Genomic DNA, 144,179 nt, shown 5'->3' on the forward strand with positions numbered 1-144,179 from the left:
GCATGCACCTCCTAACCCTAACCCTAAGTTAAGTTGCCAGCCGCCACCTTATGCCACCAGATTCTCCAAGCCGCACTACCACCCCTCTTCATTTACGTTTTCCGACAGGCGAAGCGACTTGCGTCACTGGCTTCTCTCTCCATTCGTTTCCGATCAAATCAGACCACCGAGCAGCTACTCCACCGAACAGCCGCCTCTATGTCATCCCCGTGAAGACTAAGCCGCCGTCAAATAAGTGGACTGTCGGACGTTTAGCGCTGCTATTGTGTTCGCGGATCGACTTTCCCTCCTTGCCGGTGATGATGAGAACCACCAGTGGGTCCATTCCTCTGCTGTCGTTCGAGGTAGCCATCGACGTGGGGGAGTTCCGTCGCCTTCAGCCACTACGGTTGCTGCCGCCGACGCTTCCGTTAGCCGCTGTTGTGGGACTTCTTGTGTCACCACTGCCACTAGGTGGGTGGCTGGGTTTATCTCGCAACAGAAGAACATGTGTATGTGGTTTTTGGCTGTGGTTTTTGGCCGGATTTCACAAGAAGGCCACCACCACCACCGTGAGGTGGTGGCTGCCACCTCCAACCACCACCTGCCGCCACAAGGTGGTTGTGAGTGTGTGTCATTTATTAGTGTGTGTGTGTTTTATTTTCTTGATTAAGCATTGTAACATGTAATCAGAGATGCGAATAATGAAAAGAAAACTCAAACCACCACCGTGAGGTGGTGGCTGCCGCCTCCTGCCGTCACCGGCCGCCGTGTCGGGTGGCAGTGTGCTTTGATTGCGTTTGGACCTCGTTTGGGGGATGTTTGGACAATATGGGACCAATGAAACCCTAATGGGCCCAAAGAAACCCTAGTGGGCCCAATGGAACCCTAATGGGCCAATAAGGCCCAATGTGACCTAAAAGCCCAACCAATGGACTAATGGGCTAGTATTGGGTTGGATAACCCTAATTAGGGTTTGGGAAAACCCTAATGGCATAAAACCCTAATTTTAGGGATTGATCGGGACACATACGGGAATTATTTATTAAACTTAAAATATTAAATTATAATCATTGGCAAATTAACTTAAGGCAATAATGAACTTAATGGATTAAGTCCTTAATGGATTAATTCCTTAATGGATTAAGTCCTTAATGGATTAAGTCCTTAAGGGGTTAAGTAAGAAACACTTAACCCTAATCATCATTTCATGTGAAAGCTCTAATCTCACTCGGGCCTTGAATTGGGCCTTCCTATTGGGCTTTGGTGATTGGACTATTAATGGGCTTCCAAGAATAAGCAAATGGACTAAATAATTATATGGGTTTTAGGATAAGGCCCATGTGAGAGTCTTTGGCCCAATTTGGAAAATTGGGCCATTGATGGGCCATAATTGGGCCTTTATGATTATGTGATATTGGGCCATAGGAATGCCGAGAGATCGGTTATTGCTATGCTAGATTTCATCCTGGTTTAGGATGGTTGCTATGTTATTGCTATGCTAGATTTCATCATGGTTTAGGATGGTTGCTATGTTATTGCTATGCTAGATTTCATCCTGGTTTAGGATGGTTGCTATGTTAGATTTCATCCTGGTTTAGGATGGTTGCTATGCTAGAGATTGGTTAGATCGGTATCATGGTTAAAGGATGGTTGTCATGTTAGTGATCTGTTAGATCTACATGTTACTTATTTATTTGTATGTGCACATGTTTGTTGGTTTGGGGAAAGGGTTGAGGCAGGTCCTGCTGTGTGCAGTAGGCCAAGACACCCTGGGCGGACCGGATAGACTGCAGGCCCGGGCCGGGCAAATCTAGTCAGGCCGAAGGCCCAGCGAGCGGTCCGGATAGGCTGAAGGCCCCGAGGAAGGCGGTCCAGACGTGCCCTTGTAACATCCCAAAAATCTTAGCCAAAAATTTCTTTTTAAAACATTACTAAATCATAGTATCAAATCATTTCAACATACAAACAGGGTTATATAATAAATCAGAGTATCTTTTCAAAACACTTGTTCATTTTATCAGAGTAAACATCCCAGGCTAAACTTCTTTGCTGTGTGTGTGTGCCATGCGATCACCCCGAGCTCTTCCCTCCGCTACCGGAAGTACCTAAAACCAAAACTGAAAACCGTCAGCACGAAGCTTAGTGAGTTCCCCAACCTACCATATACCACATACATAACCACATACTGGGCCTTGCCCACTGCATCGGATCGAAGTCCGGAATAACTTGGGCCTTGCCCACTGCATCGGACCGAAGTCCGGAATAACTCGGGCCTCGCCTACTGCATCGGACCGAAGTCCGGAATAACTCGGGCCTCGCCCACTGCATCGGACCGAAGTCCGGAATAACTCGGGCCTCGCCCACTGCATCGGACCGAAGTCCGGAATAACTCGGGCCTCGCCCACTGCATCGGACCGAAGTCCGGAATAACTCGGGCCTTGCCCACTGCATCGGACCGAAGTCCGGAAGTAACTGAACACAACATATACATAAACATGTAACTTCAACATATAACTAACACATATCGTAAAGATAAACATACTCTACTGTTCTACTGATCTAAGGCCTCGACTATCTTGGGCCCCGCCCCTGTCCTGCTACTGGTGAGTCATGGAACCCCGTCCACGCTCCTGCTGATAGTGAGATACGGGCCCCCGCCCACACTCACCTCCCTATTAACTCGGGCCTCGCCCCTACTCTGCTACTAATGAGATACGGAACCCCGTCCATACTCGGCTAGTGATGAGATACGGGTCCTCGCCCGACTCACCTCCCTACCAGGCACATACAATTATCACAAAGACAATAAGTATAACTACACATACACTACTGCCCCGGGTACCACCCGACATCGGACCGAAATCCGGAACATACAAGCTGCATCGGGCTAACCCCGAAACGGATCTAAAACCGAACAAATCACAATAAGTGCCTAGGGCTAACCCTCGGGTCTTCCTACTACACATAACCATAAGCATAAACATAATGGGCCGGCATTGTGGCCGTAGACCCATACACACAGTGAGGAGACTCACCTCGCACTGCTGAAGACTAGCTGAAACACTTCTGACTGCCAACCGACAACTTCTGAACTGCTGGTCCTTCGGCTCCCCGAACTATCAATACCCAAAGTAACATTTAGACCACAATATTCCAAAAGTCCACCCTGGTCAAAGTCAACGGTCAAAGTCAACCTCCAATTGACTTGACTCGTCGAGTTGGTCTACCAACTCGTCGAGTCCATGCTTCTCCAACTCAATACAACCACCGATCCTACCTGTCGAGTCTAGCAAGAACTCGACGGGTTCTCCTTCAGTCCTACAATCGGGACCATCTTCAACCGACTCGCCGAGTTCATCTCCCTCTTATGAATGTCCAGACTATGACTCGCCGAGTTGTATGAACAACTCGTCGAGTCCATCTTCATAAACTAAGAAGATTGCCTTAGACTCGTCGAGTTCCTCATTAAACTCGTCGAGTACGATGATCTTCATGCCCGTTGTGGACCCAGACTGACTGAGTCCCATACCAACTCAACTCACTGATCCGAATCATGAACAGAAGGGTTTGGGTTTGCGACCCGACTAGCCGAGTACATGCACTGACTCACTGAGTCCACCTTGTGACATCTCTATTCTGTCGATTATAGTCCATTGCAACACCTTCAACCCATAGATCTGGATCTCTAATGTCAGCATTGCACGTAAACTTGCTAACTTTGCGTGCATGCAAGGTGCTATGAAGCTAAAACTCTTAATCCAAACTAAAATGAAGGTCTAGGTCATGAAATGAAGCCATGGCTGGGTAAAGCTGCCCCCTCAGAGCTTCTAAAGCTCAGAAATGCTTAGATCTTAAGTCCTTTTCGTCCTCAATGGCTCAATGTTCGGATTGACCTTGGAAATGGTCCAAATGTGACAAAATTTATGCTAGAAAGGGGATCTAGATGATTAATAGTAAAGGTATAAGCTTTTTACCTCTAAATGGTTTGAAATGCTATCCCAACTCTGGATCTATAGCTTCTTCTTGCACCACCAAGGTCCTTCTTCCTTCTCCAAGCTTCAATTCACTCTCAAGGCAAGAACTAGCTCAACAATGGAGTTGGGTGGCTAGGGTTTCGAGTTCTGGACAATAGGGGCCGCAAATGAGCCCTAGGGAAGAGAATAAGATGCTTAAATAGGGTACCAAGTCCCGGAATTAGGGTTTCCAAACCCAGACCAGACTCGCCGAGTCCACTCGCCGACTCGCCGCGTCGGTCACTTAATCTTTGACACGAAACCCGCCCCGACTCGTCGAGTTCTTCCCTAGACTCGACGAGATGACCCCTTTGACTTAGGGTTTACTTTCCTTTCTTGGTCTTTCTGATTCTGGGTGTTACGACACTCCGCCACTTAAACTAGACTTCGTCCTCGAAGTCCGCTACGGCCAACTGTCCTGCAATCTGCTTTCAACCTTCCTGCCTGATGATTCTAACTCCTGCTGACCACTTCCATTGACCTTCCTCCTGGTCATTACGGCTAAACTAGTCCCTGCAGGTAATACCCTCGAGTGCGTTCTAATCCCGTCAGTACTGAGAACGCAACTTACTCAACTGACAATCCTTCCGGTACTCATCGAGTACTTATGTTGGATATCCTAGAGGTTCACCCCTTTTTTTCCTTGCGCGTTTTATGGCCTTCCCAAGGCAACGTTCCATAACTAATCACCTCCTCTATCACCGTGAAGGACATACCCTTTGCTGTATCTACATCTCCAGCCACTCCTAGTGTTGGTCACTTCACTGATACCTACTGAATGCTTCCTATTACTATATCCTGATGCTGGATACCCCTCCCAGCGAATGGACCAGATAATCCTTCGAGTAATAGACTCATCCCTGCAACGGTTAGACTCAAACGAGAGCTGCGCAACAGAGTCAAATCACTCACTCTGAGATTATTTAATCCTGTTGTTAGTGGCCTAGCACCTCTCAGTCAACTAACTACTTCCACTCACGGATCCCCTTATTGTTGTACCTGTCCGAAGATTCTGTTGTCTCTGATCTGCTCTCCGGACGAACCGAGACCACCCCTATCCCAACTAATCTGCCCTCATCTTGACCACCGGACTCCTACCGGTTACTGAACTCAAACTCTATTTCTCAGTCGCTCTCAGCGACTCCCGAAGAAAACTTTGGCTAACTACAACTGGTCTGTCTACCTTGCCACCCTGGCTCTCTAATTCCTGGGATCCTCGATCCCCTATCTTAACTCTAAAGTCTCTACCAGGTTCCACCTGTGCTGCTAAAATCTCACGGGTCTCGCCCACGGGTCTCACCCAAACTAGATCTAGAGCGGTCTCTCCCTCCAGTTTCACCTGTACTGCTACTAATATACGGGCCTCGCCCACGGGTCTCACCCAACTGTATACTGGAGTGGCCTCTCCCTTAGGTCTCACCTATCTAGGGCTATGCAGGCCTGCCTCCATACTGAATCTCAACGAACTATGTCTACCTGATCCTAATCATACTAACTAGGAGTTACGGGCCTCGCCCACACTCTGCTAACTAGGAGATACGGGCCGTCGCCCACACTTCTCTATCTAGGAGATACGGGCCCTCGCCCACACTCTTCTAACTGGCTACTAACAAATGTTGCGGCTATCCCGCAGTCTTACCACACTCCCATGACGTCTCTACACTGACTATTAATCCGAAAGCATCCCATGCCGGACTTTCACTCAATCTGCATCTTAACTCACTCGAGTCCTGCCGGCGATCCTCCAACCTGGTTTTCCGAACCAGCTATCGTCTAGCGTGATTACTGTGGTCATCCCGTAGCCTCACTATACTTCTCGTACTATCTACCTGCTGGTGAATGCTACGGTTGTCCCGTAGTCTTATATCCTGGCTAAAATCACGTCCTGCCGAGAGAATCTTCAACCTGGTTTCCCAAACCAATCATCTACCGATCGCTATTACACGCAATCAACACTGGGAAGTTTCCCAAACTCCCAACTCACGCGTTTCCCATCCGAACAGCCACTCAGACTATTGCCATGCTCAATAGAGTTGCGAACTCATTCCAACTCCTTACTTACTTCTGATCCTGAATACTTGGAGGGCTCTCCCCCACTTTGACTCAACTAGCTCCTTGCAGTTTTCTGTCTGGGAAGGATTCCCAATCCTTCTTACCATTCCATAATCGTTCTACTAAAAACTGATGTTTACCGCTGCCAGTGCTCCAAAGCTAACCAATACCATGACGTCACTTTCCTTGAAAGCTGGCGAAATACTTCTAGAGTCCCAACTTCACGCTTGCTACAGCGACCGCATCCTGAGTAACCTGCTCTAAAAGGGTACAACTACGGACTACTACTCTAAACTCATGGTATGCAGATGGCATACAACTCAATCATAAGCAGGAAACATAATATTCTGAGACACCCTTATTAACCTTGATGCAGTACCATAACAATAAAATCATAAAGAGAAGCTGAATTTGGAAAACATACCAGCGATCTATTGCGGCTCGATCTTGACTGCGGAATCATGGGAGTTGGTACCTGAACTCCCCCTCTCTGTCGAAGTATCTGCGATGAATCCTGAGCTGCCTTAACCCCTATACAGGGGCAGCTTGCCCTGATATGTCCTCGCTGATGACAACGATGGCACAACTCTACTTCCAATGTGCATTCCCGGAGTTTGTGTCCTTTCCACCCGCACCTGTCGCACTTAGACCTAATGCGAACATTCTCATGTGTCCCTTCATCCCTTGTACACCCTTCTCGTCCACTCGGGTCTCTTGCAGCAACTATAGCAGCGTCCGACCGCTTAGATTGTTGGGCCTGACTAGAAGTCCGCTTCCTCTTCCTTAACTGCACACCTAAACCAATCTCTTGCTCTCGAGTTACCCCGACTACTTCATCAACCGCCTGCGCAGTCGTTGTATGAACTTGAAACCTGGCGGTTACCTTGTCAGTAACACGCTCGATAATGTCGGGTAACTCCTCGCGTACGGCTCGCGAAACCTCCACAGCTATCCAATCCTGTAGTGAACTCTTCTGAAAACAAGGTGCATAACCCACCTCCGACCCCTGACGACCAGAGCTAATAAACGGATCCTTCCCCCCGAGGGATCCCAGAGATCCATAAACATCAGGCCCCAGAGGAGCCCCTAACTTCCCCGCAGCAATCTCGGCCCGGAAGGCCTCGAGGCGGATATCCAAAAGCTCCAAAATTCCCTCCTTGACTGTACCGAAGATCAAAGGAGTCTGATCCAGAATATTGCGCGTAATCTCGGTTGATACAAACTCTCTCATCTGCTCCTCGGGCTGACTTACTCCTGAACCTGAGCCCGATCCCTCACCGACACCTGAACCGCCAACTGGTCTACCCTGTAGTGTCACCATGCTGCAATATATCATAACAACCATCTGAATACTCAATACAATCGAGGGATTCCGCACACACTACCAGTTCCCTGGTTTCATCTCAGCCCTTCTTGAATCGAGTACAACTCCTCTGCTTTCAGTAGTATGGGCCCCTACTACCTTCCACATCTATCCGTACTTTCCTCAAGAATTGTCTTGACTCTACCAAGTCCCTTACTACTACTATTGCTCCCAGCACTACTCTCATCCTAGGCTTGCCCTACGGTAACCTCCAACTCATTCCATCCTCAGCTGCTGAAAGACTTCCCATTAATGCTAACTAGCTACCTCATGAATATAGCCACATGCAACAAAGATCAGATAATCTTTCGAGTAATAGACTCATCCCTAGAACGGTTAGACTCAAACGAGAGTTGCGCAATAGGGTCAAATCCATCACTCTGAGATTATCCAACATGTGCCACATGTGACTTAGCATATTCACTTAATAGCTAGCTCACATTACTAAGAGTCCCACAAGCACAAAGCAAGCAGCATTCAGACAATGGGAAATAAACTAACCACATAATCCAATCAAACTGTTCTATCCTCTACTCAGGAATCTGTTCTAGCATGCAATTCATAAAGCTCATACACATATAACAGGCACATAAGGCATCCTCCTAGATCCTTATCCCTAATCTAGCATGTAGTTCTAATAAGCATATCATAACATAACTTGTATGGGTATTTTGGGGTACTTACTTGAGCTCGGCTGATTGCACGCACCACACCCTTTTTCTTTTCAAAGTTCTTTTCTTTCTAAAATTCCTTTTCGCTTTTTTCTAAAACTCTTTTCTTTCCTTTTTCTCAAAGCTCTTTTTCTAAAAATGATTTTCCTTTTGAAAATTTTCCTACCAATTCCTCAGTTTGAGTCCAGATACACCCGGGAGCGTGCCCAAATCCCTCAAACCAAGGCTCTGATACCAACTTGCAACATCCCAAAAATCTTGGCCAAAAATTTCTTTTTAAAACATTACTAAATCATAGTATCAAATCATTTCAACATACAAACAGGGTTATATAATAAATCAGAGTATCTTTTCAAAACACTTGTTCATTTTATCAGAGTAAACATCCCAGGCTAAACTTCTTTGTTGTGTGTGTGTGCCATGCGATCACCCTGAGCTCTTCCCTCCGCTACCGGAAGTACCTAAAACCAAAACTGAAAACCGTAAGCACGAAGCTTAGTGAGTTCCCCAACCTACCACATACCACATACATAACCACATACTGGGCCTTGCTCACTGCATCGGATCGAAGTCCGGAATAACTTGGGCCTTGCCCACTGCATCGGACCGAAGTCCGGAATAACTCGGGCCTCGCCTACTGCATCGGATCGAAGTCCAGAATAACTCGGGCCTCGCCCACCGCATCAGACCGAAGTCCGGAATAACTCGGGCCTCGCCCACTGCATCAGACCGAAGTCCGGAATAACTTGGGCCTCGCCCAATGCATCGGACCGAAGTCCGGAATAACTCGGGCCTTGCCCACTGCATCGGACCGAAGTCCGGAAGTAACTGAACACAACATATACATAAACATGTAACTTCAACATATAACTAACACATATCGTAAAGATAAACATACTCTACTGTTCTACTGATCTAAGGCCTCGCCTATCTTGGGCCCCGCCCCTGTCCTGCTACTGGTTAGTCATGGAACCCCGTCCACGCTCCTGCTGATAGTGAGATACGACCCCCCGCCCACACTCACCTCCCTATTAACTCGGGCGTCGCCCCTGCTCTGCTACTAATGAGATACGGAACCCCGTTAATACACGGCTAGTGATGAGATACGGGTCCTCGCCCGACTCACCTCCCTACCAGGCACATACAATTATCATAAAGACAACAAGTATAACTACACATGCACTACTGCCCCGGGTACCACCCGGCATCAGACCGAAATCCGGAACATACAAGCTGCATCGGGCTAACCCCAGAACGGATCTAAAACCGAACAAATCACAATAAGTGCCTAGGGCTAACCCCCGGGTCTTCCTACTACACATAACCATAAGCATAATCATAATGGGCTGGCATTGTGGCCGTAGACCCATGCACACAGTGAGGAGACTCACCTCGCACTGCTGAAGACTAGCTGAAACACTTCTGACACCCAACCGACAACTTCTGAACTGCTGGTCCTTCGGCTCCCCGAACTATCAATACCCAAAGTAACATTTAGACCACAATATTCCAAAAGTCCACCCTGGTCAAACTTGGTTAAAGTCAACGGTCAAAGTCAACCTCCAGTTGACTTGACTCGCCGAGTTGGTCTACCAACTCGTCGAGTCCATGCTTCTCCAACTCAATACAACCACCGATCCTACCCGTCGCATCTAGCAAGAACGCGACGGGTTCTCCTTCAGTCCTACAATCGGGACCATCTTCAACCGACTCGCCGAGTTCATCCTTGAACTCGTCGAGTTCATCTCCCTCTTATGAATGTCCAGACTATGACTCGCCGAGTTGTATGAACAACTCGTCGAGTCCATCTTCATAAACTAAGAAGATTGCCTTAGACTCGTCGAGTTCCTCATTAAACTCGCCGAGTACGATGATCTTCATGCCCGCTATGGACCCAGACTGACTGAGTCCCATGCCAACTCAACTCACTGATCCGAATCATGAACAGAAGGGTTTGGGTTTGCGACCCGACTCACCGAGTCCATGCACTGACTCGCCGAGTCCACCTTGTGACATCTCTATTCTGTCGATTACAGTCCATTGCAACACCTTCAACCCATAGATCTGGACCTCTAATGCCAACGTTGAACGTAAAGTTGCTAACTTTACGTGCATGCAAGGTGCTATGAAGCTAAAACTCTTAATCCAAGTTAAAATGAAGGTCTAGGTCATGAAATGAAGCCATGGCTGGGTAAAGCTGCCCCCTCAGAGCTTCTAAAGCTCAGAAATGCTTAGATCTTAAGTCCTTTTCGTCCTCAATGGCTCAATGTTCGGATTGACCTTGGAAATGGTCTAAATGTGACAAAATCTATGCTAGAAAGGGGATCTAGATGATTAACAGTCAAGGTATAAGCTTTTTACTTCTAAATGGTCTGAAATACTACCCCAACTCTGGATCTATAGCTTCTTCTTGCACCAACAAGGTCCTTCTTCCTTCTCCAAGCTTCAATTCACTCTCAAGGCAAGAACTAGCTCAACAATGGAGTTGGGTGGCTAGGGTTTCGAGTTCTGGACAATAGGGGCCGCAAATGAGCCCTAGGGAAGAGAATAAGATGCTTAAATAGGGTACCAAGTCCCGGAATTAGGGTTTCCAAACCCAGACCAGACTCGCCGACTCGTCGGGTCGGTCCCTTAATCTTTGACACGGAACCCGCCCCGACTCGTCGAGTTATTCCCTAGACTCGACGAGTTGACCCCTTTGACTTAGGGTTTCCTTTCCTTTCTTGGTCTTTCTGATTCTGGGTGTTACAGCCGAGGGCTCGGAGAGCGGTCCAGATAGACTGAGGACCGGGATTTGGTCTAGTCATAGTGATGGCTCATTATGCATGTTGTGGCTGTTTGCTTATATGTTTATATGATATGGTTATATCTGTATGGCGTTGGTATTTTGGGGACAACTCATTAAGCCTTCGAGCTTACATCTATCAATTATTGTTTTAGGTATTTTGATGATCGCGGGAAGGCGAAGGCGTGATCGTGCACCTCCTTACATTTTCATGATTAATTATGGGGATACTCTAATGTTTAAACTATTTTGAAAGTAAACGGTAATAACTTAATGGTTTTAAATGTTTTAAAAAGTTTTAAATTGGCTTGAATTTTACGGGTGTTACAAGTTGGTATCAGAGCCTTGGTTTGAGTGAATTGGAAGAAACACTCATGCGTCTCCAGTCTCAAACTGAGGACAAGGTTATAAAACGATTTTCTTGAAATGTTTTCAAAATAATAAAAGGAGGATGCAAGTGTACGATCAGCCGGAGCTCGCGGATAGACCCCAAAATGCCTTACGGATTATTTGATTATGTGATATGTTAGAACAACATGCTAGTACTAGGCTAGGGATCTTCGGGAATTGCATGATAGAATTGCCTGATTATATGATGCCTGATAGCCTAGGGTTTTCCTTATATGAAATTGACATCATTACTTTAGTTGCTTAGTGTATGCATCACGGCCGTACATAATTAAGATCTTATAGCCTGAGAATGTTTGGTTTGGCCTTATTTCCTGTTCTTGTTTGATGAAGGGCTTAGGGTAGGATTAGGTATTCGAAAGTCTATAGGGTCCAGCGTTATGTATGGTTAGCATACACGAGTGTTGTAGGGTTGGTGGAAGTTTCATGGGTGGGTTGTGAGAGGCCGGGAGGCCAGTTGTGAGATATTTAGCATTCCTCTAGGAGTGAGGATTGAGTGCTCGCTATATTTGTGTGTATTGTTAGGGTGTTGTGGTGATACTTGAGACAAATATGGGTAGGTGTGGAAGGTAGTATGGGCCCGTACTACTGAAAGCACAGGACCCATACGGGTAGCAAGGAAGTCACAACCCCTGGGGTTTAGTTGGGAGTTTGTTCCCGGTTATTATATGGACTATACGAGATCTCTCTGATGTATCATCAGAGTGGTGGTTACGAGATGTCTTGAGACCGGATCCGGATTAGGATCGGGAGCTGGCAGCCAGGATAGGCCAGTATTGTCAGAGGATTGTGTCAGGGAGATCATCCGGGAGGAGGTGATCGAGATTGTCCGGGGACAGTTGCCGAAGATGTTTGGGTCTATTAAGGCCGCCATGGTTGGTTATTTCGATGAGCGCTATGCAGCCATTGCTGAGACGGTTGTCGCAACAACTTCAACAGCTGTAACGACGACAGAGAGAGGAGATGGTCGAGCTTTCTAGTACCAGGACTTGTTACTGGGACGTATTCCAATGAGCAAACAACTGCAATTACTTGGGATCAGGGAGATGTTCGATACTTCTTACATTCCGCAGGTTGAGCGGGAGAGGCTAGCACAAGAGTTTCTAGATTTGAGGCTTCAGGGGTTTTGCGCGAGGCCGGAATGTGAGTCGCGAGGACTCCGGAAGAGGAGTGATGATTATGATTAGCTGGAGTTTTGGCAGCCGGAATTAGAATGGTTAATTGATGGATTGAGATGTCGTTTCCTAGGGCAAGGATTATGCCCTTTTAGCTTTTCGATCTCGGAGGAGTGAGCAGGATTGTGACCCCAGGATCAGATTGTATTCCAGCTCGGGGTCAGATAGTTGCAGGGATTGGCGATAGTATGTCAGCGCTGGTGAGCGCAGGTTGGTCGATGTGGTATGAGTATCTTGTGAGGCGAACGCGATTACCGTTCCGACCCATAGGAGTTAAGATCTGATTCACCTTGGATCTCTTGCATCTGGCGGTAAGGATTGATTGTGCGATCTATTGCACTTCTGGGGAGTGGAGACTATGTCTTGGGAGTAGTTGTGGCCCGGTTTAGGGCAAAGGTTGTTTCAGCTACTGCAGTTCAGTTGTGGATGATTGAACTAGTGAGTGAGTCATGGTGCGAGGCACTGAATGATATGTTTTCTAGAGCCGTGAACGGGAGGAGTGTTGGAACACTTTGGGAAGAAGGGTATTATGTGGGAGGTCTGCGGACAGGGTCCCACACGATGGTTATTCAACATTGTCAGGATTCAGTAGTTCAATAACCGTTATTGGTTGGCGGAGGGAAACACCAAGGGAAGTAGCTCGTTGTTGAGATGTTAGTTGGAGCATCTATCTTTTGGACTTCAAGAATTGAGTGTGGGATCATTAAAGTATTAGGGATTGTCGGTTTTACTGGGTTTCATGAAGTGTTCATCTAGTTATTAGAAGCATGTGATCATTTGGGATTGGCTAGAAATGGAGCACTAGTTGGTAAGAGTTGGTTGTTATCGAATCGATCGTTGGAAAGGGATAAAGATTGGGAGTTCTCCAATATTCATGTATTGTGAAGACTTAGTCGAATCTAAGTGGGGGAGAATCGTCCCGGGATTCGGAAGCGGGAGTCGTTTCAAAACTGGGATAAGTTTTTGCATCCTTGTCAGGAAGAAAGGCGGCCCAAGTGGCTGTTTGGTTTGAGGGTTTTGTGAATTGGGAGTTCGGTAGAACTCCCCAGCATGTGTATCGCGTCTTCTCGTTGCTTGATAGCAAAATTTGGAGAATCGGTTTGGGGTTCTAGTCATGAATTTAGTTCAGTTCGGGGGTTCGGTCGAGTGTGTGCTCGACTATGAGGGTTTTTGGATTGATAGATTGAGGGTTTTGTTAGCTGACAGGGCTCGACGATACTTTCAGCACGGGTGTACGGGTTATTTAGTGTAGGTGGTGGATACGCGGATCAGGGATCAGACCACGGTTCCCCGAAAGAGTGGGTGATCAACGTGAGGTCTAGAGTTAGGCCGAGATTATAGTCCACGGATTGGATCAGGAGTTCGAAACCCCAAGTGGGGGAGAACTGGCTATATGGGAAAGGGCACCAGGATGGGTCCGGGTTTATGCACAACAGACTTAGAGCGGTCCGAATAGACCGAATGCCAGCGGGGCGTACCAGTCGGGCCGAAGGCTCGGGGAACGGTCCAGACAGGCTGAAGGCCCGGAGAGGCGGTCCAGACACGCTGAAGGTTCTGAGAGTGGTCCAGATAGGCTGAAGGCCCGGTGAGGCGGTCCAGTCATGTTGAAGACTCTGTATGTAATCCGTTAGGTCTAATGGTCAGATAGTGAGGGAAGTGTTGTGAGACTACAGGAAGACCCGTAGCATTCACAAATTGTTTCAGACGATTAGGCTAGGGTGGGCCAGTTCGAAAGATTGTGGGTAGACCACAGTATAATCGGAATCAGGAAACCGTAGGTCGTTGGAGACCGGACATGATGTAAGACTACAATATTCTGGTAGCGTTCACTTTTCGTATTTGAGTTGATGGTGACAGGTTGCCAGAATATTATGATCGGATGGACTAAAGGATTGATGGAGCCATGAGTGGTGATACAGCTAGGGCAGTTATTGCTAGTCGGAGTATCCTTCAGGAATCACATGGAGCGACTGTGAGGTTGCTCGTTGGTTCAACAACCGGGCAGAATTTTAGTATCCCAGATATGTTGGGACCAGGGAGGTCTCAGTGGATTTCGGAAGCAATCAGAAGGCAGCCTACTGTCTCGGAGAGTTCTGTGTTTAGGGCACTACTAACAAATTGTGACACCCAAATTTTTGCAAAAATTTTAAACTTTTAAACACGCATCTTAAATTAAATTAAAACAACTGAAATAGTCATAACATAATCCATCAACTTAATAATCATATAAAATAAGTGCGGAAGTAATAATAATAATAATAAGGTCCCAACAAAAATAACTAGTAGCGATGTCCCGATGCTCCATGTCAAGCCTTAGCCTCTTTAATCTTAACACCTGTAAAGTTATAAGGGAAAACGTAAGCACAAAGCTTAGTGAATTCAAACACAGACATTGTACTAACATTCATATTTACTAACCCTAATCCATTTTCCATTTATAATTATATGATAAGGGAAAAGAACGAATCAATGCCTATAATACAAGAAGGACTTGTAGGTTTGAACCGCACCGGGAAGATCCCGTATCATTTGGCCCTAATCACCGCACCTCATGATGAGTATTACGTTGGTGATATTACCTACCCACCGCACCGGTAAATCCGTATCCTTTGGTGGTGTCCCCATATCCATAATTAGTTACATACAATGCACATGTACGAATTAAAACAATGGTTATATAGCATGCCTTTATAATAAATTCAAATAACCACACACGAGCTAACTAGCAAACGCAAACATCAATACAACGGTGTGAGAGAACTCACCTTGAGTGAGTAGTAAGGATAGCTAACAATCAAATAATGCTACCAAGCTTGAGCAAACTTCAAAACCTCACCTAAGAAGGACTAACTCCAAAAGATGAATTAAATATGAATTTTACAAAATGGTGTATCACTTCTGTCTCCAACAATACAGTCAAGTGATGTTGGCCAATTCTACCCAACTTGTGAGTAGAATTCGTCCAAACCAAAATTCAGAGAAGTAAAGGACATACAAATGAAAGTCTCAGAGTTGGAATTGAATGAAAAGCATCTCCCAAACTCCAGATATAAAATTCACATTGTGGACAATCACAGCACTAGCAAAAGCTGGTGACTGCCCACTGATTTGGAGTGTGGATCCATTCTAACCAATTTATAATTGGAAATAACACCCCATCTGCTCCAGATCTTAAATTCATAATATAAGGAACATATAGAAACTTTGAATCACTCTGGATCCTTTTCCAAGCCTTAGAAATGATGAAAACAAAATGACATATCAGAACAGACCCGGATCAGACCTAACAGCAAAGATGCCATTCTTTCCCATAGATAAAGTCCTTATCAGTGAGGTTGGCCTGCTTAAGAAAGTTAGACAACTCAATTTGTGAACTTTTGGAACTGGTTTGGGGTCCGTTTGAGTTCTAGAGCTCAAGATATGAATTTTACAAAATGACTACAGATCTGATGGAAAACAGAATCGTAGCCACCCGTGATTCCTTTTTGGCTTATCCATCCTTCTCCCTTTAAAACACATTTTAAGATGTGTTCATCATCCCAATTTAGTCCCCATGATCATGGTGGTACTAAAAAGGGTTAGGTATCATTAGGATTTCATTTTGCCACAAGATTGTAATAATAATCAACATGAAAATGAACATAAAGCACATAAAATCACCATTCTCCCTTTTAGGGTTTCCATGATCTTTTGCCATATGTAATCCCCTAGATCCATCATCCACCATATATGGGGTGAAGATAGGATCTGGAGATGATGTATAACATACAATTACAAATCAAATAGGAAGGAGAAGAAGTGAAGATGAAATCATAAAACTAGAACAAGGTTATGAATCAAGTTGTAAGAAATGATAAGGAGGTTCATACCAATACGAATCAAGGCTGGAAATGAACAAGAATTAAGCTCCAAACAACAGCCCCTTGGCTGCTCTTGATCCCAAAGAGAGAGAGGACGATTTGAGAGAGAGATGGAGGGTTTAGAGTGTTTTTCTTGTGTGTGTTCCAAATGACTCAATTAACACATTAAGTACTATTTACTAGATGGACTTGCAAATAGGCCCATAGTGTGACAACCGTCAAATTTCGGTCAAGTCAAAGTCAAACAAAGTCAACAAGTCAAACCGGTCAACTCCAATAACCCTTGTATGTTAGGGTTTACGTTATGTAATCACTATACAATTTGCTATTTTAATGAGAAATCATCATTTGGAAAGTTCATGTGTTTGATTTTCCTTAGCCTTAACAGTGCTAAACAACGAACCAAAGTGATAAAACACTATTGCACAATCATCGGGATTGTGTATGACACTAAAACACGGTTTAACGGGGTTTACGAACCTTGCGTTGTGAAGCCGGACACTCAAATTAATCACAAACGAAACCTCTCTAAATCGTTTTCACTCTACCTCTTTCTATTTGAAATCTCTCCCAAATCTCTCTCAAAAGTTACTTTAACTTTTTGTAATCATTTGGGTCATATCGACCCTTAACCGGGTCAAAAATCGCTTGAAACGGGGTAAAAACGGGTAAAATAGCCTTAAGGACCTGGAACTGAAGCTTCAGGACCGAAGCCTCTCATCCGAGGCCTCGGATCCGAAGCCTCTCATCAGGACCGAAGCTGAAGCCTCTCAGGAGACCGAATCCGAAGCCATCAGACAGCAGCCTCGCATGCGAGGGTCCGAATCCGGCCTCCATGCGAGGGGTCTCGCAGACGGCCCCTTTTTACCGGTTTTTCGACTACGACTTCGTTTTAACTCCGTTTTTCATTATTTTAACGTGGGATTTTTACCCAAAACTTTATTTTATAAACTAAGGCCCCAAAATATATAAATCTCCAGGGTTTTTATAAAAATATATTAAAAGAATTAGTGGTTGAACTAATTATTGAGGGAATATTTGCTTTTCCTTAATTTATGGCAAAAGCAAACCACCACCACCTCACTCTATGATCAGCCACTCTTTCCCACTACCCCTTGTCTCCTTAGTGGACCTTTACACCCAATCTCCAGCTCTTCCCACGTTCTAAGAGCTGGAGGATTGATCCTCTCTCCTCATTCTCCATAAAGTTCTTTCATTCTACACTTAGCAACCAAAGGACACTCTCCAAAATTCTCTCATATTTTCTCTCAACTTCAAGAACTTCAAGGCTTTCTTCAGGGATTTCTTTCTTCAATTAGTAAGTATCTTCATCATTCATATAATTATTACACTCCATTATACTCAAATCATTGATATCTTACACAAATTCCATCTTATTCGGTGTTAGATTCTCGAATCATCAAGACATCTTCTTAGTGTTCTTGGGTTGAATACTTCCTCTCTCTCACTTTCATCTACTGAAACCACATAAGGTGAGTTCATACCCCTACATTTACATGTTTTTCTTAAGTTTTAAGGGGGGAATACAAGTAAAATCATCAAGAACACAATTAAACTTTTTCTATCAGATTACATCAGAAAAGATGAACTTCGATCACGGACTGTTTTGGTCAACTTAAATATTTTAGTTTTCAAAACTGTTCCAGGTGCAAGTAGTTCAAACTCTTAGCTTTAAAATGGCTACTTGCACATCTCCATATGATTTTTCTACAATTTATGGTGATTTTTACAAAACTGCATGTCATTTCAGAGGCAAACCCGGACCAGTCTGTGATTATGAATATTTTCACCTCTGTTAGGGATCACTAAAAATCATGATAAAATTTACGAACAAACTAGACTCATATTCCAAACTCTAAGAATTTGCGGATTTGGATTTAGAGCCTTGATGATTTTTCTATAAATTTTCTAAGAACAGTAACAGAAACTGTATTCAACGAAAAGTTGCTGTCAATTTCATTTCACCTTGTAACATGTTGAGCAAGGTGTATATCTTTATGTGATTATATGTTATTGCAGTATATGACATTTTATATTAATATTTAGACACACATCAGTTTACAAATGGATTTGGACATATAAAATATAAAGAATAACAAGTGATTATAATCAAAGTACAACCGATACATTCAAACATTTAATAAACTATTTTGAATATAGTTTGCATACATTACTACGTACTACCTTTGGTTGATAAACTATAATAGGTATAGTTTATGATACATTACATAACACATACATTTAAAAAAGGTATATTTATACAAAGGATATTTTCATTAAGCAAGGTACGGCCATACGGTACCAAGTTTTCATAACACGTAATTCCGTTAATGACTTTGTGAGACATTTACTTCAAATTACCATTAAGTCCTGTATTGTAACCAGAGTCTCCTTGAGGGAGAGCGTGATAGTTGTGTATAGATCTATATTGGGTTTGTCAAACCCACACCTAAACTGCATGCAACAGTTAGACCGATAGGTCTGGGGTGACAAATGTCATAACATTTCCGACGCCTGAAGAACGTCGTTTTAGGCAACCTTGGTCATAGTATGGTTATAATAAACTCACATAAAGTATTAATAAACATTGGAATTTACGGGAACTTCATTAAAATTTAACGAGTTTATGTCGATTTAAACTTGCATTGTTTTACTATAAATATGACAAATTACTTGTACATTTCGGTCTTTGGGTTTTAAGACTACATTTACACATTAAGGAAAATATTGGATTTTCTAACACAAATACTACTTTTACAAACGAAAGGCTTCTAATAATACCAAACAAAAGCTTATGAACTCACCAACCCTTGTGTTGACACTTTTTCAAACAACTTGTATTCTCAGGAAATCATTAAACAGGTAACCAAGTGCATTTGAGGATGGGACGCTAAGGCGTCTACTATTTCATATTTTGTCAACATAATGTAATTGATTCGTAAACATGTAATTCATACAATGATGTAACTTTTTCAATTATATATATGTTGGTTGGGTTTGCTTGAATTACTATTACAATTGTTGTTATGATACTATACATGAAGTCCTCCACCCCCGGACATTTCCGCCATCCTTGGTTTGGGGGTGTGACACATAGCCCATGGCCTTCAATAAAAGGAGTTTACAAGATGATCAAAAGAGTCCAATAAGATAAGAAAATCAGACATTGGTTAAATAAATTAACCCAAGGTTACAAGAATAATTAAATTAAAATAACTAAACGTACCGAGAAAAACCGGGGCGTTACACAAATTGGGTTTCAGGTGTATGAGAAGTATCTGGATGTTGGAACCACCAATTATCAAAAGTTGAATAGTTAGTTGAGAGATAAGTGGACTGGGTTCAAAAATAATGATTAGATATGAGCGGTCTGTCAGGGAGCCAGATCATCCCGAGACTTCAGAATTCAGATTGAGTAAGGTGATTCTAATGCGGGGATTTTTCTATCATCCGATTTTAAAAACCCTGTAGGGTTAGTTTTGATTGCCTTGGGAAGGCTGGGGTTATGCTTGTGGTAGTGGCCATGTAGTTCAAGTTGTTTGGCGTGTAAGGAATGATAAGAAACGATTTCGAGGACGAAATCAAATTTAAGTGGGGGAGAGTTGTAACATCCCATTTAAAATAGGATAATTAAATAACAAACTCGGAACCCCGAGAAGTAATTTTATTATTATTTTATGTTATTATAGTCCAAAACCAAATAATAATAAGTGGGGTGTTGGTTTCGGGAAGCCAAATGACGATATCTGAATCTTCGGGGGTTAAAATGTAATTTCGGGAGTTATTTTAAAAAGGAATTAAGAAGTTAGGGTGTGTTTGGTAAGTATTGTACTTGAATTGTAATGAATTATGAAAGATGGGGGGTTATTTGGTAAGTTTTGGGATTTATTTTGAAAGAAGAAGGATAAGGAGGGACTAGAAGTGGCAAGAGGGACAAAGTTTGAGATGGGACGGGTGCGTATAAATGCCTTACGCATGCACCTCCTAACCCTAACCCTAAGTTAATTTGCCAGCCACCACCTTATGCCACCGGATTCTCCAAGCCGCACCACCACCCCTCTTCATATACGCTTTCCGACCGGCGAAGCAACTTGCGTCGCTGGCTTCTCTCTCCGTTCGTTTCCGATCAAACTAGACCACCGATCAGCTACTCCACCGAACAGCCGCCTCTATGCCGTCCCCATGAAGACTAAGTCGTCGTCGAATAAGTGGACCGTCGGACGTTTAGTGTCGCTGTTGTGGTCGCGGATCGACTTTCCCTCCTTGCCGGTGAAGACGAGAACCACCAGTGGGTCCATTCCTCTGCTGTCGTTCGAGGTAGCCATCGACGTGGGGGAGTTCCGCCGCCTTCAGCCAGTACGGTTGATGTCGTCGACGCTGCCGTTAGCCGCTGCTGCCGGACTTCTTGTGTCACCATCGCCACCAGGTGGGTGGCTGGGTTTATCTCGCAACAGAAGAACGTGTGTATGTGGTTTTTGGCTGTGGTTTTTGGCCGGATTTCACAAGAAAGCCACCACCACCACCGTGAGGTGGTGGCTGCCACCTCCAACCACCACCTGCCGCCACAAGGTGGCTGTGAGTGTGTGTCATTTATTAGTGTGTGTGTTTTATTTTCTTGATTAAGCATTGTAGCATGTAATCAGAGATGCGAATAATGAAAAGAAAACTCAAACCACCACCGTGAGGTGGTAGCTGCCGCCACCGGCCGCCTTGTCGGGTGGCAATGTGCTTTGATTGCGTTTGGACCTCGTTTAGGGGAGGTTTGGACAATGTGGGACCAATTAAACCCTAATGGGCCCAAAGAAACCCTAGTGGGCCCAATGGAACCCTAATGGGCCAATAAGGCCCGATGTGACCTAAAAGCCCTACCAATGGACTAATTGGCTAGTATTGGGTTGGATAACCCTAATTAGGGTTTGGGAAAACCCTAATGGCATAAAACCCTAATTTTGGGGATTGATCGGGACACATACGGGAATTATTTATTAAACTTAAAATATTAAATTATAATCATTGGCAAATTAACTTAAGGCAATAATGGACTTAATGGATTAAGTCCTTAATGGATTAAGTCCTTAAGGGGTTAAGTAAGAAACACTTAACCCTAATCATCATTTCATGTGAAAGCTCTAATCTCACTCGGGCCTTGAATTGGGCCTTCCTATTGGGCTTTGGTGATTGGACTATTAATGGGCTTCCAAGAATAAGCAAATGGACTAAATAATTATATGGGTTTTAGGATAAAGCCCATGTGAGAGTCTTGGGCCCAATTTGGAAAATTGGGCCATTGATGGGCCATAATTGGGCCTTTATGATTATGTGATGTTGGGCCATAGGAATGCCGAGAGTTTGGACTAGAATTAATGGATGGGCCTTAAGATAAGACCATGTAGAGGTTTGGGCCCAATTTGGAAAATTGGGCCATATGTTAGGCTTTGGTCCATTACTTGACTATTGGGCCTTTGGAGTGTGAGTTAGACCTTGGGCTTGGAACCCAATTATTAATTGGGTATTGTTTGATGTTGACAGTTCGGGAATCTGTCAACCAGCAGCTGGAGTTTTATCTGTGGGACTTCAGTAGTGTCAGGTGAGTTCTCCTCACTATATCAACATGGTCTACGGCACCAAGGTCATCCCTTTATGTTAGATTACATCCTGGTTTAGGATGGTTGCTATGTTATTGTTATGCTAGATTTCATCTTGGTTTAGGATGGTTGTTATGTTAGATTACATCCTGGTTTAGGATGGTTGCTATGTTATTGCTATGCTAGATTTCATCCTGGTTTAGGATGGTTGCTATGTTAGATTACATCCTGGTTTAGGATGGTTGCTATGTTATTGCTATGCTAGATTTCATCCTGGTTTAGGATGGTTGCTATGTTAGATTTCATCCTGGTTTAGGATGGTTGCTATGCTAGAGATCGGTTAGATCGGTATCATGGTTAAAGGATGGTTGTCATGTTAGTGATATGTTAGATCTACATGTTACTTGTTTATTTGTATGTGCACATGTTTGTTGGTTTGGGGAAAGGGTTGAGGCAGGTCCTGCTGTGTGCAGTAGGCCAAGACACCCTGGGCGGACCGGGTAGACTGCAGGCCCGGGCCGGGCAAATCTAGTCAGGCCGAAGGCCCAGCGAGCGGTCCGGATAGGCTGAAGGCCCTGAGGAGGGCGATCCAAACGTGTCGAGGGCTAGGAGAGCGGTCTGGATAGACCGAGGACCGGGATTTGGTCTAGTCATACTGATGGCTCATTATGCATGATGTGGCTGTTTGCTTATATGTTTATATGATATGGTTATATTTGTATGGCGTTGGTATTTTGGGGGCAACTCACTAAGCCTTCGAGCTTACATCTATCAATTATTGTTTCAGGTATTATGATGATCGCGGGAAGGCGAAGGCGTGATCGTGCACCTCCTTACATTTTCATGATTGATTCCGGGGATACTCTGTTGTTCAAACTATTTTGAAAGTAAACTGTAATAACTTAATGGTTTTAAATGTGTTAAAAAGTTTTAAATTGGCTTGAATTTTACGGGAGTTACAATGCTGGCCCCTACTGGAAGAATCAGAGGTCTTAGGCTTTTTAGCCTAACGTACAGCTGTCTGAACCTGCTCTGGCTTCCTCTTGGTGCGGAACTCCAACTCCATCTTCCGTTCATGGGCCTTCTCCACCATCTCATTCAGGGTTTTGCACCCTGAAAAGCTCACGAACTCACGGATATCATCCCTCAGCATGGAATGATACCTCGTCCTCCTCATATCCTCATCTGTAGCATATTGCGGAATCAATAGGGCTCGTTCCCGAAACTTGGCGGTGATCTCCGCCACAGTCTCGGTGGTCTGCTGCAACTACTGGAACTCCCTTATAATCCGGTGCACCTCGATGGATGGTGCAAACTCCAACTCAAAACGCCTAAGAAACTCTTCCCATGACATCTCAACCACTCTAGCTGATCGTACCTGGTGGATCACCTCCTCTGACCAGTCCCTGGCTCGGTCCCTCAACATACATGAAGCAAACCCCACCTTTGCCGCCTTGGGGCAAGAGCTCGTGCGCTGGGTGTTCTCTATGTCTGCCACCCAGCGTCGACTAACTATAGGGTCCCAGACCCCAAATAACTCAGGCGCTCCGCACGCCTTGAACTCCTGGAACGAGGGAGTTCGGGCCCCGACCTGGCCCGCGGCAATCTCGACTCGGAAAGACCTGAGCTGCTCCTCCATGATCTCCATCATCCCCTCCTTGACGGTCCCGAAAATCACGGGGGTACCATCAAGGATGCCCCTCGTAACCTCGGCTGCAATAAGCTCGTGCAACCTCTCATCAATGGTCTCTGTACCGTAGCCCAACCCAGATCCTGATCCCCCCGCTCCATGACGTGTCACCACCATACTGCACTGAAATACCATAAGACAGAATGATCAAAATATTCAAAAAGGGGATCCTTCCACACCGACCTCCTTAGATCTTCCAGATATAACATCGGTTTGGGTACAGGTCATGTGCTTCCAGTAGTACGGGCCCAATACTACCTTCCACACCTACATGTACCTTCCCCAAGGCTCTACATGATAACTCTAATTTGACCCAGAAAAAAACATAACCCACAAACTACCACATCACTCAAATCCTAGGCTATCCTAAGATTTGCTCAATCCCATCAAACAAGAACTCAAATCATTCATAACAGGTTGCCTTATGCATGCAAATTGTACACAGAACAAGACCAAATAGACTGTCGAATAACAGACTCTGCCCTAAGACCACAACCAAACAAGGAACAAGAAATAAGGCTAAATTAATTATTCTAAGGCTATAAGATCCTAACTGTATACAATTTTGAAAGCATACACATAACAAGTTCCATCCAACTATCACATTCCAAATATCAATATAGCATGACTAACATATTGTGGAAAACACTTACTTGAACTCAGCCGATTACGCGCATTGCACTCTCCCTTTTTCTTATAAGAAATTAGTTTTAATAAGTTTTTAACTTGATTTTGAAAAATAGTTTTACCATTTCCTCAGTTTGAGTTCTGACACACCCGAGAGTGTGCTCGAATCCCTCAAACCAAGGCTCTGATACCAACTTGTAACAACCCATTTTTTCAATAAAATTTTTCATTTCAATAACAAAATCATTTTCATAAAATATAGCATTCCAATCACATTTGTTTCCAAAAACCCACGACATCAAATAATTATTCAAAACATCAGAGTGTTCACACTAAAATGACAGAGAGTACACGCCGCGCAATCATGCCGGGCCCTTGCCCTTAGATCCTAAAGTACCTGAAACAACCAACAAACTGTAAGTTAATGCTTAGTGAGTTCCCCATAACATACCCCGCATAACCACATAATCACATATATACTACATAGGTCATGCATATAACATAAAAGGATGTCGTGGACTCCCTCCAGGGTCTTACTCCAGGATGTCGTGGGCTCCCCCAGGGTCTTATACCTATGTGCCATGGGCTCCCCTTACATGGTCTTTAACTGGAATGCCATGGGCTCCCCCACATGGTCTGATATCCAGCTTCCACGGGCTGCCCCCGAGGTCTTCGTATATCTAACCAATAAGGTACTAACACATTCACATGCACACATACTAGACATATTGTGACATCCTCATTTTCACGACCAGAAAAGACCGATTTTGTTTATGCTTTATGAAAATCAGAGTACCTCTTTTAATAAAAATGTTGCGGAATTTGTTCCCAGTAAAACATGATAAATACGTTATCAAAGCATTTCCGAAGAAAAGTATTTTTATTCATTTTAAAACATTCGGGATGTCATCGTTAATACAGAAACATAAGCATAAACAGAACTTACATTCATTATCACTAGTGATTTATATCTCCTTATTCTCTCAGTGTAATGTGACTTCATATCAATACCTGTGATATAAATAAACTGAGTGGGTCAGGTTGGGAAACCTGGTGAGTACATAGGGTTTTCAACCCACAATAATATAATTATTATGTTTAATCAACAAATAGTTAACCCAATTACCCATCCCCATTATCTTCTTTACTCTTAAGGATCTACCCTAAGAATCATCTATTTCTTATTCATTCATTCCTAAGGATAATCCTAAGGAATAGGTACGAAGTCCATCGTTTTCAATGACACAGCTGTCAAGCACAGCTGCTATTCTATCACTTAGGCGCAGCTGCCAGAATTGTGACATTCTCTTTGAGGCGCAGCTGCCGGTATTGTCCTTCGGTCATAGCTGCTAAGGTTATTTCGTTTATTGACAGTATCGTTTTCGAGAGTCCACTCGCAATACATGTCAATGGGTTTTTAGAGTACACCGGTGAACACATCGTTCACAACACCTACAGGTTGCGAGCCTGCTAGTGTTCCACTGGACTGTCTAGAATAGTCTGTGGTTGTCATCTATACTCTGCTAGATGACGGGGCCAACATTTGGGAACAAGGCTTGTCACATCGTCCACCTCTCACCCTTACCTCATGGTCTATATCACCTCTCAACTCACCATCCAACTCATATTTCATCTACCCATGTTTTACCCAACATATTACGTAGATATAAATACATATACAGTTTAAATCATATAAAGCTTGTATAAAATCGTTCATCCAGCATAGATAGCAAGTATACAGATAATATGCACACATAACACGTAGTTTATATAAAATACTTCATATCTATGTGTAAGATGAAAGGGACCATGCACTCACCTGAAAAGGTGGTGATTCCGAACTCAGACAGCGCTTCGCTTCTTAAAAAAATAATTTCCTTCGACGAAACCTAGTATTAGTACCACTAGAGTTTAGTCTATTATTCGCTGAGACTAATTAATAGTCTAGATATTATTACTATTATATAAGCGTTAAACAATACTTATATAACCCATAATAATAGCCCAAGTACTTATTATAAGTTCCTAATAACGTTACTATAATTAAATAAAAGCTATATTAAAAATAGCGTAGGCGTAGCTCACTTACAGCGGGTTTTATAGAAAACCGGGATTTGCTTGAAGCAGCGTTCCCGAGCCGAAAAGCTCTTCTTCTCGGAGCCGTCGAGCACTCCGGGGCTTCCGCCTCGTGCTAGGGAAGTTCCCTAGGCTTTTCGGGGGGTTTCGGGGCTAGAGAGAGGTTCTAGAGAGAGAGTAAAGAGAAGAAAGAATGGGAAAGATGTGAAGAAAATGAGGGTGGGAGAGGTTCTATTTATAGGGTGAAAATGGCTGAACTTGGTGCCACATGTCACCATCTAGTGGCAAGACTTGGGGAGAAAGCAATGGCCAAGATTGTGCCACATCACCCATTTTCCCACAGCACACTTCCGACTTCTAAAATCCGTAACTTTCACTTACGACTTCCGTTGTTGACGTTCTTTATATCCACGCGTAGGTAAAAATAAGATCTACAACTTTCATTTTGACTTCGTCGGCTAATTCTCCACCGATCTTAAATTTAACAGTACGAGGAGATTATATTGTTAAATGTCCGTGTAAAATTCATAACTTCTACATACGGACTCTGTTTTCGTCCGTCTTTTTACCGTTGAGTTCCTATTAATGAGATATTCAATTCTCATTTAGGTCGCGTAGGCCAAAAACCGCTCGATCTAAAATTCGAGTTTCGGGTTGTGCACTGCTAAGCCAAATCTTAGAAAATTCATAACTTCCTCATACGAAGTCAGATTTGGGCGTACTTTTTTTGTATGTTCTCGGTTTAACGTATACTACAACTTTTGTTTAGATTTCTAAGGCTAAAAAGTCCTCCATCTTAAATTCACTATTTACGTCTCCCGGTGTCGTGCCGGTTTTGCCGTAAAACTTCGACGGACCATAACTTCTTTGTTATAACTCGGATTTCAGCGTTCTTTATATGTACGGAACCCTTGTGACATATACTATAACTTGGTCAGGATTATTTATTCTAAGTTATCTTATATCAAAAATGTCATTTTTGAGGCTCATTGTCTCTAAATTGACTAGCCCGAATCTGCGAGCGTTACACATATCCATAATGATTCCACAATAATCATCACAACTAACTGAATGGGCCGGCCTTGGTGCCTTCGACCTATTGGTATGGTGAGGAGACTCACCTCTCAAGAAATGTTGAACCGCTAAAAGTCAAATCCCAACTTTAAGTCTCAAAAGGCCATGAAATGTATAGATCTGAAGTCATAACTTCAAGACATGCTCAGATTCGAGAATGATTCCAAAATAAGCTACTAAAAGCCATAAACTTCTCAATGAAGAGATTTATCAAATAAATGGTCAAGGTATCGACTTTATACCTTAATATGGCTGCCACAACAGAGGAAGTCCCGGATCCAAAGCTTCTCCCTTCAACTAAGCAATACCAACTCCAAGCTCCTTCAAGAAAGCACCAATGAAGACACTCTTTTCACTCATACACACTCTAAATGATAGAAAGCACGAATTAGGGTTTTCTCTGGATAAAGGTGGCGGTAAGGGAGGATAAGAACGAGGCTTAAGGCCTTTAAATAGGGTGCAAACCCTAAAATTAGGGTTTTCCTTTCTAGCGTCAACTCGTCGAGTTGGGGCCTTCCAACTCGTGGAGTAGGCCCTTAATCCCGCGTCCAAAACGAGTCCTACACAACGAGTTGGAGTTCCCCAGCTCGTCGAGTTCCAGTCAAAAACCCTAAAATGCTGAAAATTGAATAGTACCTGAACCAAGTGTTACAATGTAACGAAAGATGATGTAAAAAATATATTTTAGGTAAGAAAACTTTATTACGTGATATATTTATATAAATGATACTTAACCTGTAAAAAAAATTAGGCATACGTTTTATTCAGAAGTGAATAACGAATGTACTATAATAAAAAGATGATGCATTTTTATTCACCTGTTAATAACGAGAACTGAAATTATAAAAAAATAAAAATTTTATTTTATTTTAAAATTATATCAATATAGATGTCTATTTATAGAGAATAAAAATTATGAATTTTGATATATTTAAATTAATTTCTCAATAAAAATAGCTTCTTAAAAATAATAAATAAAAATAAAAATAAAAATAACTATGTTTTTGTATATATTAAGGTAATGATTAGCATAGTTTAAAGATACATGTTTGGTTTGAAAACACACGTGTATCCCTTGTCCATTTCCGGCGGTACCTCCAAGTGTTTTGCGGCAAAATAAATGTGTGGTTGAGATTGTTTTCTCAATTCTCAACATTTTTTTCTCAATTGAACTCTTTCTCTCTCTCTCTATATATATATATATATATATATATATATATATATATATAGATATATATAATATCATGTTATTCAACTTATTATTTTAATCAATTGTATTATGTTTAAAACTATAAATAACTAAATAACTAATTCCTATTAAAATAATTCTCGCACTCTCGTTCTGTCGCTTATATTTTACCTTTGTATTTTTAAAAGGGATAATGACTTAAAGGGTAATATACTTTTCGATTTGTAAACATTTGGTCACTGAGGTTTTTTTCGTCCACATTTGTCCCTTCAACTTGTTTAACTGTACACATTCAGTTCGTATGACCAACTACTTCAGGTAAACCGAAAAAAATGATTTAATATGGTAATATATGTAACATCCCAAAATCACAATAAAATTTTTCATTTTTCAAATTAGATAAAATCATTGTTTCAATCAAAACTTAAGTCACAAGAAACCAAGTATCAAATACAAATATCCCAAAATCAGTGTATCATAAAATCTTCAAAGCATATCACCGAAAGATGTGTACAATCACGCCTTCGTCTTGCCCTGATCATCATAAGTACCCAAAACATAACACTTAAATCGTAAGCCACAGCTTCGTGAGTTTCCCCAAAATACCACCACACAACATATAACAGCATGCATACTGGGTCCACAACCATCTGACTGGATTACCCCTAAGTCCACAGCATGAGTCTGGTTTACCCACCTGGCCCACAGCTCAAGTCTGGATTACTCCCGAGCCCACAACATAAGTTTGTCTTGCCTTTCCGGCTCACAGCTTATGTGTGGCTTACTCCCAGGTTTGTTGGCTTCCGCACAGAGCAGTATTGCCTCAAACCAACCGCATTATGTCGACATGTATAACAGATAAACATATAACCAGCAAACATATAATCATGTAGATCTAACAGATCAATACCGCATAGCAACATCCTATATACTAGGATACATAACCTAGTGGGTCGGCATTGGTGCCTTCGACCTACAAGTACAGTGAGGAAAACTCACCTCACAGTCTGAAAAGATAGTTGAACGAATCACTGCTCTAAATATTGCCTCTGCTGATCACCTATACGTATAATAGGGACCCAATCTTCAATCTACTACTCAAAAGACCCCAAATGACCTAAAGCAGACTTGGTCAAAGTCAACTCCAGCTGGTCGTCACGTTGTGTCCACAATTTGCCAAAACAAATGGGCCTTAGCCCAATTGCCACGCCATGGCAGCCTAGGCCACGTTGTGGGCACTAGGCTCCCAACAACTTAATGGACTAAGTCGATTTCTTTGATCCCAGGGGCTCCAAAGCCCATATCTGGTCCATTCTAAGGTCCAAGTGGATGAAGTTTCCAACTTTATCCATTTAGAACCTCTAAGAGATATATATATCATTTCCTAATTCTAAAAAGGGCAAAACATAACTTGGCTTAACTCATTAAGCACTTAATCATGAAGACTTTTAGATCCACATTTCCAGAAACGTTTCTAGAAACCTATAACAACATAAAATCCTTTACTTTCTAGACATGCATGTCCAATGCATTCCTTGGACTCTAATAGGTCAAAATGAGGGTTTTTGACCTAAAGATCCATGCATGGTACCAAAGCTCACTAATAATCTAGATCCAATGCACCAAATGCCCTTAATGGCCTGGAGACTCATAAAGTTGTAAACTTTATGAGATCTCACTACCCAATAATCAAGAACATCAAGATTTAGGGTTAAAATGTTGTAAACTTCACTCCTTGCCATCGTGTTATGATCAATTCCGCATGACATATCACATGAACAAGGAAGAAGTCACCCTCAGCAAACTTCAAGGACTCTTGAAGACCGCCGAAAGTGGTCTAAAGGGTAAGTCGGTTGTTACTACTCCTACTCCTACTCCAACTGCGGCCAATGTCTTGGCAATCGGGCATGGCAAAGGGAAGAAGAGAAAGAACCCTTCTAAGGGTACCAAGGGTAAGACCCTTGAAGGCTCCTCTTCAAGCAAAACCAAGAAAGGTTTTGTCACCCTAATGAGGCTGAATGCTTCTATTGCCATAAAAAGTCGCACTGGAAGCGAAACTGCCCAAAGTACCAGCAAAATTTGAAGGATGGGAAAGTAAAACCCAACCATGCAGGTATATACACTATATTGTCTAATAACTCACCTCATTCTAAGTCTTGGGTCCTTGATACAGGTTGTGGTATTCACATATGTTGTGATTTGCAGGGACTAAAAAGAAGTGAGAATGTGGAGCAGGGAAAGATAAACTTGATCATGGGAAACAGGAAAGCTTCACCTGTCACCAAGATAGGAGTTTATTCCTTAGTGCTAAATAGTGGGTTTACATTAGATTTGAATAAATGTTATTATTCGCCAGAAATGGCAAGAAATGTTATTTCCTTTCATGCATTGTATAAACAAGGTTTTACCTTTTATTTTGATAATAATAATGGTAGTATTGATGCTTTCTTTAATAATGTTCTTTATTTTAAAGCATTACCTTGTGATGGCGTGTATGAAACTGTATCTGTTGTAGATAATCTAGGAAATAATGTATTGTGTATTAACTCTTCCACTAGATTAGATAAAGCATCCTTATGGCATTGTCGTCTTGGACATGTAAGCAAGAAACGCATAGGCCAACTCCAAAAGGATGGAGTCTTGGAGTCATTTGACCTAAAGTCAGATGATAGTTGTGAATCTTGTTTGCTTGGTAAAATGACAAAGTCACCTTTTACTGGCACTTGTGCTAGGGGTGAAGGTTTGTTGGACCTCATACACACGGATGTGTGTGGACCCTTCAGAACCGCCACAAGAGATGCTAATCGGTTCTATGTGACTTTTACTGATGATTTTAGTAGATATGGATATGTCTACCTAATCAAGCATAAGTCAGAAACCTTTGAGAAATTCAAAGAGTTTAAGCAAGAAGTGGAAAATCAGTTGGGCAGGAACATTAAGATGCTTCGATCCGATCGTGGTGGTGAGTATCTTAGTATTGAGTTCCTTGACTATCTTAAGGAACGTGGGATTGTCTCACAATTGACACCTCCTAGGACACCACAGTTGAATGGTGTAGCTGAGAGGCGCAATCGGACCTTGTTGGACATGGTTCGTTCCATGATGATTCGAGCTTCGCTACCAATCTCATTTTGGGGGTATGCCTTAGAGACTGCCGCCCATATCCTTAATCTAGTCCCTACAAAGAAGGTTGCCAAAACACCTCACGAGGTGTGGACTGGAAAAGTTCCCAATCTAGACCACATCAAGATTTGGGGTTGCGAGGCTTTCGTGAGACGCGAGACTCACGATAAGCTCGAACCCCGAAGCGAAAGGTGTATTTTCATCGGCTACCCACAGAAATCCTTTGGTTACATCTTCTACAGACCCAGTGATAATGTGGTCTTTGTAGCAAGAAGAGGATTCTTTCGAGAGAGAGAATTCATGAGCCAAGGAGACAGTGGGAGGCAAATTGACCTTGAGGAAATTCAAGAGTCAAGTGGTGAAGGAACCTCAAACCCTAGCCCTCAACCTGAGGAGGAAACTCCTGTTGAGCCGACTGAAGAATCTATACCTCTGAGGCGTTCCACCAGAGTTAGGAATGCACCTGAGCATTATTATGGTTTTCATATTACTGCAGAAGGTGAGACACTTATCAGTGATAACACACTGGTAAAACTGGATGAGCCTAACAGCTACACGGAAGCCATGGCAGGCCCTGAGGCTGCTAAATGGAAAGAGGCTATGGATAGCGAGATACAGTCCATGTATGACAATCAAGTTTGGAACTTGGTTGACAATGTACCTGATCGTAAGATAGTTGGGTGCAAATGGATCTTCAAGAAGAAGACCGACATGGATGGTAATGTACACACTTATAAGGCACGACTGGTTGCAAAGGGTTATTCTCAAACTCCGGGAGTTGATTATGATGAGACCTTTTCACCAGTGGCCAAGATTAAGTCTATTAGGGTTCTGTTAGCCATTGCTGCATTTCATGATTATGAAATATGGCAAATGGATGTCAAAACCGCTTTCCTTAATGGAAAGTTGGCTGAAGATGTTTACATGGTTCAGCCAGAGGGTTTTGTCAGTACAGAGTACCCCAGTAGAGTGTGTAAGCTCGAGAAAGCCATTTATGGATTAAAACAGGCACCTCGCAGATGGAATCATTTCTTTGATGAGAAAGTCAAAGAATTTGGCTTTTCAAGGAGTGAAGATGAATCTTGTGTCTATATCAAGGCTAGTGGGAGTATAGTCAGCTTTTTGGTACTGTATGTGGATGACATACTACTCATAGGAAATGACATCCGAACCCTGCAGGAAGTAAAGTCCTGGCTTGGGAAGTGTTTCGCTATGAAGGACCTTGGAGAAGTTGCCTATATCCTAGGGATAAGGATTTTGAGAAACAGGAGTAAAAGACTAATTGGACTTAGTCAAAGCACCTATGTGGACAAAGTGTTGAAAAGGTTCAACATGCATAATTCCAAGAAAGGTGAGTTACCTATCCAGTGTAATGCCAGACTGAGTAAAACTCAGAGTCCGAGTACAGAGGCTGAGATAGCTGAGATGAGTCGAGTACCATATGCTTCCGCTGTACGCTCAATCATGTATGCTATGACTTGTACTCGTCCTGATGTTGCCTTTGCTTTGAGCATGGTCAACAGATATCAGGGGAATCCTGGCAAGGCACACTGGACAGCGGTAAAGAATATTCTCAAGTACCTGCGAAGGACTAAGGACTGGGTCCTTACCCTTGGTGGGAGTGATGACTTGAAAGTAGCAGGGTATAGTGATGCTAGCTTCCAGACTGACAAGGATAATTTCCGCTCTCAGTCGGGCTGGGTCTTTACCCTAAATGGAGGGGCAATTACTTGGAATAGTTCCAAGCAAGATACAGTGGCTGATTCCACTTGTGAATCAGAGTATATAGCAGCAAGCAAGGCATCAAAGGAGGCTATATGGCTAAAGAACTTCATCGGAGATCTTGGAGTTGTACCAGCTATAAAGGAGCCAATGGAGATTTTCTATGACAGCAATAGTGCGGTTGCCTTAGCCGAGGAACCAAGAGATCATGGGAGATCCAGACACATTGACAGAAAATATCACTTTATCAGACATCGAATAGAAGAAGGAATCCTCGTGGCAAAGAGGGTATCATCGGATGAGAACCCAGCAGATCCCCTCACGAAGGGACTGACTCGGGCTAAGCATCTCCAGCATGCTCGGGGCATAGGGCTGAAGGATGATATTAGTTTTAGTAGTTAGATAATCTTGAAATTTGTAAAATGTAATTCACATTTGATGATAAATAAAAGCTGTTATTTATGAGTAAAGTGTTGCTATCTCTTGTCAATCGTTTACTATTATTTCTTTTTGCATGTTTTGACTTCCAGAATAATTATGTTATGGTTTATATCATATTATTCAAACTCTCCACAGTCGGTCATATGTTGGAAGTAGATATGAATCAAGACTGTCATCGGTTGGCTTGTAGAGGTCTAAGATGTTAGACAAAGCGGGGCTACAACACTCATGAGTGCTCATAAGTTCTGAGTATTGGATTCAACCCACGCTCACTTGTATCACTTCATGGAATTTATCTCGAGTGATCGTGAGACGGTAATATCATATAAGTCTTCAAACCTAGATATATGATTTGTTGCCTATGAGTTGGTTATGCATTGATTGCACGAAAATGCATTGGTAACTCGATGTTATAAACCGTGCTTTTGTGTGTAATTTAACAAGTAGTAGAGCAAATATATGAGTTGAAGTTTATCTGTTTCTTCTAGGATTAGAAGCGATATCTGGGCCCCTCGATGATTTTGTTTTGACCTATGTACCGGGCCCGGTCAGAACTAAATTGATGTGTTCAGTTAAGTTCTATGTCAAACAAATCGGAAATCGGGAAACAAATGCTGGACAATAAGCAAGACCATGTTCCATGTATTTGTCCAGCTGATATCTAGAACAGAGGATTATATGATCACTTATCTAAAATGGCGCTTCATAGTTCAACAGAGTTTTAAGAGCTACGATTGCTAATCGGTTCCTGAAGTCATACTTGCAACTATAGTTATTAGACTCATCCAAGTGGGAGACTGTTGGATATAGTGTCTAAGTCCATAACTATATTTGGTATGTATTTGACCCGACCCGACATGGTCCATTTGGGTTGCACTTCACCCGAACAATTTATGGATAATCTTTTGAGAATAGTATAAGTTATGATTTATTAATATATTATAAGTTCTAATATATTAATATAAAATCATATTATTTAATTAGTATTGATCTATAATTAATTTAGAATTAATTTAGAGATCAAAAGTATGACTAATTAAATATGGGCTCTTGTATTTATAGTGTGGGCTAATGCTTATTTGGAATGGGCTAGGCTTGCATGGAAATTCCATGGATACTCCATGGAGCTTTAACCCATGGATCTCATGGAAATGAAAAGACATGGGTATTAGGGTTTACATGGATGTAACCCTAATCCATCACACTATATAAATGAGGCTTTGGTTCTTGAAATCACACTAGTTGATGTGTATAAACTAAGAGGGCCGATTTCAAGAAGTTTGTGACTATTCTCTCAAGTTTCCAAGTTTGTGGTGATTTGTGACTTCCATTTGAGGCATCCACATTATTGGTGCTAGGCTCTCAAACTCCAAGCAATCAACTACTACTACAAGGTAAGTAATTCTACTAGTTTTATTTGATTCAAGTACCCCATGCCATGCTAGTTAGGATAAGAACCTTGGAAAAATAATTATTTGCATGTATCTTAGTCAAACATAGATCCAAGGTTTCTAGGGTTGCATGTACACCATAGGAGTTAGAATGCTGAAAACCCATCACTGGTATCAGAGTCGGGTTTGTTTATTTGATACTTGATGCAAAAAAAAAAAAAAAAAACTTGAAAATCAAAGTTTTGTTCAAAAGCTCGTATCAAAATTTCAAGTTTTGTATATGTACTTACGATTCTTGAAATTTTTGATATGAACATTCATAAACATATGAGTTTAGAAGATCATAGAAATTATGTGCTAATAATTGATTAGATTAATTCTTGATCTTTATGTGTTTTAATGGAGTCCATAACTAGTTCTTAAGTTATGGATAACCAAAAGTCACATTTATAAATAACCATTAAAAGAACACATAGGTTACAAAAAATGAAGAGTCTTCATTTTTAATAACCATTAACTCATAAGTTATGAGAAATGAAAAGTTTTGAAAGTTTACAAAACTTGCCCTCAAGTTTTGGAACATGTAAAGTCATATTAAAAACTTTAGTTCCAACCCCTAGAATTTTAAAAGTTAAAATTCAACCCTTATACTTTATAATATTATAAGTTTAATAATATTTATATATGTATAAGATCAAGTCGTCTTACCGCTAGTACGCCTCATTCACGAAGCCGGTCTATAAGGGGGGTATAAGGTTGTTGCCTATAAAATGCCAACTTAATGGGTGTCCACTCTCACCCACCGCTTCCTTGATCGGTGGAGGGTCGTTAGCCGAACGGGTAGGACAAGGACTTATAAATTCTCATTAAAAGTATAATGATAATACTAAAGTAACTAAACTTTATTGAATTCCCAATCTTAGTTATTTTAGGAAAATGTGAATAAGGTGCTAATCCATGAAATTACACTTTACACTTTGTTTAAGTCGTTAGTGGAGCGTGTGTGGTTAACCGGCACACTAACTTGAACTTAACAAGGTAGGTAAAGGGTGACTTAATGTTTATCATAGTATCGATGGAGCGTGTGTGGTTAACCGACACATCGATTGAGGGGTAATACATTAAGGGTACCAAGTAATTTGCATGGTTACTTCACACCTTGTTTTGTGATCCTCGGCATCCCAGTCACAAAACTTGAAGGGCACACTCGAGATTGAAACATGCCATTGAAGAAAGTTCAATGAATCTCAAAGAATCTAGGAGTTTCTAAACCAATTAAAACCTAATTAAATATTTCGTTTTTCATGGTGGAAATTGGTGAATCGTCATTCACCTACCTTCAAATATCTTATAGCTTGGATTACGGCATCCCTCTTCTAAGTTATAAAATATTGTGTTGGGTCCTAGCCTTAATATTACATTTGGGTGTTTTGTTAAGGACTATCTCTATATCTAATCTAATCTATTCCCTCTTCTTTTCAGATGTCTTCCAATAACAATACTTCTGGCTCAAACCCTACTAGCTCCTTCTCTCTCATGAATCTTTGTGGGAGAGTCATCTTTGATGGGTCCAACTTTACAGATTGGATCAGAAACATCAGGATGGTCACTCGGTATGAGAACAAAGAATATGTTCTCGACAAGGAGCTGAAGGTACCCGAGCCAACTGCTACTCCAGAAGAGCTTGCTGAATATGAGGTACATGAAAGAGATGCTACAAAAGTGGCATGCATCATGATGGCCACCATGACAGCCGAGCTCCAAAAGTCCTATGAGGACTATTATCCTTTTGAGATGCACCAGGACTTGATGGACCGCTACCATCAAAGTGCTCGTCAAGAGCGATATGAAATAATCTCCTCCATGATAACAACCCGAATGAAGGATGGTGAACCCATCACGGGCCACATGCAGAAAATGCAAAGGTATGTGGACCGTTTACTGAAGCTGAATGTGAACTTCCCTGAGGAGTTAGCAATAGACATCATTTTTCACTCCTTGCCATCGTGTTATGATCAATTCCGCATGACATATCACATGAACAAGGAAGAAGTCACCCTCAGCAAACTTCAAGGACTCTTGAAGACCGCCGAAAGTGGTCTAAAGGGTAAGTCGGTTGTTACTACTCCTACTCCTACTCCAACTGCGGCCAATGTCTTGGCAATCGGGCATGGCAAAGGGAAGAAGAGAAAGAACCCTTCTAAGGGTACCAAGGGTAAGACCCTTGAAGGCTCCTCTTCAAGCAAAACCAAGAAAGGTTTTGTCACTCCTTCTGCTAACCCTAATGAGGCTGAATGCTTCTATTGCCATAAAAAGTCGCACTGGAAGCGAAACTGCCCAAAGTACCAGCAAAATTTGAAGGATGGGAAAGTAAAACCCAACCATGCAGGTATATACACTATATTGTCTAATAACTCACCTCATTCTAAGTCTTGGGTCCTTGATACAGGTTGTGGTATTCACATATGTTGTGATTTGCAGGGACTAAAAAGAAGTGAGAATGTGGAGCAGGGAAAGATAAACTTGATCATGGGAAACAGGAAAGCTTCACCTGTCACCAAGATAGGAGTTTATTCCTTAGTGCTAAATAGTGGGTTTACATTAGATTTGAATAAATGTTATTATTCGCCAGAAATGGCAAGAAATGTTATTTCCTTTCATGCATTGTATAAACAAGGTTTTACCTTTTATTTTGATAATAATAATGGTAGTATTGATGCTTTCTTTAATAATGTTCTTTATTTTAAAGCATTACCTTGTGATGGCGTGTATGAAACTGTATCTGTTGTAGATAATCTAGGAAATAATGTATTGTGTATTAACTCTTCCACTAGATTAGATAAAGCATCCTTATGGCATTGTCGTCTTGGACATGTAAGCAAGAAACGCATAGGCCAACTCCAAAAGGATGGAGTCTTGGAGTCATTTGACCTAAAGTCAGATGATAGTTGTGAATCTTGTTTGCTTGGTAAAATGACAAAGTCACCTTTTACTGGCACTTGTGCTAGGGGTGAAGGTTTGTTGGACCTCATACACACGGATGTGTGTGGACCCTTCAGAACCGCCACAAGAGATGCTAATCGGTTCTATGTGACTTTTACTGATGATTTTAGTAGATATGGATATGTCTACCTAATCAAGCATAAGTCAGAAACCTTTGAGAAATTCAAAGAGTTTAAGCAAGAAGTGGAGAATCAGTTGGGCAGGAACATTAAGATGCTTCGATCCGATCGTGGTGGTGAGTATCTTAGTACTGAGTTCCTTGACTATCTTAAGGAATGTGGGATTGTCTCACAATTGACACCTCCTAGGACACCACAGTTGAATGGTGTAGCTGAGAGGCGCAATCGGACCTTGTTGGACATGGTTCGTTCCATGATGATTCGAGCTTCGCTACCAATCTCATTTTGGGGGTATGCCTTAGAGACTGCCGCCCATGGAATCATTTCTTTGATGAGAAAGTCATTTATGGATTAAAACAGGCACCTCGCAGATGGAATCATTTCTTTGATGAGAAAGTCAAAGAATTTGGCTTTTCAAGGAGTGAAGATGAATCTTGTGTCTATATCAAGGCTAGTGGGAGTATAGTCAGCTTTTTGGTACTGTATGTGGATGACATACTACTCATAGGAAATGACATCCGAACCCTGCAGGAAGTAAAGTCCTGGCTTGGGAAGTGTTTCGCTATGAAGGACCTTGGAGAAGCTGCCTATATCCTAGGGATAAGGATTTTGAGAAACAGGAGTAAAAGACTAATTGGACTTAGTCAAAGCACCTATGTGGACAAAGTGTTGAAAAGGTTCAACATGCATAATTCCAAGAAAGGTGAGCTACCTATCCAGTGTAATGCCAGACTGAGTAAAACTCAGAGTCCGAGTACAGAGGCTGAGATAGCTGAGATGAGTCGAGTACCATATGCTTCCGCTGTACGCTCAATCATGTATGCTATGACTTGTACTCGTCCTGATGTTGCCTTTGCTTTGAGCATGGTCAACAGATATCAGGGGAATCCTGGCAAGGCACACTGGACAGCGGTAAAGAATATTCTCAAGTACCTGCGAAGGACTAAGGACTGGGTCCTTACCCTTGGTGGGAGTGATGACTTGAAAGTAGCAAGGTATAGTGATGCTAGCTTCCAGACTGACAAGGATAATTTCCGCTCTCAGTCGGACTGGGTCTTTACCCTAAATGGAGGGGCAATTACTTGGAATAGTTCCAAGCAAGATACAGTGGCTGATTCCACTTGTGAATCAGAGTATATAGCAGCAAGCAAGGCATCAAAGGAGGTTATATGGCTAAAGAACTTCATCGGAGATCTTGGAGTTGTACCAGCTATAAAGGAGCCAATGGAGATTTTCTATGACAGCAATAGTGCGGTTGCCTTAGCCGAGGAACCAAGAGATCATGGGAGATCCAGACACATTGACAGAAAATATCACTTTATCAGACATCGAATAGAAGAAGGAATCCTCGTGGCAAAGAGGGTATCATCGGATGAGAACCCAGCAGATCCCCTCACGAAGGGACTGACTCGGGCTAAGCATCTCCAGCATGCTCGGGGCATAGGGCTGAAGGATGATATTAGTTTTAGTAGTTAGATAATCTTGAAATTTGTAAAATGTAATTCACATTTGATGATAAATAAAAGCTGTTATTTATGAGTAAAGTGTTGCTATCTCTTGTCAATCGTTTACTATTATTTCTTTTTGCATGTTTTGACTTCCAGAATAATTATGTTATGGTTTATATCATATTATTCAAACTCTCCACAGTCGGTCATATGTTGGAAGTAGATATGAATCAAGACTGTCATCGGTTGGCTTGTAGAGGTCTAAGATGTTAGACAAAGCGGGGCTACAACACTCATGAGTGCTCATAAGTTCTGAGTATTGGATTCAACCCACGCTCACTTGTATCACTTCATGGAATTTATCTCGAGTGATCGTGAGACGGTAATATCATATAAGTCTTCAAGCCTAGAGATATGATTTGTTGCCTATGAGTTGGTTATGCATTGATTGCACGAAAACGCATTGGTAACTCGATGTTATAAACCGTGCTTTTGTGTGTAATTCAAGAAGTAGTAGAGCAAACATATGAGTCAAAGTTTATCTGTTCCTTCTAGGATTAGAAGCGATATCTGGGCCCCTCGATGATTTTGTTTTGACCTATGTACCGGGCCCGGTCAGAACTAAATTGATGTGTTCAGTTAAGTTCTATGTCAAACAAATCGGAAATCGGGAAACAAATGCTGGACAATAAGCAAGACCATGTTCCATGTATTTGTCCAGCTGATATCTAGAACAGAGGATTATATGATCACTTATCTAAAATGACGCTTCATAGTTCAACAGAGTTTTAAGAGCTACGATTGCTGATCGGTTCCTGAAGTCATACTTGCAACTATAGTTATTAGACTTATCCAAGTGGGAGACTGTTAGATATAGTGTCTAAGTCCATAACTATATTTGGTATGTACTTGACCCGACCCGGCATGGTCCATTTGGGTTGCACTTCACCCGAACAATTTATGGATAATCTTTTGAGAATAGTATAAGTTATGATTTATTAATATATTATAAGTTCTAATATATTAATATAAAATCATATTATTTAATTAGTATTGATCTATAATTAATTTAGAATTAATTTAGAGATCAAAAGTATGACTAATTAAATATGGGCTCTTGTATTTATAGTGTGGGCTAATGCTTATTTGGAATGGGCTAGGCTTGCATGGAAAGTCCATGGATACTCCATGGAGCTTTAACCCATGGATCTCATGGAAATGAAAAGACATGGGCATTAGGGTTTACATGGATGTAACCCTAATCCATCACACTATATAAAGGAGGCTTTGGTTCTTGAAATCACACTAATTGATGTGTGTAAACTAAGAGGGCCGATTTCAAGAAGTTTGTGACTATTCTCTCAAGTTTCCAAGTTTGTAGTGATTTGTGACTTCCATTTGAGGCATCCACATTATTGGTGCTAGGTTTTTAAACTCCAAGCAATCAACTACTACTACAAGGTAAGTAATTCTACTAGTTTTATTTGATTCAAGTACCCCATGCCATGCTAGTTAGGATAAGAACCTTGGAAAAATAATTATTTGCATGTATCTTAGTCAAACATAGATCCAAGGTTTCTAGGGTTGCATGTACACCATAGGAGTGTTAGAATGCTGAAAACCCATCATAAAATAGCTAGATCTAGCCATGAAAAGCATAAAGATTCGATTTTGATGACTTACAATAGTCTAGAAATGTGCTCATGGTAGATGAGAAGAGTTTTTTGCTAGAACTTGGCTCCCTTCTTCTTCTTCTTCCTTTAATGGCTTCAAAGAACACCCAAAACAAGGTTTAACAAGGAGTAGGGGATTAGGGTTTTTCACAAATCTCAAAGAGGTTGATTGAGGTTGAGGGTGAGCAAACCTTAGCCTCCTCATTCCTTTAAAATAGGAAGCAAAATCCGAAAATAGGGTTTTGTCATTTGCCAGCTGCCACGCCATGGTCATATACTGCCATGCCGTGGTGGCCTTAAATGAACCCACGATTTTTCTTGAAGCACCACGTCGTGGCGCATTCCCCACATCGTGGAAACCTTAAAATGCTTACGGATATTGGAAATTGAATTAACTCGGGATCTGAATGTTACAATTCTCCTCTACTTGAATCAGTCTTCGTCCTCGAAGTCCAACGTTGTGAATAACTCAGGGTAGTGCTCCCGCATATCTACCTCAGGTTCCCAAGTCCATTCGGAACCCTTATGATCTACCACTAAACCTCGACCAGTGAGACAACCTTGTTACGCAAGGCCTTCATCTTCATATCCAGAAGTATAATTGGTCTCTCAACATAGTTCAGGCGTTCATCGACTTGAATATCGTCCAATAAAACCACTGTCGAATCATCAACTACACACTTTCCTAGCTGAAGGTAACCCTTCCTACCTTGGCTAATACTCGAAATGGCCCAATATATCGGGGCCCCAATTTCCCCCTCCTCCTGAAGCGTACTACACCATTCCAGGTTGATACCTTCAGTAAAACCATGTCGCCGACCTAGAACTCCAACTCGGGTCGACGCCTATCAATATAACTCTTCTGCCGAATCCTGAGCTGTATGTAACGTCTTCCTGATCTGTTGGATAAGCTCTGTCGTATGAAGGATTGCCTCGGTTTTTCCCATGACTCTATGACTGACCTCTCCCCAACAGACTGGGGTACGACACTTCCTCCCATAAAGAAGCTCATATGGCGGAGCACTGATATTGGAGTGATAGCTGTTGTTATAAGAAAACTCAGTCAGAGGAAGGTAGGAGACCCAACTCCCACTGAAATCGATAACGTAGGCTCTCAACTTATCCTCGAGTGTATGGATGGTCCACTTTTTATGTCCTTCAGTCTACGGATGATAAGCAGTGCTAAAGTGAAATCGCGTACCCAATTACTTGTGGAATCTATACCACAATCGAGAAGTGAACCGGTCATCCCGATCAGATACAATGGAAACTAGAACACCACGTCGAGCGACAATCTCGCACACATACACATCGGCCAATTTCTCGGTCGAGGAGATCTCCCGAATAGCTAGAAAGTGGGCACTCTTTGTCAAACGGTCCATAATAACCCATAATGCATTAAATCCCTTAGTCGTCCCAGGTAGTTTGGTGATGAAATCCATGGTGATATGTTCCCATTTCCACATGGGAACCTCCAAAGGCTATAACTTGTCGTGCGGCCTCTGGTGCTTAACCTTGACCATCCTGTTGGATTAGGTGTCTAAGTCAATAACTAAATTAATATAATCTACAATTATTATCAAAGTCCTTTTGGGTTGCCCTCAAACCTAGTAATTGTCTGGAATGTTTTTTGGAGAGAGATATTGGTTTATTAATTTATTATATGATTAATAAATTAATTAGAAATCAAAATAAACGATTTATTAATAAATTATGAGAATAATATATTAATTAGAAATAATATTGTTTAATTAAGAATTAATCAGAATTCTTAATCAGAATTTAATTGGAATTAATTTTGGGGTTAGTTGGATTAATTAAAAGTTGAAGGACTAAATGTGACAATGTTTAAAAGTTGAACATTAACCAATTCTAGAACCTCCCTAGGAGGGGGGACAAAATTCTAGTTGGTTATAGGGTTTCTAGATGGTTTCTATAGCTTTTATTGGGCTCTAAGGAAACTTGGATACCTTAGGGGGAAAGCAAAAAGGATAAGGCTTATCTAAGGAAATTGCATTATCCTTAGCCTCCCAATCACCTATATAAACCCTTCTTAGGGTTCACAATATCATTTATTCCTTATACAAGAGGTAGAAACAAAAATCCTCCCCCCCCTCCTCTCTCATCTTTAGCCTCCAGCTTGCTAGGGTTTGGGTGTGAGCCATTAGAGGCACGAGATTTCTGGTGCTTGCTTTCTAAAGCTAGATCAAGAAGGAATCATTGTTTATTTACTATAATAAACAAAAGGTATGTAATTTCTACAATCCTTTGATAATTTCGAAAGTAGTAACATACTTCTAGGGTTCTTGATATTCAATAGTTGTTTGTAAATCATATTGAGAACATAGATCCTTTAGGCTGTATGTGAACTTAGGGTTTATGTTTTTCCACCAAAATAAATTTTTTGTAACATATACAACCCATCAGTGGTATTAGATCCATTGTTCTCATTGATCTTTCACAAAGTTGAATATATCAAAATTAGGGTTTATAGAAACTAAACCCTAATTGAGGCATTTTCAAAAATTGCTAGGGTTCTTGAAACCCTAGCCTCCACCCTTAGGTTTTCCGATTTTTACAAGGGTTTTAAAAACCCTAGCCTCCTCCCTATTTTCTATTACTTAGAGGGCAGGTTGGGGTTTTCTTATTTGATAATTATTGTTTTTAATTAGTTAAAATAGAATAATTAAAACTGGATAACCCCAATACCCTTTTTCTTCAAAAATTTAGTAGAGATTGGATTATGATTAAATTTAAATTATTTGATTAATAGTTAATAGTAAATAGCTATTTAATCCTCATGAGATTTAAATTAAATTAATTAATTTGTAATTAAAAGATAAAGATTAAATCTTAATTGGTTTAATTTTAAATTAAATTAACTTTTTTATATTAATTTCGAAAACTTAAATTTAAACCTAGTATTTTAGAAAAGTTTTAAAATACACCTTATACTATATAATTAAAAGATTAATATAATATATGTATAAGACAAGTCAGTCAGATCGCTAGTATGCCTCATTCACGAAGTCAAACTCTAAGGGGGTATAAGGAAACTGCCTATAAATAGTAGTTGAATGGGTGTCCACTCTCACCCACCGCTTCCTTGTTTGGTGGAGGGTCGTTAGCAGAACGGATCTGATAGGACATTACTTCATTAAAAGTGTAATTCTATTAAAGTACTAGAACTATTTTTAAAAGCATACTCTTAGTTACTTTAGGAAAAATGTGAAAAGTATGTTAATCCATGAAAACACACATCATGCTTTATATGTCATTAGTGGAGCGTGTGTGATTAACCGGCACACAAATAGGGACTATAAAGAGATATGATGGACATCTTGAAAATTATCATTTTTTATGAAGGGTGTGTGGTTAACCGACACATCAATGGGAGATGGTAAATGACATCAAGGTTGTTAAGCGGGTTTGCATGGTTATTCTAATCTCGTTTGTGATCATCGGCATCCCAGTCACAAAATGTAACTTCTATAAAATTCGAGCCAATTTAAAACTTTTTAAAACATTTAAAACCATTCAGTTATTACAATTTGTTTTCAAAATAGTTTAAACATCAGAGTTCCCATAAATCATAATCATAAATCGAGGAAGTTTACGGTCATGCCTTCTCCTTCCCGCGGTCATCCACTGTACCTGAAACAATAATCGATAAATGTAAGCTCGAAGGCTTAGTGAGTTACCCCCAAAATACCCATACACACAACAATACACATACAATAACAAACAACATACTATGGGTCCAATCAACCATCGGGTTGGAATGCCAACATACTATGGGTCCAGTCAACCATCGGGTTGGAATACCCCAGGCCCACAACCATCGGGTTGGAATGCCCACATACTACGAGTCCAATCACCCTAGGGATGGAATACTCTCGGCCCACAACCATCGAGTTGGAATGCCCATATACTATGATTCCAATCACCCTCGAGATGGAATACTCTCGGCCCACAACCATCGGGTTGGAATGCGTATATACTATGAGTCCAATCATCCTCGGGATGAAATACTCTCGGCCCACAACCATCGGGTTGGAATGCCCATAACCAATCAAACATGTGCACCTATATCAGATAATCATGCAACAGTCTATAGAGACAACATACTAGGGTCCTATCATCCTCAGGATGGAATACCCTCAACTACCAATCAATCATGTGTACATATAATAGGTAATCTCCTACCAGCATACAAACAGACAGACCAAACTACAAGTCACTAAGCATAACCATCCTATCTACCAGGATATCGATCTAACCTATCATAACAGCAACAATCCAAGTAATAATTCAAAGGGTCGTCCTTCGTGCATTAGACCCTTGGGTATAGTGACGATAACTCACATCGTAATGTCGATCTGAACTAAAGAATCAAATTCCCGAATAGTTGTCTCACCAAAAATCCCGAACTATCCAAATAATAAACATTATGTCATTACATGGAATATCAATCTTGACTAACGGTCCACATAATCCATTTTGTCCTTTATCTTTATTGGGCCAAGGCCCAATTGCCAAATCCATGATCTTAAAAGCCCATATATCCAAAGCCCATTAATGGCCCAAATTTCCCAATTTGGGCCTAACTTCCTAATTGGGCCTTATTATAGGATCCCTTATCAAAACTGGCCCAACCTCAATTATTCAGAGGGCCCAACAAGGCCCAAGTCTAATTAGTCCAAAAGCAGCCCAATCCCGAAGCCCAATTTGTCAAAAGCCCAATAGAGGACGTACGCAGAGCGTACTTCTCTGGTACGCTGGGCGTACTCTGCCAGACGTTGACCACCATCGGAGTGGTTGACCCAGTACGCTGGGGGTACATAATTTACGCGGGGCGTAGGCAGGGTTTTGCCAAAACCCTAATAAGTGCTTAATGGCTTAAGCACTTAAGCCCATATTTTAGATCCATCAACCAAAAGTGCCTTAGAACCATAAAGTCTCGAACTTTAACACTTTGGACGTCCAGAAAGCTCTTAATACATGTTCTTAATCCATTAAGACCTTTCTACTACATGCATGGGACATCTTAAGCCATTGGGACCTCATTTTTATCACTTAGGACCCTCTCTAAGGTCTGAAAGGACAGCTCATCTCGTCCAAATCATATCATGCACCAACTTGGGACTTTTGGAACAAGAAATGGTTCCATAAAGCTAGAATGGCTAGATATATATCATACAAGCATAAAGTTTGAAGCTTTTTACCTTCTGGAGCTTCTATAACACAAGGAAACTTCAGATCTACAAGATTGCCTTCCTTCTCCAACTATTTGATGCAATGTCTTCACCTTCAAGAGCTCAAAACACACACCAACTCACACTCACACACAAAACTAGGGTTTGGGACGTCTCTAGGGTATGGAGGCTGAAAGTTGTGGGAGAAATGAGGCATAAGGATGTTTATATAGCACCCAAACCCTAAATATTAGGGTTTCCTTCTGTCATGAGTACGCCCAGCATACACAAGTGTACGCCCAACGTACTAGGGCGCGCCTAGTACGCTCAACGTACCCTTATGTACGCGCAACGTACTCCTCTTGATCCCAAAATTGCAATTTAGCCCATATGCTTCTCATGGATTCACCCATCTATCCCCAGGGACTATAAATGACAAATATTAGGATGTTACAACTCTCCCCACTTGAACTAGGCTTCGTCCTCGAAGCCTACTGTGGCGAACAATTCAGGATAATGCTTCCGCATCTTGGACTGCGGCTCCGAAGTCTACTCGGATCCTTTCTGATGTTGCCACTGGTCTCTCTACATAGTTCAAGTGCTCTTAGTCTTGAATATCACTCAGCGATACATCCGTCTTCTCATCCATTAAGCATCTTTTCGTGGCTGAGAGACATGAAAAACGATGTGAATCTAACCGAACCTCTTTAGAAGGTCTAACCTACATGCCACCTTGCCAAACCTGACAATAATCCTGATGATCCAAAGTATCGGGGACCCATCATCCCCCCTTTCCTGAAGCGAATCCTCTTATGCTGACGGGATAATGCATCCTTCAGCTCCCGAAACAACTCACGTGAACAACCAGTTAACAAGTACGAACACTCATACCTGGCCCAATCAGCCTCGGGCTGGAATACCAGGCATGCCTACGACGGGTCCAGTCGTCCCTAGGATGGAATACCCTCGTATCACACACATGTTTTGCCCAATCAACCCTCGGGTTGGAATACCAAACATGTCAGGTCCAATCAATCATAGGGTCCGGTCATCCTCAGGATGGAATACCCTAGATTGGAATACCTCTATAAACATAACTCAGGTCTACTCATAACTTGAGATCCAAGAATCTATCCTTGCGTCTCATCCACAATCCTCTGATTCGTCATAACTGAGTACAACTCCCCCGAATCTCAACAATACATCCATTACGAACGCGCTCCTACAAGAGACATAACCATCACAATCTCTATGCCCACAGCCTATGACTGGAATACCCTTACATGGTCCTCAGCATAGGTCTGGATTGCTTCTAAGCCCACAACATGAGTCTGGTATGCCCTCTCCGGCCCTCAGCTCATGACTGGAATGCTCCCGATAACATATCGACACTGTTGTCGTCACTTCAGTTGCCCAACACTCCATACTGGATATACTCACCTCCACCATTGCCCAAGAACGCCTAATCGATGTCCTTTACAACATCAATAAGTGCCACAGTACTGAAACCTCACCACACACTATCCACTTATAGAACCAGTTGCTACCCCAAGAGTTTTCAGACTCTCCTACATAACCACCGACAATCCCTAAGGCACTCCATGGGTGCTAACCAGTAAGCACAAATAACATCCGGTTCCGTAGGTTATTACCACAAAGCAGTGTTCTCAATACCAAAACATAGATCTAACAAAATACATACAGAGACTTCAGCATGATTGAACCGCCTCACTGGGCCTTCAACCTATCTGGACCACTCTCAGAACCTTCAGCATGTCTGGACCGCCTCTCCGGGCCTTCAGCCTGTCTAGACCGTTCTCTGGGCCTTCGGCCTGACTGGTACCCCCCGCGGGCCTTCAGTCTATCCGGACCGCCCTAAGTCTATTGAGGATAACCCTGGACCCATCTTGGTGCCTTCTCCCATATAGCCAGTTCTCCCCCACTTGGGGTTTCGAACTCCTGATCCAATCTGCAGACTATAATCCCGACCTAATTCTAGACCTCATGTTGATCACCCACCTTCTCGGGAACCCGTGGTTTGATCCCTAACCCGCGTATCCACCACATACGCTAGATAGCCCGCATACCCGTGCAGAAAGTATTGTCGAGCCCTGGCAGCTAAACAAAACCCTCAATGGCTGATGCTCCATCTGAGAATTCCCAATTCTTCCCCACTTAGAGTACTAACCACTACCCACTGGTGGTGAAGCTGATACACGACTTAACCGTCCCAATCAAGTATTACCATACTTAACCTTATAGGGGTTAACCCACGCAAGACAATCCTCTCGATACGAAGTAACCAAACTTCAAGAAAATCCGAATTCCCGCTGATGACCTCTGGATTTCTGAATTACAACTGCTCGTCCTAGACTGGCGATTCTCTATCCTAACTCCTTATCCTCGAATGTATCTTCGGATCCTAACCATCTACAATCCCTTGACACTAAATTCTCCATAACCTATCATATGTCCTAATAACTTATGCATAAAGAAAACGAAAGCTCATAATACAATCATAAACAAATAGATAGGAGAAAATGATGGGTTTGAGCCAAAAGAACATCCTATGTGCTCATGCAAACCCTAATGTTTGGATCTAGGTTTCTCTATTGTACATGCATTCATCCAAGTCTTTCAAACCCTAGATCTAGCATATGATATTCGAAATTAACACATGTAAACATATCTACATGATTACTTTGTTGTTTATTGAAGATCTTGAAGCCTTGAGAACCTTAACACTTCAAGTGTTGTGCCTCTAATGAATCACAAACACCAATAGCCACCAAGCAGCCCATGCCTAGGGGTCCTTCTAGGGTTCAAGTGGTCGAAATTCCCATGCCTACGGGGTCCTTTATATAGGTGTAGGAATTAGGGTTTCAATGGTTATCCTTATCTTATTACTTAGCCACCAAGCAGCCCAAGGATAATTCTAGAATCCCTATGGACGAATTCTTTAGGCTTTATCCCTAGAATTCGTCCACCCTATCTATTAGGGTTTCCTTGCCCTACTTTGTAACTATCACATAGTTACAATTCAGTCCCTTAAGTTCAATTAACTTATTTTGATCACAAAACTAATTCTTAATTAATTATTGACCAATATTAATTAAACAAATATGATTTCTCTTTTAATATATTATTCTTATAATTTATTAATAAACCATAATCACCTCTTTCTATATTATTCCTCCAGTCAAGTTGCTTTGGTGAAGCCAACCCAAAAGGACCATGCACAACCAGGACAAGTACATACCAAATATATATATGGACTTAGACACTAATCCAACAGTCTCCCACTTGGATAAGTCTAATAACTATAAATGTAAATGCAACTTATGGATCCGATTAGCAATCACAGTTTTGAAAACTATTGATCTTATCAATAACCTGTCCTTAAGATAAATGATCGCATAATCCTCTGTTCTAGATATCGTGTGGACAAATACATGGAACATAGTCATACTTATTGTCCAGCAGTTGTTTTCTCGATCTCTGATTCATTTGACATAGAACTTAATTGAACACATCATTTCAGTCCTGACCGGGCCCGACACATAAGTCAAATCAAATCATCGAGAGGCCCTGATATCGCTTTTACCCTCTTAGGATAAAAGGAACAGATAAACTTCGACTTATATGCATTTACTATCCACTAATCAAATCATACACAACAATGCGTTTTATAACATCAAATTACTGATGCGTTTACGCATTATCAATGCACAACCAATTAGCAAACAACAAACCATATATCTAGGTTTTAAGACCATATGATATTATCGTCTTGCGATCACTCGTGATAAATTCCATGAAGTGATTCCTGCAAGCGCGAGTCTAATCCAATGCTCAAATCAAACTCATAAGCACTCATGAACATTGTAGCAAACTTTTGCTATGTCTAATACTCTTCAGACAATCTACACATCAATTCATGACAGTCTTCATTCATACCTACTTCCAACATATGAACGACTGTGGACCGTTCGAATAATCTTGTTATTCAGGAAGTCAAAACATGCAAAATGAAACAACAAGTAAACAATTAACATAAGACAGTAACATTACTGATAAATAATACTCTTTTATTTAATCATCGAATGTTAATTACAATTTATCTATTACACGTTTCTAAACAATCTAATCTAAATTAATATCGTCCTTCAACCCAATGCTCCTAGCGTGCTGCAAGTGCTTAACCCTGCTCAGTCCCTTCGTAAGCGGATATGCTGGGTTATCCTCTGACGATACCCTCTTCACTATGAGGAGTCCTTCTTCCACTCGATGTCAAATAAAGTGATATTTTCTGTTGATATGTCGAGATCTGCCATGATCCCTTGGTTCCTTAGTCAAGGCAGCCGCTCCTTCATTATCACGGAAAATTTCCATGGGCTCCTTTATGGCTGGCACAACTCCAAGGTCTCCAATGAAGTTCTTCAACCATATCACCTCCTTTGACGCTTCACTCGCTACAATGTACTCTGATTCGCACGTTGAACCAGCTACGGTCTCCTGCTTGGAACTTTTCCAAGTCACTGCTCCTTCATTAAGGGTAAAGACCCAACCTGACTGCGAACGATAGTTGTCCCTGTCGGTCTGAAAGTTGGCGTCACTGTACCCTCTCATCTTTAAGTCATCACTCCCACTGAGGACTAGAAACCATTCCTTGGTCCTCCGAAGGTACTTAAGAATATTCTTGACTGCGGTCCAATGTGCTTTGCCAGGGTTCCCTTGATATCTGCTGACCATGCTCAAAGCGAATTCCACATCAGGGCGAGTACAAGTCATAACATACATGATTGAGCCAACTGCGGAAGCGTAAGGTACTCGACTCATTTCGGCTATCTCGACTTCGGTACTCGGACTTTGAGTCTTACTCAATTTGGCATTACTTTGGATTGGTAACTCCCCCTTCTTTGAATTCTCCATACTAAAACGTTTTAGTACCTTGTCCAAGTAAGTGTTCTGACTAAGTCCTATCGGTCTCTTACTTCTGTTTCTCACTATCCTTATTCCCAGAATATAGGCAGCCTCTCCGAGGTCCTTCATAGCGAAGCACTTCCCAAGCCAGGACTTTACATCCTGCAGCGTCGGGATGTCGTTTCCTATGAGTAGTATGTCATCGACATACAATACGAGGAAGCTTACTATACTCCTACTGGCTTTGACATATACACATGATTCATCCTCGCTTCGCAGAAAACCAAACTCTTTGACTTTCTCATCGAAACAAAGATTCCATCTACGAGATGCTTGTTTTAGTCCATAAATGGACTTCTCAAGCTTACACACTCTATTAGGATGCTTCGCATTGACAAAACCCTCTGGCTGAGCCATGTAAACATCCTCAGCCAACTTCCCATTAAGGAAAGCGGTTTTGACATCCATCTGCCTTATTTCATAATCATGAAATGCGGCAATGGCTAGCATCACCCTGGTAGACTTTATCTTCGCAACTGGTGAGAAGGTTTCATCATAGTCAACTCTGGGAGTTTGAGTGAAACCCTTCGCAACCAATCGCACCTTATAGGTGTGTACATTCCCATCCATGTCGGTCTTCTTCTTGAAGATCCACTTGCACCCAACCGTCTTACGACCTGGTACATTATCAACCAAATTCCAAACTTGGTTGTCATACACGGACTGAATCTCGCTGTCCATCGCCTCTTTCCACTTCGCAGACCCCGCGCCTGCCATGGCTTCCTTATAGTTGTTAGGTTTGTCCAAATTTATTAGTGTACTATCACTAATATATGTATCCCCTTCTGTAGTAATATGAAAACCATATAACTGGGGTTGAAACCTAACTCTTTCGGAACGTCTAAGAGGTAATGACTCGTCAATAGGTTCAACCAGAGTTTCCTCCTCGGGCTGAGTGCCAGCATTAGAGGTTCCTTCATCGCTCGATTCTTGAATCTCTTCAAGATCGATTTGCCTCCCACTGTCGCCTTGGCTTATGAGTTCTCGTTCTCGGAAAACCCCTATCCTCGAAACGAAGACAACATTGTCATTCGGTCTATAGAAGAGATATCCAAAGGACTTCTGCGGGTTCAAGATTGTCGTGAGTCTCTCGTCTTATGAAAGCCTCGCAACCCCAAACCTTGATATGCGCCAACGAGGGAGCTTTTCGTGTCCACATCTCGTGAGGTGTTTTGGCAACCTTCTTCGTAGGGACTAAGTTAAGGATATGGGCGGCAGTCTCTAAGGCATACCCCCAGAATGAGATAGGTAGCGAAGCACGACTCATCATGGAACGAACCATGTCTAGCAAGGTTCGATTACGCCTCTCAGCCACACCATTCAATTGTGGTGTCCTAGGTGGCGTCAATTGCGAAACAATTCTGCATTCCTTGAGGTAGTCGTGGAATTCAAGACTTAGGTATTCTCCTCCTCGATCAAATCGAAGCATCTTGATTTTCCTGTCCAACTGATTCTCCACTTCTTGCTTGAACTCTTTGAACTTTTCAAAGGTTTCTGACTTATGCCTGATTAAGTAGATATAACCATATCTACTATAATCATCGGTAAAAGTCACGTAGAAGCGGCAAACATCCTTTGTGGCGGATCTAAATGGTCCACATACATATGTATGTATGAGGTCCAATAAACCCTCACCCCTCGCGCAAGTGCCAGTGAAGGGTGACTTGGTCATCTTTCCAAGTAAACAAGATTCGCACACGTCATCGTCCCTAAGGTCGAATGACTCCAACACTCCATCCTTTTGGAGTTGGGCTATGCGCTTCTTGTTGACATGTCCAAGACGACAATGCCACAAGCATGCTTTATCCAAATCATTGGAAGAATCAATACACAACACATCATTTCCTAGTTTGTCTACAACCATCACAGTTTCATATATTCCATTACAAGGCAATGCTTCAAAATATAAGACACTATTAAGATAAGCATAAATAGAACCCTTTTCATTATCAAATGAATATCTAAATCCTTGTCTATATAAACCATGAAATGAAATGATGTTTCTTGCCATATCTGGCGAATAGAAACAATTATTTAAATCTAAACCTAATCCATTACTAAGCACTAAGGAATATACTCCAATCTTGGTGACAGGCGACGATCTTCTGTTTCCCATGATTAGGTTTATCCTTCCACGCTCCACATCCCTATTTCTTCTTAGTCCCTGCAAATCAGAACATATGTGAAAACCACATCCTGTATCAAGAACCCAAGAAATAGCATGCAATGAATCATTAGATTTAGTAGTGTAAATACCTGCGAAGGACGGCTTGATCTTCCCATCCTTGATAGCTTGCAGATATTATGGGCAGCTTCTTTTCCAATGCCCTATCTTGTGGCAGTGATGGCACTCTGCCTCCTTTGGGTTTGAGTTGGGTTTAGCAGAACCAACTTTGGTTCCACTAGAAGAGGTACCATCTTGGGACTTTCCCTTGTGGTGGCTCTTTGAGGGAGCCTTCCTCTTCTTACCCTTCCCTTGCCCTATTGCCAAGATTGGGGCAGCAGCGGGAGTTGGAGTTGATGCAACAGACTTATCTTCGAGATTGCTCTCAGCAGTCCTTAGCAAGCCTTGAAGTTTGCTCAAAGTGACCTCTTCCTTATTCATGTGGTAGGTCATGTGGAACTGGCTATAGCAGGGAGGCAAGGAATGAAGGATGATGTCAATTGCCAGCTCTTCATCAAAGTTCACATTCAACTTTAGCAGACGATCGACATATCTCTGCATCTTTTGCAGATGAGCGGTAAGTGTAACATCCCAATTTTCAAGGCCAAAAATTTTATTTTAATTAAGTACCTCATAAAATAGTTTACCAAAAACATTGCCAATTTCATAACAATTTATAAAACTGTAACAACGTGTCTCAAACCATATCGTCAATAGTAATAAAAATCAGAGTATAATCCCAGAAAACTCGATGCGGAATCATGTGTGAGTGTGATGTGCCGCTACCGCGCCGGCTCTTTCCCCTTCGCCGAAGAGGCACCTGAAACAAAACTGAAAACCGTAAACACAAAGCTTAGTGAGTTCCCCCCATCATACCACATACCACATAATGCCTATCCCTTGGTATCTTTCAACCGGTATCTGTCTGGCATAACTGGGAGCTGGGCTCCCCTTCGGTATCTTTCAACCGGTAACCGGGAACTAACCTCCCCTTCGGTATCTTTCAACCGGTAATCGGGAGCTAACCTCCCCTTCGGTATCTTTCAACCGGTAACCGGGAGCTAACCTCCCCTTCGGTATCTTTCAACCGGTAATCAGGGACTATTTCACCCCTACCACTATCACATAATAACATATCATAAAAATACCGATAACATATCATGATCACACTTCTAGGCATGCATGGGTACTATCTACCCCTCCGGTATCTTTCAACCGGTAACTAGGGCTAGGTCACCCCTACCACTACAAACACATATGTCATAGCATCCTAGCACATAAAGCATATCAGATAACCACATCAGATAATTGTCACAAAGACAGTCATCTAACAAACAACTCCTACTAGTGGGCCGGCATTGTGGTCGTAGACCCACTCCTACTGGAAGGTAACTCACATCGATGACGTGTAGTATCTGCACGGTCCTCGACACAGGAATCGACTCGTCTCTACTCCCCAATCCCTACACCACAACCCTTTTCTGATTACTATTGCATACTCATAACCCTTACAAGGGTCAATCTGAATCCAAGTCACGGTCAAGGTCAAACCCTGGTCAAAGTCAACATCCAGTTGACTTGACTCGCCGAGTTGGTCAGCCAAATCGTCGAGTCCCTATCCTTTCAAAGTGATGCAACCCCCGACTCTACTCGTCGAGTCTAGCAAGAACTCGACGAGTTCGCCTTCATTCATAGCATCGGGACCATCTTCAACCGACTCGCCGAGTTCCCTTTGAACTCGTCGAGTTCATCTCCCTCATACGAATGTGTTCAGTCTATGACTCGCCGAGTTGTATGAACAACTCGTCGAGTCCGTCTTCAAGGGTTGGGAGATTGACTTGGACTCGTCGAGTCTGTTCATACACTCGTTGAGTCTATGATTTCCAGTTCCAAAACAAACCCCTAGCAGGCTGAGTGTTCCTTCCACTCAACCAAAACCATTTCCAGAAGTCGTTTTTGGGGAAAAAGCGTCCCGACTCGTCGAGTCCCTCTTTGTCCAACATTATACAGTCGATTATAATGGGACTTAACGCGTCAAAACCATAGATCTGGCCTCCTAGGGTCCAATTTATATGTAAAGCTTCAAACTTAATGCACATGCATGGGGCCTTTGGCTCAAAAAGCCATAAAAGGAGGTCTACAAGATGCATGGGGTGTTTATGGCAACAAAGTTGGCACCTTTATGCCATAAAGACCCCCAATAGCCCCAGATCCGAAGTGCAACTCTAAGCACATCCACAAAATTCGATTTTTGCTTCTCTATACTCATTAAAAGGGTAGAAACAACCCCAAAACAAAATCTAAGAGATAAATGGTCAAGGTTCCAGCTTTTTACCTCAAATGAGCTGAGAATAGAGTAAAACTTTTGGATCTCCTTGCTTCTACTTGAACTTCGAAACTTCCTTCTCCTTCTCCAACTTCAAACACACAAAAAGATGCACAAAATGGCTCGAGAGCAATCAAACAAGGCTAGGGTTTCGAGTTAGCATATTCTGGAAGTGAGAGGGACGATGGAGGCTGGTTTGGGGCGAGTTAAGTTGTTTAAATAGGGTGCAAACCCTAAATAGTAGGGTTTTGTCCAGACAGCTCCTACTCGCCGAGTCGGTCTTCCGACTCGTCGAGTAGGTCACTTAAACCCCCGATCAACAGTCGAGTCTACTCGACGAGTTGTGCCTCCAACTCGCCGAGTCCTAGAGTAAATTGCAATATTTCTTGAATTTAGATACGTACCAGGAATCGGGTGCTACAGTAAGGGACTCTCCATTACCCATTTTGGTAGTGATCATCGAAGTGATGATCTCGTTGTAACATCCCGGAATTCAGGTGCGTCCCTTAAACCCTTCTTCTTTTCCAAGGTGTCAAGTTTACCCCCCCCCCCCCCCTTAAAGGAAATATTAAGGCAAATGAGTACGCTGGGCGTACTGAAGAGTACGCTGCGCGTACTCATGCGCTTAAGTTGGACGCGGACTCGCCTAGGTACGCTGGGCGTACCCAGGGTTACGCTGGGCGTAGCGGGCCCAGATGCAAACCCTAAATGAGACTTGTGCCCTATAAAAGGAATGATAAGACCCTTACCCCAGCCACCATACTTCAGTGAGTGAAACCCTAAGAGAGCAAAAACCCGTTATAAGCTTTTGTGTGTGTTCTTAAGCTTCAAAGTGTCATTTCAAGGTGGTGAAAGAGAAGAGGAGGCCATTTTAGGAGCTAGAAGTTGGTGGACAAGAGTAGATCCGAATTCTTCAGAGGTTGGAGCTCCTTTCTGAGGTAAAAAGCTCAAAGCTTTCCTTGTCATTTTTTATTTGTGCTTCTTGGACCAATTTTTAGGGTTTTTGGTCCCAAGGTGGAGACTTTATGAGCAAATAGTCTTCATTGGCCTAGATCTGCCATATTTCAGGGTAATATGAGTTGTATGTTCATAAAAATCCAATCTTGGACGTGAATATTGAGCCATGCATGAGATCTAGACTTTATGAGGAAGAAGGAAAGGTTATAGAGTGATTAGGGACCTTTATAGCCATGCAAAGGCTTAAAGGTCTCGACTTTATGGATTAAGTGGTCTTAGAGAAGTCAGATCTAGAGTTTGAGTTTATGTCTTAACCGTTTAAGACCAAAATCCAAGGAATGCTGAAACCGAGACTTAAGCTGGGCGTAACTCTCAGAACGCGCAGCGTAAGGGGTTGAGACCCCGATTATGGATCGCCAGAGTACGCCCCGCGTACAAGAGCTGGTACGCGCCGCGTACTGCCGCCTGTTGACTTTTGTTGACTTTTAGGGTTTTGGTTAACATTTGGACTTTTGGGTCAGGGAGGGGTGAAATGGTCTTTTACCCTTCTGTGGGATTGTAGAAAGGGATTTAATCTAGCCTTTGAGAGCCATTATTTATTTGAGGATATTGTTTATGTGATTAGGCGGGGGCTAGATCAATATATTCGTGTGCGAGATTATCCGAGTTACCCGAGGTGAGTATTCTCACTATACATTACCTAGAGTGGTATCTATGTGTAGACCGGAGGGTCTTGTGTGCTATGTGTATGTATGAGATTTTGTGTTATGTGATATATGCATGTTATGTGTTGTATAGACCGGACCGGAGGGTCCAACGATATAGATCAGACCGAAGGGTCCAACGATATAGACCGGACCGAAGGGTCCAACGATACAGACCGGACTAGAGGGTCCAACGAGCTACGGGACTGGAGGGTCCCGCTGAGACACATCGACCGGAGGGTCGTACTGTAGCCTCGAGTGGCGTATGTGTTGTATGTGGTATTTTGGGGAACTCACTAATCATTTATGCTTACTGTGTTGTATGCTATGTGTTTCAGGTACCAGTGAGGATCGCGGGAAGACACCGGCATGATCAGTACACAGTCATAGAGATTATGTTGAGATTCTGGGAATTGTTTTGTGATGATGACATTGGATACATTATGTTTGATATTGTTATATGATTAAAAGTATGATTTAAAAATGCAAAAAAAATTGTTTTGAAAATTTACGTTGTTACACTCGTACCTTTCTTGCCTAGCGCTCTGGTGGTACCGGTCCAACAAGTCTTGATGCATTTCATAGGGATACATGTCTTCGTAGGACTTTTGGAGTTCTGCAGTCATAGTCGCTAACATGATGCAATGGACTTTCATGGCATCACGCTTATGGGCCTTAAAAGCCGCGATCTCTTCAGCAAAGGCAGTGTTGATGTTGATTTCCTTTAGCTTCTCGTCGAGGACATACTCTTTGTCCTCGTAGCGAGTGACCATTCGAATGTTGCGGATCCAATCATTGAAATTGGACCTGTCAAAGATCACTCTCCCATACAAGTTCATGAGTGAGAACGAGCCAGAGGAAGTTGAACCAGAAGCGTTGTTGTTGACGTTCGACATCTGAAAAGGAAAAAGAACAAAGTTTGATTAGAAATGAATCCCCAATTAAACACCCAAATGAGAAATTAGGGCTAGGGTCCAACAACATTATTTACAAATTAGAAAAGGGATGCCATAATCTAACAAGTAAATAATTTGAAGGTAAGTGAATGACGATTCACTAATTCTCCATCATAAAAACGAAAAAGAGATTAAGTTTTAAATGTATTGAAAACTCCTAGATATTTTGAGATTCATTGAACTTTTCAATGACATGTTTAAATCTCGATATGCCCCTCTAGTTTGTGATTGGGATGCCGAGGATCACAAAGCGGGTGTGAATAACCATGCAAATATACATGGTGCCCTCATTGTTACAGTCACCTATTCGATGTGCCGGTTAACCACACACACTCCATCGAACTATGATAAACAATGAGTCACCCTTTGCCACCTTTGCTTAGAACCCAATTAGTGTGCCGGTTAACCACACACGCTCCACTAACGTCTAAGCAAGGGTACAAAGTGTAATTTCATGGAATTGCATCAATTCACTTTTGCCTAAAGTAACTAAGATTTGAAATTTTGGAAAAACATTTAGTTACTTTTATAATTCATTATACTTATTAATGAGGAAAGGGTTGCCCTATCCTACCCGTTCGGCTAACGACCCTCCACCAATCAAGGAATCGGTGGGTGAGAGTGGACACCCATTAAACGGCCATTTTATAGGCCATAACCTTATACCCCCCTTATAGATCGGCTTCGTGAATGAGGCCTACTAACGGTAAGACTAGCATTTAAGTTATATATATATATATATATATATATATATATATATATATATATATATATATATATATATATATATATATTAATCTTATAATATTATAATAGTATAGGGTGAATTTTAAACTTGTAAAATTCTAGGGTTTAAAATTTAAATGGTTCAAATTAAACTTTTAATTAAAAAATTTAAATTTCAAAACTTGAGGGCAAGTTTTGAACTTTTCAAAACATAAAGGATCAAATAGCAAATAATTTAAATTAAACAATTAATTTAATGATTATCTAAATTTGATCTAATCAATTTTATTTCCAAGATAATTCAACAATTAATTTAAATAATCAAATATTATCAAATAAGAAATTTATTATTCAAACAATTGGTAATTATCTTTTGATTTGGTAAGGATATCATAAAACAGTAATAAAATTTGGATTTTATTAGTCCAAAATGATTTAGGTAATTATCCTTAAGCAAAACTGCAAGAAATCCCAAAAATCTCTCTGTCTGACAGCTAAACTCGTCAGGTTCACATTGGAACTCGTCGAGTTCTCAATGGAACTCGTCGAGTTCATCAGTCAGAAAGCCCAAAAAACGATTTTAAAGCACTAATGAACATACAAGGCATCAATACAATAGAAACCAAACAAAGCTCTGATACTACTGATGGGTTTGAGCCAAAAGAACATCCTATGTGCTCATGCAAACCCTAATGCTTGGATCTAGGTTTCTCTATTGTACATGCATTCATCCAAGTCTTTCAAACCCTAGATCTAGCATATGATATTCGAAATTAACACATGTAAACAGATTTATATGATTACCTTGTTGTTTATTGAATATCTTGAAGCCTTGAGAACCTTAGCACTTCAAGTGTTGTGCCTCTAATGAATCACAAACACCAATAGCAATCGGAGGAAACAAGAGAGAGAGGGGAGAGGAGAATTTCGGCTCTAGGACTTCTAGGGTTCAAGTGGCCGAAATTCCCATGCCTAGGGGTCCTTTATATAGGTGTAGGAATTAGGGTTTCAATGGTTATCCTTATCTGATTACTTAGCCACCAAGCAGCCCAAGGATAATTCTAGAATCCCAATGGACGAATTCTTTAGGCTTTATCCCTAGAATTTGTCCACCCTATCTATTAGGGTTTCCTTGCCCTACTTTGTAACTATCACATAATTACAGTTCAGCCCCTTCAGTTCAATTAACTTCTTTTGATCTGAAAACTAATTCTTAATTAATTATTGACCAATATTAATTAAACAAATATGATTTTTCTTTTAATATATTATTCTTATAATTTATTAATAAACCATAATCACCTCTTTCTATATTATTCCTCCAGTCAAGTTGCTTTGGTGAAGGCAACCCAAAAGGACCATGCACAACCGGGTCAAGTACATACCAAATATAGTTATGGACTTAGACATTAATCCAACAGAAAAGACATATTGGTCGCCACGTCAGGTACTGTCCTGGCCTCCTCGGCTATAAGCTGGAAGGCGCGTCCTTGAGCCTTCGGAGGCTCTGCTCTACCCTGACCCCCGCCAGTAATCCTCAGGGTAGCCGGTGCTGGAGCCTGCACCGGCCTGGCAGCTAGTAGGGGAAACTGGGCCTTCATATGGCCCACTTGCTCACAATGGTAACAAAGCCTGACACCAGCCCCTGGAGTCAGCTGCCTACAATCCTTCGCGATGTGACCCTCCATGTCACACTTGTGGCATCCTGAAGAAGATCGGCAAACCCCATCATGTACCTTGTCGCAATTTCCACAAGTACGACCCCTCTGACTCTCCTGTCTGTAGTCAGCGGCCCTAAATCGTTTCGGCGCGGGCTGTGACTGCGTCGGCGCCTGTCTCTGCTCTCTCAGCTGAAGCTCTATCTCCAACTCACGCCGCCTGACGGCCTTCTGTAACTCTAGCAAGGTATCACATATTTGCGTGGACACGAACTGTCTGATGTCCGTCTTGAGCATGCTCATATATCGGGTCATCTGAGCCTGCTCCGAAGCAAACTCAGGGCAAAACATCGCCCTCTCAGTAAACATGCGGGTGATCTTCGTCACCGACTCTGAATCATGTCGCAGATCCAAGAACTCCTACGCTAGTCTCTCCCGCTCAACCCGCGGGACGTAACGGGTACGGAACATATCCCGAAATCGATCCCAAGTAACCGCAGCGTGCTGCTCATCCGAATATGCTCCAGTAATCAAACTACACCAATCCTTTGCTCCGGACCTCCGCAGGTTCAGAGCACGCCTGACCTTCTGGTCGGCAGGGCATGAACATGTGAAGAAACATCCCTCCACGTCGGATAGCCACCTCATGGATGCGATCGGATCCTGAGTACCATTAAATGTTGGGGGTTTCTGTTGGGTTTTGAGCATTCTAACACTTCCTAAGTGTACATGCAACCCTAATAACCTTGGATCTATGTTTGTCTAAGGTACATGCAAAATATTATTTTCCAAGGTTTATAACCTATCTAACATGGCATGGGGTACTTTTAAACATAAAAGGACTAGATGAATTACATACCTTTTGTTGATTGTTGATTCCTTGGAGTTTGAGAGCCAAGCACCAATAATGTGAATGCCTCAAATGGAAATCACAAATCACCACAAACTTGGAAAATGTATGAGAGAGTATACTAACACTTAGCAATCGGCCACCACTATTACACACTCTAGGGTGTTCTTTCATGCAACATGAGCTTGTTTATATAGTGTGCATGGTTAGGGTGAAACCCTAATAACCCATGTCTTTTCCTTTCCAAGGATCCATGGGTTAAAAGCTCCATGGATCATCCATGGACTTCCATATAAGCTTAGCCCATTAACAAATGAGTATTAGCCCACACCATATAAATATAATAGCCCATGATTTAATTAGTCTTCCTTTTAATCACTAAATTAATTCATAATTAATTCAAGATTAAAACTAATTAAATAACATGACTTTATATTAATATATTATAACTTATAATATATTAATAAATCGTAAGTATACAATTCTCATAAAATTATCCATAAACAGTTTGGGTGAAGTGCAACCCAAATGGACCATGCCGGGTCGGGTCAAGTATATACCAAATAAGTTATGGACTTAGACACCTTATCCAACAGTCTCCCACTTGGATAAGTCTAATAACTGTATTTGCGTATGTTACTTCAGGAACCAACCAGCAATCGTAGCTCTCGAAAACTCTGTTGAACTATGAAGCGCAATTTTAGATAAGTGATCATATAATCCTCTGTTCTCATGATATCAGCCGGACAAATACATGGAACAACGTCGTACTTATTGTCCAGCAGTTTGTTTCCCGATTTCCGATTTGTTTGACAAAGAACTAAATTGAACACATCAATTAGGTTCTGACCGGGCCCGGTACATAGGTCAAAACAAAATCATCGAGGGGCCCAGATATCGCTTCCAATCCTCCAAGGACTAGAAGGAACAGATAAACTTCGACTCATATACTTGTTTCTACTACTTGTTGAATTATACACAAAGGCACGTTTTATAACATCAAGTTACTGATGCGTTTACGTGCAATCAATGCACAACCAACTCATAGGTAACAACTCATATCTCTAGGTTTGAAGACTTATATGATATTACCGTCTCACGATCACTCGAGATAAATTCCATGAAGTGATACAATTGAGCGTGGGTTAATTCCAATACTCATAACTTATGAGTACTCATGAATGTTGTAGCAACCATTGCTATGTCTAAACATGTTTAGCCATCTACAAACTCGATTCATGACAGTCTTAATTCATACCTACTTCCAACATATGAACAACTGTGGAGTGTTTAAATAACTTAGTCATTCGGAAAGAATAACCTAGCTATTCTGGAAGTCAAAACATGCAAAGTGAAACACAATAATAATCGAATCCAATATGGTCTCAGAACCCTTTTGAATATAAATAAACCACCTTTTATTTATCACCATATTGATTACACATTATTCATTGTATAATGTTTCAAATAATCAACTTAATACTTGAACAAAAACAACAGGCGTCCCATGCTCCTAGCATGTACACTTTGTTTTTCTAAACAATAGTTATGCCATACTCCAAGTATGCACACTATGTTTGTCTATGATCTTTACTTTGTGAAATAGATCAATTGAACATGATTCCAATGATGCTCATTTCACAATCCCAAATCCTTATTGTAAATGTAAGAATTCCTAATTCCTACCATTTACCAAAAAAACTGTTAGATTTTAAACTTATATGCACTGATCCTCTCGTAATGATTATGCACAAGGTCACCAAAACCTTGTCATCAGTCATTACAGAGGATTCCAAAGGAGATCAACTCTATGGAAACGAACTCTCATATTCAAAGTACATTGCTTTGAACATCCTTCTTGCATAAAAGTTTCTAACTTTCTCATAGATTCTTAATATCCAACTCCCAATATGGAAAATTTCCATATTCCTATTTTGATTATCATATCTGAACAAGAGCTACCTCTTTTCAGAATATATCCATATGGTCCTTCCAAAATTTAACACTATACTTCCAACTGTCCCTGAGCAACCAATCTTTGGTGAGCCTTAGATAGTCCTCGACAATTGCTTAATCATTTTAGTCTTATCCAATTCTAGACTTTTCCCTTCTTAATGCTCTGAGCATTTGGAAAATTTAGAAAGGATGAATATTATAGCACATGTGACCGATCCTATACCCGAAGCATATGGGACATGATTCACGATGTCTCACATAAAGACCTGATACTGGATCAGTCTTTTGCTACAATATTTTTTTATTTTCCATGCTTTCAAAAATCGACTATGAAGAGGGATGCTGTAATCATAATCGAATTTGAGAACGCAATATATATAGAATTTCCTTATGTTAAACCATTCCAACATAAAATTCATATATATATCCTTGACTAAAGATGATTAAAACTCAATCTAAGCTTTTAGAATTGAAATGAAGTATAATTTCCTCTCCCTTAATTATAGCAAAACAACTTTTTCAACCCCTACAACTTTACGAATTGAAACTTTTGTTTTTCTATAATTAACATTGCTAACTTGCAACACTAAACATAATAATCATGCTCCCACTAACATGATTATTATCAGCATAACACTTATGCTCCCACTAGCTCTGACATATTTCCAGAAATCAGCTGGACTTCTGAAATTTAGATTCGTACACCCTTTCTTAGATAGCTCACATGTGTGTCTAAACAATTTCCAGAACTATGAAAAGGGATGCCATAATCATAGTCTTAATTGTTTAGACCTTTGCCATTTCTCACAAGTCCATGTTAGTGTGCCGGTTAACCACACACGCTCCACTAACGACTTTGAGAATGCAAACATCACAATTGCTATCTACTTAAAATCTTCTTAGTGAAAGCATTTCCTCACCATCATTTTCATGAATCGGAGAGAAACCTTATGACACTTAGATTTTATAGTGTATGAGTTCCTATCCATGTGAATTTGTCAAAACCATAATCACAAGACAAGGTTAGTAACAAATTCAGCCTTACATGGATTGAACTTGTTCAATCTTAATTTCTTGTCATCTGGTAGCACAAGGCCCACCAATGCTTCCAAGCTGTTATGCACACAGTTTAGAACTAACAGAACTCATATGCATAGTCAACTTAATAGGAACAGACACAGAAACAAGAATTATGTCAACTTAATAGGTTTCAAACCTTAAGTCGTGTGCTAGTGATAAAACTCAGGTTTTACTCTTGATTAAATCTTGAAATCCTTTCAGGATCTTTAAGACTCCCACTGTCCTCTTGACATATAAGTTTCCCTAGTCAAGAACCATTCCTTGACAAAACAAATATTCAAAGGATAGTGCAGATTCTTATTAAGATAAACACTTCACACAATTGGTCTTAGTTGGTCTTTGTCTTATCCAAGACATCACAACTTACCAATTTCAAATGTACAGGAGTAGAAAACATTTTACACTACATTTGATAAGTGTTTTAAACCTTACTTTATGTCACTCAATGTTACAATCTTGGAGTATGACTCTAAGAGTTGTTTTGGAACGAAGTATGATCCATCTTCTTGATTTTAACCATTCCAACAATTCATGACCCCTCATCTTAGTCATAACAATTCACTAAGATGTCCTTAGAGTATGAATTTGTGATATGGTTTCATAATCATTAAGATGATCATAAAAACATGATACTAAAGTACTCTCCCATCTTTTCAGATTTGAGAAACTTTTATCTTTCTGCCAAATTTGATTCATCTCATCCGTTCTGCCATACATTGAAACTTTTCCAATGTTACAGAATTATACTTAACCTTATAAGTATAACCATATTTACTAATCTCTAGTAAATCATGACGAATTGATCTTTGTGGTGGACCTTGACCAGCACACACCTAGTGTACCTAATTCCTTAGTACTTCAATTGACTCACATATGCATGTGATCAATGAATTAGTCTCAATTTTTACAAAGATGAAAATTCTCATTCATCATACAATACAACTTGTATGATTCCAAGTTTCTGTCTAACTGAAGCTTGGGTGATGAGAACCTTTCCTCATTTGGTAAATTCAGACACTACCACATATGAGAGAATCAAACTCATATTTCCAATATTGCTAGAAACATACAAACATCAATTTCCATAAATGCCATTGTAAGGGGATATAATATAAAATAAACTAAACAAAACTTTTATTTCTTTATTAAAATGCGGAAAAATATTCCTTACAATGCATCTTCAAATGAAAACTATGATATTACATATTTCCTAGCAATCTATCATAACTTTTAAGTAGTGGCTCAAAAATCCGATCCTCGAACCATGCGATAGAAATCCATCTTCGTGATCAGATTCAACACACTCTTCTTTTAACCTTCCTTTTGCTCGATCCTGCTAAACATCAAGATGCAACCTAGTCACATCATGTAATAAGAATCAACAATTAGGAACTTTAACAAAGTTAGATAGTGGACTTACCTAAAGCCGAGTCAAACATTTTGTCTCTACTTGCTTTCAAATATTTCAGGTATTCAGGGCAGCTTCGCTTCCAATGTCCCTTCTCATGACAATAAAAACATATAGACTCTTTGGGAATGGTACACGACACAATCACAGACTTAGCCTTTCCCTTTACCTTTTGGTCAACCGGGTTGACCAAGGCCGATCCCCTTCCATTGGGACGAGAAATCTTTTCTGGACTTCCAATGTTACCATTGTCCATGTCCATGGAAGTTTGAGAAATAGATTTTCCATCAATATTTGCTTGACCATTGCGCCAAATCATTGCTGATTCAGCAGCAACAAGCAAATAAGAAAGATCTATTAGGGTTATGTCGGGATCTGTCATATGGTAATCTTTAATAAACTCATTATATGACTCAGGAAGTGACTGAAGAACCCAGTCAGCAACGAACTTCCTTGAAATAACAGCACCCAACATTCTTAACCTGTCTATGTGTGACTTCATTCCTAAGACATGAGTGCACACATGTCTTCCATCTTTATGTTTCATTTCTAGTAGAGCTTGAGTGATCTTAAACCTTTCAAGTCTTTGGGCTTGTGGGTCAGGGAGAATAAATGGAGGAGGTGGGGGGAGTGAAGCATGATGTTGAGGGACATCATCTTCAAGAGGAAAGCTTGTTTCAAGCGATTTGGGAAGATCATAGTTGTCTGAACCAGACATCTACAATGGGAGAAAATCAAGTTAGTTGATTCAAGTCCTTAATATAACACCCAATATGAAATATTAAGGCTAGGACCCAACACAATATTTTATAACTTGGAAGAGGGATGCCGTAATCCAAGCTATAAAATATTTGAAGGTAGGTGAATGACGATTCACCAATTTCCACCATGAAAAACGAAATAATTTATTAGGTTTTAATTGGATTTGAAACTCCTAGATCTTTTGAGATTCATTGAACTTTTCAATGGCATGTTTCAATCTCGATTGTGCCCTTCAGGTTTTGTGACTGGGATGCCGAGGATCACAAAACAAGGTGTGAATAACCATGCAAACTCACTTGGTACCCTTAATATTATCACCTAATCGATGTGCCGGTTAACCACACACGCTCCACCGATCTATGATAAACATTAAGTCACCCTTCGTGATCCTTACTAGTCCAAGTTAGTGTGCCGGTTAACCACACACGCTCCACCAACGACTTGGTAAGGTACAAAGTGTGAATTTCATGGGTTAGCACCATATTCACATTTTCCTAAAGTAACTAATATTGGGAATTTATAAAAGGTTTAGTTACTTTATAATATTCATTATACTTTTAATGAGAATTTAAAGTCATTGTCCTACCCGTTCGGCTAACGACCCTCCACCGATCAAGGAAGCGGTGGGTGAGAATGGACACCCATTAAGTTGCCATTTTATAGGCAACAACCTTATACCCCCCTTATAGACCGGCTTCGTGAATGAGGCCTACTAACGGTAAAACGACTTGATCTTATACATATATATAATAATTAACCATTAATGTTATAAATAGTATAAGGGTTGAATTTTAACTTTTAAAACTCTAAGGGTTTGGAATTAAAGCTTATTAAAGTGTGTGAAACTTTACAAATTCCAAAACTTAAGGGCAAGTTTTGTAACTATCCAAAACTTTTCATTTCATAACTTATGAATTAAAGGTTCATAAAAATGAAGACTCTTCATTTTATGTAACTTATGTGTTTTAAGTGTGTGTTTAAAAGAAGTGACCTTTGGATATCCATAACTTGAGGACAAATTATGGACTCCATTAAAACACATAAATGATCAAGAATTAATCCTAAACAATTCAGCAAATAATTCCTATCATCTTCTAAATTCATAAGAATATGAACATGATCATCAAAGTTTCAAGAATTATATGAACACATACAAAGCATGAAATTTTGATATAAGCTATTGTAAATGGAGTAGAACTACCATTACACCAACTAAAACAAGTTTTAAAACACCAAAACAGTTTAGGGTAATGTTTCTAGTCCATTTCCAGCAGCAAAAGTCAAAAATCTGCATTCTGAGGCTCCTACTCGCCGAGTGCACGAACCTACTCGGCGAGTAGGATGAGTTTACACATGAACTCGACGAGTCCCCCCATGGACTCGGCGAGTTCATCAGTCAGACAGCAAAAAATCGACTTTTTATCACTATTTTGCATCAAGTATCAAACAAACAAGCCTAGGCTCTGATACCACTGTTGGGTTTTGAGCATTCTAACACTTCCTAAGTGTACATGCAACCCTAATAACCTTGGATCTATGTTTGTCTAAGGTACATGCAAAATATTATTTTCCAAGGTTTATAACCTATCTAGCATGGCATGGGGTACTTTTAAACATAAAAGGACTAGATGAATTACATACCTTTTGTTGATTGTTGATTCCTTGGAGTTTGAGAGCCAAGCACCAATAATGTGAATGCCTCAAATGGAAATCACAAATCACCACAAACTTGGAAAATGTATGAGAGAGTATACTAACACTTAGCAATCGGCCACCACTATTACACACTCTAGGGTGTTCTTTCATGCAACTTGAGCTTGTTTATATAGTGTGCATGGTTAGGGTGAAACCCTAATAACCCATGTCTTTTCCTTTCCAAGGATCCATGGGTTAAAAGCTCCATGGATCATCCATGGACTTCCATATAAGCTTAGCCCATTAACAAATGAGTATTAGCCCACACCATATAAATATAATAGCCCATGATTTAATTAGTCTTCCTTTTAATCACTAAATTAATTCATAATTAATTCAAGATTAAAACTAATTAAATAACATGACTTTATATTAATATATTATAACTTATAATATATTAATAAATCGTAAGTATACAATTCTCATAAAATTATCCATAAACAGTTTGGGTGAAGTGCAACCCAAATGGACCATGCCGGGTCGGGTCAAGTATATACCAAATAAGTTATGGACTTAGACACCTTATCCAACAGTTTCGTGTTATCGAAGTACCGTTACTGAAAAGCTCGTCCGACTCCCAACCCTACCGCCGATACAGCTACTATGGCTGTCACGGTAGCCGCCTTAGCAAGGGCTGCATATCTGTCATCAAAATACTCCATCATGGCGGTTTAATAGACCCAAACATCTCCGGAATCTGACCCCGGACAATCCCGCCCACCTCCTCGTGGATGATCTCCCTGAGACGACCCTCTGTCAACGCTGGCCCACCCTGTAAGATAATCTCGGGCTCCGTCGGGGCATCCTGATCGCCATGCCCTGATCCCGATCCGGATCCAGTCACAAAACGTCTCGTAACCACCATACTAAAGATACACCAGATAGATCTCAGATAATCCATATAATAACAGGGAACCAACTCCCAACCAAAACCCTAGGGGCTGTGACTTCCTTCCTACGCATATGGGTCCTGTGCTTTCAGTAGTACGAGCCCATACTACCTTCCACACCTACCCACATTTGTATCAAGTATCATCACAACACCCTAAAACTATACATAAGTATGGCATGCGCTCATCCCTCACTCCTAAAGTAAGGATAAATATTTCATAACCGGCAGACTCATCCAAACAACCCATCCACCAACTGCCACACGACCCTCAATTGGTGCCAGTTAACTATTGCACGAATACAGTCACATGCCGCACATCTTAAACAATCTTAGGCTAAAAGATTTAATCCTACAACGGTTGGACTCAGACAAAAGCTGTGCAGCAGGACCAAATCCCTTACCCTAAGAAAATTTAACCCATGTAGCATGTGACTTAGAGTATTCACCCAATAGTTAGTTCACACGCGAAAAAGTCATAAACTCCGGGAGTTGATTATGATGAGACCTTTTCACCAGTGGCCAAGATTAAGTCTATTAGGGTTCTGTTAGCCATTGCTGCATTTCATGATTATGAAATATGGCAAATGGATGTCAAAACCGCTTTCCTTAATGGAAAGTTGGCTGAAGATGTTTACATGGTTCAGCCAGAGGGTTTTGTCAGTACAGAGTACCCCAGTAGAGTGTGTAAGCTTGAGAAATCCATTTATGGATTAAAACAGGCACCTCGCAGATGGAATCTTTTCTTTGATGAGAAAGTCAAAGAATTTGGCTTTTCAAGGAGTGAAGATGAATCTTGTGTCTATATCAAGGCTAGTGGGAGTATAGTCAGCTTTTTGGTACTGTATGTGGATGACATACTACTCATAGGAAATGACATCCGAACCCTGCAGGAAGTAAAGTCCTGGCTTGGGAAGTGTTTCGCTATGAAGGACCTTGGAGAAGCTGCCTATATCCTAGGGATAAGGATTTTGAGAAACAGGAGTAAAAGACTAATTGGACTTAGTCAAAGCACCTATGTGGACAAAGTGTTGAAAAGGTTCAACATGCATAATTCCAAGAAAGGTGAGCTACCTATCCAGTGTAATGCCAGACTGAGTAAAACTCAGAGTCCGAGTACAGAGGCTGAGATAGCTGAGATGAGTCGAGTACCATATGCTTCCGCTGTACGCTCAATCATGTATGCTATGACTTGTACTCGTCCTGATGTTGCCTTTGCTTTGAGCATGGTCAACAGATATCAGGGGAATCCTGGCAAGGCACACTGGACAGCGGTAAAGAATATTCTCAAGTACCTGCGAAGGACTAAGGACTGGGTCCTTACCCTTGGTGGGAGTGATGACTTGAAAGTAGCAAGGTATAGTGATGCTAGCTTCCAGACTGACAAGGATAATTTCCGCTCTCAGTCGGACTGGGTCTTTACCCTAAATGGAGGGGCAATTACTTGGAATAGTTCCAAGCAAGATACAGTGGCTGATTCCACTTGTGAATCAGAGTATATAGCAGCAAGCAAGGCATCAAAGGAGGCTATATGGCTAAAGAACTTCATCGGAGATCTTGGAGTTGTACCAGCTATAAAGGAGCCAATGGAGATTTTCTATGACAGCAATAGTGCGGTTGCCTTAGCCGAGGAACCAAGAGATCATGGGAGATCCAGACACATTGACAGAAAATATCACTTTATCAGACATCGAATAGAAGAAGGAATCCTCGTGGCAAAGAGGGTATCATCGGATGAGAACCCAGCAGATCCCCTCACGAAGGGACTGACTCGGGCTAAGCATCTCTAGCATGCTCGGGGCATAGGGCTGAAGGATGATATTAGTTTTAGTAGTTAGATAATCTTGAAATTTGTAAAATGTAATTCACATTTGATGATAAATAAAAGCTGTTATTTATGAGTAAAGTGTTGCTATCTCTTGTCAATCGTTTACTATTATTTCTTTTTGCATGTTTTGACTTCCAGAATAATTATGTTATGGTTTATATCATATTATTCAAACTCTCCACAGTCGGTCATATGTTGGAAGTAGATATGAATCAAGACTGTCATCGGTTGGCTTGTAGAGGTCTAAGATGTTAGACAAAGCGGGGCTACAACACTCATGAGTGCTCATAAGTTCTGAGTATTGGATTCAACCCACGCTCACTTGTATCACTTCATGGAATTTATCTCGAGTGATCGTGAGACGGTAATATCATATAAGTCTTCAAGCCTAGAGATATGATTTGTTGCCTATGAGTTGGTTATGCATTGATTGCACGAAAACGCATTGGTAACTCGATGTTATAAACCGTGCTTTTGTGTGTAATTCAAGAAGTAGTAGAGCAAACATATGAGTCAAAGTTTATCTGTTCCTTCTAGGATTAGAAGCGATATCTGGGCCCCTCGATGATTTTGTTTTGACCTATGTACCGGGCCCGGTCAGAACTAAATTGATGTGTTCAGTTAAGTTCTATGTCAAACAAATCGGAAATCGGGAAACAAATGCTGGACAATAAGCAAGACCATGTTCCATGTATTTGTCCAGCTGATATCTAGAACAGAGGATTATATGATCACTTATCTAAAATGACGCTTCATAGTTCAACAGAGTTTTAAGAGCTACGATTGCTGATCGGTTCCTGAAGTCATACTTGCAACTATAGTTATTAGACTTATCCAAGTGGGAGACTGTTAGATATAGTGTCTAAGTCCATAACTATATTTGGTATGTACTTGACCCGACCCGGCATGGTCCATTTGGGTTGCACTTCACCCGAACAATTTATGGATAATCTTTTGAGAATAGTATAAGTTATGATTTATTAATATATTATAAGTTCTAATATATTAATATAAAATCATATTATTTAATTAGTATTGATCTATAATTAATTTAGAATTAATTTAGAGATCAAAAGTATGACTAATTAAATATGGGCTCTTGTATTTATAGTGTGGGCTAATGCTTATTTGGAATGGGCTAGGCTTGCATGGAAAGTCCATGGATACTCCATGGAGCTTTAACCCATGGATCTCATGGAAATGAAAAGACATGGGTATTAGGGTTTACATGGATGTAACCCTAATCCATCACACTATATAAAGGAGGCTTTGGTTCTTGAAATCACACTAATTGATGTGTGTAAACTAAGAGGGCCGATTTCAAGAAGTTTGTGACTATTCTCTCAAGTTTCCAAGTTTGTGGTGATTTGTGACTTCCATTTGAGGCATCCACATTATTGGTGCTAGGCTCTTAAACTCCAAGCAATCAACTACTACTACAAGGTAAGTAATTCTACTAGTTTTATTTGATTCAAGTACCCCATGTCATGCTAGTTAGGATAAGAACCTTGGAAAAATAATTATTTGCATGTATCTTAGTCAAACATAGATCCAAGGTTTCTAGGGTTGCATGTACACCATAGGAGTGTTAGAATGCTGAAAACCCATCATAAAATAGCTAGATCTAGCCATGAAAAGCATAAAGATTCGATTTTGATGACTTACAATAGTCTAGAAATGTGCTCATGGTAGATGAGAAGAGTTTTTTGCTAGAACTTGGCTCCCTTCTTCTTCTTCTTCCTTTAATGGCTTCAAAGAACACCCAAAACAAGGTTTAACAAGGAGTAGGGGATTAGGGTTTTTCACAAATCTCAAAGAGGTTGATTGAGGTTGAGGGTGAGCAAACCTTAGCCTCCTCATTCCTTTAAAATAGGAAGCAAAATCCGAAAATAGGGTTTTGTCATTTGCCAGCTGCCACGCCATGGTCATATACTGCCATGCCGTGGTGGCCTTAAATGAACCCACGATTTTTCTTGAAGCACCACGTCGTGGCGCATTCCCCACATCGTGGAAACCTTAAAATGCTTACGGATATTGGAAATTGAATTAACTCGGGATCTGAATGTTACAATTCTCCTCTACTTGAATCAGTCTTCGTCCTCAAAGTCCAACGTTGTGAATAACTCAGGGTAGTGCTCCCGCATATCTACCTCAGGTTCCCAAGTCCATTCGGAACCCTTATGATCTACCACTAAACCTCGACCAGTGAGACAACCTTGTTACGCAAGGCCTTCATCTTCATATCCAGAATTATAATTGGTCTCTCAACATAGTTCAGGCGTTCATCGACTTGAATATCGTCCAATAGAACCACTGTCGAATCATCAACTACACACTTTCCTAGCTGAAGGTAACCCTTCCTACCTTGGCTAATACTCGAAATGGCCCAATATATCGGGGCCCCAATTTCCCCCTCCTCCTGAAGCGTACTACACCATTCCAGGTTGATACCTTCAGTAAAACCATGTCGCCGACCTAGAACTCCAACTCGGGTCGACGCCTATCAATATAACTCTTCTGCCGAATCCTGAGCTGTATGTAACGTCTTCCTGATCTGTTGGATAAGCTCTGTCGTATGAAGGATTGCCTCGGTTTTTCCCATGACTCTATGACTGACCTCTCCCCAACAGACGGGGGTACGACACTTCCTCCCATAAAGAAGCTCATATGGCGGAGCACTGATATTGGAGTGATAGCTGTTGTTATAAGAAAACTCAGTCAGAGGAAGGTAGGAGACCCAACTCCCACTGAAATCGATAACGTAGGCTCTCAACTTATCCTCGAGTGTATGGATGGTCCACTTTTTATGTCCTTCGGTCTACGGATGATAAGCAGTGCTAAAGTGAAATCGCGTACCCAATTACTTGTGGAATCTATACCACAATCGAGAAGTGAACCGGACATCCCGATCAGATACAATGGAAACTAGAACACCACGTCGAGCGACAATCTCGCACACATACACATCGGCCAATTTCTCGGTCGAGGAGATCTCCCGAATAGCTAGAAAGTGGGCACTCTTTGTCAAACGGTCCATAATAACCCATAATGCATTAAATCCCTTAGTCGTCCCAGGTAGTTTGGTGATGAAATCCATGGTGATATGTTCCCATTTCCACATGGGAACCTCCAAAGGCTATAACTTGTCGTGCGGCCTCTGGTGCTTAACCTTGACCATCCTGTTGGATTAGGTGTCTAAGTCAATAACTAAATTAATATAATCTACAATTATTATCAAAGTCCTTTTGGGTTGCCCTCAAACCTAGTAATTGTCTGGAATGTTTTTTGGAGAGAGATATTGGTTTATTAATTTATTATATGATTAATAAATTAATTAGAAATCAAAATAAACGATTTATTAATAAATTATGAGAATAATATATTAATTAGAAATAATATTGTTTAGTTAAGAATTAATCAGAATTCTTAATCAGAATTTAATTGGAATTAATTTTGGGGTTAGTTGGATTAATTAAAAGTTGAAGGACTAAATGTGACAATGTTTAAAAGTTGAACATTAACCAATTCTAGAACCTCCCTAGGAGGGGGGACAAAATTCTAGTTGGTTATAGGGTTTCTAGATGGTTTCTATAGCTTTTATTGGGCTCTAAGGAAACTTGGATACCTTAGGGGGAAAGCAAAAAGGATAAGGCTTATCTAAGGAAATTGCATTATCCTTAGCCTCCCAATCACCTATATAAACCCTTCTCAGGGTTCATAATATCATTTATTCCTTATACAAGAGGTAGAAACAAAAATCCTCCCCCCCTCCTCTCTCATCTTTAGCCTCCAGCTTGCTAGGGTTTGGGTGTGAGCCATTAGAGGCACGAGATTTCTGGTGCTTGCTTTCTAAAGCTAGATCAAGAAGGAATCATTGTTTATTTACTATAATAAACAAAAGGTATGTAATTTCTACAATCCTTTGATAATTTCGAAAGTAGTAACATACTTCTAGGGTTCTTGATATTCAATAGTTGTTTGTAAATCATATTGAGAACATAGATCCTTTAGGCTGTATGTGAACTTAGGGTTTATGTTTTTCCACCAAAATAAATTTTTTGTAACATATACAACCCATCAGTGGTATTAGATCCATTGTTCTCATTGATCTTTCACAAAGTTGAATATATCAAAATTAGGGTTTATAGAAACTAAACCCTAATTGAGGCATTTTCAAAAATTGCTAGGGTTCTTGAAACCCTAGCCTCCACCCTTAGGTTTTCCGATTTTTACAAGGGTTTTAAAAACCCTAGCCTCCTCCCTATTTTCTATTACTTAGAGGGCAGGTTGGGGTTTTCTTATTTGATAATTATTGTTTTTAATTAGTTAAAATAGAATAATTAAAACTGGATAACCCCAATACCCTTTTTCTTCAAAAATTTAGTAGAGATTGGATTATGATTAAATTTAAATTATTTGATTAATAGTTAATAGTAAATAGCTATTTAATCCTCATGAGATTTAAATTAAATTAATTAATTTGTAATTAAAAGATAAAGATTAAATCTTAATTGGTTTAATTTTAAATTAAATTAACTTTTTTATATTAATTTCGAAAACTTAAATTTAAACCTAGTATTTTAGAAAAGTTTTAAAATACACCTTATACTATATAATTAAAAGATTAATATAATATATGTATAAGACAAGTCAGTCAGATCGCTAGTATGCCTCATTCACGAAGTCAAACTCTAAGGGGGTATAAGGAAACTGCCTATAAATAGTAGTTGAATGGGTGTCCACTCTCACCCACCGCTTCCTTGTTTGGTGGAGGGTCGTTAGCAGAACGGATCTGATAGGACATTACTTCATTAAAAGTGTAATTCTATTAAAGTACTAGAACTATTTTTAAAAGCATACTCTTAGTTACTTTAGGAAAAATGTGAAAAGTATGTTAATCCATGAAAACACACATCATGCTTTATATGTCATTAGTGGAGCGTGTGTGATTAACCGGCACACAAATAGGGACTATAAAGAGATATGATGGACATCTTGAAAATTATCATTTTTTATGAAGGGTGTGTGGTTAACCGACACATCAATGGGAGATGGTAAATGACATCAAGGTTGTTAAGCGGGTTTGCATGGTTATTCTAATCTCGTTTGTGATCATCGGCATCCCAGTCACAAAATGTAACTTCTATAAAATTCGAGCCAATTTAAAACTTTTTAAAACATTTAAAACCATTCAGTTATTACAATTTGTTTTCAAAATAGTTTAAACATCAGAGTTCCCATAAATCATAATCATAAATCGAGGAAGTTTACGGTCATGCCTTCTCCTTCCCGCGGTCATCCACTGTACCTGAAACAATAATCGATAAATGTAAGCTCGAAGGCTTAGTGAGTTACCCCCAAAATACCCATACACACAACAATACACATACAATAACAAACAACATACTATGGGTCCAATCAACCATCGGGTTGGAATGCCAACATACTATGGGTCCAGTCAACCATCGGGTTGGAATACCCCAGGCCCACAACCATCGGGTTGGAATGCCCACATACTACGAGTCCAATCACCCTAGGGATGGAATACTCTCGGCCCACAACCATCGAGTTGGAATGCCCATATACTATGATTCCAATCACCCTCGAGATGGAATACTCTCGGCCCACAACCATCGGGTTGGAATGCGTATATACTATGAGTCCAATCATCCTCGGGATGAAATACTCTCGGCCCACAACCATCGGGTTGGAATGCCCATAACCAATCAAACATGTGGGCCGAGTTGGAATGCCCATCGGGTTGGAATGCGTATATACTATGAGTCCAATCATCCTCGGGATGGAATACTCTCGGCCCACAACCATCGAGTTGGAATGCCCATATACTATGATTCCAATCACCCTCGAGATGGAATACTCTCGGCCCACAACCATCGGGTTGGAATGCGTATATACTATGAGTCCAATCATCCTCGGGATGAAATACCCCAGGCCCTCAACCATCGGGTTGGGATGCCAACATACTATGGGTCCTGTTAACCATTGGGTTGGAATACCCCAGGCCCACAACCATCGGGTTGGAATGCCCACATACTACGAGTCCAATCATCCTCGGGATGGAATACTCTCGACCCACAACCATCGGGTTGGAATGCCCATATACTACGAGTCCAATCATCCTTGGGATGGAATACTCTCAGACCACAACCATCGGGTTGGAATGCCCATATACTACGAGTCCAATCATCCTCGGGATGGAATACTCTCGGCCCATAACCATCGGGTTGGAATGCCCATAACCAATCAAACATGTGCACCTATATCAGATAATCATATAACAGTCTATAAAGACAACATACTAGGGTCCTATCATCCTCGGGATGGAATGCCCTCAACTACCAGTCAATTATGTGCACATATAACAGGTAATCTTTTAACATCACAATTTTCAAGATCAAAAATTTCGTTTTTGATTAAGTAAATTATTAAAACCATTTACTGAAAAACAACATCAATATCATATCAAACTCATAACCCATAAGTCAAGTGCCATAAAAACATGTCATGGAATAATAATAATGTCAGAGTATAATCTCAAGGACATCATAGAGCGGAAATCGAGTGTGTGTGCGATACGCTGCTACCGTGCTGGCTCCTTCCCCTTCGATGAAGAGGTTCCTGAAAACAAAACTGTAAACTGTAAGCACGAAGCTTAGTGAGTTCCCCAATCATACCACATACCATACTATAAACATACTGTCAGGCATATCTGGGTGCCCGACCTACCCTTCTAGGCATACCGGGGTGCCTAACCTACCCTTGTCAGACATACCGGGGTATCCGACCTACCCCTCCAGTTTATCTCAACCGGTTACGGGGACTATTTCACCCCTACTGCTACCGCATAATATCACATAACATCATATCATGCTAGCACATAAAACATATCAGGTAGTAGAAAACCTAGATAATTATCACAAAGACAATCATCTATCAAACAACTCCTACTAGTGGGCCGACATTGTGGCCGTAGACCCACTTCTACTGGAAGGTGACTTACCTCGTAAAGCTGAGTGTCGAATCTCACGGGAAGTAACCTCTAACAGCTGCTCCGATGATTCCCGGCTATCATAATCATAATAATACTCAATCATAATCTATAACACTACTTAGGGTAAAATGATCATTTTACCCCCTTGGCCCAACTCGAACCATTCATAAGGCCCAATTCTAATTTATTAACCCAGTGCACCCATGGACCATCAGAGGCTCCCTAAGGCCCACTAATGGCCCAATTTTCTAAATTGGATCCAACACTTCAAATGGGCCTTTTCACAAGTCCAATAAGTCCTTAGCCCAAAATGAATAATCTCGAATGGCCCAATATGGCCCAAAAGGCCCAATACTTCTAATGCCAAATTCTCGGGCCCATAATTATACTCCACAGTGGGCCATAGGGCCCAATAGTCTAGACCCAGCCCTCTAAGGCCCAAAATCCAAGGTATGGGCCAAACCGAGGCCCAAAACACGCCAAACCCATATATGTTGAGTACGCGGGGCGTACTCCTCTGTATGCTAAGCGTACTGACTAAATGTCGTGTATGCTGCGCGTACATGCATGTACGCCCAACGTACTTCCCTGTTAAGTCACTTTTCCCATTAAGTGCTTAATACTCTAATACAAAGGCTATAATTATAGATCCAAGTCCTCTTTAATGTCTTAATCCATAAAGTCGATCACTTGGTGGCTTGCAACCCACCAAATGAGCCCAAACATTGAATAATAGCAACTAACTCCATAGAAATGGCTAGATCTCATGCATGGTTTCATAAAGGCCTTAAAGGTTGAATCTTTACTGTTTAAGGAAGGCTTTGAGCTCAAAGGATGGCAACCCTAAGCTCAAAAACGAAGTTGCATGGTAAAGATCCAACCTTTGGACCTAAAAAGGTCCAAATCTCCATAATCCTAAATCTAAGCTTCCAAGTGGAAAGTGTAACGACCCAATTTTTCAAAACAAAATTTTCATTTTTAATTATCCAAAATGCATGTTTACCATCCACAAAACCAGTTACAATTGTTTTCAAAACATATCAACTACAACTTTGTTAAAACATCATAGTGTCCCTTAACATAATAATGAGAGATAGAGTGCACGCCGCGCCATCATGCCTTGCCTTTGCCATTGGGCTCAGATGTACCTGAAACAAATCCAAAAACTGTAAGCGAATGCTTAGTGAGTTCCCTAGAGCATACCACACATACAATTCAAATATCATATATCATATTATCCCTAAGGCTACATACATCACATAAGTCATGCATACAACCGATAAGGATGCCGTGGTCTCCTCCCCAGGGTCTTACTCCAGGATGTCATGGGCTCTCCGCATGGTATTACACCTAAGTGTCATGGGCTCTCCCATGGTCTTTGATAGGAAAGCCATGGGCTCTCCACAAGGTCTTACATCCAAGTGCCATGGGCTCTCCCATGGTCTTCCATACAACATACCACATATACCAAAGCATACTTCCTAGTTCATACCAACTAACATGTCACATAATACAATCTCAGCTAGGATACTACACATCATAAAATGGGCCGGCCTTGGTGCCTTAGACCCATTGGTATGGTGAGGAGACTCACCTCTTCCTGCTGAATACAAAAGTTGTTCTCCTAACGGTCCGTAACCTCCCGTGCTGAATAATAATATTAAACAATGTTAGGACTTTAATTAACCAAGGGAAGCCTAACTCCAAACCCTTCCTTAAGGCCAAATTATCCATCCCTTGTTAATGGGCCCAAGTCCAAGTCCAAAATCCTTAATGGGCCTCTTGGCCCAATAAAGCCCAATCAATATGTCAATGGCCCATAACAGTTGATATGACTCATAATTCCCAGAATACACCATGCCCAATAATCAAATGAGGCCCAAATAGCTCAAAGGCCCAAAACAGGTTCGGTCCATCTGTGGTGTGTACGCTTGGCGTACCATCCTCGTACGCACAACGTACTAGGGTCTTGGGACTACGCGCGACGTACACTGGGTTACGCCCAGTGTACAACCAGGTTAAGCACTTTCTCCATTAAGTGCTTAATACACTATTTATTTACGTCCAAGAGTCTGATCTAAGCTTGATAAGACGTCCTAAGGCATAAAGTTGGCAACTTTATGCCTTTGCATGCCATATATACACCCAACACCTCCATTAAGACCTTTCCAAGGATATTAACCCATGCATGAGGTCCAAAATCCCACCAAGACTCCATTTTTATGACATTAAAGGAGCAAGGGACCTCAGATCTGTCATTCCCATCTTGTGGAGTTGCTAAACTCCCAAATGGAGGTCCAATATCCAAAAAAAAGAACAAATCTAGAAAACATTAGCTAGATCTAGAGACTTAAGTGGAAATGTGCAAGCTTTTTACCTCTAGGAGCTTTGCAAGATGACCAATATGCAGATTCTTGAAGCACCAACTTGAACCAAGCTTGTTTGACCACCTCTTCTTCTTGGAATGAACACTAAAAGGCCACAAATGCACTCTTTAAAGCTCAAAAATGGTCTCACAAGTTTTTATGGAGTGTAAGGACGCTCTAAGGCTGTGGAGGCTATCTAGGGTTAAGTCCAAGGGACTTAAGGTCGCTTAAATAGGCCTCATGTCCGAAAATTAGTGTTGTGGACCCCTGGCACGTACGCCCAGCGTACTGCTGGTACGCCCATCGTACGTCCAGCTCCTCCACGACCAACCATGCCTAGTACGCTAAGCATACACTTAAGTACGCCCGGCGTACTTAAAGGACCAATTTTGCTGAAATGTAAATTCTTGAGGGTTTCAAGTCATACCAGATTTAGGGTGTTACAACTCTCCCCCACTAGAACTAGACTTCGCCCTCGAAGTCCGTAGCTAAAAACAGGTCGGGGTAATGCTCCCGCATCTCATCCTCTGGTTCCCAAGTCCATTCGGAACCCTTGCGGTGCTGCCATTGTACTTTTACCAACTTCACTTCCTTGCTCCGAAGACCCTTAGTCTTCCTATCTAAGATGGCGACCGGCTTCTCGACATAATTGAGGCTCCCATCCACCTGAATGTCATCCAAGGAAACAACTGCTGACTCGTCAGCGACACACTTTCGAAGCTGAGACACGTGGAAGGTATTGTGAATCTGACTAAGCTCCTCAGGGAGCTCTAAGCGGTATGCCACCTTGCCTAGCCGGGTCGTGATCCTGAATGGGCCTATGAACCGAGGCCCCAACTTGCCCCTCTTTCGAAACCTGATAATCCCTTTCCAGGGCGACACCTTCAGTAATACAAAAGCCCCCGCCTGAAACTCGAGATCCGAACGCCGTCGGTCAGCATAACTTTTCTGACGGCTTTGCGCGACTCGCAACCGGGAGCGCACCTGCTGAATTAGTTCGGTAGTCTTGAGCACTACCTCAGTGCTCCCTATGACCCGGTGCCCAACCTCGTCTCAACACACTGGGGTCCTGCACCTCCGACCATATAACATCTCGAATGGAGCTCGGTCAATACTGGCATGATAACTATTATTGTATGAGAACTCTGCCAGTGGGAGGTATGTATCCCAACTCCCTCCAAAATCCAGAACACAGGCTCGAAGCATGTCCTCCAACGTCTGGATCGTCCTCTCGCTCTGATCGTCAGTCTGAGGGTGGTGCGCCGTACTGAAATGTAGCAGAGTGCCCAGTTCCTCGTGGAACTTCTTCCAAAACCTGGAAGTAAACCGGACATCCCTGTCGGAGACCACAGACACGGGCACCCCGTGTCTAGCCACCACCTCACGCACATAAATATCTGCCAACTTCTCCGCGGATATACTCTCGGAAATCAGAATAAAGTGGGCACTCTTCGTCAGTATGTCTACAATCATCCATATAGCGTCCACTTCCCTCGTCGTCCTAGGCAACTTCGTGATGAAGTCCACAGTGATCTCTTCCCAGTTCCACATGGGAATGGGTAGCGGCTGAACCTTGTCGTGAGACCGCTGATGCTCGGCCTTGACCTTCCTACAGGTCAAGCACTGCTCCACGAACCAGGCGATCTCCCACTTCATGCAGGGCCACCAATAACCAAGCCTCAAGTCCCTATATATTTTCGTAGCTCCTGGGTGTATAGAGAACTTGGATTTATGTGCCTCTTCCAATAGCCCCTGTCTCACTCCCCCTGTCACTGGTACCCATACTCAACCACATTACGTCAAAAGGCCGCGACTATCCTTCACGAACAAAGGATACTGCCCCCGAATCCGCTCGATCTTCCAATTCTCCTTCTTCACCCCCTCGACCCGGGCTTCTTTGATCATGACCAACAACGGAGAAGTCACCGTCATCCTCATACAAATGTCCCTACTCGGAGACCCTACCGTCTTGCGGCTCAATGCATCAGCCACCACGTTGGCTTTTCCTGGGTGGTATAGAATCTCGCAATCATAATCCTTCAGCACATCCAACCACCTCCTCTGTCGCATTTTGAGGTTCTGTTGATCCATCAAATACTTCAGACTCTTGTGATCGGTATAGATAGTGAACCGCACTCCATATAAATAGTGCCTCCAAATCTTGAGGGCAAACACCACTGCCCCACATTCCAGGTCATGAGTGGGGTAATTCGCCTCATGAGGCTTTAACTGCCTCGAGGCGTAAGCTATCACATGCCCCCTCTGCATCAGTATCGCATCTAACCCTGAAATCGATGCGTCGCAGTACACCACCAAATCATCTAACCGCTCAGGTAGTACTAGAATCGGAGCCTCGCATAACTTCCGTCTCAGGGTCTCAAAAGCTATCTGCTGATTCGCACCCCATCGAAAAGTCACATTCTTCTTGGTCAAACGGGTCAATGGCACAACAATCTTGGAGAAGTCCTGGATAAACCTCCGATAATAGCCCGCTAAGCCCAAGAATCTACAAATCTCTGATGCGTTCCTCAATACTTCCCATCGCATCACAGCCTCAACCTTGGTTGGGTCAACCTAAATGCCCTCCTTATTGATGATATGCCCCAAAAACTGAACCTCCCGCAGCCAGAAATCACACTTGGAGAACTTTGCATAAAGCTTCTCCGCCCTCAGGGTCTCCAGTACCTCCCTCAAATGCTGCTCATGCTGCTCCCTGGTCTTAGAATAGACTAGGATATCATCAATAAAAACGATCACTGACCGATCCAACATCGGTCTACAAACCCTGTTCATAAGGTCCATGAACGTTGTTGGGGCATTGGTGAGCCCAAACGGCATCACCACAAACTCATAATGCCCATACCGAATCCTGAACGCCGCCTTCGGTATATCCTCATCCCGAATCCTCGTCTGATGGTATCCCGACCGAAGATCAATCTTGGAAAACCATGACGCACCCTGCAGCTGATCGAACAAATCATCGATCCTTGGCAACGGATAACGGTTCTTCACCGTTAGTTTGTTCAGCTCCCTATAATCGATGCACATCCTGTGCAATCCATCCTTCTTTTTCACGAAAAGAATCGGTGCTCCCCACGGGGAACTGCTCGGACGAATGAACCCTCGGTCTAGCAGCTCCTGAAGCTGCGTAGATAGCTCCTGCATCTCCGGTGGTGCCAACCGGTAGGGTGCCTTTGCTATCGGAGCAGCACCCGACACCAAGTCAATGCGAAACTCCACCTGACTCTCCGGAGGCACTCCTGGTAACTCTTCAGGGAAAACATCCCGAAAATCTTGTACCACCGGCACACTACCCACATCCGTCATGTTCTCTACTCTCGTATCCGAGACATAAGCCATAAACCCTGTGCAACCCTGCCGTAAAAACCTCCTAGCCCTCGCTGCCGAACAGAGGTTCGGTCCCTGCGAGGCCCTCTCACCATGAATAACCAGTTCCCCCCACTTGGGGTTCGAACCCTGACCAACTGGCGCTCACAATCAATCATGGCCCCGTTGTCCCCCAGCCAATCCATCCCGACAATCACCTTCAGCCCTCGCAACGATATCGGGACTAGGTCGACACAAAACCTCTCTCCAAGCACATTCAGGACACAGTCCCGATACACCCTCGCAACACTAACGGTGCGGTCATCTGCAATCTCTACTTCGAGTGGGGAATCCAGAGCTCTGGGCGCGTCCCAGAACTTCTTGCTAAGCGCAAGAGATACGAACGATCGGGTGGCACCCGAATCAAACAAAACATGTGCCGACATACCGTTGACCAAAAAGGTCCCTATAAAAGCATAATATAAATATAAGTCATACAAATCATAATGAGCAGGGAATAATAGATACGTACCAGCCACAACGTCCGGTGATGCCCGAGCCTCCTCGGTGGTCAACTAAAATGTGCGGCTCTTCACAACCGAAACCTCCGCCTTGGCAGGGCGGCCATCGGTAATCCTCAACGTGGCGGGCGCAGGCGCCACCACTGCTCCTCCCCCTCCTTGCAACCTCGGAAAATCGGCCCGCTTGTGGCCGGTATGGTTGCAGTGGAAGCAAATCAAGCCCTTCTTGGGGTAATCTCTCATCACGTGGCCTGATTGGCCACAAGCATAGCATCCCGAGCCCGCCCCCCCGGCAAGCCCCACTGTGCGGTTTACCGCACTTGGCACACCAGCCACGGCCCTGCTGGCCCCTGCTGGAAGTGTCTGAGGTCTTAGGCTTTTTAGCCTGACCTACCGTCGCCTGTGCCTGCTCCGGCTTCCGCTTGGTGTGGAAGTTCAACTCCATTTCCCGCTCACGGGCCTTCTCCACCATCTCATTCAGGGTTTTGCACCCTGTAAAGCTCACAAACTCACGGATATCATCCCTCAGCATGGAATGATATCTCGTCCGCCTCATATCCTCATCCGTAGCGTACTGTGGGATCAACAAAGCTCGTTCCCGAAACTTGGCGGTGATCTCCGCCACAGTCTCGGTGGTCTGCTGAAGGTCATGAAACTCCCTCACAAGTCGTTGCACCTCAATAGGTGGTGCAAACTCCGCATCAAAACGTCGAACGAACTCGGGTCACGTCATCTCAGCCACATCGGCTACTCCCACCTGGCTGGTCACTTCGCCCCACCAATCCCGGGCTCTATCTCTCAGCATACATGAAGCAAATCCAACATTTGTCGTATCCGGACAAGAACTCGTGTGCTGGGCGTTCTCGATGTCTGCCACCCAGCGTCGGCTGACAATGGGGTCCCTAACCCCGAAAAACTCCGGCGCCCCACATGCCTTGAACTCCCGGAACGAGGGAGTTCGGGCCCCAATCTGTCCCGCAACAATCTCAGCCCTGAATGATCTGAGTCTCTCCTCCATGATCTCCATAATGCCTTCCTTGACCGTCCCAAAAATAACTGGGGTAGCGTCAAGGATGCCCTTCATAACCTCGGCTGCAATGATATCGCACAGTCTCTCATCAATAGGCTCAGTACCGCTGCCCGATCCAGACCCAGACCCCGATCCAGACCCTGATCCTGATCCCCTCGTCGCAAATCGTGTCACCACCATGCTGAACTGAAATGTCACACACCATAATAATCAGGTCATATATATAGGGGATCTTCCCACACAGGTCCTCCTTATAGTTGTTAGATCTAACATTGGTTCGTGTACAGGTCCTTTGCTTTCAGTAGTACGGTCCCAATACTACCTTCCACACCTACCTGTACCTTTCCCCAAGGCTCTACCTGATAACTCCAATTCGTCCCAAAATAAATCATAACCCACAAACCACTGCATAACCCAAATACCAGGTTGTCCTAAGATTTACTCTACCCATATCAATCAGACCAATCATAACAGGTTGCGTTTATGCATGCAAATTATACAAAGAAAGGATCAAATAGACTTTCGAATAAAAGATTCTACCCTAGGACCACAACCAAACAAGGAACAGGAAATAAGGCCAAATCAATCATTCTGAGGCTATAAGCTCCTAACTGTATACAATTTTAAAAGCATACACATATCAAGTCTCATACGATCATCAAGCTCAAATATCAGTATAACATGGCTAACACATTGGGAACTACTTACTTGGCTCGGCCGATCGCGCGCGTTGCACTCTTTTCTTCTTCTTATTTTTTAACTTTTATTTTGAAAACAATTTATCATTTCCTTAGTTTGAGTCCTGACACACCCGAGAGTGTGCCCGAATCCCTCAAACCAAGGCTCTGATACCAACTTGTAACCACCCAATTTTTCAAAACAAAATTTTCATTTTTAATTATCCAAAATGCATGTTTACCATCCACAAAACCAGTTACAATTGTTTTCAAAACATATCAATTACAACTTTGTTAAAACATCAGAGTGTCCCTTAACATAATAATGAGAGATAGAGTGCATGTCGCGCCATCATGCCTTGCCTTTGCCCTTGGGCTCAGATGTACCTGAAACAAATCCACAAATTGTAAGCGAATGCTTAGTGAGTTCCCCAGAGCATACCACACATACAATTCAAATATCATATATCATACTAGCCCTAAGGCTACATACATCACATAAGTCATGCATACAACCGATAAGGATGTCGTGGGCTCGTCCCCACGGTCTTACTCCAGGATGCCATGGGCTCTCTGCATGGTCTTACACCTAAGTGTCATGGGCTCTCCTATGGTCTTAGATAGGAAAGCCATGGGCTCTCCACATGGTCTTACATCCAAGTGTCATGGGCTCTCCCATGGTCTTCCATACAACATACCACATATACCAAAGCATACTTCCTAGTTCATACCAACTAACATGTCACATAATACAATCTCAGCTAGGATACTACACATCATAAAATGGGCCGGCCTTGGTGCCTTAGACCCATTGGTATGGTGAGGAAACTCACCTCTGCCTGCTGAATACAAAAGTTGTTCTCCTAACGGTCTGTAACCTCACGTGCTGAATAATAATATTAAACAATATTAGGACTTTAATTAACCAAGGGAAACCTAACTCCAAACCCTTCCTTAAGGCCAAATTATCCATCCCTTATTAATGGGCCCAAGTCCAAGTCCAAAATCCTTAACGGGCCTCTTGGCCCAATAAAGCCCAATCAATAAGTCCATGGCCCATAACAATTGATATGACTCATAATTCCCAGAATACATCATGCCCAATAATCAAATGAGGCCCAAGTAGCTCAAAGGCCCAAAACAGGTTCGGTCCATCTGTGGTGCGTACGCTTGGCGTACCATCCTGGTACACGCAACGTACTAGGGTCTTGGGACTACGCGCGGCGTACACTGGGTTACGCCCAACGTACAACCAGGTTAAGCACTTTCTCCATTAAGTGCTTAATACACGATTTCTTTACGTCCAAAAGTCCGATCTAAGCATGATAAGACGTCCTAAGGCATAAAGTTGGCAACTTTATGCCTTTGCATGCCATATATACACCCAACACCTCCATTAAGACCTTCCCAAGGCTCTTAACCCATGCATGAGGTCCAAAATCCCACCAAGACTCCATTTTTATGACATTAAAGGACTAAGGGACCTCAGATCTGTCATTCCCATCTTCTGGAGTTGCTAAACTCCCAAATGGAGGTCCAAAATCCACAAAAAGAACAAATCTAGAAAACCTTAGCTAGATCTAGATACTTAAGTGGAAAGGTGCAAGCTTTTTATCTCCAGAAGCTTTGCAAGATGACCAATATGCATATTCTTGAAGCACCAACTTGAACCAAGCTTGTTTGACCACCTCTTCGAGTGTAAGGGCGTTCGAAGGCTGTGGAGGCTCTCTAGGGTTAAGTCCAAGGGACTTAAGGTCGCTTAAATAGGCCTCATGTCTGAAAATTAGGGTTTTGGACCCCTGGCACGTACGCCCAGCGTACATCCAGCTCCTCCGCGACCAACCATGCCTAGTACACTAAGCGTACACTTATGTACGCCCAGCGTACTTAAAGGACCAATTTTGCTGAAATGTAAATTCTTGAGGGTTTCAAGTCATACCAGATTTAGGGTGTTACAGAAAGTTAGGAGCTTTATACCTCATTTGAGTGCCAAAAGATGAAATAGTCCCAAATCCTTGAGCTCAAGATACTCAAGTTCTTCTTCTTCAACTCTTCTTCTCTTCTTCCAAGCCTTTATTCACCAAAAATGAGCTCAAAAGGTCAAACACACACAACAATGGAGTATGAAGGCAAATTAGGGTTTTATGAGGGTAAGAGGCTGATAAGGAGGCCAGGGGGCTATAATGGGGTATTTATATGTCTTAAACCCTAAAAATTAGGGTTTTGGCATCTGATCACGTACGCTGCGCGTATGTGTGCGCGTCCCCCGCATCATAGGCGCCTCTACGCCCCGCGTACACTGAGGCTACGCCCAACGTACGTCTTATGGGCAGCCCAAGTTCTCGGCCCACTTGCTTAAGGTTCATTCCAAAAATCCACTTGTCCCATTATTATTCCAATTAACAATATTAATTACTTAAATTATATAATACCTCGAGGGATGGATGTTACAAATCTCCTACCAGCATACAAACAGACAGACCAAACTACATGTCACTAAGCATAACCATCCTATCTACCAAGATATCGATCTAACCTATCATAACAGCAACAATCCGAGTAATAATTCAAAGGGCCGGCCTTGGTGCCTTAGACCCTTGGGTATAGTGAGGATAACTCACCTCGCAATGTCGATCTGAACTGAAGATTCAAATTCCCAAATTGTTGTCTCACCAAAAATCCCGAACTATCCAAATAATAAACACTATGTCATTACATGGAATATCAATCTTGACTAAGGGTCCACATAATCCATTTTGTCCTTTCTCTTTATTGGGCCAAGGCCCAATTGCCAAATCCATGATCTTAAAAGCCCATATATCCAAAGCCCATTAATGGCCTAAATTTCCCAATTTGGGCCTAACTTCCTAATTGGGCCTTAATATAGGATCCCTTATCAAAACTGGCCCAACCTCAATTATTTAAAGGGCCCAACAAAGCCCAAGTCTAATTAGTCCAAAAGCAGCCCAATCCCGAAGCCCAATTTGTCAAAAGCCCAACGGAGGACATACGTGGGGCGTACTCCTCTGGTACGTTGGGCGTACTCTGCCTGACGTTAGGGATAAGCCTGGGACGGAACCGGTACCGACCCGTACCGTTCCCGATTTCCTGAAAACCGAATTTTATCGAAAGTCAATCCCGAGTACCGAACCGAATTAACATCACCGGTACCGGCACCGGGAATGTTACCGGTTTTCGGTAGTAGTACCTGTTGGGTTTTGAGCATTCTAACACTCCTATGGTGTACATGCAACCCTATAAACCTTGGATCTATGTTTTCTCTATTATACATGCAAATAATCAATATTCCAAGGTTTCATCCTAACTAGCATATTATGAAGCAACTATACTACAAAGTTCTAGTTAGATGACATACCTTTGATGTTGCTTGAAGTCTTGAACTTTAAGAGCTTAGCCCCAATAGTGTGGAAGCCTCAAGTGGAATCACAAATCACCAAAACACCTTGGAAGAACTTGATAGAATATGTATGCTCACTAAAATCGGCCCACACTTTTTTTCACACACTAGTGCACATTTTGTGAGCCAAGGACCCCTTTATATATTATGGAGGATTAGGGTTACATCCATGTAAACCCTAATACCCATGACCTTTCATTTATATAGGATCCATGGGTTAAAAGCTCCATGGACCATCCATGAAAGCTTAGCCCAACCTAAATGAACTTGGCCCATTCCATATATATAAGAGTCCATATTTAATTAGTTCTTTTTGATCACTTAATTAATTCTAAATTAATTCTTGATCAATACTAATTAAATAATATGATTCCATATTAATATATTAGAACTTATAATATATTAATATAAATCATAAATATACTATTCTCAAAAGACTATCCATATAAATTGTGCTGGTGAAGTGCAACCCAAATGGACCATGCCGGGTCGGGTCAAGTACATACCAAATATAGTTATGGACTTAGACATTAATCCAACAGTCTCCCACTTGGATAAGTCTAAAACTATTATTGAGTATGACTTCAAAACCTAACTGGCAATCGTAGCTCTTAAAGCCGTTGTCGAACTCTGACCTTGTCAATGACTTGTCCATTAGATAAGGGATCATATATTCCTCCATTCTAGATATTATATGGACTGAGACATGGATTATAATCATTCTCTCTGTCCATTTGTTGTTTCCCGATTTTCGATTTATGACGACTGACTGATTGAACAAATCAAATCAGTCTTGGCTTGGCCAAGCACTCACATGTGTCATCGCTAAATCATCGAGGGGCCCACATATATCGCTTTTATCCCGAAGGTAAAAGGAATGGATAAACTTTGACTCATATGGCTTGTTCTACTACTTGTTGAATCATACACAAAGGCACGTTTTATAACATCGAGTTACCAAATGCGTTTTCGTGCAATCAATGTATAACCAACTCATAGTAACAACTCATATCTCTAGGTTTGAAGAATATAAGATATTATCGTCTCATGATCACTCGTGATAAAATCCATGAAGTGATTCAAATGAGCGCGGGTTGAATCCAATACTCAGAACTTATGAGCACTCATGAGTGTTGTAGCACCACTTTGTCCACTAACTTGGACCTCTACAAACCAACCCATGACAGTCTTGATTCATATCTACTTCCAACATATGACTGACTGTGGATGGTTTGAATAACTTAATCATTCAGGAAGAGCGGCTTAGTTATTCTGGAAGTCAAAACATGCAAAGTGAAACACAAGAATAAATGAATCAAATATGGTATCAAACCCTATGAATATAAATAAACACTTTTATTTATCACCATACTAATTACTCATTATTCATTGTTTCGGTTTTATCAACTTTATACTTGAATTAAAAACACTAGTTGTCCCATGCTCCAAGCATGTACACTATGTTTTTCTTAAACAATAGCTTTGCCATACACCAAGTATGCACTCTATGTTTGTCTATGATCCTTACTTTGTGAAATAAACCAATTGAACATAATTTCAATGATTCTAATTTCACACTCCCAAATCCTTATCGAAAAATGTGAGAATTTCAAATTCCTATCATTTATCGAAATCTGTTTAGATTTTAAACTTATATGCACTGACCCTCCTGTAATGAATATGTACAAAGTCACAAAGACTTGTCAACAGTCATTATAAGGTATTCCAATGGAGATCAACTCCATGGAAACTAAGTCTCATATTCAAAGTACATTGCTTTGGACATGCTTCTTGCATTAAGTTTTCTAATCTTACACATATAACTTCCACCTATGGAGACAACTCCATATTCTCATTTTGACTATCACTTTTGAATAAGAGATGCCTCTTTTCAGAATATGTCAATATGGTCCTTCCAAAATTAGCACTATACTTCCAACTGTCCATGAGCAACCAATCTTTGGTAAACCTCAGATTGTCCTCGACAATTGCTTAATCATTTTAGTCATATCCAATTCTAGACCTTTTCCCTTCTTAATGCCTCTGGGCATTTGGAAAAATTTAGAAATGACAAATATTATAGCACATGCAATCGATCCTGTACCCAAAGCAAATGGTACACGATTCATGATGTCTCACATAAAGACATGATTCTAGACCAGTCTTTTGCTACAATATTTTTATTTGCCATGTTTTCAAAATTTGACTATGAAGAGGGATGTCGTAATCATAATCGAATTTTGAGAACGCAATATATAGAATTTCCTTAAGTTGAACCAATCCAACATGAAATTCATATATATATTCTTGACTAAAGATGATTAAGGTCTCAATCTAAGCCTTTAGAACTGAAATGAAGTATATCCTCTCCCTTAATTATAGCAAAACAACTTTTTCAATCCCTGCAGCCTCACGAATTGAAACTTTTGTTTTCTATAATTAACATTGCTAACTTGCAACACTAACAATAATTATCATGCTCCCACTAACATGATGATTATTAGCATAACACTTATGCTCCCACTAGCTTTGACATGTACTCAGAAATCAGCTGGACTTCTAGAAATCAATACTTTATTGACTTTCTTACCAAAGTTCAGATTTCTGATACGAGATGCTTTGATAAAACTTTATCAAAATCATACACCTTTCCTTAGATAGCATGCATGTGTGTCTAAACAATTTCAGAACTATGAAAAGGGATGTCGTAATCATAGTCTCAATTGTTTAGACCTTTTGTCATCTGCTTCAAATCTACTTGGTGGAAGTGTTTCCTCACCATCATTTTCATGAATCGGAGAGAAACCTTATGACCCTTAGATTTTATGGTGTATGTGTTCTTATCCATGTGAATCTGTCAAAACCATAATCACAAGACAAGGTTAGTGACAAATCCAAACTCATATGGACTGAACTAAATCTTAATTTCTTGCCACCTAGCAGTACAAGAGCCTGCCATTGCTTCCAAGTTGTTATGCAACCAATTGAGAACTCTAAGAACTCATATGCAAAACCAACTTTAACTGGAATGGGCACAGAAATAGAAGTATGTCAATAGGATAGGTTATAAACCTCAAGTCGTGTGCTAGTAAAGAACCTCAGGTTTTACTCTTGATTAGTTCTTGAGACTTTCAAGACCTTTAAGACTCCCACTGTCCTCTTGACATATAAGACTCTCTTGTCAAATATTCAAGGGATAGTGCGGATTCTTTATCACGACAAACACTTCACACAATTGGCCTTAGTTGGTCTTTGTTTAATCCAAAACATCACAACTTACCAACTTCAAATGTACAAGAGTAGGACACTTTTACTCTTACATTTGACAAGTGTTATAAACCTTTCTTTAAGATATGTCACTCAACTTATAGTCTTGGAGTATGACTCTAAGACTTGTTTTGAAACGAAGTATGACTCATCTTCTTGATTTAACCATTTCAACAATTCATGACTCCTCTTCTTAGTCATGAGAATGCACTAAGATGTCCTTAGAAGACCAATTGTGATGTGGTTCTTAAATCATTAAGATGATCACAAAACATGATACTAAAGTACTCTCCCATCTTTTCAGATTTGAGAAACTTTTATCTTTCTGCCTAATTTGATTCTTCTCATTCGTTCTGCCATACATCGAGACTTTTCCAATGCTTCATAATTACACTTAAGCCTGTAAGTATAACCATATTTACTAAACTTTAGTAAATCATGACGAATAGTCTTATCGATCTTTGTGGTGGACTTGACCAGTGCACAAGAATGTGTACTCGATCCCTTTAGTCATTTACTTGACTCACATATACATGTGAACAACGAATTAGTCTTAATTTTCGAAAGCTTAAAGTTCTCATTCATCATACTATACAACTTGCATGATTCCAAGTTTCGGTCCAATTGAAAACTTGGGTGATGAGAAACTTTCCTTATTTGGTAAATTTAGACACTACCACAAATGAAAGAATCAAATCCATTTTCCAATATTGCTATCAATGGAAACATGTAAACAACAATTTTTCACAAATGCCATTGTAAGGATACTTAAAATAAATAAATCAACACTGTTTTTTTTTAAAAAAACTTCCGGAAAAACTTATCCTTACAATGCAAATGCATATGAAAAACTTGTTGTTATCTATTCCTAAGCAATATATCATAACTCCTAAGCAACAGCTCAAAATTCTGATCACCGAACCATGCGATCAAAAACCATCTTCGCGATCAGAATCAGCATATACTTCCTTTAAGTTTCTTCACTTTTCTTTGATTCTTAAAACATCAACATGTGACCAAGTCACATCATGTAATAAGAATCTCATAATAGAAACTTAACAGAGTTAGATAGTGAACTTTACCTGAAGCAGAGTCAAACTTCTTGACTTGATCAACCTTATGATCTTTCAGGTAAATAGGCACCTTCGCAATCAATGCCCCTTCCTTTGGCAAGAGAAACATATGGACTCACTGGGAATGGTACATGGGAATATCGCAGACTTAGCCTTTCTCTTTACCATTTGGTCAACCTAGTTGACTATGGTCAAACCCTTTCTTTGGGATCAGAAGGCTTTTCTAGATATCTAATGTTACCATTGTCAATGTCCATTGGGAAGTTGATCTCCTAATCAATTTGCTTTACTAGTCCTCAAATCATTGTTGACCAAGCAAATAGATAAGATCATTAAGGGTCATGTCATAGTCTGTTTCATAGTAGTCCCAAAGGAACTCACTAAGTGACTTAGAAAGTAATTGAACATCCAACCTTCTTAAGACTTTGACACCCAACTCTCCCGGCTTGTCAATATGTGACTTCATTTCCAAGATGCGATCACACATAGACCTTGCTTGCCAATAGGGATTGAGTGACCTTTGAACTTGTGGGTTAGGGAGAATAATTGGAGGAGGTGGAGGAAGAGAAGTATGACTTCCATGAGCCAAACTCGGGAAGTCATATTCATTAGGAAAGCTTGGTTTGGGAAGATCATTGTTGTCTAAACCAGACATCAACAATGGGAGAAATTCACGTAAAGTTGATTTAAGTCCTTAATATAACACCCAATATGATATATTAAGGCTAGGACCCAACAAACTATTTTATAACTTGGAAGAGGGATGCCGTAATCCAAGCTATAAAATATTTGAAGGTAGGTGAATGACGATTCACCAATTTCCACCAAGATAAACGAAATGTATTATTAGGTTTTAATTGGTTTTGAAACTCCTAGATTCTTTTGAGATTCATTGAACTTTCAATGGCATGTTTCAATCTCGAGTGTGCCCTTCAGGTTTTGTGACTGGGATGTCGAGGATCACAAAACAAGGTGTGAAGTAACCATGCAAATATACTTGGTACCCTTAATATTTACCCCTCAATCGATGTGCCGGTTAACCACACACGCTCCAACGATACTACGATAAACATTAAGTTACCCTTTGCCTACCTTGTTAAGTCCAGGTTAGTGTGCCGGTTAACCACACACGCTCCACTAACAGCTTAAACAAAGTGCAAAGTGTAATTTCATGGATTAGCACCTTATTCACATTTTCCTAAGTAACTAAGATTGGGAATTTATAAGTGTTTAGTTACTTAGTATTTATCATTATACTTATAATGAAGGGAGAATTATAGTCTTTGTCCTACCTGTTCGGCTAACGACCCTCCACCGTTCAAGGAAGCGGTGAGTGAGAGTGGACACCCATTAAACTGCCATTTTATAGGCAGTAACCTATACCCCCCTTATAGACCGGCTTCGTGAATGAGGCCTACTAATGGTAAGACGACTTGCTCTTATACATATAATATATTAAACTTTTAATATTATAATAGTATAAGGGTGTATTTTAGACATTTAAAATACTTGGTGGTTTAATCTATTAATTAAACTAAACTTTTAATTTAATTAAACTCAAACCATATCTTTATTTATGGATTTAATAATACTCTTTTAATTAAACGCTTCAATTAACTATTAATAAAGTTCATAAGAGTTAATTTGAACTATTCAACAAAACATCATAATTCCAATTATTAAATTCAAAATTAAAACCATTTAATTAATTGTTTAAGTTATGAACCCAAGAGTCTTAGAATTCAATTCTTTTTTTTCATAAAAAACTTTTTTCAAATTCCAAAACTTGAGGGCAAGTTTTGTAACTCTTGAAAACCTTTGGATTCCATAACTTATGGAATTAATGGTGTTTTATGATGAAACTTTCCATGTTCCATAATTTAAGAACAAGTTATGTAATTCTTTAAAACATTAACACCAAGTTTTGTAACTCCATAAAAACTTTGAATCAATTTTTTTTTATTAAAAAAAACTTTCATATCCATAACTTATGGAAGTTTCAAAACTCTTAAGATCACAACTTTAAAAAAGAAAACTTTTGAGCTCCAAAATTTTATGACAAAATTTGTAACTCCTTAAAACATTTAGATCAAACTTTTAAAACTAATAAAATAATCATATCATTTTATCTTTTACTAAATTTGACCTAATTCAACTCATATAGCAAATGATTCAAATTTTACAAATAATTAGTTTTTCACAAAAACAAGTAATTATCTTAAAATTTGACAAACGTCATGTTTTTTTTTTCTTTTTTTTCCAACTTTGAAAATAAAACATTTGCATCAATATAACAGAAAACAACCAGGCTCTGATACCACTGTTGGGTTTTGAGCATTCTAACACTCCTATGGTGTACATGCAACCCTATAAACCTTGGATCTATGTTTTCTCTATTATACATGCAAATAATCAATATTCCAAGGTTTCATCCTAACTAGCATATTATGAAGCAACTATACTACAAAGTTCTAGTTAGATGACATACCTTTGATGTTGCTTGAAGTCTTGAACTTTAAGAGCTTAGCCCCAATAGTGTGGAAGCCTCAAGTGGAATCACAAATCACCAAAACACCTTGGAAGAACTTGAGAGAATATGTATGCTCACTAAAATCGGCCCACACTTTTTTTCACACACTAGTGCACATTTTGTGAGCCAAGGACCCCTTTATATATTATGGAGGATTAGGGTTACATCCATGTAAACCCTAATACCCATGACCTTTCATTTATATAGGATCCATGAGTTAAAAGCTCCATGGACCATCCATGAAAGCTTAGCCCAACCTAAATGAACTTGGCCCATTCCATATATATAAGAGTCCATATTTAATTAGTTCTTTTTGATCACTTAATTAATTCTAAATTAATTCTTAATCAATACTAATTAAATAATATGATTCCATATTAATATATTAGAACTTATAATATATTAATATAAATCATAAATATACTATTCTCAAAAGACTATCCATATAAATTGTGCCGGTGAAGTGCAACCCAAATGGACCATGCCGGGTCGGGTCAAGTACATACCAAATATAGTTATGGACTTAGACATTAATCCAACAGTACCGGTACCGGTGGTACCGAATCCCAAATTTCATGTATTTGGAGTACCGAGTACCGTCCCATATTTTCAAATTCGGTACGTTTCGGTACCGGTACGGGATCGGGATTTGGGACAAACTGCTCATCCCTACCTGACGTTGACCACCATCGGGGTGGTTGACCCAGTACGTTGGGCGTATAGAATTTACGTGGGGCATACACGGGGTTTTGCTAAAACCCTAATAAGTGCTTAAGGGCTTAAGCACTTAAGCCCATATTTCAGATCCATCGACCAAAAGTGTCTTAGAACCATAAAGTCTCGAACTTTAAGACTTTCGACGTCCAGAAAGCTCATAATACATGGTCTTAATCCATTAAGACCTTTCTACTACATGCATGGGACATCTTAAGCCATTGGGACCTCACTTTTATCACTTAGGACCCTCTCTAAGGTCTGAAAGGACAGCTCATCTCGTCCAAATCATATCATGCACCAACTTGGGACTTTTGGGACAAGAAATGGTTCCATAAAGCTAGAATGGCTAGATCTATATCATACAAGCATAAAGTTTGAAGCTTTTTACCTTCTTGAGCTTCTATAGCACAAGGAAACTTCAGATCTACAAGCTTGCCTTCCTTCTCCAACTATTTAATGCAATGTATTCACCTTCAAGAGCTTAAAACACACACCAACTCACACTCACACACAAAACTAGGGTTTGGGACGTCTCTAGGGTATGGAGGCTAAAAGTGGTGGGAGAAATGAGCCATAAGGATGTTTATATAGCACCCAAACCCTAAATATGAGGGTTTCCTTCTGTCATGAATACGCCCAGCGTACACAAGTGTACACCCAGTGTACTAGGGCGCGCCTAGTACGCTCATCGTACCCTTATGTATGCGTAGCGTACTCCTCTTGATCCCAAAATTGCATTTTAGCCCTTATGTTTCTCATGGCTTCACCCATCTATCCCCAGGGACTATAAATGACAAATCTTGGGATGTTACACAAAAGTGATAGCATAATCCGAGGTTAAACATGTCATTGATAAGAATCAATGAATCTCAAAAGATCTAGGAGTTTCATAAGAATGGAATTGGTAAAAGTCTTACCTACCTAAAATAGATTCGAATTTGATTACGACATCCCTCTTCAAAGTTTGAATAAAAAATATGGATCCTAGCCTTAATTTAATTATATGGGTTAATAATTAAGGATTAAAATCAACTAGCTTAAATTCTATTTTTCTCCTATTTTAAAATATCTTATGAATATAGAAATGGTCTTCCTCATTCTTAAGGAAATAGTTTTCCTCAATATTCTAGGGATGGTCCTCCAATCTCAAGTCAAGCTGAAATTGTTTTCCTTTCCTTAGGAAACGATGGAACTAGACATTATCTTTCTTCCACCTCCTCCTCATGTGAATCTCTCAACAACACGTTTTCTTCAATTTGAAATATACGAGACTACTCAATCCCTATTGGCGTGTAAACATCAAGATGGAAACTTTGTATGTACGCATGTTATGAAAAAAAAATCATACATTGACAAGTTGGATAGATTGGGTGTCGTTTTCCCAAGTGAGAAGGCCATTAATTTGATTTTTCTCTTGCTTCCCAAGTCATATGGTTAGTTTGTTAAAAACTTTCATATGAGGAATCTCTATGCGACCCTAATTGATTTGACCCACGTGTTGATTGTTGTTGAATAAAAAATGCTTAAGAGCACATCTAAAGCAGAACTCCTTATTGGGTCTATTTCCAAGATTTCCATGAACATTGACAATGGTGGTCCAGAAAAAATTTATCTTCCCAATGGAAAGGGGTCATCCAAGATCAAACTGTTTGATCATATGGTAAAGAGAAATGACTAGTTATGGGATCATTCCATGTGTTGATCCCAAAGAGTCCATTTGTTTTACTACCAATTGAAGGGACATTGGAAGCAAAGCTGCCTAAAATACCTGAAAGATCTTAGAGATAGTAAAGTCAAGTCGTGTGACTCTACTTCAGGTACATCCATTATCTGACTCCATTGTTTTATAGGTTCCTATTCGTAGACTGTTATTACATGATGTGATGATCACATTTTGATAATATTAAAGGATCTAAGAGAAAGAAGGAAGCTTGAACAAGGTGAGCTAAATCTGATCATGAGAAATGGACTTTGGTCACATGGTTCGAAGATCATAATTTGGAGCTACTACTAAGGAGTTGGGATAATATAATAGATTGCTATTACTCTTAGGAGATGTAGAGAAACATAGTTTTTCATTTTATGTGTTGTAAGGACAAGTTCCAATTTTTCGTTTATTTTCAATAAAGTGAAATTTTGGTTTATCTGGTTATCTTATTTATATTTCCTTGCAATGATATTTATGAAAGTGTTTGTTACATTTATAATATTAGCAATATTAATTGTGGATTTGATTCTTATAATATCACTTGTGGTATTGTTATAACTGACCAAGTGAAAAGAAATCTCATCACCAACTGGACAGATACATGGTGTTGTATAAGTCGCATTGTATAGTATATGAGAATATTGTTCATTGAAAAATTATGACTAATTCATTGATCACATGTTTATGCGAGTCAAGCGAAGGACTAATGTATCTAGTACATATTGATATGAACTCTTCATATCCACCACAAAAGACAGTAACTCTATTCATCATGATTTTCTGATGTTTTAGTAAATATGTTTTGTTCATAAGATTGAACAGAATTCTACTGCTTTTGAAAAGGTTTTCAAATAATAGCAGAATGAATAGAAGAATCTATTAGACAGAAATATAAAAGTTTCTTCAATTTGAAAGGAAATGAGAGTACTTTAGCATCATGTTTTATGATCATCTTAATGATTGTCGAACTATATCACAATTGAACCTCAAAGAACATCTTAGTGCAATTGTATGACTAAGAAGAGGAATCATATATTGTTGAAATGGTTCAATCAATAGATAAGTCATACTTTGTTCCAATCAAGTTTTAGAGTCATACTCTACTAACTACAAATCGTATCTTGAAACTCTTTTCAAACTAAGAAGGTTGAAAAAACCTCGAAATATGTGGAGTTAAAATGTTTATTACTCTAGCACATATAGAATTGGAGTTGTGATATTTTCGTTAATCGAGAAACAAAGGATAAACTGAAACCTATTCTATGAAGTGTTTTCTTGTCGGGAATCCACACGAACTTTTGAATATTTGTTTTAGCTCGTCAAGGAATGTTCATTGAGAGAAAACTCATATGTCAAGAAGTTAGTGGGAGTCGTACTGATCTTGAGAGTTCCAAGAGTCAACCGAAAATAAACCTTTTAGTTATCACTAGCACGCGACCTGAGGTTAATAACCTATCATATTTGGTCCACATGAATTGTGTTTCGGAAATGGTTCTACCAGCGTGGAGGTCAAGCAAGTTATGAGGTTTAAGAGTTTATAACAATAACATGTTGGTTCGACAGTTAAAGGATCAGTGATTTGTTTAACATTAAGGGGTTTTGTTCGGATCGTTGGTTTCCAAGAGAGTGGTAAGGAGTGATTTCGAGGACGAAATCTAATTTAAGTGGGGGAGAGTTGTAACATCCTATTCTGAATCGTTTCCTAATTCGGGGCCGTGACCCGAAGACCGATTATCATAAGTCTTAGGGCCTTTGAGAAGGAGAGATTTAGACCCCTTTGGTTGTAGGTAATGCAAGTTAGAAGATTCGGGAGTTCGGTTTGTGAATTAGAGCCCAAGGGTATAACTGTAATTTGGCAAGTTCGAATCTTTATGAATTTCAGATTTTAGTTTGGGAGGTTTTAAGGCAAGGATGAGTTGATAGAAGTGTAGAGCTTCTCGTGACCTTTCCGGGAATATAAGGATCGTCGAAAACAGACTTAGAACGAAGGATATATGACATTCGGAAGTCTGAAGGTTTAAGGGCCAGCCTAGTACGCGGGGCGTACTTGGGAAGTACGTTGGGCGTACTAGGCAAGGATGTCGCAGGTACTATTTGGAGTATGCTGGGTGTACCAGAGTTACGCATGACGTACTCCAGTTATATACAAACCCTAATTTAGGGTCTTGGACCATATTTAAGCTCCTTAACTCAACACCAAACCCTATTATCTTCAGCCCCCATCCCTTTAAACCCTATAATCGAAATCCTAGCCTCCATTTGTGTGGTTCTTTGAGCTTTTGGTGGTATTTGAAGAATAAGGAGCTTCTTGGAGAAGTGTGGGATTGCTTGAAGTTATTGAATCTAGGCCTTGTGCATCTTGATCTATCTTCTGGAGGTATAAATTTCTATCTTGATGAATCTAGGTGTTAGATCTAGTTTAAGGAGTATTTTGGGTTCATTTTGTTCCTTAGAGTCATCCTTGTGAGTATGAGCTACTCCAAGAGCTTATAATGATGGATCTTGGCATTTGGGAGGTCCCTTGTTCATAAAAATGTCATCTTGATGAGTTATTTTGGACCATGCATGAGTTTGGATGTTTATTATGGATTTTATTGAGGTTTTGGTCCCATTAAGCAATGCAAAGGAGTAAAGTTGCCAACTTTACGTGCTAAGACATATCCCTAGGGTCATATATGAGTTCGAAAGTCTTTGTCTTAACCATTATGAGCTTTTGTGGGATTTTGGCCTTCTAAAGAGTACGTTGGGCGTACAGGAGTACATTTAGCGTATTTAGAGTGACGTGCTTTAGCATATTGTACTTTGTGCTTTGAGGGTGAGTACGCAGGGCGTACCATTCTGGTACGCGTGTCGTACTCCTTAATATGCCATTTTGGGCCTTTTAAGGTTTGTGCCTTGTTGGGCCATTGGAGTTTTGACTTTCGGCCATGGATAGATTGTGGGATTTCTTGGTATTGGTCTCATGATAGTTTTTGGGCCTAATTAGGAAGTTGGGCCATATTGGGCCTTGGGTTACCATGTAGGAAATTGAACTTTTTGGAGCTAATGGATTAGGCCAAGGTTTTGGGCCAAGTAAGGAAAGGGTAAAATGGTCTTTTACCTTGGTTATGGGTGAAGTGGCTTTGATTCTTTTTTATGGACTGAGATCCAAGTATTAATTGAATAATTATTTGATAGTGCTAGCGCGCGAGGATTTTCGGAGCATACTGAGAATTCATTGGAAGATTCAACAACTTGAGGTGAGTTTCCTCACCATGTTTAGCAAGTTGAAGGCACCAATGCTGGCCCATGGTTGTTATGTTAGGATGTTAGATGTCTGCGTGACTCTTGTATGCGTATGTGCTTGTATGCTTACTGGGCGGGGCCCGATGGTTATTATGTATGCTATTACCTTTGTTATACTTGTATGTTTGTATGTTGGGCGGGGCCCGTTATGCAGGTTAGGGCGAGGCCCATCATACTCAGTGGGCGGTGCCGTTATGCGAGTTAGGGCAAGGCCCATTATACTCAGTGGGCAGGGCCCGTTATACAAGTTAGGGTGTGGCCCGTTATACTTAGTGGGTGGGGCACATTACACTCGGTGGGCAGGGCCTGTTATGCGAGTTAGGGTGGGGCCCGTTACACTCATCGGGCGGGGCCTACTATATGTTTGATATGTATAGTATGTGGTATTTTGGGAAACTCACTAAGCTTCGTGCTTACGGTTTTCAGTTTTTGGTTTCAGTTTTCGGTTCAATAGGGAAGGGACCGACTTGATCGCAACGCATCCACCCATGTTTCCGCAACATGTCGATTTTGGGATTGTACTCTGGTAACTCTGTTACTTTGAATGTTTTGTAAAGATAATTGGTGTTTTGGTTGAATAAAAATGAAAATTTTACCTCTTGATTTCCGATATGTTACATGCCGTACTAAAATCCAAAGAGTGTGGTGGGGACTGGCCGAGTGGGGCGTCTCAGCAAGCAACGACGATCGCATTTCATAATTCCATGGCCCTGGAGAATAAGTATGTAAGATATTTCACGATTATGCCGAATTTCCATAGCGTTTTTAGTACTACTATATTCGTGCCAAAAAATTAGGAACCATACGCTTCACATTCGATGTAAAATCTTCGATGAATACAACATGGATATGGTTTACAACAATTTTGAGGAAAAAATGATTAAGTAGGTTAAACTTCATCTAGTGGTTTGATAGGATAATATTGGCGACCAATTGCAACACATTTCATAATAGTCTTGCATTTGAAGAGTATTAGGTTTGACACCAATAATCAAAAGATGACTCGTTTATGGGAATCCAAGGCAGTGGATACTTAAGAAATGTAAGGAGGTTTGAGACTAAAAAGTAAAGTGCTAGTGGATTTAATTCTCTTTGTAATCGTTGTAGCAATGTGGTTGTGTAAGTTATTTGTATTTTCGGACTGTGTAGTGTGGGATAGATGCGTATTGACTTTTTAGCTTGATTTTTCTTGTTACACTTTGGAAGATGCTTGGATACGAGATCAGGAAAGGAGCATATGGTCGAGTATGCAAAGGTTTGGATTTGGAGAATGGAGATTTTTTTGCAATAGAACAAGTTCCTTTGTAGAATAGTGCACAGGAGGATCTTAACATCATCATGGTATAATTTTAATTCTTTTCTTTTTGAGGTTAACAATCTTCCCTTCCCCTACCAGGTGTTATTACCTCTCATTCTAAAGAAGATAATACTTGCTCTATTTAATCTTGTTCATTTTGTTTCATCATTTCTATTGTCTATTTATCTGTCTATAATATTTTAGTAAGAAAAATGATTGATTTTCTAAACTTTATTCATTACAATTCCTCATTTCCATGGGCTTATATATTTACATGGCTACTTTATTTCATATTTACACGCTTGTTGCTTTCTGTATGAACAATTTTGAACTTGTGAATCGTCTAATTATACATAGTACAACAAATGATAACACAACTCTAAAAACATTAGATTCTAATACAAATCAGTTGTTGGCGTGATCAATTACTTGTGTTTTGGATATTCCCTTGATACGACTTCCTTTGATGTAGGATTTTAACCGTAAAAATATAATAAAATATCTTGGATTCTTTATGATAGAGACCCATCTTCACATAGTTCTTGAGTAAGTATATGCTAGGTTTAATAATATATATATAACCAGATTATAACCCGCGTAAAACGCGGGGAACATATAGAAAAATACATATAAATATATAAAATATCAAATTAAAACTGTGGAAACCACGATTTATGACAGAGACCCATCTTCACATAGTTCTTGAGTAAGTATATGCTAGGTTTAATAATATATATAATATGTTTATCAGTGGTATCAATTTAGAAACCAATTTCTAATTGGTAGTGACTTTCTTAACCTATTAGGTATGTGGATAATGACTCACTTGCAAACATCATCAACCCAAATAATTTTGGGCCATTACTTGAACCATTGGTGGCCTTTTATGTAGCACAGCTGCACAGGTGGGTTTGTTACTAACATTAAATTTCCGGACCTTCACCAAATTTTGTATAATGATATTGAGCATTGAAAATGTGAAAAGGTCTTGGAAGGCTTGGTTTATTTACATGAACAAAGGATTATTCATTGGGATATTAAGGGTGCAAATATTTTGACTACTAAAGAGGTAAAGTATTAGTATTACATTTCCTTTGGCATCCTCAAATATGAAATTTATGATTCCTTTTTCCAGGGTGTTGTTAAATTGGTAGATTTTGGGGTTGCCATGAAGCTAACAGAGGCAGATGTTGATATGCATTTTGTTGTTGGCTCACCTTACCGGATGGCTCCCGAGGTTTTTTTTTATTAATATTTTTTATTTTTATATTCTTATTTTTCATGTCATATAATTTTAATGGGTTTCTAGTTTTTTTTCTTTCCAGGTGATAGAAATGATAGGTGTTTGTGGAACATCTGATATATGGAGTACTGTTGGTTGTATTGTGATTGAGCTATTTACTAGCGTGCCTCCTTACAATGATCATCATCCTATGCAAGCTCTTTTTATGATCGTTCAGGTCTTCTGTTTTCTGATTCTTTTTTTTTTTTTTATTTTTTTTTATTTATAATAACATTTTATTTGTCATAAATAAAGCTGAGTTCCCTAAACTGTCCTTCAGGATGAAATTCCTCCAATAGCAGATAGCTTGTCACCCGGTGTCACGGATTTTTTGCGCCAGCGCTTTAACAAGGTAGGGTATAAATAAAAAAACTTTCTACTTTTACATTCTTTAAAAAAATGGTCTATGTAAGGTAAGAAGTTATATATGGTTTCTTTTAACACAATAATTTTCATATTCAAAGATGCTAGGCTGAGACCTGACGCAAAGACACTACTTCTCACCCTTGGTTACAAAGTTGGAGGAGGCGTGTTGTATTGCAATCTTCATGCTAGTTATGTGTAATGAAATATAAACTAAGTTTTCATATATTATATACAGAATGTCATAAGCAATGAATGTTGTATAATAATAAATAATAATATAAGCAAAGAATGTTGTATAACAATAAATAATAATAATGTAGGGACAATGTTATAAAACAGGAACAAAACATCATGTATGTTCAACCTACAAGTTTTTTCAAGTCATGTATGTTCAACCTACAAGTTTTTTCAAGAAGGGGTTTAATTCCATTATTATAGAATGTATATCATTATTTATTGGACTTTTTCAGAATTTATAATTTCTTTGATATCAATTCTCTTTTACTATCCAAATGGAACTATTGATTATTTTCAATATGCATTTTTTTAAGAGGTGATATTTAACAAATTAACTAACTTTTTAAGTAATGGCGTTTTGAATGGTTCTAAGAGATAGAGAGCTTCAAAAAGGAAGTTCACCATTAGAAATTATGGATTTTGTAATATATTGAATCAATATATGAATATGTATTTCTCTATAACAAATTTCTTTATTTTTTAAAATACAATGAAATATAAACTAAGTTTTCATATATTATATACAGAATGTCATAAGCAATGAATGTTGTATAATAATAAATAATAATATAAGCAAAGAATGTTGTATAACAATAAATAATAATAATGTAGGGACAATGTTATAAAACAGGAACAAAACATCATGTATGTTCAACCTACAAGTTTTTTCAAGTCATGTATGTTCAACCTACAAGTTTTTTCAAGAAGGGGTTTAATTCAATTATTATAGAATGTATATCATTATTTATTGGACTTTTTCAGAATTTATAATTTCTTTGATATCAATTCTCTTTTACTATCCAAATGGAACTATTGATTATTTTCAATATGCATTTTTTTATGAGGTGATATTTAACAAATTAACCAACTTTTTAAGTAATGGCGTTTTGAATGGTTCTAAGAATAGAGAGCTTCAAAAAGGAAGTTCACCATTAGAAATTATGGATTTTGTAATATATTGAATCAATATATGAATATGTATTTCTCTATAACAAATTTCTTTATTTTTTAAAGTACAATTTTAAGATTTTTTTTCCAACGTGGCGTATTCAAAATGTCATTTACCAATCACAAAAATCCATTATGAAATTGTCATAATGAACAAAGAACTAAAAATATGATTATTTTGTTAAATTTCAGTCCTAAAATGTTTCTTCTTGTGAATTTTGTTTTCTCATATTAATTTAGCAAAATCACTTATGCTGTTTGTTTCTTAGCTTTAACTTAAGTTATACTACTTTATTTGCTATCAGGTGTGAGACCCATGTATTAAATGAGTTCATTTAAAAGAAAATTTAAATATAAAATTTAAAATATTTGAAAAGTTTGAACTTATAAGAAAAGTAAAAAAAAAAATTATATTAAATTATAAAAATTAAAGTGTTTTTTTTTCTCTTTTCAATTTAAACAAATAACTTAGATAAATAAATGAAGGAAATTAATGAAACTTTAATTTAGTAATTTTGAAATTAGAAGGAAAGTCCATTAATAAAATTGATATGCATTTATTATTAGATTTAAATCATATGCGGAATTTAATAAAATAGAAAAAAAAAAACATAAAGTGACATGTGGAATAAAAAATAATTTAAAATAATCATAAAATTACATGTGACAAAATGAATAAGAATATGACATGTGGCAAAAATATCTTTATTTATTAGGGTAGAGATTTTGTATAGTATTATACTTATTCGTTTATTCGTTTTTCGGTTGTGACACTTTTGGACCCAATGACGTTTGTTTAAACTTTAAACCCTCCACTTTGGTCGACTTTCAATTTCATCATTCCATGTGGTTTCTTTTAAAATGACGAAAAATTATATAACACACATGATCTTGATCTAATGGTATTAATTAACTATTTGTGAATATATAAATCTGATCTGCTGGTACTAATTAACTATTTAAAATCATGACAAAATGGAGTTGGATTTAGTTTGATTAATATAGGTTATATAATTGAAAGTAAAAATGGTTTAATTTACATATGTCAATGTGATGAGTATTGGTGATTCTGATCCCATACCCGATTACAAAACATATCTCAAACACAATCATGTACCAACCATGTTCCGCTGATACCTAGTTAGTAAATAACTGACGAGTTTTTGGGTATTGGGTATTGTAATTTATGATATTAATATTTTATAATTTTATAATTTAAATACTTATTACCATCAAAATCTCATCCAAAAATGATTTGATTTTTTTAAAAATAATTATACTTTCTAATAACATCAACACCAACGAGTTTAATATGTAACAAATTTTACATAGATATATAAAGTTTTAGTATCCTAAGTTCATGATAAACTAATATAAATCACAATATAAATAATAAAAGCAATATAATTAATTATCATTATTAGATATTTTAGGTTAATATTATGAATTGCTATGTTAGTAGTAATTACACAACAAACTTTGTATTAATAATATGATACATAATACTATATATTAATAATAAAATTATAAGTATTATAATAAAAATGGTTAGGGTAGGGTAAATGTGATAGAGTTATTGGATTGGTATAACCTTAATATCGTAATCATATCAAATTTGTAATTTTTATAGAAAAATCACATAGTCTGTAACATCCGGTATCAGGTACGTATTTAAATTCGAGCCAAACTTCATATTTTACCCTTGGACTCGGCGAGTTGGAGGCCCAACTCGTCGAGTAGGATCGACTCCGGGTCGGGGGATTAAGTGACCTACTCGACGAGTCGGAAGACCGACTCGGCGAGTAGGAGCTGTCTAAGTGAAACCCTAAATTGGAGGGTTTGCACCCTATTTAAACATCTTATGAGGCTTCCACCTCAGCCTCCATCACTTTCAAGCTTTGCCCTCGAAACCCTAATCCTCCATAAGTGAACTTGAGCTTTCTTGGTTATTTTGAGTGTTATTTGGTGTATCTTGAAGCTAGTGGAAGAAGTGGAAGATAAAAGACTCAAGGGGGAAGGAGTAGATCCAGGAACTACACCCCATTTGCCATCTTTTCTGGTAATCATGCTTCCAACTTGATATTCTTTCTCTTAGATCTATTTGTCCCCATATTAAGAAAGGTTTTGGCACAAAAACCTTGGTCCTTGGTGTTGGGACGTCCCAAGTGGTTCATATCTCAGATCTAGGCTCTAGGGAGGGTTACATGGCATAAAGATGCAAACCTTAGGGCCATAGTAACCCCATGCATCTTGTAGACCTCATTTTAGGGTCTTTTGAGCTTAGGGACCCATGCATGGACGTAAAGTTCTTAACTTTACGTTCTATATCGACCCTAGGAGGTCAGATCTACCCTTTGGATAAGATGAGCTTAACAAAAATCGAGTTTATGGACATGGACTTTAGGGGACTCGGCGAGTCGTTCTTGAGACTCGACGAGTCGAGCATTGGTTCCCCAACCTTTTTGCTTCGAAGGGATCTGGTTAAGTCTAGGAGGGGACTCCACAAGGATACACATGATTATAGACCTAGAAATCTTGGGACTCGACGAGTGTATGAACAGACTCGGTGAGTCCAATGCAATCTCCCAACCCATGACGACGGACTCGGCGAGTTGTTCAAGGATGAACTCGACGAGCCAGATGAAGATAGTCTCGATGCTATGTTTGAAGGGGAACTCGTCGAGTTCTTGCAAGGCTCGACGAGTAGAGTCGGGGTTGGGAACAGATGGATAATAGGGACTCGACGAGTTGGTGCACCAAGTCGGCGAGTCAGGTCAACTGGGTATTGACTTTGACCAGGATGTTGACTGTAGCCAGGGGTAAAATGGTCATTTTACCCTAGATGTAGTTATCAAATTTTGACTAAGCACCTTTATGGAAATTTATAGTCGGAGAGTCGTCGGAGCAGCAGACAGAGATTCCTCACCCAGAGTTGCAGCAGTCAGTCATACTAGGTGAGTTTCTTTTCAGTAGGAATGGGTCTAAGGCACCAAGGCCGTCCCGTAGTATGAAATGTTAGTAGCTGAGTGTGGGTGTGGCCCGTATCTCGCAGTATAGTTTGATTATGGATATATGTCTGACTGTTAGAATTAGTTATACTTGTTGTCTGTGTGATACTTGTATGTTGGATTAGTGGCTGAGTATAGGCGAGTCCCGTATCTCGCAGTAGATGAGTGTGGGCGGTGCCCGTATCTCATAGTAGCCGAGTGTGGGCGGGGCCCGTATCTCGAAGTAGCTGAGTGTGGGCGAGGCCCGTATGTCAGAGTCAGCAGAGTGTGGGCGGGGCCCGTATCTCTTAGTTGCATGATATATGTGTATGGTATGTGGTAGTTTGGGGAAACTCACTAAGCTTCGTGCTTACGGTTTTGAGTTTTGGTTTCAGGTACTTCCACTAGCAAGGGAAATGGCTCGGGATGATCGCATGACACACACCACAATCACAACCTAGGAGTTTACTCTGATGTTTTACCATGAGATTTTGATTTGAGACAGATACTATGATGTTTTATGAAACATGATTTATGTTTTTACTTATGGCTTTGGATGGTTTATGATTTTAGTAATGATTTGAAAACGAAATTTTTGGGTCGTATTTTTGGGATGTTTCATAGTCAGTCCAATAACCATTTAGCCAACCCAGTTTTTCCTGTATGGTTCAAGTATTTTTGTCATCAATAGTCATATTACTTTAGTTTGCTGATACAACAAAAATATTTTTGATCTTGCCTATTTCATGGTGTTGTCTGAAACTTAGTATAACAACAAACATTTAAATTAGATAAAATGAATAAAATAAAAAATGACAAAAGATTCTAACATTCTTTCGGAAATAGACAAAAGGAGCTAACCACAAAACTATAACTACTAAAATTTAATATATTTTAGTTATTTATACATTGTCAATGTATGTAGTTTGATTCAAATGTCACAAGTAGCTTCTTGCTTGGAACTAATGATCATACTAAAAGGTCCGGTTTAAATATTTTAAACGGGATAACCATTTAAAACATTTTTAAATACTTAAAACATTTTTAAATAGTCAATACTGTCAAAATTATGAGTTTAAGTGTTCTTAAAGATGTGTACATAGGTTTTTGTTAGTACAAAAATGCAAAATATATGAAATAACAATGTACTTTTATTCCATTTTATTTATAGTATTTTATTGGTACTGAAATTTTATTACTAAGAACATATTTTAATCCAACTTTCAATATAGGAGCTTACCTTTTTCATATAAAGCAACATACCTTTTTCATATTTATATATAACTTATTTTTGTTGCTTCTACATATATTTCTATCATTCTCAGCTATCTAGTTGAAGCCACACATATGACAACATCAAACAAATTTTTTTGCAGATGTTTAACATCGAAGAGATTAAGAGATAACATGATAATCTGTCATGGCAATCCGCATCGATGACTATTTGATGTTCGAGATCAAATGCAACCATCTCTCTATTGCTTCCATTATCAACCACAATGATGGTATGTGAGCTTAATCCTCCAACTTTTATCAATTCCATTTTCATTCACCAAACACTGTATAATTTTTCATTTTTCACCCCAAAAATCAAGCCAAATCTAACATCACTAATTTACCAATAAATTTTAAGTCATAAAACTTGATCATTTTGAATTATTTAACTGCAATCAAAACCAAACGACAATGGAACCACTATATGGAAAAACGTTGTTCCTTGCACTCTAAAAAAAATGAAACCTCTTAAAAATTTAGAAATTTGCACTATCCAATCACTAATCTATATAAACAAATCAACTACTTGAAACTAAAATAAACTCAACAAATTTAAATTTATTAGTAGCAATTTGAATCATATTATAATCTTAATAAATAGAAAGTAAGCAAAAAATAATGTTTTACTTATACAATTCACAATCATGATTTAATGGTGATGGGAGGGTTTTCAGAATCAATCATATGAGAAGTTATGGTAGGGCTTTCAGAACGATCAAAATTAATGCTTATGCTAGGACCCAAGACATGCGTGAGATGTCCAACCACATAAGACTCATGTAGTTTAGGGGGGGGGGGGATATTTTTACTTACACTAGTATTAGTAACAAATTAGTAACATATTAGTGGAGTAATAACGGATTACTACATTCGACATAATAGTAACATATTGGTGACAAATTTTACTTTAATTAATTTTATAACAATTATTGCTTAAGGGTTTATTTTTATTTTTTCGTACAAAACATCAAAAATCAACGGTCCTGACAGCAACTAGAGTAGATGATACAAAAAATAACTCTAATACATGATAATGATTTTATTAAGCAAGTCTTATGTTTAAATGAGATTATACATATTTCAATGCATTAACTCGTAAATATGTTAAACATAGGTTTGTATTTGTATAGTATGTCTTTCAGAATCTGGCGAGAAAGATTCCAAACAGTTTGCACAAACGATAAGCTTCCCTCTCTTTCTTCATAAATCATTCCCTTTCACTCTGAAAAATAACTCGAATATCCAATGAGATAAAGAAAAGAGAGACAAAGGTAAAGTTAAGTTGTTGAAAGGCATGCAAACAAGTAAATTTGTCTCCGATGGATAAAAGTGTCACTTGTAAATAGATAAGGGACGATTTATGTAATCCACCGAAAAACAATAATATTAGGCTTTGCAACAGACATCTTGACAGAAAGGACGACCAATTGGAGCAACCTAACAACAGTATTTTGCCCCTCTTCGATTTTTGACAATTCGTCGGAGATTTTGCAGCCGATCACTTTCCGGCGGGCCATTGTGTTGTCCCACATCTTCTTTTTCATCTTCTTCAAAATCGAAGGATTAGCGCTTTATTCCACTTGAATATACAATAATGGCTGAATTCTTCTTCTAGGGTTACTGAAAACCCTCCCCCCTTACTGAATTCAAAGAGACAGGGAGGGGAGAGAGATGTCTCGCCAAGCGACGACGACCGCCTTTCATAAGTCGAAGACCCTGGACAACAAATATGTAAGAAATGTTCATGATTTCGCGTAATTTCTATAGGGTATTTCGTAGTCTTATCCCCTTCATTCCAAAAATTGGAGCTATCTTTTTGACTTTGGATGTGAAATCTCGCACTCTATGAATATGAATTGATGTGGTTTTGAAGTTTTTGGAAAATTTCGGTTAATTACTCTAAATTTCTGAAGTAATTTGATACATTAATGGTGATGTTATATTTGCATCACACTCCATAACTATTGCATTAAAAGAGTACGAGGTTTGACATCAGTACTCAAAAGACGGCTCTTCCTTGGGAATCCAGTTGAGTTCATGTTCTAGACATGTAACGATGTTTGAGATTACAAAGAAGTTATGAGGTTGCTTATAGTTGTTGTTTCTCTTTCCTATAGCTAGAAGTTTTTGAATTTTAGTCCATCTTTTGGCAAACAGTAGCACTTCTCTAGACTTGTTTCATGATCGTAGCAATGTAGCTTTGTGAAATAGTTTGTGTAGTTGGAAGTCAACCAGATGTAGCTTGAGATCTCATAGCTAGATTGGTTGGTACTATCATTTCTATTCTTGTAATGATGTTGGAAACTATTAGTAAAATACCAAATCAGTTGTGAGATTTATCCCCCCTAGTGGAATGCTATTTTTGTTATGATCTACTTTTGGCATGCTATATCTTCATACTGGATTTGAATGTGCTATTTCTTTTATGTTTTGGAAGATGCTTGGAGATGAGATTGGGAAAGGAGCATATGGTCGAGTTTACAAGGGTTTAGACTTGGAGAATGGAGATTTTGTTGCAATAAAACAAGTTTCTTTGGAGAATATTGCTCAGGAGGACCTCAACATTATCATGGTACAATTTATCTCCTTCTTTTCCTTTTAATATTTCAAACATGCTGTAATGTGATGTATTTTATATATGGTTAATTAGCATATGATACTCAACCACTTATATTCTGTATTAACACATTTGTTGCTTTCTATATGGATAAATTGTGAACCAATTGGACGTGGTAACTTCTCAGCAAGAAATTGACTTGCTTAAGGTACTATTTTTGGTCTTACTTTATAGTAATTTTTGTAACATTGCAGGAATATTCTAGTGATTTGTAAACCATATGTTGCCTTTCTTTTGATGCAGAATTTGAACCACAAAAATATAGTAAAGTATCTTGGATCCTTAAAGACAAAGACCCATCTTCATATAATTCTTGAGTAAGTGTGTTAAAATTTATTAACCTTAAATACATTTATCACTTGTATTAGTTTTGAAAGTGTGTTTAATTGGTGATAATCTTTTTAATCTAAGGTATGTGGAGAATGGTTCACTTGCAAACATTATCAAGCCAAACAAATTTGGGCCATTTCCTGAATCATTGGTGGCTGTTTATATAGCTCAGGTTTGTTTCTAACATTGAGCTTATGTACCTGGTTCAAATTTTTTGATATAAATATTTCTGAGTTTAATGCATGAGCAGGTTTTGGAAGGCTTGGTTTATTTGCATGAACAGGGGGTTATTCATCGGGATATTAAGGGTGCCAATATTTTGACTACTAAAGAGGTAAGTATAAGAGTATATTTTTGTCTTTGCCCTTTTAGCTCTAAAATTTATCTTACCTTTCTACCTCTGTTGGCTTTTCTTTTCAGGGTCTTGTTAAGTTAGCAGATTTTGGGGTTGCAACAAAGCTAACAGAGGCAGATGTTAATACACATTCAGTTGTTGGCACACCTTACTGGATGGCTCCTGAGGTATTTATATTTATATATTCTTATTCTTTTAATAAAAACTCGATCTTTCCTGTCTAATTTTTTCTCCTTTAGGTGATTGAAATGTCAGGAGTTTGTGCTGCATCTGATATATGGAGTGTTGGTTGTACTGTAATCGAGCTACTTACTTGTGTGCCTCCTTACTATGATCTTCAACCCATGCCAGCTCTCTTTAGGATTGTTCAGGTATTCTATCATTGTTAATTTACCATGTCCTCAAATCATTTTTACTGAATTTCCTATATTGCCCTTCAGGATGAAAATCCTCCAATTCCAGATAGCCTGTCACCTGGTATCACAGATTTTTTACGCCAGTGCTTTAAAAAGGTAAAGTGTAAAACGACTGTCTGGTTTTATGCTTCCTTTTTTACTTTTCTTGAAGTTATCTATTCTCTGTTTTAACATTAATTTTCATATTTCAGGATGCTAGACTGAGACCTGATGCAAAAACACTTCTTTCTCACCCTTGGATACAAAATTCAAGGCGTGTTGTATTGCAGTCTTCACTTCGCCATAGTGGTACACTCAGGTAATTGCTGCAAGGATAAAGATTATATATTTTTATATAAAAATCATGTTTTTATATTCGAAGAGCATCTCTTTTTTCAGAAACATAGAAGATGATGGCTCAGTGGGTGGTGCAAAAACTTCAAATGCAGATGATCTAACCACTGTTGAGAATCTCTCTGTGGAGAAAGTCAAAGTATTTATTTCCTTGTAATTAAAACTAATAAGTACAAAGTTTCAAACACACTGGTATTACAGTATATAATTTGTTTTTACTTATTGATGTTCCGAATTTCAGGAAGTTAAAACAGAGTTGCTATTGGCTGAAGCTACTCTTGCTGGCAAGTCATATGAGGAAAATGATTCAAGTAATGAAAAAGCAGATGTATCAGAAGACGATGTTGCAGTTGCCACTTTAGCTATTCATGAGAAATTACCATTAGAACCTTCATCTGTAAACAATGAAACTAATCAAGAACATGCCCATGAGAAGCTACTATCAGAATTAGGTGCCACTGAGGTAACGATAACAAATGGTGACTCAGAGTCAAAATCAAAAACCACAAAAGTCAAAGAAAACGGAAGTTCTGTTACTACTGAAACCAGTTCAACTACTTCTAGCCACAAAGGCCATGACAACACTTCTCAAAAGTCTGTGAAAGCATCAAGAACAGTTGGAGGAAACAACGAACTGAGTAAATTCAGTGATACACCTGGCGATGCTTCATTGGACGATTTATTTCAACCAATGGATAAAACCTTTGAAGATCGGTCAGCTGAAGCTTCAACATCTGCTTCTTCATCACACATGAATAATAATAATAATCAAGGGAACACAGATACTGGAAGAGCTGACTTGGCAACACATTTAAGGGCTACAATTGCTCAAAAACAGTTGGAGAATGAACCAGGTGGACAGTCTAATGGAGGAGATATACTTCATCTTATGATGGGTGTTTTAAAAGAAGATGTGATTGGTATTGATGGCCTAGGGTTTGATGATAAACTACCTGCAGACAATCTTTTTCACCTGCAAGCTGTTGAGTTTGGGAAATTAGTTTCTTCATTGAGACCAGAGGAATCAGAAGATGTGATTGTGTCATCGTGTCATAAGTTAACTGTTTTCTTTCAACATCGCCCTGAACAGAAACTTGTTTTTATGACCCAACATGGATTACTTCCTCTTCTGGAATTGCTTGAGGTTCCTAGGACACGGGTATGTTCAATTCAAAGTGGCTTACTACTTACTAAATCTTGTTCTTCTATTATTATTATATTAAATATTTTAGTAATATATTTTAATGCTATTCTGTAGGTGCAGGTTATATGCTCCGTGCTTCATGTCTTGAATCAAATTATCAAGGATAACACTGACTTTCAGGAGAATGCTTGTCTAGTTGGACTTGTAAGTATTTAGGGGTTGTTTCTTTTTACTTAATCTGTGGACAGAATGACTTAATTGGAATTATCCAAAAGAATCTGACTTAATGGATCATGACACCAACCCTTTACCTATAAGGGTAAAATGGTCATTTAGTCTCATTTTATTTACGAAAAAACCTCCCCAGGTACCTGTTGTTATGGGGTTTGCAGTGCCTGATAGAACAAGAGAGGTTCGTATGGAAGCAGCTTACTTTTTGCAGCAACTTTGTCAGTCAAGGTATAAATTTTTCTCATTTTCCCTAAATTTTCTAATTTCTTTGTGTTTATACTATAAAAAGATGATTGTATTGAGGTGGAATCTTTTTGTTACAGCTCATTGACATTACAAATGTTTATAGCATGCCGTGGGATACCTGTTCTTGTGGGATTTCTGGAGGCTGATTATGCAAAATACAGGTTTTTAGTTCTTTTAACTTGTATAATTTCATACAGAACTGAAGCAGTTATGATTACATTCTAGAATGTGAATGTTCTAATGAAGCTTTCCAAATTCCAGGGAAATGGTCCATCTAGCTATTGATGGAATGTGGCAGGTATTTAAGCTTCAAAGATCAACACTTAGGAATGATTTTTGTCGAATAGCTGCAAAAAACGGAATATTACTGAGGCTCATAAATACCCTTTATAGCTTAAATGAAGCAACCAGGCTGGCTTCCATATCTGGTGGAGGTGGCTTTTCAATGGATGGTTTAGGTTTAGGTTTAGCCACCCGATCAAGATCCGGTCCATTAGATTCAAGTAGTAACACTTTCATGCAAACTGAAAGTGCAGCCAATGGGATGGATTATGTTGACCATGTCAAAGTCAAACACGGTGTAACAACAGATCAATCATCTTCTCATTCACCTGATTCAAGATTCTTCACTTTAGACATTGATAAACATCATCATCAATCAAGCAACACCAGTGCTGAAGCTCCATTTAATTCAAGATCACCAGATTCGAATACAGTGAAGGAGGAGAGGGGAGATGGTTCACAAGATGTTGAACATAAACAGAGACTTTCTAATTTTGGAAGGTTGTCCACTGATAGGCCTAGGAAATCTATGGATGTTGTATCAAATGGGCAAGAAAATGTCCGGCCTCTTTTAAGTCTTTTGGAAAAAGAACCCCCTTCGCGACACTTTTCTGGTCAACTTGAATATGTTCGCCATTTGACTGGATTAGAAAAACATGAAAGTATACTCCCACTTTTGCATACTTCTATTGAAAAGAAGAACAATGGGCTCGATTTCTTAATGGCTGAATTTGCTGGTAATTTATGACTTTCTTTCTTTTGAGTAAATTACATTTTTTGGTCTGATTTTTCAGTTTTGGTCCCAAATAATTTTTCAGTTTTGGTCTCTGAGTATATAGCTATTATTTGCAAATTTGGTCCCAAAAATAATCATTTTATTTGGAACAAGGACTAAAAACGTTATAAGAACTTCAAAAAAGGACTAAAATTGCAACAGAACTTTTTGGGACCAAAATTGAAAATACAAGCTATAGTTACTTAGGGACCAAAAATGTAATTTTCCTCTATCATTTTGTTTGTTGAATTCAACAGAGGCTTCTAGTCGTGGAAGGGAAAATGCTAATAACAATGAGTCGATGCCTAAAACTCCACATAAATTAGTTAATAACAAAAAGACGGGGGTGGTGGGGTCCAATGATGGCGGGGGTGGGGCGTCCACATCAGGAATTGCATCTCAAACAGCATCAGGTGTACTCTCGGGTTCCGGGGTTCTCAATGCTAGACCAGGGAGTGCCACGTCATCTGGACTTTTGTCCCACATGGTGTCCCCATGGAATGCTGACGTGGCGAGGGAATATCTTGAAAAAGTGGCGGATCTTTTACTTGAATTCGCGGGTGCTGACTCAACAGTGAAGTCGTACATGTGTAGCCAAAGTTTACTCAGCCGGTTATTCCAAATGTTCAATAAAATCGAACCCCCTATTCTATTAAAGCTCTTAAAATGCATCAATCTTTTGTCCACGGATCCACACTGTTTGGAACATCTACAAAGAGCTGATGCCATTAAACATCTTATCCCAAATCTTGACCTCAAAGATGGCCCTCTTGTTTCCCAAATTCATCATGAGGTAAGTGAAAATATATCTCATTAATTATGATTATTTGACCTTCTTTGAATAATAATAATGTTTATTATTTTTGTTTGTTGTTTGAAGGTCTTGAACGCACTATTCAATCTATGCAAAATTAATAAACGGAGACAGGAACAGGCAGCAGAAAACGGAATAATTCCACATTTAATGCGTTTCATAATGTCGGATTCTCCATTAAGACAATACGCATTGCCTTTGTTATGTGATATGGCCCACGCATCACGTAATTCAAGGGAACAGTTGAGAGCGCATGGTGGAATGGATGTCTACTTAAGCTTACTTGAAGACCAGCTTTGGTCTGTAACAGCTTTGGATTCAATTGCTGTGTGTTTGGCACATGACAATGACAACAAGAAAGTGGAACAAGCTTTGTTGAGAAAGGAATCTGTTCAGAAGTTGGTCAGATTCTTTCAGTGCTGTCCGGAACAGTTTTTCCTTCACATATTAGAGCCATTTTTGAAAATCATCACGTACGTTTCTATGTTTTAATTCATTAACTTTTTTTTTTTAATCATAACAATATGTGTATGATCAATCCTTTCCTTTTGTTGGCCGCAGGAAATCAATTGAGATAAATAAAACACTGGCTGTTAACGGGTTGACACCGTTACTCATATCGAGACTTAATCACCAGGATGCTATAGCACGACTCACTCTGCTAAAATTAATTAAGGTTGGAATTTGGAAAAGTGTTGCTTTTTTTCATTCTACATTAAGTCATTTTTATTTATTTTTTTGTTGTGACAGGCTGTATATGAACATCATCCACGTCCAAAGCAGCTGATTGTAGAGAATGATTTGCCTCAAAAATTACAAAACTTAATTGAAGAACGAAGAGATGGGCAAAGCTCTGGTGGTCAAGTTCTGGTGAAGCAAATGGCCACCTCACTTCTTAAAGCACTTCATATCAATACTGTTTTATGATTCATTTGATTCGGTCTTGAGTCTGTTTGACTTTTCACGTGTAAATATATAATTTTTGGTGTGTCATGGGATGTAATTATTTATTTTGATTTTTGTTTGTTGGAATCACGTTCTCGTGTTTTGGTTTGGTTTGGTTTGTGTTTGATTTCATCTTGTGTAATCTGTACCCTAGCATGCTGCCTATTTATAACAAAGGTGTATAGATTATTATATTCTAACTGACTGCTGTGCTTTGCTGTTTTAAACGTGTACAAACCCAAGCCAACACACGCCAAGCAGCAAATTAACAAAACTAAATTGTATTTGTGTTGTGTTATTTTATAGTTTATAATTTTTTAATAAAGTAATCTTTTAATATATTCAACAACGACAAACTCAAAGAATCCTTTTATAGTTGGTATGGGAGGTAGAAGCTAGGGGTGAAATTGGTATGGTATCGATCTTTTTTCCTCCAAACCGTGTATCATACCAACTATAGATGCCAATCACTCAATTATGTTAGTAATTCCAAGACTGTTGGTTGTTACTTTAATTAAAACATGAAAATACTAAGAATTGATATTTATATCTATTCATTGATATTCGTTGATATATATAATATATTGATATATATAATATATAGGGTGATAGAGAACCATAATTAACCAAGGAACCAATCTTTTTTTCAACTTTTAGAACTTATTTTTAATCAAAAAAAAAACTAAAAATACAGAAATTCATAACTTTTTATCCTTTTTCCAATGATATCAAATTCGATTTTTTTTACGTCAAATTCACAATGTGAATCTTTGAAAATTCACAATGTGAATCCGGATTCACACGGTGAATCCGAAAAATATTTTTCACATTCACAATGTTAATATATGAATTTAGATATTTTTAGATTTTTTTTTTCGATAAAGAATAAGCTCTAGAAATTGAAAAAAAGATTTGGTTCCTTGAAGAACCAATAATTATGGTTCTCTATTGAACTTTTCCATATATATATACACTAGACGAATTCCCGCGCGTTGCGCAGCGAAGATTAAAAATATATTGTTAAAATATTGAAAAATATATGTTTAAAATGGTTATGTTATTGACATTAACTTTGAGATAATATTTTTACACGAATATATATATATATATATATATATATATATATATATATATATATATATATATAATCTCTATTATTTTGAACAATAATATTCATTGACATCAACCCACATTCCTCATTAATAGAATTAAATATAATTATCTATTTAGTATTATTTTTAACAATTATTATTATTGATTAATTATATTTTTACTTATGCGATCATTTTCTAATTTCAATAATGATGTTCATTTATAATACAAATTATTTATAGCTAAATGTAATTTATAATTTGATGTTATTATCATTTAAAATTGTTATTCATTAGTTTTAAACCACTTATTATTAATAATAAGTTAAAGAAGACTTTTAAGAAACACTTAATATTATTATTAAAATGTGAAACATACACTAAATAATAAAGTGATAAGATAGACAATTTTCATTTCAAAAGAGACTTGCATGGATAATATGACATATCCATGTAATTTGATTGTTATAATTAAAATGTTAAACATATTCTAAAATATAAAGTGATAAGATAGACAATTTGCATTTTAAAAATGGCTTACATGGATAATATGGATAATATGACATATCCATGATTTTTAATTAATTATTGTTTTGAAGCAACATGAACATACAAACATGAATACAATAGTTAATTAAATATTATATATATCATCTTCCATAACATATGATTGATAACATGAATCTAATCTAATTTACATTAAAATTTCAACCACAACATACAATGATATTCTTAAAAGAATACTTAAATCAAGAAAATACAAAAAATAATTAGTATATAATAAGCTTACAAATTAAAAACTTCAACATAATAACATGGCTCGAAAAATTGTTCAAAGCCCTCAAACCAACACAAAAAAACTTTAAACTTGTTTTCTTTGTGAATTTTGTATGTGATTTGTATTTGTTTGTCTACTCAAAAAGATTGACCTTTTTATAATAGAGTATCCATTAATTGTTTATTAAATATATTATATAAGTTATAAAACCTTTGAATTGTTAATCATTATTAAGAGACTTTTGAGTGGTATTCATTAAAATAGGAGGTTTCAAATGCGTGAGGTGTTTTCAAATTTTTATGGGGGTTTCAAATGCATGAGGTTCAAGGAAAAATGTTAGCTTTATAAGTATGTATGATATATATATATATATATATATATATATATATATATATATATATATATATATACTAGTTTATAACCCGTGAGAACCACGGTTACAAAATTAATTGCACTTTCATAGTAGAAACTCATTATTATTAATTAATTAAAATAAATTATTAATTAAAAGATATTCTATATGTTATGTAAAATTATAATCGTTGATTAATTTTAAATTTACATGTTAATTGTAATGTTTTTTTAAAAAAATATTTCTTATGTAAAATCAATAAATATATCACCTTGTAATTTGTTTAATTTTAAATTTAGATTTTAATTGTAATGTTTTAATTTAAGTAATTAAATTAAATTTGAATATGTATTTATATTCATGACATACTAAGGCCCAAAAAGGAAATGAAGTAATTTTATTTTGTATGGAAACTTATTTAATGTGGGAAAATGCAATTCAAAAAGAAGAACCACAAAAGTAACACGTGACATATGAAATTAATGAGAATGTATAATACTTTGACACATGGCAGAAGGATATGAAACCTATTCTTTTATTAGAATAGGAAGATATATATATATATATATATATATATATATATATATATATATATATATACACACACACACACACACTATTGTTCGGACATGTGGACAATGCTATTCTATGAGAATTACTAAGAGAATAGGTTGTTTACTAATTTGAATACGTTCAATCTTACACAACTATCGACATTTTCATGTATTCTGATTAATTCTTATTCATTTTTGTTCTCATACATCGTTTTTCACTCATTTTCATTCTTACATAGTACGACTCAATAAACATTTGACAACATTCTGATAGAATGAGAATAATAATAATAAATATATAATAACCTTATAGACGATTTAGTGAGAATGTGTGATAATGACAATGTAAGATTGAACGTATTCATATTATTAAACAACATATTTTCTTTGTCATTCTCACAGAATAGCATTGTCCACACGTCCACCGTTACCATACCAAGACTTACTTAATTGGTATGATATTACCACCCAAATATATTGGTTACCAAAAAAGTTGGCTACCGATTTTATTGGTTCGGTTGGTAACATATTGGTTGGTTCTTCGTGGTACGTATTTGCCAGCCCTAGTAGAAGCTGCTAGTCAAGTCTTCATATGAGGAATAGGTCAAGTCTTCATACGTGGAAGAGGAACGTGTCACTTTGATGAGCTCCAGAATATTTTAAATATATTTATATGAAATATTTTAAAAATGATCTATATCTTAATAAAAAAACTAATATAATTAAGTGAAAACTTTAGTAAAATTCTTATATTTTGATCTCAAACTAAAATTTGTTTACGAAAAAGCATGAATTACCGGTATAAATGACGATTTGACCCCCTTTTCCCGGTTTACCGGTTTCATTACTTACCCATTTCATTAAAGTCTCATTATTTTACCCTAATTTACGAATAAGTACCAAACTAAAATTTAGTGCTGATTTAGCCTTTTTCTCTATGTAACATACATTTTTACCGGTTTCACTGCTGACCTGGACGTCTAGTCATTAAATAAGCTGATGAGATGGATATGTTCAGTTATATAATGCTATGTTTACCATAAAACATAATATCTTGATATACTGTATATTTTTTTGGAATATAAAATGCATCCAACAAAAACTGCAATAATTATATAAACTAGCAACAATTGCGACATTCTTTACGTTTATAAGAAATTTCAAATTGTCTATCTAACCTTATGTAACCCAATATATCCATCTCATCAGACATCAGTTCATTTCCTGCCAGTTTTTCCTAGAAACACACATTTTATTGGTTTCATTGCTGACTTAGATACATAGTTATAAATGAGCCGATGAGATAGATATCAAATTTTACAGTAAATGTAGTATTATATAACCCATCTTATCAGCAAATTTAATGACTAAGTGTCTAAATCAACAATGAAACCGATAAAATGTATGTTACATGGACAAAAAGGCTAAATCATCATTAAATTTTAGTGTGAGGCTTATTCGTAAATTAGGGTAAAATAATGAGACTTTAATGAAACAAGTAAGTAATGAACCCGGTAAACAGGGAAAAAGGGGTCAAATCGTCATTTTTACCGATAATTCATGTTTTTTCGTAAACAAATTTAAGTTTGAGATTTTTTCGTAAATTAAGGTATTTTATGACTTTTCTAAAGATTTTCCAAAACAAAATAGAACTTGTGAAAATAAAAAATGATTACGGATTTGAAATTAGATAATACTGAAAGTAAAAAAAGCCTTATCTCTTTAACACTAGATTCTCGAGTTTTTCTGAGTTTTTCTTAGGACAGAGGGGGAAGGAAAGGAGGGATTTAGAAGGAGAAATGAAGTTTTTTAAGGAGAAAAATAAAAAGGAGAAAATAGGATTGTGAAGAGGAGGAAAGATGTCACACCCCCAAACCAGACGGCGGAAACGTCCGGGGGTGGAGGACTTCATTTGTAGTATCACAACACATGCATTATAGTAATCAGAGTACAAACAACCACTGTATTTAAAAAGTATAAGTATTTACATGTGTTTCATCATTGTATACTGAAACCAAGTTGTGACATCCCCAATTTCACGGCAAAAAAAAACCGATTTAATTTATGCTTTTAAAATAATTTCAGAGTAATCATTTGATTAAAAGTGTTGCGGAATTTGCTCCCAGAAAAACATGATAAATATGTTATCAAATCATTTCCGAAGAAATGTATTTTATTCACTTAAACCATTGGGATGTCATTGTCAATACAAAAACATAAGCATAAACAAAACTTACATTCATTTACACTAGTGATCTACTTCTCTTTTAATCTCTCAGTGTAAAGCAACTTCGTATCGATACCTGTGATACAATTAAAATGAGTGGGTCAGGCTTGGGAGCCTGGTGAGCATATAGGGTTTTCAACCCACAATAAATAATAAACTTATTAAGTTCTCAATCAACAATAAATTTATTAATTCCATCAACCAAATAACCCTAATTACCCATTCCCATTATCCTCACTTTACGTCCCTAAAACAACAATCACAAGGGACCTAGCCTAAGGATTATCACTAGGGGTGACACCATTGCTTTGGGGGTTCCTCAGCAAGTTATGTCAAATAAAACAAACATCGGGGTGACAACATTGCTTTCCCTCAGCAAGTTATGTCAAACAAGACATCCTAACATAAAACAACCAACAAGGTGACAACATTGCTTTCCTTCAACAATTTATGTCAAATAGGCACGAAGTCACATCGTCGCCATGTGCTAGTCCATAGCTCTTATTCATCGACGGGATTTCCCACGGGAGTTTCCCCCCGCAATACATGTCAATGGGTTTTCCATATACTAAGTCCATAGCTCTTATTCATCGACGATATTTCCCACGGGAGTTCCCCCCCGCAATACATGTCAATGGGTTTTCCATACAGCTGATGAACATACTAAGGGGTTTCCCCAGCCATACATGCCCTAAAGGCACTCATGAGGGGAATAGAGTACAACGAATGAACACTCTAGTCCATTAACACCTACAGGTTACGAGCCTGCTAGTGTTCCACAGACCGTCTAAAATAGTCCATGGTTGTCATCCATACTCTGCTGAATGACGGGGGTCAACGTTTGGGTAAGGGCTTTTCTCATGTTGCACCGCTCACGAAGGGGAATAGAGTACAACGAATGAACACTCAAGTCCATTAACACCTACAGGTTGCGAGCCTGCTAGTGTTCCGCAGACCGTCTAGAACAGTTCATGGTTGTCATCCATACTCTGCTGAATGACGGGGGTCAACGTTTGGGTAAGGGCTTTTCTTATATTGCACCACTCACGCCAACGTTTCGGTAAGGGCTTTTCTCATATTTCACCACTCACTCTCAACTCATGATCTATATCATTGATCATCTCATCTATCCAACTCAACTTTCATCACACACCCACTATTTAACTCATGATCTATATCACTAACTCATGAAGCTCGTCCGATCACTTCATAAAAGAACAAAGACTCCAAAGCTCTTCCAAATAAAAGTATAGGGAAAATACTGATAAAGTACTCCCGTACGCTCCCGTACCCCGACACGTAATAGTGTCAAAAAGAAGAACTAATGGATGAACACATAGTTCAAAAACACCTAATGAACATATAGTTCAAGAACACTTTATGAACATATAGTTCAAACATACGTACCGATTACAAGTCTACTAACGTTCCACTTGACTATCTAAAATAGTCTGTGGCCGTTGTCTATACTCTGCTAGATGACTAGATCATCTTAAACATCGATACCTCTCATCACTTTTATTTCATCACACATCATCTAATTCATCTACCCATGTTTTACCCAACATATTTGTAGATAAATATATATATACAGTTTAAAACTTATATAAAACATCTATTCAATAGTCACCTTAATTAAACAATCAATATAATTACACATAGCACGTATTTTAAAGAAAATACTTCATATATATGTGTAAGGTGAAAGTAACTACACACTCACCTGATTTAATGAAAATCGGGCAGCAATTCGTTTCCTAAAACGATCGTTTCTAATAAAACCGAGAGTTTTATTGAGAAACCGGGCTCTGCGAGGGTCGAGCTTCGAAACCGAAAAAATAAATTTCACGGGCTTCTCGGGCACTCCGGGACGTGTTCCGGGCGTTGGAAATGATCTCGGGGCATCGGGGGAAGCGAAAATGGCTACAATATTGAAAAAGGGGCCAACATTGCCAATTTTCCAAAAGTACCCGGAAGATCTCGCAAGCCTTCTATATATAGGCCCGAGGTTCGGACCCGAAGCAGCGAGAAGCAGACACGCGTCGCAGTCTGCGAGGTTCGGAAGATAAGGCGGTGCGAGGCTCGTACCAGCTGCGAGCTTCGGATTGGTCAACTCCGGATGACTCACCTTCTTCGGATGACTCATCAGCAGATCGGAATAAGGGCGACACGCGGCTTGCTTCGGTTGGGCCTCCCTTCGGTCGAATCAGAAGCAAGCACGTGGCTACTGTTCATGCGAGGTGACTCATCAATTTCGGACACGTGGCTCACATGACTCACTGATTTCGGACACGTGGCACTCATACAGCGAAGGTGACGTGGCCGAAGCCACCTATGCGAAATTTCTCGGTTTTCGCGCCAAAACTTCTAAAATCCATAACTTTCGCATACGAGCTCCGTTTTTGACGTTCTTTATATGCACGCGTAGGTAAAATTACGCTCTACAACTTTTGTTTAGACTTCGTCGGCTAATTTTGACTTTCATTTTTATATTATTATTTTTAACAGACCGGGACAAGAAATCCGTTAAAAATTCATAACTTCTTCATCCGACGTCCGTTTTCGTCAGACTTTTTACCGTTATGCTACTAATGACGAGACCTTCGATTCTCGTTTAGGTCGTGTCGGCTAAAAATCTCTCGATCTAAAATTCGAGTTTTTAGCTGTCTATTGCTAAGCTGAAACTTCGAAAAATCATAACTTCCTCATACGAAGTCAGATTTGGGCGTTCTTTTTATACATACTCTCGGTTTAACGAACACTACGAGTTTCGTTTAGATCACTAAGGCCAAAAAGTAGTTTATCAAAAACTCACTTTTTACGACATTCGGCACCGTGCCGGTTTTGTCGCGAAACTTCGACATATCATAACTTCTTCGTTATAACTCGGATTTCGGCATTCTTTATATATCCGTAATCCTTGTCACGCCCACTACAAGTTTCTTAATAGATATCGGCTTTATCTAATTTTTAATTTTGACGCTCATTTTTATTCTTAATTAATTAAACCCTAATAATTAAGCATAATTCACATAAAATTCACATAATTCCTTTTCATTTCTTCTAAATGAGTTACAAAGGTTAACCTAGACCATTATGTCAATATTAATGCCTAGCCTAGAAACACGGGCATTACAACTCTCTCCCCCTTAGAATGATTCCGTCCCCAGAATCACACATCAGCAAACAAATACGGGTAGCGACTCCTCATGTCACTCTCCGTTTCCTAGGTGAGATTTGGCCCATTCGTATGTTTCCAACGCACAAGCACTAAATCGACCATTTTACATCACAACTTCTTAGTCTTACGGTCAACGATTGCCTCAGGTTCTTCAATCAACCTCTTGTTTTCATCCAACCTTAATTTAGAAATGGGAATTATGTCGGGCACATCTCCCGTAAATTTTCTCAAATAACACACTTAAAAGGTATTATGAATACCCTCCAGTTCTTCCGGTAATTCTAGCTTGTAAGCTTGATTCCCGATCTTCCGAAGAACTTTAAATGGTCCAATAAATCTTGGACTCAACTTCCCCTTCTACCAAATCTTATAAGTCCCTTCCACGGCGAGACTTTAAGTAAAACCGAATCTCCAACTTCGAATGATATCGGTTGTCTTTTCTTGTCAGCATAGCTCTTTTTAGCAGCTAACCTCCTTTCCCTAATAACTTTCAACTTTTCAGTAGTCTGATGGACTATTTCAGGTCCCACAAACTGCTTTTCCTCAGCTTCCAGCCAACATGACGGCATTCGACACTTTTCCCCATACAAAGCATGATAAGGTGCCATCTAGATGTTCGAGTGGAAACTGTCATTATAGGAAAATTCTACTAGAGGTAAGTGTTTACCCCAGTTACCTTGGAATTCCAGGGTACATGCTCTCAGCATATCCTCCAATGTTTGAATTGTTCGTTCGCTCTTACCATCGGTTTGTGTATGGTAAGCTGTATTCAAACACAACTTGGTACCCAATTCCGCTTATAGACTCCTCCAAAACCTTGAGGTAAAACGGTTGTCACGATCGGATACAATCGTTAACGAAACACTGTGAAGCCTCACACTTTCCTTCACATAAGAATTCGCAAGTTTATCCATAGACCATTTCTCGTTGGCTGCTATGAAATGCGTACTCTTAGTGAAGCGATCAACGACCACCCAAATCATGTCGTGACCGTTCCTTGTTCTGGGCAGTTTAGTCACAAAATCCATGTGATATCTTCCCATTTACCCATGGGTACAGGCAAAGGTTCCAAACTCCCATACGGTTTCTGATGTTGTACCTTAACCCTAGCACATGTTACACACTCGGCCACATACTTTAGCAACATCGAGCTTCATCGTCGGCTACCAGTAATAGGGTTTTAGATCCCTATACATTTTCGTACTGCCGGGATGAATCGAGTACATGGTCTTGTGAGCTTCTTCCATCAGAAGACCTCTTACTCCTCCCGTATTAGATACCCAAATCCTATCTTTGAATACCTTCAGTCCTTGACCGTTTGTATCAAACACCAACATTTTATCCCAAACGTTCTTTCTTTCGGTCATTTTTCTCTAAAGCTTCCTCTTGAGCTTTCTTTATACTTTCCACAATTGTCAAGACAACTTTAATTCTCAACGCTCTTGGCCTTTTCTTTTCAAGACTTACCTTCCGACTGAGAGCATCCGCAACAACATTTGCTTTACCAGGGTGGTAAAGTATCTCACAGTCGTAGTCCTTGAGTAATTCTAGCCAGCGCCGTTGCCTCATGTTCAATTTCTTCTGATTAAAGAGATATTGAAGACTCTTATAATCAGCGAAAAGTTTGCATTTAGTACCATAAAGATAGTGCCTCCCTATCTTTAAGGCGAATACTACCACTGCCAACTCCAGATCACGAGTCGGGTAGTTCTTTTCATGCTCCTTCAATTGCCTCAATGCATACACTATCACTTTATCCCTTTGGGTCAGAACACAACCTAACCTAACTTCTTTAACAACGAACGCGATACTTCTATTGATCGCTTTGATCAGCCTTTACTTCAATTCAGCTTAAGTCAACTGCTACATCGGACTTGGTTCTCTGAACCACATAACAAACTCATCATAGTCGGACTCAATTCGATATGACCACTAGGGTCGGAATAACAATCATCTTCTTAGTCATTACCGGAACGATGGTAACGACAGACTAGAATAAGACGGAATCAATTACGAGTTCCTTGGTAACCTTGTGACTTTCCCTGATCCAAGTGTGAGTCCTGTGCTTCCAGTAGTATAGATCTCTACTACTATTCACACCTACTCATACTCGTCCCAAGTACTGTCTCGCAGTCCCCAAGTCTTAAAATCACAAAACAATTTAACACATACGAATGTGTCCAATTAATCATAAAATTTTCCTAGACTCTACTAGGACTTCTTCCATGTGTATCTTCAATCATCAATTCTACTTCAACTTGGTTGGTGATGGAAATTCTAAATGATGGGACAACTTCAAGAATTACACCAATCGTTCCATCATCCTGCCAATCGAAGGTGTACTTCAGACGTACCATACTCCTCTAAACGTTTCATTATTTTATCAAACATATTCTAAGACAAGATACCACTCTTACGATATCTTCTGATAGGTATCATTCACTATCATAAGCTTTTCATTTCCTCCATCTACTCAATTCTCTACGAGTCTTCACCATAACGTTTTGTACACCCAAGCAGACGTTCGGTGTACCAGGCGAGAATTTAAGATAGGAAAGCTTTATTTACGATAAACGTATAAATCTCCTTATCACTTCGAAACGTTTACATGTTAGTTCTAATCTCGTAATCATACGCTTAGAATCCTACACACATAAGGTTTCCAGATCCGGTCGATAGCAGACCATAGATCCGAATAAATAATAGCATATAAGGCATCCTTATAGCTATAACATAAAATATTTAACACATAAAACATTTTAGGCATCTTTCCTAAAATAAACTTGTGCTCGTGTCTAAAATATGGTAGGCACTCATCTCACAATCATCACTTAGCATTCTAAGTTTAAGTCTAGAAATTCTACAATTTCTTAGTTCGCTTAAACTAATGCTCTGATACCAACTGTGACATCCCCAATTTCACGGCCAGAAAAGACCGATTTAATTTATGCTTTTAAAATAATTTCAGAGTAATCATTTGATTAAAAGTGTTGCAGAATTTGTTCCCAGAAAAACATGATAAATATGTTATCAAATCATTTCCGAAGAAATGTATTTTATTCACTTAAACCATTGGGATGTCATTGTCAATACAAAAACATAAGCATAAACAAAACTTACATTCATTTACACTAGTGATCTACTTCTCTTTTAATCTCTCAGTGTAAAGCAACTTCGTATCGATACCTGTGATACAATTAAAATGAGTGGGTCAGGCTTGGGAGCCTGGTGAGCATATAGGGTTTTCAACCCACAATAAATAATAAACTTATTAAGTTCTCAATCAACAATAAATTTATTAATTCCATCAACCAAATAACCCTAATTACCCATTCCCATTATCCTCACTTTACGTCCCTAAAACAACAATCACAAGGGACCTAGCCTAAGGATTATCACTAGGGGTGACACCATTGCTTTGGGGGTTCCTCAGCTCATGATCTATATCATTGATCATCTCATCTATCCAACTCAACTTTCATCACACACCCACTATTTAACTCATGATCTATATCACTAACTCATGAAGCTCGTCTGATCACTTCATAAAAGAACAAAGACTCCAAAGCTCTTCCAAATAAAAGTATAGGGAAAATACTGATAAAGTACTCCCGTACGCTCCCGTACCCCGACACGTAATAGTGTCAAAAAGAAGAACTAATGGATGAACACATAGTTCAAAAACACCTAATGAACATATAGTTCAAGAACACTTTATGAACATATAGTTCAAATATACGTACCGATTACAAGTCTACTAACGCTCTACAACTTTTGTTTAGACTTCGTCGGCTAATTTTGACTTTCATTTTTATATTATTATTTTTAACAGACCGAGACAAGAAATCCGTTAAAAATTCATAACTTCTTCATCCGACGTCCGTTTTCGTCAGACTTTTTACCGTTATGCTACTAATGATGAGACCTTCGATTCTCGTTTAGGTCGTGTCGGCTAAAAATCTCTCGATCTAAAATTCGAGTTTTTAGTTGTCTACTGCTAAGCTGAAACTTCGAAAAATCATAACTTCCTCATACGAAGTCAGATTTGGGCGTTTCTTTTTATACCTACTCTCGGTTTAACGAACACTACGAGTTTCGTTTATATCACTAAGGCCAAAAAGTAGTTTATCAAAAACTCACTTTTTACGACATTCGACACCGTGCCGGTTTTGTCGCGAAACTTCGACAGGTCATAACTTCTTCGTTATAACTCGGATTCCGACATTATTTATATATATCCGTAATCCTTGTCACGCCCACTACAAGTTTCTTAATAGATATCGGTTTTATCTAATATTTAATTTTGACGCTCATTTTTATTCTTCATTAATTAAACCCTAATAATTAAGCATAAAACACATAATTCACATAAAATTCACATAATTCCTTTTCATTTCTTCTAAATGAGTTACAAAGGTTAACCTAGACCATTATGTCAATATTAATGCCTAGCCTAGAAACACGGGCGTTACACAAGTAGTTATACAAAAGAAGAATACAAGACACAAATAGCTCCATCTTCTCAAAAAGCACGGCGAGTACCTGTCTACTGGTTTCCTGAGAATACAAGTAATTTGAAAAGAGAATATCAACATAAAGTTGAGTGAGTGCATAAGTATTTATGTTTGAATGAATGTTATCTGTTTCTTGAATAAGTAAATTGTTCCAGAAAATCCTATATTTTCTGCTGTATATGAAAAGTAGTTTTAGTTACATAAAACCGTTCTGATTGTAAACCAATGTTTTGTATTTGTATTCCTTTTGTAAACTTGTAACTGAGAGTGCGCCTGGTTTCATCAACTGTTATTGTAAACTGTGATGAAACACTGTAAATTGTATCTTGTAAACTAGTACTTTGAAAATGTACTCAAGTTTAGTTAATTATACACTAACGTATTGTTAATATCTTTTATATGAGTTATTATAACCATACTGACTAGATGGCCTGACCCAACGCTATAAATGCGTTGAAAGCTGTTGATAACAACTGTCACTCGTAGGCGTGTATGCCTGACTGTAGCTAACAGTCTGAGTGCGGGGTTTTCAATCCCAATATAGATCTATACACACATTGTTTCGATCCCCGGCTGGAGATTCTGGTTATAATGTCAGGACTTTAACTATATTGTTTAAATGAATTAAACAACCTGTATCAGATGACTCATAAAAAGCATATAAACGTTACATGTATAATAGTTATGAAAACCCAATCAATCTGAAATAAATGATTGATAGTATGTTCTTGAATTAGTATTCTTAACATGTATCTGAAAGATGTATATCCTTGAATAGTTTTGAATCAAACCTTTGTTCTTGTAAAACAATGTACTTTAGTATACTTGAATCGTGAATTAATATTCTGTGAATCATAAATTATACCTATTATAATTTATATGTACTTTTTGAATTGATACCGAGTATTCATGAATGCAACCCCTTGCTCAACATGTTACAAAGGGTATTTGAACTTAATGAACTAACTTTTATACTTGTATACATATACAAATATATATATATATATATATATATATATATATACATATATATATATATATATATATATATATATATAAGTAAAATTTAAATGACACCCGGACAAATAACTGATACTTATAAACCCACATCCAAATAAGGAAAAGGAACAAAAGTGGGTTATCAGTCCCAAGCCTTTTAAATCTTATATATATATATATATATATATATATATATATATATATATATATATATATATATATATATATATATATATATATATATATATATATATATATACAAGTATGATTTCTGGGAGAAATATAAGTTTATAAAAACATTTAAAAGAAGTTTAATAGTTTGAAATACATATCGGTGACTTGATGTCGTTTTGATACAATCATTGAAAACTATTTGATTTGATGATAACTGATATCCATTTTGATAAGATATTTGAAACCATTTGTTTATAACACAAAATCCTTGTGTTAGACTTGTATTCCCCCCCCCCCCTTAAAACAGTAAAAACTATGAAAATACGGAGGTATGAACTCACCTGTAGTGATTGATTCGAGTGACAGGTCGATATAGGATGTTAAGTGTCAAGTGAAGCCTCGAGCACAAACGGATCCTATTAAGCATATAATGACACACATATATGGATATAATTAGTGTATATAACAACTAATTATGATAAGGAACCACTTTAGGGACTAGGAAACACTTGAATTGAAGTGTTACAATCACATGTGATTGTACTAAAGGGGTTTACGGCCACACAATGGTGTGTACGGCCAAGATGTGTACGGCCAATGTAGTGTACGACCATTGAGTGTACGGTCGTGGAGTGTACGGTCGTACACTCATGGAAGGAACATGCAAAAGTGGTGTTTTACGGCCTTATCTAGCATCCATTAAGTGTTCAACATCCTAGGTTGGCACATAAGATGAGTTTGAGGCCAAAATATGCACCAAACAAGGGTTTACGGCCATAAGAGGGGTGTACGGTCGTACACCCTTGGTGTTCTTGCATTAGATGAAGATTCAAGGCTAGGAATCAAGTGTTTCTCAAGCTTAACTAGAAGATAGAAGAGATACTCACACTTTTGAGGGTTACTATGGAGTTCACGGCTTGATGATAATTGAGAGAGAATTGGATTTCTTGACGTGGAAGTGTGAAAAGTGAAGGAATAGCTTATATATAGGCATGGGTTCACGACCACCTTGAGTGTACGGCCGTACACTCCTCTTGATGGAGTGTTTGACCCGAATGCAACCCGATGAACCTAAGTTAACTCATACCTAAACCCAAACCTTGAATGTACTAGGCTTAGAACACTCAAACAGAGCCTAGAAAATGCTAAAAAATAGCATAAACGAGTCTGACTATGATTGAATTGAATGACTGTACAAGATAGAAATTTCGGGTTGTCACATCATCCCCCCGTTAGAGAGAATTTCGTCCCAAAATTAGAGTTTAAGCAGTTAAGCAATTACAAATAATTAAGTAAAAAGATGAGGATATTTCAGTTTCATTTGATCCTCGCGCTCCCAAGTGAATTCAGGTCCCCGCTTGGCATTCCAACGAACCTTCACTATAGGAATACGACTTTGCTTCGTTTGCTTGACCTCTCGGTCCATAATCTCTAATGGCTCTTCTACGAAGTTGAGGCTCTCATCGATCTCAATTTCCTCGAGTGGGATTACAAGAGTCTCGTCGGACAGACACTTTTTCAAGTTCGAGATGTGGAAAGCAGGATGTATGTTAGTTAGTTCTTGAGGTAGTCGGAGTTTGTAAGCTACTGGACCGATTTTAGCAAGAATCTCGAATGTTCCTATGTACCTTGGATTCAGCTTGTCACGCTTTCCAAAGCGTATCATGCCCTTCCAGGGTGAGACCTTCAACATGACGCGTCACCAACCTGGAATTCCAAAGGTTTTCTTCTTTTGTCAGCGTAGCTTTTCTGTCTATCTCTGGAAGCTTTAAGTCGCTCCCGGATTTGTATAATTTTCTCCGTAGTTTCGCAAATGATTTCCGGACCAGTGAGAGCACCGTCAGGAACTTGAATTCTAGCTAGCTGTGTGTCACCCACTTCAGCCCAGCACAGAGGTGATCTGCACTTGCGACCATAGAGAGCTTCGAAAGGAGCAACCTTTATGCTAGTGTGATAACTATTGTTATCAGAGAATTCGACAAGGGGTAAATGAGTATCCCATGACTTTACAAAGTCTATCACACAAGCTCGCAACATATCTTCTAGAGTTTGAATTGTTCTCTCACTTTGTCCGTCAGTTTGTGGATGGTAGGCTGTACTCATGTCCAGCGTAGTTCCCAAAGATTTTTGTAAAGACTGCCAGAAACGAGAAGTGAATCTACTATTCCGGTAAGAAATAATAGATATTGGCACACCATGCAGTCTAATGATTTCCCTGAGGTAAGTTCTTGTTAGCTTCTCCATCTTGTCGGTCTCTTTGATTGGTAAGAAGTGTGCGGATTTGGTTAATCTATCGACGATTACCCAAATAGTATCACAACCACCCGATGTCTTGGATAACTTGGTTATGAAATCCATTGTAATCCGCTCCCACTTTCATTCAGGGATTTTAGGTTGTTGCAACCAACCTGAAGGTTTCTACTTACTGGCTTCGGCTGATCGTACACCCTGCATCCTCCTTTACTTATGTGAAAACCATTTGAAAATCATTTTGAAAATCTTTTCCTTGATTTGAGACTGGAGTCACACGAGTGTTCCTCCAATTCACTCAAACCAAGGCTCTGATACCAACTTGTAACACCCAAAAATTTCAAGCCAATTTAAAACTTTTAAAACAATTCAAAACCCATTAGTCATTACAAAAATGTTTTCAAAATAGTTTAATATCAGAGTATCCCAGAAACATAGTCATAAAAAGTGAGGAGTTGTACGATCACGCCTTTGCCTTGCCACGATCCCCTGATGCACCTGAAACAATAAACTGAAACTGTAAGCCCGAAAGCTTAGTGAGTTACCCCCAAAATACCGATACACATACAGTCCACATAACAATATCAGCAATATCAGCAATATCATAACATAACAAACTGAACAGCATGTAATGGGTCCACAGCTTTACAGACTGGATTACCCCTGGGCCCACAGTATGAGTCTGGATTGCCTTACGGGCCCACAGCTCACATCTGGCTTGCCATCGAGCCCACAATACGAGTCTCCATTAGCCCGTAACTAGAATGCTCCTGAGCCCACAGTACGAGTCTCCCTTAGCCCGTAACTGGTATGCTCCCGAGTCCTCAGTATGAGTCTGGCATGCCTTGCCCGACCCTCAGCTCATATTCACGAGAGGAACCCAGCCACCCAAGTGGTGTAAGGCGGCGGCGGTGACACCACAAGGCGGGCAGCAGCGGCGTTGACGGTGGCGGCCACCATGACCGGCTTCCATGGTGGTACTTCACGCCTTTCACTCAACAGAACCCTCCCCCCACACGCCATCGTATAACAACCACGAATCCGACCACCATGACATGGCGGCATACAGCAGGTGCAGGGCGGTGGAAACAATGGCAGCGTCGGTTTGATGATTCCTAGCTTCCACAACGAATCGGAGAGGCGGTGGTCCGGTGACTTCGCTGCAACAGAAGAATGGGGACAAGAGGGTTACGACCCTGACTTTGCGAACAACAACGGCAGTCGGCGACTCTTCATCTTCTGCTGCGGTGGTCGCGCCTCTATCGGAAAACAACCACATCGACTATGGTTCTCGGTTCTCCCGTGATTTCCCCCGTCGGTCTTCGGTATTTCCGGTCGTGTTGGATGTCGTCAGTGCTCCTGGTTGATCGGAACAGCAGGGTGAGGAATGGAGGTGGCGACTGAACGATGGAGAAGAAGGAAGTGGCGGTTGTATTCATTTTAGGGTTAGGGTTGCAAGTGACGGGAATGAAGGGTTAAATACCCGGACCCTTAAACTAATTCCCATAATAACACATTTGGTCCCTCAATCTCCATTTCCTTTCACATTTAATCCAAATGTTACCATTTCTACCCTGGCTCAAGAATCTTTTCCAAATCAAATCCGTAATTTACACAACAGCCCCTCACGTAACAAATCCTTTCAACATAGGTCCAGAATTTTACTCTTTTAACCCCAGTCATTCAAGATCCTTTCAAATTGAGTCCAATATTATTCTTTAACCCCCGAAACTAACATTCCAATATTTATTAATTGATTTTTGGGCTACAATAATATGAAATAATAATAAAATTACTTCTCAGGGTCCGGGGTTTATTATTTAATTACTCTATTTAAAACGGGATGTTACAACTCTCCCCCACTTAAATTTGATTTCGTCCTCGAAATCGCTTCTTATCCTTTCCTTACACGCCAGACAACTTGAACTACTTGGCTACAATCCCGAGCATAACCCTCGCCTTTCCAAGGTAACCGCAACCAACCCTCGCAGGGTTCTAAAACCTGAAAATAAACGAATCCTTTGCAATATGATCACATTTACTCGATCCAAAATCTAAAGTCTCGAGATGGTCTGGCTTCCTGACAGACTGCCCACACTGGATCATTGTCGGATGCATTGCACTTAACTCCCAACTGGCTACTCATCTTCGGATAACCTGAGGTTCCCACTAGAAAACAGAATCAAAATTCCCACACTGCTAACTATGATCCTTTAGTTCCCGAACCACATACATATAATAACCGGCTCATAAGCACAAATACTCATACCTGGCCCAATCACCCTCGGGCTGGAATACCAGGCATGCCTACGACGGGTCCAGTCATCCCTAGGATGGAATACCCTCGTATCACATACATGTTTGGTCCAATCAACCCTCGGGTTGGAATACCAAACACGACAGGTCCACTCAATCGTAGGGTCCGGTCATCCTCACGATGGAATACCCTAGATTGGAATACCACTATATACATAACTCGGTCTAACCCATATCTTGAAATCCAAGGACCTATCCTTGCATCTCATCCAAAATCCTCTGATTCGTCACAACCGAGTAACGCTCATCTGAAATACCGGGTTCCGGCCCGGTCGCGGAGCTAAAGGACTCCCACGTAGTTGCCTCACTCGACTTCCGAACGAAATCCTTCCCTGGAACTAATTGCCACAAGTTATCATGCCACTGCGTCTCTAACAACTTTCTGATCCAACCGATCGGACCCATGCGTCAAATCCTGACGTCATCAAATCCAAGGCTAAAAGTGATTGCTACCTAACCAACGGTAGACTTATATCACAAACGACCTTAAGCAATTCCTTGCTTCCTTGATCTCTCAACTATAGTGGCGTTCCTACAGTCTTATCGCTGGCTTAACCGAGTCTAATCCCTCTGGGGAAACCCATAAACCCATCCGTGGATTTCCATATCCTCACTGCTACACCCGAACTGGTGGTTACTACTGTCCCTTCCGCGTCCTAACAACGCGCTCATGTTATCTACCAACCTAGTGAATGTGGCGGCTACGCCCCCAGGCTTACATCACTCTAGCACTATCTGCTTCCAGTGAATGCTACGGCTACCCCCGCAGTTTTACAACACTTTCCATACTACCTGATCGCTAGTGAATGCTACGGCTATCCCCCGCAGTCTTACAACACTTTCCATACCGGTCGACACACACTCGACCTAACACACATTTAAACTTAATTCAGGGATAGAATCCCAACCTGATTTCCCAAATTCTGCTATCCAGCACCGAGAAGACGCGATTCCCATGTTGGGGAGTTTTACCGAACTCCCAACTCACACAACCCTCAAACCAAACAGCCACTTGGGTTGTCTTCCTTCCTGACAACGATGCGAAACTTATCCCATTTCAAAACCGATCTTGCTTCTGCATTCCGGGACGGTTCTCCCCCATTTAGATTCAACTAAGTCTTCCCAATACATGAAAATTTGAGAAATTTCCAATCCTTCTCACCTCCCAACGATCGATCTGATGACAAACAGACCTTCCCAACTAGTACTCCTTTACTATCTAACCCCATATGATCGCACGCTTCTAATAACTAGATGAACACTTTCTGAATCCCAGGGACACCAACAGTCCCTAATGCTCTAATGATCCCACACTCAAATCTTGAAGCCCAAAAGACAGATACTCCAACTAATACTTCAGCAACGAGCTACTTCCTTTGGCGCTTTCATTCGCCAATCAATAACGGTTACTAAAACCACTTATTCCTGACAATGCTGAATAACCATCCTGGGGGACCCTGTCCGCAGACCTCCCACATAATACCCTTCTGCCCAAAGTTTTCCAACAATCCTCCCGCTCTTGACTCTAGAACTCATATCATTCAGGGCCTCACACCCTGACTCACTCACCAGCTTAATCATCCACGGCTGAACTGCAGTAGCTGAAACAACCTTTGCCATAAACCAGGCTACAACCACTCCCAAGACATAGTCTACAATCCCGAAAGTGCAATAGATCGCACAATCAATCCTTATCGTCTGATACAAGGGATCCAAGGCGAAATGGACCTCCGAAACACTTATGCCGCATCGACCCACCCGCGCTTACTAGCGCTAAACTATTGTCGCCAATCCCGACGACCAACTAACCCCGAGCTAGAATACAACCTGATCCTGGAGTCACAAGCCTGCTCAATCCTTCGAGTTCGTAAACTGAAAAGGCACATTCCTTTCCCTAGAAAACAACATTCCAATCTTATCAATTAACCATTCTAATTCCAGCTGCATAACTCCAGCTGAACATAATCCTTACTCCTTTCCGGAGTCCCCGCGACTCACATTCCGGCCTCGAGCAAAACCTCCGAGTCTCAAATCTCGAAACGTATGAGCCAGACTCTCCTGCTTAACCCGCAGAATGTAACAAGTACAGAACTTCTCCCTGATCCGAGGTAACTGCAGCTCATCAGAATATGTCCCAGTAACAAGTCCCGGTACTGAAAAGCTCGACCAGCTCTTCCCCTTGCCGTCGTTACAGCTGATATAGCTGCCGCGGCAACCGTCTCGACAATGGTTGCATAGCGCTCGTCGAAATACTCAACCATGGCGGTCTTAATAGACCGAAACATCCCCAGAAACTGTCCCCAGACAAACTCGATCACCTCCTCCCGGATGATCTCACTGACACGGTCCTCTGACAATGCTGGCCTATCCTGGCTACCAGCTCCCGATCCTAACCTGGATCCGATCTCAAGACGTCTCGTAACCACCATTCTGGTAAAACACCAGAAGGGTCACTGATAACCCATATAGAGACATGGAACCAACTCCCAACCCAACCCTAGGGGTTGTGACTTCCTTGCTACGCGTATGGGTCCTGTGCTTTCAGTAGTATGGGCCCCTACTACCTTCCACACCTACCCATATTTGTCTCAAGTATCACCACAACACCCTAACACTATACATACACCTGGTGGTCGCTCAACCTCACTCCTAGAGGAAGGCTAACTGTCTCACAACTGACCTACCGGTCTTACACAACCCACCCATCCATGAAACTTCCACCAACCCTGCAGTACTAGTGTATGCTATCCATACATAACACTGAACCCTATAGACTTTCGAATATCCAATCCTACCCTAAGCTCCCAATCAAACAAGAACAGAACATAAGGAAAAAAATCAAACATTCTCAGGCTATAGATCTTAATTATGTATAACCGTGATGCATACACTAAGCAACTACAGTAATGATGTCAATCTCATATAAAAGAAACCCTAGGCTAGCAGGCATCATGTGATCAGGCAATTCTATCATCCAATTCCTGAAGATCCCTAGCCTAGCACTAGCATGTTGTTCCAACATATCACATAATCAAATAACTGTATGGTATTTTGGGGTCTACTTACTGGCTTCGGCTGACCGTACACCCTGCATCCTCCTTTACTTATGTGAAAACCATTTGAAAATCATTTTGAAAATCTTTTCCTTGATTTGAGACTGGAGTCACACGAGTGTTCCTCCAATTCACTCAAACCAAGGCTCTGATACCAACTTGTAACACCCAAAAATTTCAAGCCAATTTAAAACTTTTAAAACAATTCAAAACCCATTAGTCATTACAAAAATGTTTTCAAAATAGTTTAATATCAGAGTATCCCAAAAACATAGTCATAAAAAGTGAGGAGCTGTAAGATCACGCCTTTGCCTTGCCACGATCCCCTGATGCACCTGAAACAATAAACTGAAACTGTAAGCTCGAAAGCTTAGTGAGTTACCCCCAAAATACCGATACACATACAGTCCACATAACAATATCAGCAATATCAGCAATATCATAACATACCAAACTGAACAGCATGTAATGGGTCCACAGCTTTACAGACTGGATTACCCCTGGGCCCACAGTGTGAGTCTGGATTGCCTTACGGGCCCACAGCTCACATCTGGCTTGCCATCGAGCCCACAGTACGAGTCTCCCTTAGCCCGTAACTGGAATGCTCCCGAGCCCACAATACGAGTCTCCCTTAGCCCGTAACTGGTATGCTCCCGAGTCCTCAGTATGAGTCTGGCATGCCTTGCCCGACCCTCAGCTCATATCTGGAATACTCCCGAGTCCTCAGTATGAGTCTCGCATGCCCTGCCCGGCCCTCAGCTCATATCTGGAATACTCTAGGCTTTGTTGGCTATCGCACGGAGCAGTACAACCTCAACCCATCCCACATAACATGTCGACATGTAACATAACTAATGCACATACAGTTAATCATACAGTATCACAGGTAGTCCTACAGGTCTACCCGACTAGCATATCAATTGGCATACATCACTAACTCAAACTCAACATATCAATAACTACTAGGATATCAAATCCAATGGGCCGGCCTTGGTGCCTTAGACCCCTTAGTATAGTGAGGATAACTCACCTGACATTGCTGAAGTCCCGCAGAAAAAACTCCAGCTGCTGGTTGACAGATTCTCGAACTGTCAACATCAAACAATACCCAATTAATAATTGGGTTCCAAGCCCAAGGTCCAACTCACACTACAAAAGCCCAAAAGTCAAATCATGGGCCAAAGCCCAACATATGGCCCAATTTTCCAAATTGGGCCCAGACCTCTACATTGTCTTTCCTTAAGGCCCATCCAATTATTCCAATCCACTTCCCATGGCCCATTATCACATAATCATAAAGGCCCAATTATGGCCCATCTATGGCCCAATTTTCCAAATTGGACCCAAGTCCTTACATGGGCCTTATCCTAAAGTCCATCTAATTACTTTGGTCCATTAACTTGTTCTTGGATGGCCCATCAATAGTCCAATCGCCAAAGCCAAATAGGAAGGCCCAATTCAAGGCCCGAGCGAGATTAGGGCTTTCACATGAAATGATGATTAGGGTTAAGTGTTTCTTACTTAACCCCTTAAGGACTTAATCCATTAAGGACTTAATCCATTAAGTCCATTATTGCCTTAAGCTAGTTTGTCAATGATTATTAATTATTATTTTAGGTTTAATAATTAATTCTCGTGTGTGTCCCAAACAATTCTCACAATTAGGGTTTTATGCTCTTAGGGTTTTCCAAACCCTAATTGGGGTTTACCAACCCAATACTAGTCCATTAGTCCATTGGTTGGGCTTTTAGGTCGCTTTGGGCCTTATTGGGCCCACTAGGGTTTTATTAGGTCAGTAGGGTTTCTTGGGCCCATTAGGGCTTCATTGGGCCCACTTTGACCAAACATCCCCCAAACGAGTCAAACACAACAAAGCAAGCACACCGCCACCCGACACGGCGGCCGGTGGCGGCAGCCACCACCTTACGGTGGTGGTTTAGAGTTTTTTTTTTCATTATTCCGATATGGTTACAAATTTTACAATGAAATACCCAATACACACACACACTAAATAAACGCACACACACAGCCACCCTTGTGGTGGCCGGTGGTGGTAGACGGTGGCAGCCACCACCTCACGGCGGTGGTGGTGGATGTTCTTGTGATTCCGGCCAAGATAAACACACGCAAACAGAACCAAATACACACCCACACATCTTCTATTCACGAGAGGAACCCAACCACCCAAGTGGTGTAAGGCGGCGGCGGTGACACCACAAGGCGGGCAGCAGCGGCGTTGACGGTGGCGGCCACCATGGCCGGCTTCCATGGTGGTTCTTCACGCCTTTCACTCAACAGAACCCTCCCCCCACACGCCATCGCATAACAACCACGAATCCGACCACCATGACATGGCGGCATACGGCAGGCGCAGGGCGGTGGAAACAATGGCAGCGTCGGTTTGATGATTCCCAGCTTCCACAACGGATCAGAGTGGCGGTGGTCCGGTGACTTCGCTGCAACAGAAGAACGGGGAGAAGAGGGTTACGACCCTGACTTTGCGAACAGCGGCGGCAGTCGGCGAATCTTCATCTTTTGCTGCGGTGGTCGCGCCTCCATCGAAAAACGACCACAGCGGATATGGTTCTCGGTTCTCCCGTGATTTCCCCCGTCGGTCTTCGGTATTTCTGGTCGTGTTGGATGTCGTCGGTGCTCCTGGTTGATCGGAACAACAGGGTGAGGAATGGAGGTGGCGGTTGAACGATGGAGAAGAAGGAAGTGGCGGCTGTATTCATTTTAGGGTTAGGGTTGCAAGTGACGGGAATGAAGGGTTAAATACCCGGACCCTTAAACTAATTCCCATAATAACACATTTGGTCCCTCAATCTCCATTTCCTTTCACATTTAATCCAAATGTTACCATTTCTACCCTGGCTCAAGAATCTTTTCCAAATCAAATCCGTAATTTACACAACAGCCCCTCACGTAACAAATCCTTTCAACATAGGTCCAGAATTTTACTCTTTTAACCCCAGTCATTCAAGATCCTTTCAAATTGAGTCCAATATTATTCTTTAACCCCCGAAACTAACATTCCAATATTTATTAATTGATTTTTGGGCTACAATAATATGAAATAATAATAAAATTACTTCTCAAGGTCCCGGGTTTATTATTTAATTACTCTATTTAAAACGGGATGTTATAGTACACTACGAAATCCTCTGTCCGTTCAGGAAGAGACAGGATCGGTGCACTACACAAAGCCCGCTTCAGCGTTTGGAACGCTGTTTCTTGCTTTTCTCCCCAGT

The 144,179-nt window shown here is 39.8% G+C and overlaps 1 protein-coding gene and 1 pseudogene across 2 annotated transcripts; both read left to right on the plus strand.

Moving 5' to 3' along the window:
- Positions 1-20,353: 20,353 nt before the first annotated feature.
- Positions 20,354-105,693, plus strand: LOC145163681 (MAP3K epsilon protein kinase 1-like; annotated as a pseudogene).
- A 6,657-nt stretch (positions 105,694-112,350) lies between these two features.
- LOC145165979 (MAP3K epsilon protein kinase 1-like) lies at positions 112,351-119,639 on the plus strand. Of its 2 annotated transcripts, none has more exons than XM_079084903.1 (20): positions 112,351-112,682; positions 113,389-113,523; positions 113,696-113,716; positions 113,812-113,885; positions 113,980-114,070; positions 114,149-114,232; positions 114,319-114,420; positions 114,493-114,624; positions 114,694-114,765; positions 114,861-114,967; positions 115,048-115,141; positions 115,244-116,161; positions 116,261-116,350; positions 116,514-116,605; positions 116,701-116,784; positions 116,885-117,642; positions 117,938-118,473; positions 118,561-118,967; positions 119,056-119,170; positions 119,245-119,639. In XM_079084903.1, exons 1-20 carry the CDS (start codon positions 112,623-112,625, stop codon positions 119,419-119,421), a joined length of 4,149 nt encoding a protein of 1,382 aa, XP_078941029.1. In that variant the 5' UTR covers positions 112,351-112,622; the 3' UTR covers positions 119,422-119,639. The 2 variants fall into 2 exon arrangements, with proteins under 2 accessions (XP_078941029.1, XP_078941030.1); XM_079084904.1 differs by having other exon boundaries at positions 116,267-116,350.
- Positions 119,640-144,179: the final 24,540 nt, after the last annotated feature.

This window comes from Lactuca virosa, chromosome 3 (genome assembly GCF_052849685.1).
Source record: "Lactuca virosa cultivar CGN04683 chromosome 3, Lactuca_virosa_CGN04683_v6, whole genome shotgun sequence".
In the NCBI taxonomy this organism is placed as follows: Eukaryota; Viridiplantae; Streptophyta; class Magnoliopsida; order Asterales; family Asteraceae; genus Lactuca; species Lactuca virosa.

Excerpts from the sequence above, each read along its gene's own strand:
- LOC145165979 (XM_079084903.1), top strand. The coding sequence starts at position 112,623 with ATGTCTCGCCAAGCGACGACGACCGCCTTTCATAAGTCGAAGACCCTG. Across the intron at positions 113,524-113,695 it reads AGGACCTCAACATTATCATG|CAAGAAATTGACTTGCTTAA; the intron begins GTACAATTTATC and ends GTAACTTCTCAG. Across the intron at positions 114,625-114,693 it reads CTCTCTTTAGGATTGTTCAG|GATGAAAATCCTCCAATTCC; the intron begins GTATTCTATCAT and ends ATTGCCCTTCAG.